Source organism: Gopherus flavomarginatus, chromosome 5 (assembly GCF_025201925.1).
Source record: "Gopherus flavomarginatus isolate rGopFla2 chromosome 5, rGopFla2.mat.asm, whole genome shotgun sequence".
Taxonomy (NCBI): domain Eukaryota; kingdom Metazoa; phylum Chordata; order Testudines; family Testudinidae; genus Gopherus; species Gopherus flavomarginatus.
In genome coordinates, this window is record NC_066621.1 from 112,344,659 (window position 1) to 112,488,837 (window position 144,179).

Here is a 144,179-nt window from a genome sequence, read left to right on the forward strand (position 1 = left end):
TGAGTTAATCCCCCGCAAAATCATTAGATTTTAAATATATACATATTAATAAAACATGTTGCTTTTCACCAGTCTTCTGACTCTTTAGAACAAAGCCACCTATTGCCAACAAATCTGTGATCATCTCAGGCTCAAAATTCAACCTTCAACACATACACGAAAAGATAGACCTCCTTGTTCACTCCTCAGAAGGAACTCTGCTTCCCTCATCCTATCCCCTGGGGTGTGGGCAGCTGCCATTCTCACTGTTGCCAGCTCTCACGATTTTGTTACCTGGTTTGCGATAATTGTTATTTTCAATAAAGCTCAAATGTAGGAATCTTATTCTCAACAGCAAATCAATTCTTTTGTTTTTTAAAAAGTAAGTTTCTAGCCCTCAGGGTTGCAGAAGAAAGCTTGAAAATGTGCCCTGTAAATGTGCCAACAAAGGAAAAGAGCCCCAAATGTATTTTTAAAATCCCATTCTTTTTAAGCCAATCTCATTGTTTTGGAGGTCTGACTCATGATTTCTGAATGCTTGGGGTTGGCAATACTGCATTCTATCCCTCTCTATCCTTCCCCTGTGCCCCGCCCCCCAGCTAGACAGGATAGGCAGCTGCCCCACTCACAATCTCCCACAGTGCCTCTGGTCCTCCATCTGCCCCCTACATTAATTCGCTCCTCATATTTCTCCTTCACCTCACAGTCTCCCCCGAATCATATTTTCCTTCGCTTTCACACCACATACCCCTGTCCCCCTCAGTCTGCCTTATGCCTCCCACATTCTTCTGCATCCTTTCAGTTTCCTCTGAGCCCACCCCTTAAGCTCTGCCTGCTCGCCAGGTTACTCTGACTCCACATCTATTTCCCTCTGTCTCCTCCCTCCTCAGGCACTTACACATGAATAGGGTGGACTGGTGGTGGGTGGAACAGCTGCTGCTCTCTGCTCTAATGACAGAACCTCTATGTGGTCCCTTTTCACTGATGTTCATGCTCTGTAGTTCTAATATGATGCTTATTTTATAATCCATTAATATATTTTAACTAAAGTTCCAGATTGACAATAGAGTAATTGTTTTGCTCGATTATTTAAATGCTTAAGACTTTGCTAGCATGGCAGGGTTTCTTAGATAGGTCAGCTTTGATTACCTGAACTGCATCCTCTCTCCCCACCCCACCCCAAAAACCATGGCTTTTTTTTAAATATGAAATGTTTGAGATCAGTGATCCTTTCTCTGTTCTGTTTTTCATAATTAACTACTAATCAGTCTTGAAGAAAATCAAAGAGGAATTTAAAAAAAAAATCCCCAAATCTTAGATTACTGTAATAAGCTCTGCATAAGTGGATCCATGAGACCAACTTCAGGCAATGGGGCTCCATGTGGCTACTGGAGTTTAGCCACATAGAGCTCGTTGTAGGACTGTGGCCTTGAGCAGGAGTAGCCTGTCGTGTAGAAAACAAGCAGCCACATTTTCCACTCCTGTGCTACACAACAGTCATTGGAATTTAAAGGTTCTGGGCCAGAATATGCTCTGTTACACTAGTGCAACCCCTGAAATTAGCCCAGTATTTTGGCCACCAGAGGGCACATTCCACATTTGGGGCAAGGACTGTAGTTTTGTTCTGTGTTTGTACCAGCGCCTAGCACAATGGAGTCCTGGTCATAGGTGCGCTTTCCGTCTTTCCTGTAGGTGCTCGGATGCAGCGCGCTCAGGGGAGGAGGAGGTGAGGTGGGGTGGGGGGGGTGAGACGAGCTTGACTGTCGGTGGGTTCAGAGCATCCACTAACTTTTCCCCATGTGTGCTCCAGCCCCGGAGCACCCACGGAGTCAGCGCCTATGGTCCTGGTCCATGACTGAGGCTCCCAGGCACTAGGCTAATACAACTAATCATTTTACAAAACTATTTAAAGAATGCTTTTTGTCAAAGAAACAAAGTGTAAGATATACTGCAGCAGTAACTCTTTGAAGCCTGGCATATTTATCATGGCAACCAAATGGTATAGTTACAAAAATATGCACCAGCCAGAAAATTGTCTGACTTTCATGAAGATGACCTGCACTGTATTAATGATTTTATTCCTGGGGGAATTCTGTACCAAAAAATTTAAAAGTTCTGTGATGAAAATTAAAAATTCTGCACACAATATTGCAAAATTCTGCATATTTTATTTGTCAAAATAACACAAAGTAATCATGCCTGTTTGTTTCAATTATTTTGGTAATTTATTTAAAATACCTGTAAGCAAGTATGTCTGTAACAATACAGACAACAAAAAAGATTCAGGAAATGTTTTTTTGACAAATGGATTCCTTATTAGGCATATTAATACAGAACTTTGAGTGATAATTAATTGAAACTATGGTAGAGAACTGTATTTTCCCCACCCCCTCAGAAGCAGTGCAAAGGCTTGGGGGAGTCAGATGTAATGAAGGACCTGAGGGAGACAAAGTAATTATTGGGAGTGAACCATGGAGGGTTGCTGGTCATGGGTGGGTGACATATGGAACAGATTTTTTCCATCTGTTACATATGTCCATCTGTTCCATATGTCATGGGGAGAGGAGAGGGATTATTAGGGAGTTGGGGATCCTCCCCCATGCAGACCTGGCTGACTGCTAGCCTCTCTCATTTAGTCAGGCATATCTGCCCCTGTCTCCATGTGTTCCTGCAACCCCCAACCCTCTATCACTATGTGACCCTGCACCCTCACTCAGCCGCCCTCCCCCCAAGTGGCCCTGCAGCCCACTCCCAGTCAGCTCCTGCCCCAATCTGTCCCCCAGTAGCCCTTCTGAACCCCAGTGACCCCCAGCAGCCCCATGTGCCTTGTGCTGTCCATTCCCCCTCCTCCACCATTTCCCATGCTTCCTCACCTGGCCCCATGGGCAGGATGCTGTGAGGAAGGCAGCCTCTTCTCCATCCCCCCTCTATATGGCTGGCTGCTCCTGACTGGCAACATCTGCCCTCTGAATATACCACAGCAGCCACTGGTGGGCAAAAGGCATAACTGCAGTGCCTCTCCGGCAGAATGTATTTTCTGCAGAGAAAAAAAATTCTGCAGGGGACATGAATTCTGCACATGTGCAGTGGAACAGAATTCCCTTGGGAGTAATCTGATTTGCTTGAACTCTGTAGCAAATTGTGGAGGGTTTTGTTAATAAAAAATTTTCAGCAGCATTCATAGAGTACTAACTGGCGTCCAGTTTTTAGCCCTACAAATTCCCATCACTTTTTTGTGTGTTTTTATTACATTTTTAAACTTCATTACTATTCCTTCATTTATTCAGTCATTATTTTTCCCGCTTTTTAAAAGAAATATAACTGACAAGAAAGAAAAATATTTAATCTGAAACATTCAAGGGTCATGTATGTTGTTGTAAAATGGAGTCAAAGGTCCAGATGTATATGTTCCTGCAGACGCACGTACAAATACCAGAATTGTATACATAAATGAGGTCTTTGCACATGGAACTGCATAGACACACAATTTCAATAATTGTGAGTGCACTTGCAGTAGATGTGTATAGAAATGCAAGTAAATGTGCACTCACACTTCTTTTTATGTGAAATTAGTCCTCTTTCTTATACAAATTTGGCCTTTTGCATGTACAAAACCCCATTAAAATGAATAAAACCTCACCTGTTTGCAAAATTAATTCCCTAATTGCTTCATCTGGTCCTGAATTTGTTGTTAGAATATCTGCTAGATTTAATTTTGTTTAGTTGTTTTTAAAGTAGTAGTCATAATCACCTTCATCAATCGGGCTGCTCACAGAGAGAGCACTGATCACAACACATCATTTGTGTTGTTCTAGCACGTCCTTCTGCCACCACTGGCCTGGCTGTCAGTGGCACTGGACACCCAATCAGCGTAGCGCACTGTAGCCCAGAACCCCTGAGCAATCTGCTAGCCTCAGCCTCCCAAGTAGCTGGGATTACAGGCACGTGCAACCATGTCCAACATAGTAGTCATAATAATTAATAAAAAATTGTCATCCATATACATGTGATAGTTAAAAAATATCCACCACATTAGAAAATAATTTGCTTTGCCTAAATGGTTACGTTAAACATACAGTTTTGAATAAAGTGGAATATAAAGCATTTCAAGCAAGGTCCCTTTTATCCGCTAAGTCATACTAAATCGATCTGATATACCTAATTATAATAATCACACTCCACCCCACCCACGTAACACTGCTGAGTGTTACTCAGGTTAACACTCTCTTTCATTTTCCTTCTCATAATATGGAGAAATAAAATTGAATTTATTCACAGACGCACTTGTAAGAGCCTAAGAAGTTATGCAGTGTGTTTTTTGGAGAACTCTTCTCCTGTCGGCTTTCACTAGCACATACACTTTCCAGTTTCTTCCTAGTTTGTACCTTTCATAATGTCAGATGCATTAATTTAACTCCTCAGCTGTGAGTTGCAGTTTACAGAGACTAAACCTGGGCTAAAAGGAACTTGGCGAATGCTTCTGCCTTTTGCCATCATTTTCTTGGTCTGAAGATAACGGTGGCAACACTGACAATGCTAGAAAAATAAACAAATGAATAAGATAGGGAGAGCACGTCAGACTTTTACGCTAAGAAATAAAAGGCAATTATACAGAGATATGGAGAGAGGTTGCTGAAAGAAACCTAAGACGTGATGTACTGCTGAGAAAAGATGTCAGTTTTGTAAAAGCATCATTTTGACCTAATTCTTTACTGTTTGGCTTTTATTCTCATTGTTCTACTTCTTATTTATGCAGAGGATCGAGTGCTGGACTTATACTTACAAGATGAGTAAGAATCACTTTTAGGTGTAAGAAGATCCCAGTTTCTTCAATTCCATTCCCTCGGAACACAAGGTTCCTGGTGTTCCCCTACCTTCTTTCTAGCTAACAAAGGAAAATGTTTGTTATTGCCATTGTTCCTAATCCCACTGCTTTAGCCACTGAATGGTGCCACATGCAACTGCACTGTTTCCACATTTCTAAAATTGGTTGAAGCAGAGCCAACTATTTCAGGAGGCTTAGAGCTTGTCTACACTTGAAAGTTAATTCAGATTAAGCTAGGGTATGAATTTGAAGTCCAATAGCTATTCCAGAATAACTTTCTGTGTAGACAAGGCCTTAGAAAGATAACGAGGGAAAGTTATAGGGCTGGTGAGAGGGAAAGGACTTGTTCAAACTGGATGGGTAGACGCCATCTACAACATCCAAAAGCTGAAAGCTATTCAAGCCCCCTTAAAGTTTATGGACTTAGATTCTCTTTCTCTGGGATGGAATTTGAGAGCTTTTGGAGCATTTTTTTTTCTCTGAACAGTATGAGAATTATTAAATGGGCTATACAGCATCTAGGCTGCTTGACACAGGCTAAAGTAAAGGTAAGCATGGGGAGTAAAGCTTCCCCGTCCTCTGCTAAAAGCAGAGGGAGACCTCGTCCCTATTCTCCCAGGCATGGATAAGCAATGTTCCTTCACAGCTTTCCCATCTTTCCTTGGCATGGACAAGCAGTGCCCTTGCTCCTCCTCCTTCCTTACTGATGTGGTGCGAGCTCTCACTCCTGCTTCAGTCTACTTTGCTCACTGCTCCTTGGTGTCATCTATGAAATGCGTTTGCTGACTCAGAAGCTGGTTCCAAATGGACAGGTGTCCACTGCACATAAATCAGTGTGGCTGATACCTTTGTTGGCAGTCTCAAAAGAGAGACTTGATTACTTACATATGTATTCTTAGAGGGGTCCTTTCCAGATCAGGAGTGAAGCACATTGATAAGGGAGTGTGGGGAAGCTTGCACTGCTGAACCAGTGCTGTAGAAAAACGAGAAATGTGAATGAAAGACTTTATTCCTGATCTCAATGACTTACCTTATATTACTGAGATCAGTACTTTATTACTTTAGGCAAATGATATTAATCATATTTTCCATGGTGAACAAAAGCCTGTGGCTGATGCATAACTTATGCTGCTGGGAGCACAGAGCTTAAAGCCCAGATTCAGCAAAATGCTTAAGCATGTGCTTAAGCCCTATTGAAAATGAGACTTAGGCAGGATTGGATTCATGCTTATTGACAGTAGGCAGGTGCCTGAGGCCCAAATTCATGGGAGAGGGGAAGGCAAAATGTTTTTTTTAACTGATGCAAGAAAGAATTTCACTCACTTGAGTGAGTGGCTTTGTGACCTGCTGCACTGGGTCGCATTGTGACACCACTTAAATTTGCCCTGGCTGCTCCTTTGTTATGACAGAGGGGTGATTGGATTGAATTGGAGTGATATTGTGACCCCAGCCACGAGGTTGCAACACCACTCACTCAGCTGAGTGAAGTTCTTTCAGTTCATGTGCAAATCCACACCAGTGCATGAGAGGGCAAAGCTAAGCCTCTCATGCAACTGAAACTCACTTTGCCTCTGCCAGGAGCGAGCGAAGCACTAGGTAAAGAAACTGCTTTCTTCTCCAACAGCAGTAAGTGAATGGGCTAGGATGGGGTTTAATGCAGTGGCATGTATGGGAGGAAACATCACTGAAGTGTGTGTGGCTTTTTTTCCCTCCTTCTTTCCATTTCTTTCCTTCCATCTATCCTCCTTCAAATTAGAAAGTGGGGGCTCCAGAAGTGTATATTTGCCTCTGGCCCTGGACTTAGGGTAAAGAGCCGAAGGCCCAGATCCTCAAAGCTATTTAGGGTCCTAATTTCAGTGGCAGTTAGGAGCCTTAAAACCTTTGAGGATCTGGGCCTAAGTGACTTGGAAACCTAAGTTCTACTTTCAAAAGTTATTTAAGAACTTAGGATCCTAAATGTCATGTAGGATATGTCTACACTGCGATTTAAAAAAACCCACCACAGCACCAAGTCGCAGAGACTGGGTCCGTTGACTTGGGCTCACCTGCAGAGCTTGGGCTTGCAGAGCTAAAAATAGCAAGGTAGATGTTTGGGCTCTGGCTGAAACCTGGGTTCTGAGATACCATGAGGGGGCAGAGTCTTAGACCTCAGTCTCAGCCCGATCATCTCCTCTGCAATTTTACAGCCCTGCAGCATGAGCCCCGTGGGCCCAAGTCAGCTGACCCAGGCCAGCCACAGCAGTGTCGCAGGTCTTTTATTGCAGTACCCATCAATGCTTTTGAAAATTTCACCCTTAAGCACATGCTTAACGTTAAGGAGATGCTTAAGTGCTTTGCTGAATCAGGGCTTCTGAAATGGTCAAACGTACTCAGGGCTTGTTTACATCACAAAATTGCAGCGCTGGTGAGGGGGTTACAGCGCTGCAACTTAGGAGGTGTACACATCTGCAGGGCATCACCAGCGCTGCAACTCCCTGTTTGCAGAGCTGGCCGTACTCCCGTTTTGTCTCGGGTGTAGAGGATCCAGCGCTGGTGATCCAGCGCTGGTAATCAAGTGTAGACACTTACCAGCGCTTTTCTTGACCTCCGTGGAATAAGCAGGTATCCCAGCATACCTGAGGAAGCCTCTCTGGTAATCAAGCAAGTCTCCTTCCCCGGTTTGCTCTTGCGTTCCCCGAACCCCCGAGCAAGCAGGTCTCCTTCCCTGCGGTTTGCAGGGGGGTTCGGGGAACGGGAGAGCAAACCGCGGGGAAGCTGGTCTCCTTCCCCGGTTTGCTCTCGCGTTCCCCGAACCCCTGTGCAAGCAGGTCTCCTTCCCTGCGGTTTGCAGGGGGGTTCGGGGAACGCGAGAGCAAACCGTGGGGAAGCTGGTCTCCTTCCCCGGTTTGCTCTCGCGTTCCCCGAACCCCCGTGCAAGCAGGTCTCCTTCCCTGCGGTTTGCAGGGGGGTTCGGGGAACGCGAGAGCAAACCGCGGGGAAGCTGGTCTCCTTCCCCGGTTTGCTCTCGCGTTCCCCGAACCCCCCTTGAAGCCGCTCAACAGCGCTGCAGTGTGGCCACATCTAACACCACTTGCAGCGCTGGTTGCTGTAAGTGTGGCCACTCTGCAGCGCTGGCCCTATACAGCTGTACTAATACAGCTGTAACAACCAGCGCTGCAAAATTGTAGATGTAGACATACCCTCAGACTGTTTGTCTAGATCCCTGCAAAGCCATCCTTCCAGGAGCCTCTGAGCCAGTCCCTACTTCAGAATCTCATCTTTCCTCATATGTGGAAGCCAGGGGCTCTGTGCAAAAAGTCATACAGCGGTATGACTTTTGCTTAGACACGCCCTCCATGTTGGGGAGGAAATGGTGCCCATCCTCTCCCCATCCAAACACCATGCATGGAGCTGTTACATTGTGGAGGACATGCTGCAATGGCCCTGGCAGAGAGAGGGACAATGCCCCAACCCCTTTCTGTACACACCCAGATGCAGACGGTCCACTTCACACATGGCTCACAGGCTCTCTGCTTGAAGCCTAAAGAGCAGTTTAAAGTGGCCATCATAGAATTGATGCTGGTACAGTCACTTCCACCACGTTAAAAAAGAAAAATATAAGGTGAAAACATCTAACTATAAAAAAAGGAATCCAAATATCCTGGCATGTTTTAGAGACTTAATTTTTTTTTTAAATCCATAAATTAAGAGCTAGTGCCTAACCTATCTTTTACCACTTGGTGGCAACACTTCCATGCTTGATTTATAGATTCTACTCTTAATTGTTTTTCTTATGATAATTGATAAAACTAGTATGGATCCTAGACCAAACTTTTGTACAACTAATTACTGCAGAGAGAAAAAATAAAGCTTTCAAATGCCTTTTGCTAACCATTAGGACTTGTCAATTCACCATTCAGACTAAACTGCAACCACATGCTGCCTGGAGTCCAGAATATTTTTAATCAGAATTTTCTTAGATGCCATAGAGGCATTATTAAAAGTCTTGTTATGCTTCAATCTCATCATGAATATTGATACCAAATAATTTCCTCCTTATCATATATGTGACTGGAGCCTAAAAAATGACTGTATACACAGAACACATTGCATGCAACAAATTTGCTGCTTTGGAAACTTTAGAGGATAGAGTGATAATTGAGCAGGACTTTCATTTGTATTTTTCAGCTTAGTTTTAAGATTTGGGGTGAATTTTAATGGTCCAAAATGGCCAAATTGTCAGCCCTGAAGATTGAAGTCTTTTATGTAGCTACAGAACAGCTGTACAAACTTCCTCACATTGCCCTCCCCATATAGCTTAATCCTGCTCTGCAGGGACTGTTTCTAGGGTTAAGAAGGATCATTCAGTCTCCCAGCCCCTTCATCTCTTGGGCTCTCTGTCAAAACTGTCAAGTAATGCAAGCTGTGGTATGGAGATGGTCATTATTTCAGGTTGAACCCTTCTTTACTAGGAATTGACTGAGACCACCAAGCTTATTTTGCTTGCGCTAGGCATACACGATGACATATAACTTTATGGGTTGATTCTGGCTCCTGCCACAACTCCTGTATGCCAAACCTAGGCCAAACCAGACTGAGACTGCTTCAGCCCAGCGGTCCCTTTATAGGGCCAGCTGAGTCTGTTTGGGGCATGGCCCCAGCTGTAGCCACTTCCCCCAATCAGCCCAGCCTAAAAGCTGCTTTTTCCAGCCACAGCCTCCTCCCTGGGCTGTTTTTAACCCTTCAGGGCAGGAGCAGGGATCCACTCTGCTACACTTGCTTACCGCATTCACTTGGAACAGAATATCATGCCAAACCACAACTGAGACCAGAAATTTTAAGTCAGTGATCTGGTTTGCCAGGATTTGCACCTCATGTTGGATTCTGGCTTCTGCTTTATTCGACTGCACCAGTTCCATCAGGGCATCATAAACCTCAGTCACTTGTCCTACACTGTCAATGCAGCTCTCCCATTCAGTGTCACTTAATGGCTTCATGGTCAGTTTTGTAACATTGTCCATGAGGATCTTCCACCTGATAGCTGATGCTGAAAACAGGACATATATCCTTTGCAGTACTCTGAAGAGAGATACTGAATCTAAAGATGATGATGATGCATCTGACACAACCAGGTTGAGGGAATGGCAGCCACGAAGCACAAAGAAAGTGCTTGGATTCAGCACAAAGATCCTTGCCTGGATGCCACTGTTTCTTCCCTTCATATTCACACTGTTGTTGTAGCCTTGGCTGCAGCAGTCCTGAAGCTTTATTTTATTCTCATTCAAAACATTCATAAACAGTTCTGTTAGGAGTTTTCCAGTAAAGTTACCAATAGACCGGAAATAGATAAAGTGTTCCTTTACTTGGATATAGCCACCCTCATTGTCAACAAACCCTACTGTAAATGAAATCTTTTCACTGTGACTCATGTCAGGAGTGGAGTCCATTATGATGACATAATACTTCGCTTTGCTGAGCCGCATTAATAGGTTATCAAGCACCTTCCTTGCCATAAGGTCAATCAATTCGTTTTGAATTATTTTGCTGCCATAATGGTCTATAGCTTCTTTATGAACTACTCAATATAGGTACTCATATATGCCATCATCGTATTTCTCAAGGAACTCCACCAAACCAAGGAAATGTTCAGTGAACAGCTTATCCAACGAGCACCAGAAACCCAAATTATTCTTTGCAAGGAAGAGGGTAATTGAGATCAGATGTTCGAGTATGTTCCTCCAATGCTGGGTTTCTACATTAATAATGTGCTGATTTTCTGCATATATCTATTTATTTAGCTTGAGCATGGATTCAACCGCCATTTATTTGGAATAGGCCGTAAAATGGCCGCGTGACTTTTCATGTTACTTCAGAGAATCAGCTCAGTTATGCCAGTAATTGTACTTGGAAAACACAAGCAATGATTTGGTATTCTTGTCAAATATTTTGCAACAATAACAGAACACTTTGTCAGTTGATTTCAAATAAACTATTCAATGCTGATTCAGTTTCTCACCAGTCTCAAGCACTTTTTCACTGTGTAACTTTGAGATGTGTCGCTACTGGAAACATCATATCCTCGATTTTGCCCAGCCTTTCAAAATTGTATGATCAATCATAGGCGCCAACTTCATCTGTTCCCAGGGGTGCTTGACCTCTGCTACGCCCCAGGTTCTGCCCCACTCCAACCCTTCTTCCAAGCCCTGCTTCTGCCCTGCCTCTTTCTACCCCTTCCCTCGTCTCTTCCTGCCCCCCCCTCCTCCTCACCCAGTGCCTCCTGCATGCTGCAGAATAGCTGATCATGGTGGGTGGGAGGCGCAATGGGGGGAGGCCTTGACCCGTGGGGCTGCCAGTGAGTTGGCACCCTATGTGATCAATATTGGCAGAATTTAGGATTGCCGGCCATAAAGCAGGGTCTGATGTATCGATTTGTGGTGTGCAGTTTTTCTCACTGCTATTTCTGTCCTCATGCAAGCCTGATTTTTCTTTACCGTTTCTCTCCTTTTTATGTAAACCAGATTTTCCTTTGTCATTACTCTCCTTTCCATGTTAGCCACACTCTTCTTTATCATCACTCTCCTTTATGCCACCATGAAAACTGGATGATTCTTCATCACTTTCCTCACATTATCTTCAGGTAAATCTGCTAATTCCTTAGTAATAGGCCATCCATCATTTCCACTTCACTCCTCAAATTCTTCTGTACTGGGACGATCACTATTGCCTAAAGCCCAGGCTATGCTGTTCTGTTTCAGATATTTTCCCATTAGATTTGCCTACTGCTGCAAACTAGATTGTAGCTGAGCTTTTCACTTCCTATACTGAGCATCTAACGGCTTCTTTGGGAGCATCTTTATTTTCTATGGGGGAAAACAGACAGTGAGAACAAAAGCCTATGTTCCACAGTCTTAGAAAGTCACCAAACATTACATGACAAAAAAGTAACAGTATTTCTTTTACATTGTTGCATAGATAGAGGTTTGATAGATATCTCTGGCATCTCATTAAATATGTCCTTTATTAGTTGCTACTTACACGCCTAAGTCTTAAAACACAAATACATTTTCACAGTTACACACGGTTCCCAATATTACAGCTGGGCTCTCACTTCGTTCTTTTAGCTCATTGACTGATTAGTGCCCCTTGCCCCTTATATACCTGGGAGGGCATGGCTGACAACATTCTAGGACAGGGGTTTTCAAACTGGGGGGTCTGGACCCCTCAGGGGGTCTCAAGATTATTACATGGGGGGGTCGTGAGCTGTCAGCCTCCACCCCAAACCCCACTTTGCCTCCAGCATTTTTAATGATGTTAAATATATAAAAAAGTGTTTTTAATGTAGAAGGGGGATCACACTCAGAGACTTGGTCTGTGAAAGGGGTCACCAGTACAAAAGTCTGATAACCCCTGTTCTAGGGGTTCAAGGAAAATGTAGTTCTCAGAAAGTCCAGAAGGTTCCACAAAATTCTACAAACCGGGGAAACTCTAGCTTTTTTTGCTGCCCCAAGCACGGCAGTCAGGCTGCCCTCAGTGGCATGCCTGCGGGCGGTCCCCAGTCCCGCGGATTCGGCGGCATGCCTGCAGGAGGTCTGCCGGTCCTGCACTTTCGGCATACTCACTGCCGAATTGCCACCAAATCCACGGGACTGGCGGACCTTCCGCAGGCAAGCTGCTGAAGGCTGCCTGACTGCCGCCCTCGCAGGGACCGGCAAGGTGCCCCCCACTGCTTGCCACCCCAGGCACACACTTAGAGTGCTGGTGCCTGGAGCCGCCGCTGTCTACAAAGGTCCAGAACATTCTAGGAGGTTAGTGAAAAATAAATCCATGTATGGAATACTTGAAACATTTTACTTTAAACATTCTATTTTCCTTTTTGTCGCTAACCACAAAACAGCACCCCAAGCCTGACGCCCCCCCCCCCAGCTGGTCATCTGGGTCACCTGTCCCTACATCCAGCCCTGGCTCCAGTATTGTAAAGGGCTCCCTATATCTAAGGTGAAAGTATACGGCTGAAATTTGGAATAGGAGCAGTGTAGGGCCAAAGTTAGTTTAACCCTTCTGCCAGCTGGAGGCAGCAGCAGGAAGAGCAGGGTTCAATATGTAGGGGTTCCTTTTCAACTATACAATGCAGAATGAACTCGAGCTCCCACCCAGTAACCTGGGACAATTACACACGAAGCAATACTTACCCTCTCACAAGCACAGAGTCTGAGTGTAGAAAATAAACTTTTATCAAAAAGGGGAGCAGGGTCGGGGCACAGGGGCATCCATTTTTCCAGGGCCTCTCAATTGGCTGGGCCCCTTGGATACAGGCCCCACTGGCCCAGTGGCTAATCTGCCACTGCTGGCACAGGTAGCATGGGCAGTGCAAAAGTAGTATAGGGCCACCTTTACCTTATTTCCATTGTGCTGTGCCTTCGGTGCTGTACTTCACAGGACAGAAACTATCCCAGCAATTTCTTGAGAGCAACAGTTCTCATGATCCATGAAAGGATTGTTTAGTTCTTCTTCAAAGCTTTTAACAAAAGTATCCTAGATTTCTTTATCCAATTATATCCACCGCAGTGAGCAATGGAAGTGAGAGTGGATTGACTAGGGGGCCTACCATAGAGAAGACAACAAATAGATGAGTACATAGCTTTCAAAATGCTAACTCACCTATGAGAGGAAGTGCCATCTGCTAGGGAAATACGGGAAAATGCCTTTCTTGCAAAATAGTCCGAACTGTGGTTAAAAACTTTCTTAAGGGTTTACAAGGCTTCTCCTTAGGAGAGGATATAAGAATGTTGAGATTTCAATAATCCTCTTGTGAGGTCTCTGTGTAAATTCTCAGCCCCTAAGCAAAGGAAATGTTTAACAGTAAAGGGAAACTATTTCGATTTTGATACTAGCATTGTTCTAGCAGAACAAGAAAAGTAAAATATAGGTGCCAGTGTTACGTAAAGGAAGTTTTGATGGGACATAGGCCCATTTGGTTTAAGAGTGGTGAATTGTGCTGGCTATTTCTAAAGGCAGACCTAGTGACCTAGGTAACTTGGGGTATGGTTACACAGCAACTGCAAGGTGTGAGTCCCAGCCTCAGTAAACAGGCTCATTCTAGCTCAACTCAAGCTAGTATGCTAAAAATGGCAGTGTGAGCACTATCCAGCCTTTAGAAATAGCCCCTCCTGGATCCTGCACCCTGCACCCCTTCCTGCACTCCAACCTCTCCCACAGCCTTGAGCCCCTTTCACCACCCCAAATACCTCCCAGATTTCACACCCTGCACCCCCCTCCTGCACCCCAACCCCCTGCCCCAGGCTCAGCCTGGCACTTCCTCCCACACACTCTAAACCCCCTAGGCTCCAGCCCAGAGCCCGCACCCCAATCTGCTGCAGCAGCCGGGTGAAAGTGAGTGAGGGTGGAAGAAGGAGGGGAAATGGAATGAGTGGGGCAAGGCCTTGACAAAGAGGCAGGGACTCAGGGCAGGGTTGTTTTGCTTTGTGTGATTAGACAGTTGGCAACCCTAATTTTGACCCTTGATGCCAATTTCTACTCTGACCCTTGGCTTTGTCTGCTGGCTTCTGGCTCTGAGTTCTTTGGTATGGACTCTGCTCTGATCACTGAGCCTGGCTGCCTATGTCCCAGGCACTGATACCAGGGCCCGGATCCTTAAAGACACCTCACTCCTGCTGAACTGAAGGGGAGTGAGGTGTCTAAATATCTCAGAGGAGCTGGGCCCAGGTGTCTCCTTTCCCTAAAGCTCATTTTCTAAGCCCTAGCTGCTCAGTCCCCTCAATGACGTCCCCTGTGAATTTGATATCTACCATTGTGCCTAAGCAAGGTTGGTAGTTGTTTCTATGCAGTACAGCACTTCCTAAAGATTTAAGTGTTTGGTGGCTTAAACTTCTATTATTTAAAGCGGTAGACATAATAAATGTAATTTTTACATTCCGATTGATAGCAGGGTCTCAGAAGAGTAAAGGCCCACATTTTTAAAGCTATCTAGGCATTGCTACATTCAGCATTGCAAAACCTAAGAAATTTTAAAACTGATGTGTCATTGAAATTAGTGGGAGTTAGATACCCAAATACCTTTGAAGATCTTGGCCTAAATAATTTTGAAAAATGAGATTTAGGCTCTTAGGCCTTGCAACACTGGGGGCAGAGCAATATCATTGAAAAAAACGAGGGCCAAAGGGATTTCTTTGCCAGATCATTTCATTAATGATTAATCCATCATCTATTAGGGTGTTATGCAGCCATCAAGATTCTGTAGCTGATGCTTCAAAAGATGATGAAAGAAAAACTTAAAATCACCTACTCTAGGTCCACAGTTAGGGTTGCCAACTTTCTAATTGTTCAAAACCGAATACCCTTGCCCCGCCCTTTCTCTTACACCCCACTCCCCCTCACTCACTCCTTCCCCTCTCCCACCATCGCTTGCTCTACCCCATTGTCACTCTCTTTCACTGAGCTGTGGCAGGGGGTTGGGGTATAGGAGGTACTGAGGGCTCTAGCTGGGGGTGCAGGATCTTGGGTGGGGCCATAAATGAGGGGGTTCAGGATGTGGGAGGGGGATCCATGCTGGGGTGCAGGAGGGGTGAGGGTTCCATCTGGGCGTGCAGGCTCTGGGGTGGGGCTGGGGATGAGGGGTTAGGTGTGCGGGAAGGGCAGGGCAGAGGGTTCAGTGCAGGGGGGGGGGTGCAGGGTGTGGGCTCCAGGAGGGCGTTTGGGTGCAGGAGGGGCTCAGGGCTGAGGTTGCAGTGTGGGAGAGGGTGCAGGGTTAGGTTACAGGTGGGGGTTCCAAACTGGGGCAGGGGGTCAGTGGCAGCTCCCAGAAGCGAACGGCATTTCTCTCCAGCTCCTAGGCGGAGGGGCCAGAGGGCTCTGCGTGTGACCACATACCCTCAAGGCACCACTCCCACAGCTCCCATTGGCCATGATTCCCAACCAATGGGAGCTGCGGAGCCGACGCTCGGGGTGGGGGCAGCACACAGAACTTCTCTGATCGTCCCTGTGCCTAGGGGCCGGACATGCTGACTGTACTAAGTAAAGGCCCTGATAAAGGCCTGGTATGAGGCCTGAGGCCTGAGCTAAAGTAATGGTCAAGACTTTGCTATCATAAAGCAAAGTTAAGCTGTGAGCTAGAGACAGGCCCTGCTCACAGAAGCTGGCAAGGAAAGGGCTGATGTTGCATAAACATATATCCACCTAGTGTGTTGAAGTATAAACACGGTACCAGAACACCCTATACTGGAACATTCCACAGATAACAAGGAACAGGCTGACCCATCAAGGCCAAAAAGGTAATATGATGGATAGAGTTGTTTTGTTTGAACCAACATGTACAAGGTGAGAGGCGGCACCTGACTACGTAGATGGGTTGTACCTGGCTACGTAGAGGGGTTGCACCTCAATACGTCAGGAGTGATGTGTAACTTGTTTGTACCTGTGTATAAGAATGTATCCCTGGGGTGGTGTCTTTGTCCGGCCGAGGGGTCAGTGGAAAGTCCTGCCACTGACTAAGCCAAGTCCCTTGCCAAGAGGCACTTTCTTGTAGTATGCCCTGTAGAGTAACAATCTAGAGGGAACTACTATTGTGGCCAATACAGCAATAAACCTAGCCAATGTGCCTTCGTACCTTACTAGAGTCTGTGGTCATTGGGGGTTCTCTTTGGGTCTGCTGTGTCAGCTATCTTTGAAGAGCTGGGACAGCACACAGAGGGAACACACGCACGCAGCTGAGTGATATCAACATTGAACAGAGCAGAGCACCACACCGGTAGCATCTGACAACACTGACCATTTCTGGGCAGCTGCACAGAGCCAGGGCTGGCAGGGAGTGTGTCATAACCCTGCTGCGCCATTGACCCGAGTTTGAACAGCTCAGTCAGAAGTGCTGACTGGAGCTGCCAGGGTCCTTTTTCAGTCAGGCATTCCGGTTGAAAACTGGATGCCTGGCAACCCTACCCACAGTGTCGTTACTGAGGGGCAGACAGTGTACATGCTTCCCCAGGGGTGATTGTTTTACTTCCTGTAACATGGATTTTGATTGTTTCTAGGCCTTTTTAGCATAGCTAGAAATAGTGTTAGGCCTATAAATGGATGTAGTTACTTTTTAAAATGCTGCCAAATGTCTTTGTCTCAAGGCCCTCCTGGGACAGATAATTCCAAAGTTGGTTTATAAATTGCATAAAGAAATAATTGCTTTTATTCTAACTGGTAAAGGCCCATAGTTGTGAATGTTCTTATGCAACAGTGTGGAAGAGGAGAATGGATGGATATTATCGATTGAGTCGTTCTACTTTGCACTCATCTGTTAGAAGGTGGCATTGGCAATGACGCCCTCTTTTACTTTGGTTCTGTTTTTAAAAACCTTTGACCACATCTATCACACTAACTAGAAATTACTGCTCCTAGCCACCATACCATTGACATCCTACAGTGTGATGTTATAGAGCAGAAGTTGGGTGTAGTCAGGGGCGGCTCCAGGCACCAGCACAGCAAGCGCGTGCCTGGGGCAGCAAGCTGCAGGGGACAGCCTGCCGGTCCGTGTGAGGGCAGCAGTCAGGCAGCCTTCGGTGGCACACCTGCGGGAGGTCCACCGGTCCTGCAGCTTCGGAGGGCAATTTGGCGTCGAGTAGGCTGAAGGCGCGGGACCGGCAGATCACCCCCAGAAACACCGCCAAATCCGCGTGACCAGAGGACCACTCACAGGCGTGCTGCCGAAGGTCACCTGACTGCCGTGCTTGGGGCGGCAAAAAACATAGAGCTGCCCCTGGGTGTAGTTAACAGGTACTGTAAGCACCCATTCAAGCTGAGGTGACCAGTTAACACCTCAAGTATCAGAAAGGTAGCCGTGTCAGTCTGGATCTGTAAAAAGCAACAGAGTGTCCTGTGGCACCTTATAGGCTAACTAACAGACATTTTTGGAGCATAAGCTTTTGTGGGTAAATACGCACTCTGACGAAGTGAGTATGCACCCACGAAGACAGGACTCTTTGTCGTAGTTAACACCTCTGCAATCATAGGACCAAAAGAAAGAAAGAAAAAAAAAGCTGGTATAAGGGGAGCTGAGGGGTGTTAATGGGTTTCAGAGCGTTGTGATAAGCCCCAGTATCTTTACTGAGTGCATGATTTTTAGTGTCTAGCAAAGTTATTAATTTAATGCTTCCTGGCTTGTCTCTTGTAAGTGTTGTGCAAGATGAGGACTAAGAGGTCAGATATGGTGGGATCACTTTGTGAACAATGCTCATGCATGGATAATGTGGTGTTTTTGTCTTTTAGCATTTTTCTGTGTGAGTTCACTCAAAGCGTAGTGAGTGTCTCATTTCACCCACATAATAGTTATTGGGGCATTTAGTGCATGGGATCATGTGATAGGCATGTATAGGCCCCATGGATCATGAAAGGTGTGTTTGCAGGAGAGGGTATTGATCCTTATCTCAGTGGAGATATGCCTACAGGTTTTGCATTTGTTGTTCTGGCAGGGTTGGGCATGGCTTTGAGTTGGTGTGTTCTGGTCTGTGGGGAGCTTGCTTGTGATGATGAACTTGTTGAGTTGTTTGAAGGCCAGAAGAAGGTGGCTGGGAAGATTTCTATTAGACAATGGTCTCCATTGAGTATGGGTTGTAATTGTTCAATGATCCCCCACTGGGACCTGTGCGGTAGGTGACAACATGGAGCTTTGCAGCCAGAGGGTTTTTGTTGGTTTTTCTTTTTTCTTTTTTTTTGGTTTTGTTTGCCTCTGCTGTGCCCCCGCCCACTTCCAATATTGAAGCAGATTCTCTTGAAGTAGTTGGGTGCCCCATTCCATGTGGAATGTCCTTCCTTGGTGAAGGCAGTTAAGCTGTGTAGCATGGACTTTCTCCTTGGAGTATATTCTGTGGTGTGTGAGTGACTGGCTGCAGCTAGCAACTTTCTTGGTGTGAAGGTAAGTATGGTGAGCTGTGGGTTTTCAATTAACTGATACATTTCAAAGACCTAGTGTAGATAAAGTGAGTTGTATTTTAGCATATTAGCTAGTTGAGGGGAACCCTATGGGACAGCTTATGCCTCAGTGACCTGAGTCAGTTAGCACATGTAACATATAGCTTGCCTTGCATACACTAGCACTTGAAAATGTTAGTTAGAATATGTTAGGTGTTATATTTTCAAATGTTAGCTTTTATTCTAGTGTAGACATACCATAGGTCATGTACATATTCACAATACACACAAGCACTTAGGGCTCCAGTTCTGCTAATGTTTGTGTATGTGAGTAACTTTACTCATGGGAATGCTTTCAGTGATGGCCCTGGGATTAATCACAGTGACTGTGTTTGCAGGACTGGGACCATGGAGTAGTCATCATTAAAAGTCAGCATTTGCCAATAGCTGCTACACAGGATGTATCCACATAAGAATTTTGAATCATGAGATAAGATTTATTAATTAATATGATTGTACATTCTGCTAAAACCCTGTACATTTCTTCCTTGGAATGTTTTTAAAGGGACTAGAGTAATCAGCATTCCTGCTTTTCCCTGATATTATTTCCATTTATAATGAATGCTCAACATCCCTAAAACCCAACATTTCCTAGTAAACTGATTAGCCAGCTGTCCTGCTGGCCTGAGTGGTAGTGAAAGCAGGTTGTACTGTTAGCGCTAAGGATAAGAAACTTTCCCTGCCTGAGGTATGACTTTATCAGAGCCAGCTCTTTCTCCAAGGTGTTCTGCACTAACACTGTTCTGTCTAGCAGAACTAGAATGTGGCCTGAGTTCCTGGCACTAAACAAACTGTTCACTATGGCACATCTACAGCTTGGGCTGGGTGCCTTTTAAATGTAATTCATATGAAACAAGCCATTTCTCACAGAGCTGAGGACAGTTTCTCCCACCTTACTGACCAGCATCTGCAGGTAAATCAAAGGGGAAAAAGAGAAATCAAAATAACCATTTTGTATTGACATTTTCTTTTGAAATGGATGCTAAAATTATGCTGTTGCAAGCCTGGGCTACAGAGATGCCATCTTGGGAGGGAACCAATTAAAGAATTATCTAGTATTTAGTTTCTCATAGATAAAGAAACACATGCTTTGAAACAGAAGCATTTGCAGGGAGCTTTGAAAACTCTCTAAGCACAGATAAACTCAAGTCTGTTAAGCCTTTTTCTTCACCTATTAAATGGTTGGGGTTTTTTTACATATAATAGAAACTACCAGTACCTTTTAAAATGGAACATTTTACTTCTCATGTGGTATAACGTACATGGAGTGACCAGTTATAAAATAGTGTACCTTATAGTTATGGTAACACTTGTCTTTCAATGTTCCACAAACATCTCCATTCTAAAAGGGTCTTTAAGCCGTTCTGTAATTAATTGGCCATAGGGGCCATTGTGTTCTATATCCTGTCACTGATACAAAGGTCAGCTCCATGTGCTTCAGAGCCCAATCCCTTTTTGGAATCTTGCTCAGATTTTTTTGCCTCAGCGATGTCCTGTAGCAGTGAGTTGGGAGCCAGGACAGGACTTGCAATGCTGAGTGTTGTGACACTGAGAAAAAACGACTATGATCCACAAACCCAAGTTAGTGCATCAGGAAACATAGGTGCCTTAGCCTGGGAGCCACAAAGCCAGCACAGTAGATGGCGCCCAGGCTAAGCTAGCCAATGGGAACATTGGCAAGAGGAGTGTTTGCTAAGCCCCACTCCTCTCTTGATGAGTGTCATAAACAGATAGTTAAGGGTTAATGTGTCTTTTACCTGTAAAGGGTTAAGAAGCTCAGTGAACCTGGCTGACACCTGACCAGAGGTCCAATTGGGAGACAAGATACTTTCAAATCTTGGCAGAGGGAAGTCTTTGTTTGTGCTGTTTGTTTTGTTCTTTGTTTGCTCTTGGGGCTAAGAGGGACCAGATGTGCAACCAGATCTTTCTCCAATCTTTCTAAAACAGTCTCTCACATTCAAAATAGTAAGTACTAGCTAGAAAAGGCGGATTAGGCTTACGTTGTTTTCTTAACTTGTGAATGTGTATTTTGCTGGAAGGATATTTTTACCTCTGTTTGCTGTAACTGTATCTTAGGCTAGCGGGGAGGGAGTCCCTCTAATCTATATAAGCTGAAGACCCTGTAAACATTTTCCATCTTGATTTTACAGAGATAATTTTTACTTTTTTTCTTTCTTTAATTAAAAGCTTTCTTTTTTAAGAACCTGATTGATTTTTTTCCTTGTTTAAGACCCAAGGGGATTGGGTCTGAACTCACCAGGGATTGGTGGGGGGAAACGAGGGGAGGGAAAAGGTTAATTCCTCTCTGTTTTAAAATCCAAGGAGTTTGGGTCACAGTAGTGTCTCAGGGTAACCCAGGGTGGGGAAAGTCTGGGAGGAGGAAAGGAGGGGAAATGGTTTATGTCTGGTCCTGGGTCCCCCAGGGAAGGTTTTGGGGGACAGGGAGTGTACCAGACGCTGGAATTTCTGGTTGGTGGCAGCGCTATCAGATCTAAGCTAGGAATTAAGCTTAGAAGGGCACATGCACGTCTCCACTTTCTGGATGCTAAAGTTCAAAGTGGGAATAATACTTTGACAATGAGCTTCTAAGTTCACCTTGCTGGAAGATGCCTGCTCTGCCAGTGAACCAAGATCTAGGCGTTCAGCTGCTTAAATGATGGGCAGGGCGTGAAACAAAACATTTGTGGGAGGGTTCTTCTTTCTGATCATTGGCTTAACTTACTCATGTAGGATATGGGAACCCCCTGTTCAAAGTCCTCTTCCTCCTACAGTGAAGAGATTAGACCAACGCTCTACTAGTTCTCAGATAACTGCTCTAACCGCTGAGCTAGAGCGTCAGTCCAGTGCTGGTTTTAGCCCACTTGATATTGAATTAGTCAATTGTTTAATAAAAGTGGAATTTCAAGAGGAGAGATGGAAGGAAACCTAAATCACACTATTCCACAGTCGATGGGAGTGCGGACACTCACCTGAAAGGTGTCAAATCCCTGTTCAAAGCCCCTCTCCCCCACCTTCTCAGGAAGAGGTGGGAGGGACTTGAATTGGGGAAGGGATGGTCCTCCACATCCTTGGTTTATCAGGGAGGGCCTTCTTCTTCCCCTGGCTCTTTTAGGTGAGCTCACCTGGAGTAGTCTTATCCTATATGTGCTCAGAGGCCACCTACTGGATTGGGCAGTTGCATACCTACCTATCCCGGTCTGTGACTTGCTCAAGGGAGAGTGAGTTAGATGAGTGATAAGTGGCTGGCTACCGAGCCTGGGGCAGCAGTGTTCATGTGCAGGCAGGATACTGGAGCCTATAATGAGGCTATTGGGTGCATGCCCAGAGGACAAACTTAGGTGCTGAGTGAATTTAGGCACCTACAGTGTTAAGCAATAGCCATGAGGGAGTTTTGTGGAGCGCAGTGATGCCTGAAAAATGGGTCCCTAGGTGCCTTTGTGGATACCACCCTGAGAGCTGCAGTTTAATTAGCTACTTCTTAATTTTAGCAAGACTAGAAGTTCCCAGCCCTTCCCTTCTTTTATTGTGCTGTCTCCTCTTCGTTCCAGAATCAAGAGAGCATGGGGGAGGGAGCTATTAGGAAGCTTTGCAACTTTTTAACAGCTTCCGTGGCTGGTGGAATAACTATTAAATATGACAGTGTGGTGATGATTTTATACAAACTACAGCAGCTTCAGTAGGAGATATCGAGCGTGCCATGCACCAGAATACACAGTAGCCTGATGGTTAAATGCTGCTGGGAGGCGAGACCTGGATTCAAGTCCCTGCTCCACCTCATGCAGTGAGGAGAGGTGACCCCTGCTCTTCCACACAGGCTGTGAGTGCTCTAATCATTGGTGTAAAGGGACGGTGTGTGTGGGGCATACCTCTTCCTTGAGCTGTGTGGTGGGAGAGACCCAGTATGACAGCCCTGTTCTTAGCCACCCCCTGATCATGTATACCATCTCAGGCCCCACACGCAGGATAAGGATGGCAATGCTTAGTTGGTCATTGCTTATGGAACACAAGCACAGAGCTGCTCACAGCTGTCAGGACTGAGGTGCGGACTTTACCAGCACAAACTTGGGCATGTCTGGAATGTAGGCACCTATCAGGTTCAGGCAGCAGGGAGTGGAGGTTGTGAGGATCTAAATTTTGAACTTTGCTGCGACGTTAGATGCCTACGAACCCCTTAAGAATTTAGCCCTCTAGGATTTTTGCACTCACTTTAAAAAGGGAGCTCTCTTATATTTTCAGTATTGCTTGCTAGAAACAGAAGATTGCAGCTTCCTAAAATTAATTCCCATTAGAAATCATCCTTTCTCTGGTACACAGGGAAATCCACACACCCCCTATGAGGCTGTCATATCCTTGGACACCTTTAATCGTCTTGGTGCCTGGCAACTGTTCACAAGCTAAAGCAACAGAGACTCTATTACAGCATGGTAGAGATGTAGCAGATTTCTTGTAGAGGTATTGGAGGAAGAGTGAGAGAATGGTAATAGCAATGTCATCTTTCACAAATTTTAATAGCTCAACTTCCTCAGCGTAGGGGGGGGGGCCTCCAGTTCTCCCATTTTAAGAGCCTCTACATTGGCAAAAGTATACACATTTAACAGTATGAACTCTCTTCCTCTTCTTGGAAAGGCAGGCTCAGGGCCAGCATGTATTTGTCTTCACAAGAAGAAGGAAGGCAAAAGATCCCAGCAGGGCACAGGAGGTTTGAGAAAGAGATATTAGGCTTTGCAGTGAAAAACATGCCCTTGAAGTGAAAAGCTAATACCGAGCTCCTGTAGAGCAATTTTCTGTCATAGAGCTCAGGGAGGAGAAATAAAATGCCATTGTCCTTAGTTTACAGCTGGGAAAATTAAGGCACAGAAAGATGATATTTGCTCAGGGTTACATGACAGGTGGAGGCAGAGCTTGGAAACAGAATCCAGGTCTCCAGCCTCTCACGCTGGCCATGATTTAATTACATTTCTATAGGCGCTACATTCAGCTCTAAGCGACCTCCAAGGCTTCTGGGCTCAATTCCCCACCCTGCGTGCTATATGCCACGCTGGTGGTCTACAGGGGATGTTCAAGGACCACAACATGAAAACTTGCCTCATCCAGGGGAAGGGTGACATATGTACCTTTATGCTACACCCCCCATTGCTCCAGTTGTAGAGGACATGTCTGGGACAGAAGGAGTGTCAACAACCCGATGACTGTTATGGGCTGCAGGCTCCTCTAACTTGGACCAGGGCTGCTTCAGCATCAGCACTGGCTGAATCCAGGCAGTGTGCAACAGGTGACACTGCCACAACATAAAAAATGTATATAAAGGCAGGGTGCTGGGAAAATACCTTAACTTCTCTGTTTAGGCAGCTACTACATAGTAAAAATAACTGTACCAGAGTTTTTGCTTATATACATTTTCAGAGCATTGACGCTGTTAGAGTAAGGTTGCCACCTTTCTAAATGCTGGTAACTGGATCTCTGGGGCTCCACCCTCTGCCCCACCTCTTCTCCACAAAGTCCTAATCCCCGTCACTCGCGCCTCTCCTCCCCGGAGCCTTTCAAGAATCCTGCCTGCAGGTATGAGTCAACCCTGGCTGAGCAGGGGCTGGCACAGATTAATGACCCAATGCCCCACCATGCGGTAACTGGACTTTTGGTTCAGGTGCCATTTAGGGTTGTCAGGTCCCAAAAACTGGTTACCTGGCAGCCCTAAATGGCACCTGGACAGAGATGCCAAAAACCCGACAGACGGCACTCCTACCCTATCCCTTTTTCTTCCCTATCCCTCATCCCCCTGGCAACTTCCTTCCTCTTCCCCATTCCCTACTCCTATCCCAAGCCTCTCTCTTCTCCTGCCTTATCCTATCCCCATTTCCATTCCTTCCCCACTGCCTCTTCCCCCACTCCACCTCTCTTGTCCTGCCCCCCATGGACACTCAGCATTGTACAGAAATGGTGACGACAGGCACTAGGACCCAGGAGGTAACATCCCAGAGCTGCTGCCCTCAGCCCCAAAAGACTGAGCAGAGAAAGCCCTGCTTGGCACTCTCAGAAATGCAGGGTGGGGAGGCAATTCTCCCCTAAACTATGCCCATGGCTGGCATGGGTTAATAATTGGGTACCTCCCTCTACGAGTGGTGACCGCACGTTGCTAGGTTCCTTTTTTGACCTGACTGTCTGGTTGAACAACAGACACCTAGCAACCCCGTGTTAGAGGGATTCCAAATTACACTCAAATGTAAAGATTAACTCTGATTCTGCTACTTTCTAGATGTCTTACTATGAGACTCTCAGTAGTTAGGAACTAAAGAAGTTTCAAAGCTAAGGAAACCAAGAATAGCAATATGCAGCCACAGTGATAGTCAACTGCTCCTTGAGCTTGGAGTAATCTACTCCACAGGTTAATTCTCTCCATGCTTAATCATAATCTACACATATTACACTCTCAGATCCATCCAGATGCTACACATTACCAAAGTGGTTCTCTCATCTGCCTCCTCTCTGGAGAGGTCAGACTCCAGTGTGTAAAGATGCCTAGGCTAAGATCAGGGACCAAAATCTATAATCTCTTTCTTGCTCCAGGAAGATTTACCTCTGTGGGTGTCCAGCTAAGGAACAGAATAACTTGTTGGCAGTAACTAGGGTTATCAGCATGTGAGAATTACTAACAAGAGCTTTAGTTCAGCTGCTAGTTTTAGTGTCTAGTGCTGTTTTTTTTAAATCTCATTCCATCTTTCCAGTGGATAGATACGAATGTGTGCTTCTAACCATGATTAGTGAAGGGGGTTATCTAAGCGGGAATGTTCCCATATGAAACTGTGGGAAAAGGGGCTCATTTTTACTAATTCCTCTGCTTTTTAATTTGGACTTCAACCTCTGATATTAGTAACAGTTTTAGTGGTCATGGGAATTCTCAGTGCAATATATTTAGCCCTATTCCTTCGGGGCGGGGGGAAGACACCACTAAATAGCTGCAAGATAAATGTACTATGAATATGTTTCTTTGGGAAATTTTGGCCAAAGAAAAACTGAAGGAGAACTGTGTAAGCTCAAAAGCTTGGCTCTTTCACCAAAAGAAATAGGTCCAATAAAAAGATATTACCTCACCTATCTTGTCTCTCTAACATGGTGGGACCAGCATAACTACAACACAGCAAACAACTAAACTTTAGACATTTAGATGGACAATGGACAATTTCACTTGAGTCCCGATGTGCCTCCCCTTGTTCACACTAAAGAGCATGCATTCACAGGAACAGACCCACTGACTTCAATGGATTCTCTCCCACCTGTACAGTAAGGAATCCTCAATGTCACAGAATCAGACCTTTAACCTGGGCTATACAGAATACTTCAAGTGGGAGGAGGGAATTCTGTAGAGTTCCCCCTTAAAAAAGGACACCAACTCCTCCAGCACAGGCTGGTTTTGCATAGGAAAAAAAATTCCCACAATAAAAATACTACCAAAGGAAAAAGAAAAGTCAAGTGGAGTTCACAGCACTGCACAGTGAACATATCCTGGTTGTTCAATTTACAAAATGTTAGTGCAAGTGTGAAGCAGTCTCCCATAATTGTGGAAGAGAAAACTGCAACTCAGTTGGAAAAAGAAGCAGAGAAAGGATGTGAACTTTGTTAAAAAATAAAACACATCAGCTGACAATGTTATCTGGCCCAACAGGAGTGTGAAAACAAATAGGCACTTCAAGAAGAGCGTGTAGTTAGCTAGGTGACTAACCTCAAAATAACAGGAAGTGACCAAGGAAACAGGCCAAGATGCTGGAAACAAACCTGATTTCTTCACTGACTGCTTTCCAGAAATGTGCAGTGCCCCAAAGGACTACTGCCACCATCTATGAAAAAGTGCTGATTATTGATTATATGGTCACTGCCATCACGTTTCTCAACTCTATAGATTCAGCTATGCAACATCTCATACCTCCTCAATAAGAAACAAGATCCAAGAGACTTGCTCAGCACAGAATTTAACATGACCCAGTGTTTATTGACTCCTGCAACATTTGTTTCATTCCACATTCTTTTTTTAATAAACATGAACACAAAATGTGCTGGATTGTAAAATATCACCACATGAATCAGTATCTATTGACTCCAAAGTGTCAGCATTGTTGACCAGCATACAACCTGACAAGAGAAGGTTTATCCATAACTCACTCTCAAAGAGACCAGCTGGTAGTACATCACAGTTGAAGTAAAAATAATTAATTTGCCTGCAAATAGATACATTTTCCTTTAGATGAGAATGGTGTTTGAGCCAACTATTTGCAAAAAATATTCAAACATTTTAAATTCAACAGAAATGGAATAAAATACTTCAAGGGGTTAAAAAATGAAAAGCTCATGATCTTTTCAAACTCTACTTCTGCAGAAGTCATTTACTCACAGGAGCAAGGGTAACCTAGAAGGGGTAAAAAAAAAAATGAGAGGCCACTTTGCTCAAGAGGCCAGCAAGTTAGGTATAGGCTTAGGAATATAAACAGCCTCTATATTATCAAGGCCTTCTGTTTTTGTTTTGAAATAAATTGTTTGTCCTCTCCCAGCTTTCTTTCACAACCAGCAGGTGCTGTTGGGAGCGATAGCTTAGTGGAGCTTGCATATCTTCCAACACTGCCTAATATGAAATGAAGTCACATTGGGAAAGGCAACTAATTTTATTATTTGTATTTATTTTTTTTAAAGCCATGGATTCTCCATCACTGGCAATTTTAAAATCCAGATTGGATTTTTTTTTTCCTAAAAGCTCTTCTCTAGGAAATATTTTGGGGATGTTCCATGGTGTGTGTTCTACAGGAGGTCAGACTAGGTGATTAAAATGGTGCCTTCTAGCCTCGGAATCTTTGTGAGGGGTGCGGGGGGGAAGAACCTTTCACATTGCTTGCATTTGGTGTACAGAAGTTCTGCAGATGTGAATGATGAAGGCACACATTTACCTATGTGTGTAAACAAGCTGTTGGTGCCTTTGGGAAGACTGAAAATTAAATACACTGGAGAAATAAGTCTGTTTTCACAGCCAGATGGCACACACTGCTTAGCTATCTATGTTTTAAATACTTTGCCATGAAACCCAAAGCTGGAAAGAAACTCCTTTAGTCCGTTATCTAGAGAAGCAATTCATGCATTTTATTATTGGTACAGCTGCTAAAAGAAAACTTTGTTCTTGTGTAGCAGTTTGCAAGCATCCCCCTCAAGAAAATGTGGGAGAGGCTTCAAGAATAAGGCTTCATTAATGACTTGTTAAAATTAGTGTGTGAAACATCCACAGAGATCTTTCCACTGATCTCTGATCTGTGGCGAGGGAAAGGGAGAATATTTTATAATCCTGTATACTCAGTTTCTTGATGTTTAAATTTTACATATTGAGAGATGAAAGGTCTGTCTCTTCCAGGTTAAGAAAAAAAAACATCAATCCATCAACACTCTTACCTAGACCAAGAGACTATAGGATGAAACTGAAAACATTTAGCAAACATTTTCTTTATAATAAATGCATCGATTTCTCCACACACTTCTGGTGCCTTATGCAACAGAGATAACAAAAGTACCTTTAATATCCAGACCCTTTTAAAAAAATTGTACACACTACTTCGTTGTAGGCAACTGATGTGATTTGCACTAACATTACTATCTAATGAGCTACATTGATTAAGTTTAGGGTTTCTGAAATCTATCAGAAGCAATGAGTTTTTAGTATGCTTGGCCCCTCAAATAATTAAAAAACTCCTTTAAAGAAGTTTTTAAAATGTAGAAAATGTCAGATTTACACACAGACACTCAAACTATTAAAGCATATTCCCCTGCAGCCAGTCTTTCAGAGAGTTCAACATTTAACTATTTACATAAATTTGTCTTTCAAGGAGTCACCCATTGCTTTCAGTTAAGACTTTTGACTCTTTTGGAATTAGAATTGCAAGTTGATTAAGTTTCCTTCAAGCCCATTCTGTGCTACTTAGATGCATCAGTAGTGGAAGAATTTTACTTTACAAAAGAAATGTATCAGATTACATGCCTTATTTGAGGGAACCTAGTAGGATTTATAGGGATTGTCTCATCTCCCCTCCTCAAAATGCAGATCTCTCATTCACAGCAGGATATGTGACCTGAAGACACACACAAGTCGAGCCAAGTGTAGTTAAAACCACATGATCCTCTCAGATTTCTACTGGGAATCCAGGAGTGAAGAGGGGTTGGCCAATACTGGTTCACTTAAAGTCAGACTTCAACAAATGGGCATAAGGATGTCCCTCTGTTTTCTTAAAGAACACAATTGGCTCAAAATATTCAATTCTTTTTGCCATTTCTCATCCAGAAAAAGCTGCTGCTTTTACATCTTGTGTTGCTGTTGCACTTTTTTCCCTAGCTAGGAGGCTTGAATAATCTCAAAAGTTCCTAATTTGGCAGTGCCTAGCACTTGCATCATCACTCATTCTCTGCATCAAGTTCTGTGGAAGCCATGTGCTTCCCCATGACGGATGTCCTGCCAATTGCTCCCCTTCTGGCCAGGCATGTGACAAACTGAGTCAAGCATGGGTTGGTTAAAATGGGGAAGAAAAATCATAATTGGCAGGGCCCCCCCAAAACCATTGTGGTCCCCTGACGCATGGGAGTATGGGAAAGAGAGGAAAGCATACACTTGGAAGACGTTAGTAGGTACTGACATACGTTAACAAGCCTGGTATAACTATATTAATGAAGAGGGAAAGTTTATACACTAGGTGTACAATTGTTAAAACAAGAACGATTTATTTCCATGCTCAATGTGACCATGACAATTGTCTCAACATCAGTGAGATCTATACTGAGCTGCTGACTATGTACTGGTTTTGGAAGATTAAGCTGCTTGGGGACACCTTGGAAGTTATTCATCTAGCTTTTAAATTAAAAAAAAAAAGTGAAGAAAATGTGTTCCTGTTCATCTGAGCCTAATCCTTTTTTCTTTTTTTTTTCCAGGTACATCTTGTGGCTCAAATGCAGCAGGGAAAATAATTTGGAACAATTGGGACAGCATCACTTTTTCATTCAAAGTGCACACACATAAAAAATTAACCAATTGTCCGAGCTCAGGATGGGCATGAGAGAGAGAAATCAAAACGCTAAATTAGAGATAGCTTTTCATCATACATTTGTCAGGCTGCCAAACATATCTTTACCTTCCAAATTCACACTTCTACCATACACAAGTTGGTATATAGAGACTGAATTAAAAATTCTTGGCTCTAAGGGCTAAAGCATTTTGCGTGCTATCAACCTTCCCAGCTTACCAATCTTTCAGAGAAACCAGCTGCTTTAAAAAACAAATGGAAAATGGAAGTGAACATTGATCCATCTCAAATCAAAAAGAAAAAAAAAAATCACAAAATTGTGAACAGATGAGCAACTGCCTCCCCACCCTCTATCCGGGGGCTGTAAAAGAGCAAAGCAACTGAATTGCTACCACTTGACCACTGAAATGTGAACAAAATCCAGGCAGTTTGATGGCAACGTGGAAGATTATCCTTTTAGAAAGTAATAATACAGGAGAGTTAAGCCAATGCTCTGTGCAACAAAAGTGATTAGCAGCTCATCAATGGCCCCACGTTAAGCATAACAGAAGATGAACCTCTACAAATACCTAGTTTAATTTCACATTTCCAATATCTTGCATTGCCCATCAGCATCTGCAACAGATTTTAATTTGTAAATCTCCTTCCCATTGAGCTAAGAAATTTACATAAAGTGCAAATAAAACTCAGGTTTTTTCCCCACTGGTTCCAATACTTGTTATCTTTATTACCACCATTACTAAAAGCCAGCTGGCTTAGCCACTTGCATTAGGCTTTGGTGACATTCTTCTTTTACTAAAATCTTGGTTACTTTCTTCAGTTAAAGGCAAATAGAAAACAAGGTTTCCTTCTGCCAGATGCAGACATGATAGGAGGCTACTGAGAGTACCATCAATGTAATATGCAGGTGTTAGACAAATCAGCACATTCCTGTGGGTAAGAAGAACGTCTAATGTTTCACTGGAAATGGACAAGTCATCTTTGGATCTCATCATTTGCAAAGAGTTCAGAAACTGTTGTGATAAAAGCACTATGCCAGCAGATCAATGTTCAGTCTTCATGGAGAACAGCTTCTGTCTTCCCGGCATCTACAATGAACAATTGCAAATGCAGTTAAGTTATAGTAAGTAAGTGTTTTGAACATCTAATGTGATGGCAGTAATCAGAAGACTCAGTTGGGGAAAGTAATATATCTGTATAAGAACTGCCATACTGGGTCAGATCAATGGTCCATCTAGTGTAGTATCCCGTCTCCTACAGTGTCCAGCATCTGAAGTTCAGGGAGAGTATATGGAACAGGACACTTGGAATGATCTATCCTTGACTTCTCATTTTGGCAGTCAGAGATATAGGCCTGTCTACACTACAGAGTTAGGCCAGCTGTGTGGGCCCATGTAGTTCTGTAGTGGCTGTGACATCACAGCATGGTTCATGCTGGATAGCCAATAGTGAAACAGAAATGCCTTGAATTATTTTCAGTAAAGATTTATGAAAAAAATTCATACCAGTTAAATTCCTAAACTTTTTTTTGGCTTCTGCTCTTTCTTCAGCATCAAAATACCACACAGTCATGGCATATCTGTGAACAAAAGGAAATGATTTATTTCTTAGATTCCCAAGAAGACACTGAAACATCTAAGAACACTGGGTTATTCTCATACAGAGAACTCAAAACACTAGTTTGTCTATTGCAAACTGGAAGCAGACGAATAAAGAACTAATTTGATTTTTGGGTGATAAAACAAACCAGGGAATCTCTGTGTGTCTCTGTGTCTGTAAAATCCAGGGGATAATTTGTGCTATACCTTTGGGAAGCTTAGCACAGATCTGGCAGAGGGAGGGCAGAAATCACTTTAAGATCTTCCCATTCTAGGTGCTCCAGGTGCTGAAACAATCCCTGGGGTGACTTAGCCAGCTTGGGGGTTGCTCTAACTTATGATAGCCTGCCCTGGCTTGGCTTGTCTTGCCAATGGTTAGCAGCAGGACCTACAATTCCTGTAATGCTAGATGATATAGGCCTACTCCAAGGATCCCCCCACTCATATTTACTGTGGCTGTTTTATGCAGAGCCTGCCGTTCTCTCCTCACCAGCTGAAGGGCTTACAGTCCCAGTATGCTGTCACAGCAGCATACACAGGCCGCAGCAAATGGGGTAGAGTGAGTGGGGAATTTCACCCTATATGTGATGCACGTATATGGCTTGATCCTGCTGCTCATTTTCGTGAGTAAATTTACATTAACTTCAATAGTCTCTGATAAACTCCATTCACATTAGGTAGTTATACTGTACATATGCATGTGTGCATATATACAGATCCCTCCCCCCCCACATAAAGGTTATATATTTGTATATACTATATATGTTTGGAAAAGAGCAAAGCTCTTTAATCTTTGGCTACATGTCAGTGCTGAACATTTTATTTACCTGGTTGCATAGGAAGGTTGCACTTCATGTGGGTTCCTTCGGTCTGACCAGAAAAAAAGTAACCTGTCAAAAATGGGCTCAACATCTGCTACATAGGACTTTCCTTCTGGGAATATTCGAAGAATTCCGCCATGCAGCTGAAAGTAGAGTGAAGAGTTATTCTTCCTCACATACACCCCCACACATACATTTTAAAATGATAATTTTTTCCTCTAACACACAACAAATGTGAAGTAAAAGTTGAGGGCAATGCAATAGCAGCACATTGCAGTGCTGGAAAGGTGTTGTTGCCTCACGTTACTCACTTTGATTTTAGCAAACAATTCTGATTGATTGAGCACAAACATCTGTTTAAAGAAAGTCAGCCACGATGAAACAGCAGCTGCTTTTTTTGAGACAGGACTTCCCCCTTCACAGAGGCTCTGTCACAATCATATGGAAACCACCTGAGCTCACAGTCTCATTTCTAAAATTAGTTAAGACTCGTGAGAAGATTGTTTGTTCATTCTTACTGGTCTGAGATCAGACTTCATTGCATGACTGTCAAATGGCATTTCAAAACCCTGGTATTGCAGTCACATAGGCATTCTCTTTTGGGTCTGACAATGGAATGCTGCACTGGACATTAATATGCAGGTGTATCCTGCAATCTAAAGTTGCATTTTATATATAAAATTGTATATACATCCTCCACTCTTCTCACTCCTTCTGGTCCTTGTAGTGTGGCTTCTGTCACATCTCACTCTGGTTTCTGATGATCTTATGGGACAAAGTTTGCACTAATTTACCTGCATCAGTGGAAATGCACAGGATACAAGTCTGTGTTACCATCCTCCTAGAGGACTAAGGGAAGTGCAACAGGTCAAGTAGATGGTTATCTTTTTCCCTTTCAATATGTGGGGGTATTATTCAGAACATGCTGTAGGTTCAGGCCTGTGTTCTTCTATAATGCAGGATTTTTCAGTGGCAGCATCTCTCTAATATTAGATCACTTGTTGGGATTTAGTAGAGGAAGCATGTGTTGGCGCTTAAAGGGATAGCTGCTTTACATGACCAATGCATGTTAAGAAGAAGGTGACTGTAGTATTATCTGACTAGGAAATAACCTGGGAACAGGTTTGAAAGCATTCTAACAACAGAAATCTGAAGAAACATTCTTTGATTTTACAAGCCCTTATCTTGTTTATTATTTAAGGTCTGATAAATCCCTTGCTCAGGGCTGAATTAATTGCCTTGTAATGATACAATGCGCACGGAAACAGAAATGAGAGACAGCTCACCCCATTTAGCAAAGAAACTCATGGGATGTAGCCAGAGAGGCAGGAAAACTCTCTCCGACTCCCCTTATGAAGTGTGCTGTGACCCCTTGAATGGAAAGGATTTAAAGACCTGGGGATTATACAGGGGGCAAGACCTCCCAATCAGAACAGGAGTACAGAGAGGGTGAGACAGTGCTGCAGAAGAGCTTCAATTTTGGCTCTGATACTGGAGGTACAGTCATAAAGAAACAAAGCTACTTCTCACACTCAGGAAGTGCTTCCTTTGCTGGGTCTGATCTTGCTTTCAGCTGAAGTCAATGAAAGTTTTTCCATAGGATTCAATGGGAGCATGGTCAGACCAGTTGAGCAAAAACTTGCAACTTTCATGTATTAAACGGTCAGGCTTCTAATGAGACAGTTGGAGCCAGAAAACATGACTAATGGCCTCAGTCCACTGGGGTAACTCCTAGAGGCCACACAAAACGGAGTCTGAAGCTGCAGGCCCATAAGCCTGAACAGATCACCCCTAAAATACTAAACCATCATGGAAAGTTCACCTTTGACAGATTCTACTAGTGCCAAAGGCAGTCAGGAAAATAAAACAGAGATCAGGAATCTAAAGTAAAAGGAAGATGGGCTACCATGAGACTTCTAGTCTCCAAACGTTCTGCATGCCTGACTGACAGGAAGGCAAGCAGGCAGTCTTTCTGGACTCAAGGGACCCAATCTTCAGTTAATCCGTTCCTGTGCTTGGGGCTGGGGACAAAAGATAGCTTTAAACCACCTTTGTGTTCTCCGTATTCTAGGACCATGCAAGGCCCTGACTGACTCCCAACATAAGGCAGAGCAGCACTGGGGCTTGGTCCTCAACACGCATTCAGTGTGCCCCCTATGTTGAGAAGGGCTCATGTAGAGCATTTACATCAGTTCTACTTTAGCCAGGGGCATGCGGAGGAGGGAAAATCCCTGAACAAGGATATTCCCATGGGGCTTTTACATCCACTTTATAGCACTTTTATGTTTCCAGAGAGGCATAAAGCAGCCTTTGTCTAACCAGGAAGCAGTCACAATACTCAGGTCTTTAAATTAAGGTGAGAGAGCGCATGAACATTTCTGGCAAGAAATTTTCTAGCAAAGCCAGGAAAGATCAGACTTCACATTCCTAATATCCCTAAGATGAAAAACAAGCATAAATTAATAAATGTCTTTCACGCCCTCTTCATGAATCATAAGCAGCAAAAAAGGACACAAACCCAATTTTTATAGATCCTTTGCAGGTCAACTTAAAGGGACAGACCCCAAAACTGACCTGCCATTTTTTTGGTTAGACTGCTCCCAGATTCCACTTAATCCTGAGTGGATGTGGTTTCTTTCTAAATGCTTCATTACCCTTTTCTCTAAAAGAAACTAAAATGCCAGCAGCCCAGCACATGAGCTGTTCTATAACAACAAACTGGAAGGGAAAATGGAAGAAAAAAAACTAATAAGGAAACGATTTCAGTTTCAAGCTTCCAAAGGGGTTACTAAAAACAGCAAGAAAACCCAAAATGTAACTGAAAAGTGCAGTTTTTAAATCAGCTGGTCAAGAGTTCATGAAAATATGAAATGCAAATCAACAACTGATAGCAACAAACTGTTTCTGGGCCAGCCTTCCCTTGCCTAGAAATATGGGGTTGCTTTTGGAACCCTTGGCGCACATACCTTTGAGTCCCAGTCCTTATTCAGGTAATAAATACAGGTGATACAGCGCCCATCGCCATTTGGATTGTCTACGTGACGAACATACCCAGTTCCGTTCCCAGGGTAGCAAGCTACCATTGCCTAAATGAAAGAAAAATATCCATCAACTAAATTCCCCCTCGCTTTGTTTTTTAAAACCTTCCTGAATAGTTGATTTGACTCTAAATACTAAATTATTCAGAGCATCAATCCAAAGATTCCAGTGGATACTAACAATAGGACCGGTCACATAAATTTCTTTCCCCATATTATCCTGCCTATGGGCAATTCCATACATGTAATGCCTTTGGTGTATAAGAGCAAGTACACTGGAGAGGGAAATTGTTTTAGCATATTACTCAAAATAAACTAAGGAACCAAGTTACTATTATTTAAAAGCTACATAACTTTCAACAGCAGCTTGTTGTTCAAGGGAGAGTATCTCAATAAAGGTTTGCTAGGGTTTCTAAGGCTGCATCATCACTGTTAATCAGAAGTTCTTGGTCATAGTGAAAGCAGACATCAATCCTACTATGCTGAAGTTCTGCTGTGTCCCCATCCTCCAATCCAAGTTTCCTGCACACATATCTCATGTCCAAAACCACCACATGCAATTGAAAATTCGGGTTCTCCAGGAGTGAAGTGTGCAGAGATATGCAAATCTTTAGGTTGTGCTTTGAACATGTTTGCTGTCACGGGCTGAGCCACAGAAGTAACCAAAATTTTTCAGAATCACAATTCTTCCTTGGATCATCCTCAAACTTGCTGATGTGGCCACTTAAGTCATGGTTTGGTTAATTTCACATTTAATGGTGAGAAGAATCAACACAAACATGAATCATTTTGAACCAAAAGACAGAACTAAAGATGACTAGGGGGAGTATATATTTAGCACTTTAAAAAAAGATTGGTCTTTGCAGCATGTACACATTGAACATGAATTCATCCCAGCAGAATGATATTAGCAGACAGGGGACTGGATGCTCAAGGGATTATCAATAGGTTACCACGCCTCACTTGTCTAAGTTATTGGTCTGAATTGGTAGTGACAACCTAAGTGCACTAAACTCTAGTAAGATATGGCCATACTAGCCTTTCCCCCCTACAACTTTTCCTCTGTTGTTAACACTGGAGGCATGGAATAGGTAATAGCAATGGTGGCAATCAGCCAGCCAGCACAATGGATCCCTCTGAACCTCTGTTCATTAAGCTTAGACTCTGTTCCCTCAAGGGTGTGCCAATTGCAGAAATGACTGTACACACAGTTGCACACATACCGTTCTCTATTTTTAATGCTACTATAATTTACTTTCCTTCACATGCCTATCCTTTCCCGTAAAGGTTGCCAGAATGGCAATATCAAGTCATTATGGTATGCAATTTATAATCTGCTCTGCTGTTCAAGCCCCTATGGACATAACAATTTTAAGGCCCAATCCTACAAGGTAAGGTAAGAATCTCAAGGAGGTGATGCATGCTTTCAATTCCCATGAATATCAATGGGCACTCTTAGGATGTGCTAGCACCTTGCAGGATAGGTCTCTAAGGCCCTATTCACACGATAGTCATTTCAGGGAACCTGGCTACAAATTGGCACCCAACTTGCAATGTAGGCTGAACCTCAATGATATTTCATTACCAGTCTGAGGAACACCACTGAGGTCCATTCTGCACTGCAGTACTGGAAATAGGCTAAGGGACAAACCTGGCTGGAACCAGCTTCCTTGACAGTTATATTTGCAATGTAGAGGGAACCCATGACTGTGAGCTCTGGCAGTAGAGGAAGGACAATACTAACCCTTTGTACCATAGGAACAATACTCTTTGGCTGATTGAGATGCCTGGCTTGAAAACAAGGTGTTTACACAACATTATCGTGGTGCTGGATGGCCAAGGAAGGCTTTCTTCAATAGGCAGACATTTGAATAGCAGTGAATTGTTCAAATAAAAATTCAGAGTGATTGAGGTTTGATAAAAGTGAGCTCTTGTGGTGTAATAAGTCAAAGGTTGTCACTAAAGGTACATCTACACAGCAGCTGAGAGGTGTATCCCCAGCACTGGTAGACATATATGCACTAGCTCTGCTCAACCTAGTGCCCCAAAAGAGCATGTCCCCATCATGGCATGAACATACCAGGATCTCAGACAGAGTTGTACTTGGGTGGATAACCAGAGTTGCTGCCCAGGCCGCCGCAACCACCCTGCTACGTTTAGTGTGCTAACTCAATCAGAGCTAGCATGTGTACACATCTTCCTGAGTTGTGAACTACACCTCCCAGCTGCTGTGTGTAGACAGCCTAAAGCCCAGAGTCTACTTAGGGGCTGATCGGCTCAGTGTTTCAATGCAAAATCCCTAGGTGCCCTGCTACCTAGTGGAATCCTCAGCCCACAGCTAGGTACTTCCTATACCAGGAGTCTGAAACTCAATTTACCTTAGTGCCAGTGCCAGTCCTCAAATCCTCCCACCAAATAAAGAAACAGATCTTAAGATGGTTAAAGAAAACTTAATTTGACAGCATCCTGTCTAGCAAGAAGGGCTTTGGAATATGCTTGCTTGGAAACTAACCCCAATAAACATTGCATTGTCTGTGCTTCAGACTTCTGGTCTTTGCGGCCTGCGTGACAAGAACTAGGGAAGTGGGAGGGTTGAGGGAAAGCCCTCTAACATAGGTCAATGTGCATGAGGGAACTTTTAGTACACGGCAGGAGGGTCCACATGGACAGTTAGTGCATGGCCCACACACTGTAGATTTACACTCCAGCATGCTGAATACTAACTTGCCATCTCAGCAAGCCCTCTGTCTCTCACATGCTCACACTCAAGACTTCTCTCATGCTCATCTAGGATGACCAGATATCCCGATTTTATAGGGACAGTCCTGATTTTTGGGTCTTTTTCTTATATAGGCTCCTATTACCCCTCACCCCCCATCTCGATTTTTCACATTTGCTGTCTGGTCACCCTATGCTTGTCCTACAGTTACCTGTGCGGCTGGCAGTCTTGTGTGGGAGCTATGCTGCCCCCACCTCTTAGTGGTCTGCAGTCAGCCCTCTTGCTGCAGGGGCTGATGGGTATCAGGTCTTAGTTAGTCTTTGAGCAGGCCAATAGGATCAAGCCCCACTGGTGAGATTAAACAAAGGAATGTCTGTCTGAGAATCCCACTTCAAGGCCTCTGCTTCAGCTAGTGCTCAAAGAAGCTCATTAGCTGTGGGGCAATGTTAGAACATAGGTGGTTTTGCAAGTGCCATCTGGTGGCAAGTTAGACAGTGGGAGAAGGAGGGGGTAGGCAGCAGTTGAGTGTTGGTTTTGAAAGTATCAGTGGTGCCTAAATATCTTTGAGGATATGGATCTAATCGTAACACTGAGGCCAGAATCTCCCCAGGCCTCCTCATGTACTACATTCTAATAAGAAACATGTGCTTTTACTCGGCAGAAGCCTCGAGGTATTAATTATTATTATTTTGTATTGTCTGCAGCTGCAACTTATAGAGTCCCTGGGGATGAATGAGTAGAACAATTACCATAGCATCCAAAAGCACTGAACGTGTTTATATAAAAGGTTAAATAGGAGCTTTCCAGCAGCAGCAGACTCAGGGGCAGAGGAGCAGAAGTGAAATATCCTTTTTCCTGGCACTAGTAATATTTGAATGAAGCCTTAAACAATGAAGGGAAATCATTGCGGCCCTCCTAAAGCCTGTTGAAATGATATCAAGTTTTATCAGAGCACTGGCTGGAGCAGCTCCAGTATAGATCAAGCTGGCCTCAGCAGGGCTTCCAGCTGTTAGTACTGCTTTTGGATTCATTGGAAAGCAAACAAGAAACAGGAGATGAGCGGAGTGACCTAGCCCTAATTTAGGTAATTGGTGAACATTGGATTTGCCAGTTTAGCACTTGGGCTTGCTGCAAAAAATGGAGACTGGATCTGATCAACGAAATCACTATCCCGTATTTAGGGGAGCAGCTAGTGCAACAACAATTATTCCCCATGGATTTGTGTTGGTGTGTTAAGAATACTTTCCTCTGGGGGAAAGTCTATCCCCAAAAGCCAATTCTGATTTAATATAAATCAATCAGGCAGTAGGAAGTATGAATGTGCCCTGTTCTGTTATTTTAGGGCAGTGAAATCAGCTGCAACGACTGTGAATAGGCTTAACTTCCCACTGCAAATAGTCAACAGTAAATCTCAGCCGATACCCTCCTCTTAATAAAAGTGAATCAGCAGGTGAATTTGCTTTCATTAGTCTGCAATTTGTTGATGCCAAAAAATACACTATGGTCTAATACTCCAGATTAAAAACCTCACATCAGTGTACATACAAACTACTTAGCTGGTTAAAGGCTGACTAGCTGACAATCACAAATTAAAGCCCTAAAATCCTGGAGTGTTATTTACTACCTGTTTGTAATTAGATCATAGAGGGGGGCTTGTGATTGGTTGTCTGTCTGTCTCAAGTCTTCTAAGTAGGGAACTTGGAAACCATGAAGGAATCAAGAATCCTACTGTTTCTGCACTGTCATTATCTGAGATGTTTGTTTACACCCACTTGGGAAACCTAACCACCAGTTAAATGAGAAGTAATATTATCCGTAGCAATTATATGTTGCACAAAAATATTTACAAAAGGAAATAATGATAAATCAATTTGTAATATATGATTTGACTTTACCAGGGAAAGAACTCTGCAAGTCATAGAAGACTGCAAGGAAATATAAATGAAGACTGGAAGTATACAAAAAGCTAGAGATGTATAAAGAGTCCCCATTCCCCCTCACCTCATTCTCTCTCTCCTCAGTGCTTCCACTAGGGAAAAGTCCGGGTTAATTTTTCTTACTACTGGCCTGCAGCCACCTCACAATACACTGTGGAATTGTCAGATTTCACAAGCTAAGTAGAGCTGGGTTAGTCACTACTTGCAGAGGAGTTCTTCAAGGAATTCCTGGGTGGTGATGGTGGGTTAGAAGGTGGCATTTTTTCCTCTATGTTAGCATTGAGCCAGTGCCTCAGTGTCATGCTGGTAGGGACTATAAAATGTGACATTTTAGGATAAGATGTAAATGCAAGGTACTGACATTTGGGACCACTATAGGTCCCAAACCTTACACCAACCTCGGGGCTGTTATTTCCAGTGACCCAATAAAATTCTGCCTTGGATAATTACCATCTGCCTGCATAAATTACCTCTATAGGTATCTGCTGGTTCCAGTATTTTTTCCATTTCCTGTACCAGACTATTGTACAGTGTTGCTGTTTGTCATTAAACAGATATTATACTTGATCCCAGGAGAGGGCATGGTGATCCCTCTCAGCGGTTCTCAAACTGCGGGTTGGGACCCCAAAATGGGGTCACCAGGTTTGGTGTTAGACTTGCTGGGGCCTGGGGCTGAAGCCACAACCCAAGCCCCATCACCAGGGGCCGAAGCCACAGCCTGAGGGCTTCAGCCCTGGGTGGTGGGGCTCAGGTTACAGGCTCCCTGCCCAGGTTACAGACTCCCTGCCTTTGGGCTCTGGCCCCCTTGCCTGGGGTGGTGGGGCTCAGGGGAGCTTACAGTTCAGTATCCTCTCTTGGCATTGTGTAGTAATCTTTGTTGTCAGAAGGAGGTCAGTCTCAACCTTGAGACAGTTGAGCTAGTTAAGTTTAGAAAGAACACTAAGGAAATGAAAGGTGCTACATAAACACAAAGCAATAAAACCTTATGATAATTGCATCCTCATTTATAAGTCATGAGATGGAAAGCCAAAATACTAATAATTAATTGCATTACTTCTACTGACACACAAGCTTTAGGATATATTTTTAAATGACTTCCAAGTTGCCTAAAAGTGGAGTCTAATATGTGGTTTGCAATCCTTAGCTAAAAAGGATTGGACAACATACATTTGGAGAATAAGGACCACCAGGATTCACATCAGAGGCCCAGGTCTGTGTGCACATTGAAAAAATAGGTTAAGTACAGTTTGTAGACTGCAAATACTCTGTGCATCAAGGAGAAAAAAAAAGATGATACACAGCATGCACTACATTAAAAGAGCATTAACGGTCTGATATCTCATGCTCAAAGCAAACTGATTCTCAGTCAAGTCTTGTATGATACACAGGCACAAGAGGACATTTCTTAAGTACTTTCTTTTTGTACCCAATTGTGCTGAAATGTTTTCCATTGTGTAATTTATAATGGTCCAGTATGAGGTTTACATGGCTATTAAATATTAGTTTGTTTGAATTTATGAAAGTCTAAACACCCAACCACCACACCAAGGAATAGACTAGCCATATTGGCCTAACATAATGGTATCTACAGAAGAATAAATGGGAGGGAACAGAAGGGAGAGAAGAATGATGTTAAAAACCTAAACAAATTGTCTCATGTCCATTCGAAAGGTAATCGCCAGTTCCAATAGGTTACATTCTGCTTACTTTTCTCTCCCAAAAATCTCCATTCTTTTCAATGGCAGTGCTGAATGAGAAAGCAAGTTCTCTCACCAACAGGGGGAAGACAAAACTACGAGGGTACCTACTGGCTCAAAGGGAAACTTATGACTATTTGCAAAATTAAGCATAGGCTTGAGGAACAAGGGAAGGCATATTCTAGACCAGGGGTTCTCAAACTGGGGATCGGAGCCCCTCAGGAGGTCACAAGGCTATTACATGGGGAGTCATAAGCTGTCAGCCTCCACCCTAAACCCTGTTTTGCCTCTAGCATTTATAATGGTGTTAAATATATAAAAATGTGTTTTTAATTTATTGGGGAGGGGTCGCATTCAGAGGCTTGCTAGGTGACAGGAGTCACCAGTACAAAAGTTCGAGAACCAATGTGCTAGACCATCCAGAGGAATGGCCATGAATCTATTCTCCAAGCTTAGGATTGCTAGTGTCAGTAGCAATATTTTACTACTTTCCTGTTAGGCAGGAACTATCTCTCAATTAAGTGTGCAAAAATCCATTGATTAGCTCTCTTTCCTCTGTTCCCAGGACACATCAGCTTAGCCAGTTGGCCTGGTAGTTGCTTTTCCCTTGGATACCTATGGGACAGATCTGGATGTTCCAGGAACAAAAAAAAAAAAAAATTCTTGCTTTGCTTGCCTCTGCTTTGTGTTCTGTCTTGATGGTTCAGCTGTACCATTGTAGCTTTGTTACACAGAGATGCATTTATGAGAAAATGTTCAGGAGCAGGCAGCGTGTTGGGTTCTTTAGTGTGCACAGTTCCAGGAAACTGATACCATGTTGGGATTCTTAGAGAATCCCATTTCCCTGAACTATATGGTATCCCATCTGTGCTCCCCAACCCAATATACTACTATCTGTCATTATTCTGATGGCCACAGGGTTAGTTAAGGGTCTGAACAGAAGAAGAGAAGGTCTCCAAAGAAGGATCAGCTGACGATCCAAAACTATTCCTGGTAGTTCTGGTGGTTGATGAAGAAAATTTGACAAAGGGCAGAGATGAAGAAGTGTTGCCCAAGGCGCCATCTACTTGTAGGCTACCATCATGCTGAATAATTGTAATGACTGGTGTGCTGATGGTTTCTCAAGAAGTCCTTGGTGAACTTTCAAGACACGTGGAATCCTTTTTTAGGTAGCTGCATCATAGATTGATATTGCCTTATACAGAAAGAGCTCCTTGGTGGATGAGCTTATGTTGGGGCTTAGGGAGCTCTTAATACCTCATAACAAAATCATGGTTCCCCAGGATCTACATAGTGCGAACAATCTTGATGCCTTTCAGGCTCTGGCTGGTTATCAGGATGAGGTGTGAAATAGACGCCAAGAGGCATCTCTTAATATTGGTGGTCCTCTCCAACTGCAAAGGATAGGCACCATTTGTCAACTCTGCATTTTCAGGAGAAAGCAAAATGCTGAAAGTTAAAAAAATAAAACCAAAGTTGTATGGATTATTATGACAATAGGATCATAATTCTGCTTACAGTCACACCCTTGTCTCTTCTAATTATCAAAAGAATTAATCTTCACTTATGTAAGAAGGGCGTTGTCATGCTCCTTAACCCACATATGTTTGTATTTGCTATGATTAACATTTCTCTGATTTCCCACTGCTCATGGACTCCCCTGCTCATTGTGTTCTACAACACTGAAAAGTAGCTTTTTTTAAAATTATGTTCCAATTTAAACTTCTCTTTATGCTGAAATTTTATTCAGTTGGTGTTCTTTTTATGTGCCCACAGGCAGTACAGTTTGAGAATGGATTAACTTACTGCATGTTGAGAGCAACCATGCTATCACCATAAAGCCTGAAATTTATGAGGCTATAGCCAATTAATTACTTTCAGTCAGGATATTCAGATTTAGTCTTCAATTAGCAGATGTAAACAGGCTTGGTGCATCATTGTATCAATAAAAGCTGTTTCGGTTTAGGAAGTCGGCCCCTTAACTACTGAGTTCTGGCTCCTGGCCAGCTAGATGATGGCTTAATGGCAGTGCTACGTGCAGAGCGTGAGGGTATCGGCAATCAGACACAAACTTTACTCCCGAGTACACTTCACAGAGAGACTGCTGAGGAAAGGAAACACACACTTACAGTACATACATACAGTCAATGCACTTCTCATTTCTGATTCTTATTGAAAGCCCTCCTTCCTTCCCGCACTTTCATTTCCTATATATTCTTTTAATGCTAGATACCAAAAGAGACACTATGGTCTAAATAGATTTTCAGAACATTTCTACTTGTACTTTAAACCTCTATCTCCTCCCCCACCCCATCATCCAACCTCCCCATACTATTACATTTTTTTATTGTCCAGAAACAAACCTGGGATGAACTATTCTAACTAGAAAGCATCAAACATTCAATACAGACTACTTTGTAATGAGCCACAAGAGAGACCGTGACCAAGAGCTCAACTTTGTAGAAAAACAAGTTCATAAATGCAAGCTCATTAAGGAAAATTGTAAAGAGTCTCCCCTTAAGTTCAGTTGTCAATGGGGAATAAAGGCATGGAAAGCAGAAAATAAATCTCCTTAAAGTTTTTAATCAAGTGGTTTTATATATCATGGGGGATAATGTCATGGATCCTTAAATTCCCTGTCACCACTTGGATCTTTATCATTTTGTTTTTAATCACCCAGAGAAATATTGACAGAGACATTGATATACCAAGAAATGCCTTCCCCAGAAACAATTAAAGTAATTGCATATATTTTAGTCTCTGTTCGAGAACATCAATATAGAGCTTCATCATAGATTTAATGGAAGCAAAACCTAAATGGGAATTTTGCCTGTGTTAGGACTGCAAGATCAAGCCTGTATCCCTTTTTGACTTATGGACGCTGTGGGAAATGGTAATACTGCCTGGAGGACTTTCAATGTGGTGTACTGTATGCATAAATAAGCCATCTTTGCATTACCCCAATTCAGTGCTGCTGAGTGGACCTTGGGCTCAGGCTACTCCAACTTACAACAGCTGCCCCAGCGTCATATTGCAGACCAGACCCTCTCACAATACTGAGTCTATGGCTACTGACCTTTCTGCCCAGGCACCTCTCTTTCTTGCCCCCACCTTGCCTCCTATGACAGGGCTTCTGAGTGAAGGCAATGTAGGGCTACTTGCACTGATCCTATGCTGCTTCTGCACCTGAGGAATTTTTCCTGTCGCTGGCAGCACAGTTACAATCCCTGTATATGGGGCCAGAGCAGTTAGTGGAATTTAAAAATCATACAATTAAATGTGGAGGGAACCTCAAAACTCATCTGTGTTTCATCCCAGAATTCTCAGGGCCATCTTGGCTTCTGAAGCTATGCAAACACTACTGAGCAGCATGAACACAGCTGAATGGCACACAAATGTTTATCACAGCAGTACCACTAAATTAAAGCTAATTGATGAGACCAGTTATCCCTGCTGTAAATTTGGAATAAAGCTAATTCTACATTTTCGAAAGTCAACTAGCTAAGAGTACATTCATGCCTGCACTGATTTGTGCATAAACAGACATTTATGGGTAAAACCTATTAAAGTTACCAGTGATAAATTACCCTCAGAAATAATTTATGTTGTGCTCTCAATAATGGACGAATTTTAGTCTTTCAGCTCTAAGACCTTTTCTGTAGATACTATTAGAGTTAAAGCAGTACAATCCCTCCTAGTGTAAACACAGTTATACCAGTATAAATGCACTTGTAGCAGTACAGCTTATCCCCATATGGTACAGGGAATAAGCTATTTCAGTATAAGGCACTGTTATGCAGCAGAATTCTGAATTAAACACCTCAGGAATGGAGGTTTTTTGTAATTCTGAAATGTTCATAACTCTGAACAAAACATTATGGTTGTTCTTACAATTGAACATTGACTTAATATAGCTTTGAAACTTCACTGTGCAGAAGAAAAATGATGATGTTTTCCCTTTCTTTTTTCAGTAGTTTCTATTTAATTACGTTAAGTACTATACCGTATTTGTTTCTTTTTTTGGTCTCTGCTGCTGCCTGATTGTATACTTCCGGTTCCAAATAAGGTGTGTGGTTGACTGGTCAGTTCGTAACTCTGAGGTTCTACTGTACTGGCATAACTGCATCCACACTAGGGTTAGACTAGACAAAAAAAACCCACTGAACAAACCACCACCTCCCTGCAATGAACACTTGTCTACACATTTTTATACTAGTACCAGGACTTAAAAAAAATCCAGTGCAAAACAAACAAACCCTCAGCATGCAGCACTACATTAACTATACTTTGTACTTTTGCATTTTGTATCTGGAGATCAACATGATTCAGAAAGGCTGTTAACCCATTATCATTTTCATTTTACAGGTGGGGAAACCAGGTCCCAGAGAAGTTAAGCAGCTGCCCAAATTCACGCTGCAAGCCAGCTTCAGAGTCCAGAATTGAACATAGGTTGCCGATTCCCACATGACAGCAAGAACTGATACTCCATGAATTCTGGCTGCATACCTACACTAGAAAATAAAAGCCTTGGTAATTTACTAGGTGGGACAGCAGCAGGGTAAGTACCAATGTGGCATGACACCCATGCTAGCCAAACTGTTTCTGCTCCATTTCACTGTCTTCTGGATTCTTACACAATGGTTCCAAATACTCCTTTCTGTAATTATGGCTGTGGGAGGTTTTCAGAGAGCAAATTTCTCTGTACGGGTTCAGGAATCTACCAGGCAGAGTAACCTGCAGGATCAGGGCTTCAATGGGACTGCCCATGTGCTTAAAATTAAGTACACAAGCATGTCTGAAGGTTCGATGCCTATGGGTATGTCTCGCATTTTGGAGGCTGCAAGAGCAAGCCTCCCAGTCCAGGCCAGAGACTCAAGCTAGTGGGGCCCATGCTAGCATTCTAGAAATAGCCGTAGACAGCACCTCCCTCCCTGGGGCTTCAGAGCCCAAGCTCTATCTCAAGATACAACTTCAAAGCACAATCTACACGACTATTTTTAGAGGACTAGCATGAGCCCCGCTAGCCCAAGTGGTGTAAGATAAATAATAATCAATCACTTTTATCCAGGAAAAGCAATGAAACAGACAAAGAACTACGGGTCAGCAAATACACAAAAACTGAGAAAAAGAGCAGAACAAACGTTTCTCTAATCCAGGAGTTCTCAAATTAGGGGTCGTGACCCCTCAGGGGATCACAAGGTGGTTACATGGGGGTCACGAGCTCATGGCCCCATGAGGCTGACAGCCCTGAGCCCCTATTAAATTAAATCCCTCCCGTTCTTAATTTAAAAGGGAGGAGGTCACTGTGTGAAAGTGGTCACTAATACAAAAAGTTTGTAAACCACTGCTTTAATCATTTACAGTCTTTCTAGTTATTGTGTTAAATTAGTATATTTTTAAAAATCAGAAGTGTGCTTAAGTTGACACTGTCTGTTTAACTTAGGAGCCTAAATTTGAATTTAGATGTTTAATGTTAAATGTGCAACCTTGACATTCATTCATATTCATATACCTGGCCAGCAGGACTGGCATTGCTAATTCTCTTCTTCCTCCTCCTGTGAAAACACAGTCTGTAAAATATTTAACCACTCAGTGACCTTTCCTGTTGGCCTGGTTCAGCAGCCATGTACATGCTTCACAGGCATGGCGCAGACAGAGGAAGACAGATGAAAAGCTAATCCATTAAGGAAAGGGAAGTAATGGTGAATTCTGGAAAGAACAAAGTTCAATATAGCCTAGGGGAGCCTGTTCTATTTATATCCACCAGCTGGCAGAAAGTGATTTACATGCCTTAGGGTGAGGACACATTATAGCACTTCAACTGCAGCCACTGCCGCCTCCTCCTCCTCCTCCTCCAAATCCCTTCTCAAAACTCACTTCTACCAGGATGCCTACAACAAATTAGACACCACCAGCCAGGTTGAGCAGCCATTGATATTTGTTTCATTAATATAAATCAAAGTGTGCATGTGTGTATATATATATTTTTTCTGATTGTTCCCTCCCATGCGTGCCAGCCCCTCACCTCTATGAGCTGCTTGTTTTCTTGGCTCCAGTCCTGCAATGTGCTCTGCTCGGGCAGACCCCTGCTCCCACATGAAGTCAATGAGGCTGTATGTGGGTGCAAGGGTCCACCCACATGGAGCTCATTGGATGATCAGAGCCTTAGATTGTAAACTAATTAGATGAGGGACTATCTTCCGCTGTGTTTGGACAGCACCTAGCATACTGTGGGCACTACTGGAATAAATGCTATTACTAATTTTAATGTGAGATGTGCTTGCTACAAGGCACTGTCAAGTACACATCCTGATGCAAAGACAGTGAGAAATTATTTGGATTGCAGTGGCACCCAGAAGAAATTAGGGCTCACTGTACATACGTACAAAACAAAAATCCACCCACCCATCCTCTCAGATGGTCCCCGCTTAAAACCTAAGCAGGACAAGTGGTGGATACAAACACATTGGGGAGAGCGCTGGGGAAACAGTGCAAGATTTTGCTCATAACTTATTTAAGGCCCCCAATCCAGAAAACCATCCTTATTCAGCAAGATACTTAAGAACATGCTTCAGTCCCATTGATTTTAAAAAGAGAGAGAGTCTTTGAGCATATGCTTAAGTGCTTTGCTGAATTAGGCTGAACCTTTTAAAAATATTTCTTTATTGATTTTTTTTCAGAAACATTCAAATCCAAACAAAACCAATCCACTACAATAAGCAAGATTTTTAAATTGATACAACAATCATTACTGACTCCAGGACAGAGGAATGAAAACACACTGTTTTTAAAACAAAACCCAGAAAAGGGCTAGTACATGACCTTAAAATCAGTATATACTATATAAGTTACAAATGTAATTTAATCCTTTTGCTACTAAGAAGCATGCAAAACTATTTCTGTGTGTTCACTGTAAGATTTAATTAAACTCCTAATTCAAGCATGCAGAGTTTTGTATCAGAGCAGATTTTTATTTTCAGAACTGTGGCAAGGTCTTTGCACATATTAGGCCAATATTTCTGTAATTTGTGCCAAGTAAAAGTTAAGGAGGACAGCGTAGTTAGATGCTGATTTGGTGGCATCTCTAGCATTCACAATGCTTAACATTTACTTGCTTTACGGGGCTTGAGGTCTTCAAACCACAATTTGAAGACTTCAATAACTCGGACATAGGTTAGGGGTTTGTTATAGAAGTGGATGGGTAGGGTTCTGTGGCCTGCTTTGTGCAGGAGGTCAGACTAGATGATCACATTGGTCCCTTCTGACCCTAAAGTCTATGAGTCTATGACATTTTGGTGCCCAGTATAATCTGTTTCAGATTTTGGTTTTGAATCATCATAGTGACAGAATTGCTTGCATTAATTACCTTCTAATAATTGTTTTGCCTGGCATCATTTCTTTGTTTAATAATCTTATCAGAATACAGTGAGATAGAAAACTATTACAAAGAAAAGCTCCAACCCCCTTCTCCCTCACCCCCCCCCACCCCCCACAGTGCGGGAATGGAGGTAGGAGAAATGGGGCTTAAGGCTCTGCCAAATTGCTTGAGGGAACACAGTCAGAGATGGTTTGGTGACAAAATGCCATGGCTGTGATCCATTTAGACAGAAGGATGTAGTCTGTTTTGCATGAGCTGCCTTCGTCTTTTCCCTTCCTTCATTGTTTTTCTGTCTAATAGAAAAGATGAGCTACTTCTGGCCTACTCCCTTCCACATTTATTTAAAAGTCACATAGCAATGTTATGTGTAAACCAAAACCATTTCCAAGGTATCATACAACAACATATCCTGTAGCGACAGAGCAATTATTCACCCTGAAACCTGTTAAGGCATGTGCTTGCGATGAGCCATCCACCACCTAGAGCACACAGGGACTGAAAGCAGTTTCAATACTTTTCTAAAGACAAGACTCCTCTTTTGATCCATTAAAACTTTTTCACTGAAGCTTAGAGAGAGTCTTGTCCTGCTAATGACTTGCTAACATTGCTGTTTTAGTCTTACACTTGATCACAGAAGGATTATGGTCATGCTAAATACAAGCCAGGTCTGTGACACTCACTCTTGTTGGTATACACACCTCTCTCCAGGAATATAAAGCTGGTAACTGTTACTTGCAGAGATCCCTTACTGAGTTGCTTATTCTCACAGGCTGCCTATTGTAATGTGAGTGTCACAGCAGACCAGGCAGCATTTAACTGGCAACTTGCCACTGCCTATTATGGTGTGGGGAAGGGAAACCTCAATCAAGTAAAAAGCATGGACACATACTTTAAAAAAAAGCCTCTAGTGTCTGTTGTTCAAAAGACCTCTATGAAAGTGTGTAACAAATCAGTGCCTACCAATTATGTCCTTATCTGCTTAAGAAAGACTGACTTAATATAATCACCACTGTATCCATGTTTGGACTGTGTGGTGTTCTCCTTTCTCCCTCCTACTCCCCACCCCCATTTTGAAGGGGAATTTATTTCATAGCAAAGTGAGGAATGACTATGGCTAGAATTTGTCTCTGTGCTCAGGCATTATGAAGAGTCCCCACAAAGGCCCTGTCTTGATGGGTAAAAAGTGTTTTCTTCAATTGTGTGAACTCAATCAAGTTAACTTAACATGGTTGAGAAGGGAGGTTGCAGGCTAGCATGTTTGAAGCCATGTTCAGCTGGCCATCTTGTGTTCTAAGGGGGAATGTAGACTACAGCAGCACCAGTTAACACAGCCTCAAGTGTTATAACTGGCATCCTAACAAAGCTTTTCAGGCATGTTAGCTAGCTCAGTTAACGTAACTGAAAAAAAAGTTACCATTTTTGCCCATCAGAACTTCTCCATTGCTCTGCCAGAGCCTTGACCTGCAACACCCCTGCTCTGGCTGCTCAGCAGAGGGTAGGTCTACATTACAGAACCTATACTGGCATAGTCATGTTTGCACAGCTATGCCAGCATATCGCCCCCCCCCCCCCCCCCCGAGTGTAGATGCAGCCTACATTGACAGGAGCTTTTCCTGTTGGTGTAGGAAAACCAGCTTCCTAAATGACATTAGCTAAGTTGACAGAAGCACTCTTTCATCAGCATAGATGTGCCTACTCTGGGGGTTTTGTCAGAATAGCTATGTTGGTCAGGGGGATGGTTTTTTCATATCCCTGACTGACACAGCTATACCAACATAATTTTTAAGTATAGACCAAACCAGAGCCTGGTAATCATGTCTGACTATACCAGGATAAGAGCTCAATCCTGCAACTGGATTCATGAGAGCAACCTTTAGCATCAATGGGGCTCTGAACAAGCACATGGGTCCATCCAGGAGGGACGGATTGCAGGATCAGGGCCTCAACCTCTGCCAGACTTTAGGATGAAATCCCCATCATTATTTTCACTTGTGCATTATGTAAAATGTGAACCCTTATGATGAGTTGATGTGATAATGTCATGCATAAAATCTCTGCACCAGCAAACCACCATTCATGTGAATTTTGATGGGGGTGGGGAAGGGAAATGTCTTTATTACCTTGTGGAATCAACTCCTTTAGTAAATGTCACCAGAGTAAATTGTTAACTTAATTAGGCATAAGGAATTCCTTATGCCAGCAAACAGCTTTACTTTGCAGTATATGTGCTCTCCTACCTCAGTGTAATGAACATCCATGCATTTTCAGTTCATTGCAGCTGAATGCTAAGGAGATTCATATATGAGAGTTATTAAACGTACTGCATAGAAATATTAACAGCTAAGGGAAAATTATCTCATTGCATGGAGAAATGCACAGTTGTGGAATGGTGTGGGGTCAGGAAAGTCTACAAGGCGAATCTTGCAGAGTTTCCAGAAAATTATGGATGCATCTGAGGATGCAGAAGGGGTGAGACATGCTGCCATGCAATCCCACAGACTCTGTAAATCCACAGGAAAGATTCCTCTCACTTCTGTAGCTGTTCAGGCCGACAGCTCTACTGCTCTTGTTCCACAGGAGCGATGCTGCCAACTAGCAGGCTAAATGCACCTTCACAAAAAAGCAAGTCTTCGATGGAGTTTCAGGCATGGATACTTCAGGCTTGTTTATGGTGTAGCTGCTATGCTGGGATGTAACATCAGTGCACCACTATATAGGGCAGCTTGTACTGATGCGACTAATCCTAGCTTGAAACATGGCAGATGGTGAGACATCTGAAATCCAGTCATGGGCCACTTTCTGATTTTTCCATTGCCATCAATGAAAAGTGAGTAATAATATGGCTTTGCAAAAATTGTTGAGTTCCAGGCTACAATGGGATAAAATAAACTAATCCTTATATTGTATTTCCTCTGGCCCCAATTCTGCAAACTCTAATGTATGTGCACTGAGTTCCCCATAGGATATATTGACAACTCTGTTGTTTACACTTCAAGTGTTCACCAGTATTTCCCATTCCTGAATGGATTAGCTTGTTATTTATCTTCCTGTCTGTACTAGGATAGTAACGCATACGGATGGTATCTGACAAAGGCCACAGGAAAGGTCACGGAGTGGTGAAGTATTTTACAAACTTCCTTTTCACAGGAAAAGATGAATTAGTCTGCAGGATTGCTATTGCCAAGAGTCTGACCCAAAGCCACCTGAACACAACAGTGGAAAGATTCCTGACTTGAGTGGACTTTGGATCAGGCTGCAGGTACATTACATTTAGAATCTGATAGTGGTGATGCGCATGCCAAATTTTCAGTCTTGGGCTTGTAGACACTGAGGGTATGGTCTATATAGCAGATGTTAACGTCAGCTGTATAGTCGTGGCTCTAGCGCTGGGTGAGAGCTCTCCCAGTACTATAAAAACCACCTCTGTCAGGGGAATAGCTACCAGCGTTGAGAGCACGGCAGCACTGTCTACACTGCCACTTTACAGAGCTGAAACTTGCATTGTTCAGGGAAGTGTTTTTTCACACCCGAGTGAGGAAAGTTTCAGCACTGTAAGTGGCAGTGTAGACAAGCCCAAAGATCCACTGTTTATGCTTAAATGCAGATTTATAGGGCATTCAAAGGAACTATAGGTTGTAAAGTTACTCAAATGCATAATTATTTGTAGGATCAGGCCCTCTCTCGGTAACATCAAAGTCCTGCTAGGTGGAGCAGGAATCTGAGATACTGTTTGCATACTCATTTCAATGAAGAAGTGTTTTTAAAAAGTCACTGACCAGAATGAGTCAGAACAAAAATAAGAGTAAATATACCGAAGTTTATATTGTTTTAATGCTTGATTGTCAAGAAAAATATCCCCATTCCTGTGTATAATTAACCTGGCTAACTAATCTTGCTTGACAAACACAGATATAAAGAGCACTTCTGACAGTGATCCAAGGCAACTGCTCTAGGATCTCTGCCAAAGCTGAATTCCTCAGTCTGATATCATAAAATGACTTGTCTGTTGTATTTACAGTTCCAATGGCTCTGGACTCTGTTGAACACTGGGCATTCTGGCACTCATCCAGAAGAGCAGATTTGAACCTGACCATTATGCTAGAACATGTGCATTTGATTAGGAAAAAAAAGAAAAATTATGCACAGTTCTTCTGGATGGCAGTATTCATCAGACTTTCCATTGTAAGCTACTTGCAAGGCAAGCTCCTGTGCAAGTATCATAAAAATCCTTTGTAACATACAGGGCTGGCTCTAGCCATTTCGCCAGCCCAAGCATGGCGGCACGCTGCGGGGGGCGCTCTGCCACTTGCCAGTCCCGCGGCTCCGGTGGAACTCCCGCAGGCGTGCCTGCGGATGCTCCACCGGTGCCGCGGGACCAGCGGATCCTCCGCAGGGATGCCTGCGGGAGGTCCACCGGAGCCACCTGCCGCCCTCCTGGCAACCAGCAGAGCGCCCCCTGCAGCATGCCGCCCCAAGCATGCCCTTGGCGTGCTGGGGCCTGGAGCCGGCCCTGGTAACATATAAACAACTATTGTATTTCTACATCCTGTGTTCCTCTGCAATTTGATCATCAACCTACTGTTACACCGCTCCTTAGGTTTGTACCCAGAACCAGAATCTGAGGGGTTTCACTTAGCATTTTAATGTTAAACAAGGAAATTGCTGGGGGGGTTGTTTTTTTTAATAAAAGACACACACAACAATTATATTTCCTCCCCCAGAATTACAAGACTATTGATGAAAATCCTCAACCTGGGCTTCTGAAGATTCATGCATTCCTTAAATCCCTGTGATGGGCAGGAAGCGGGACAGGGGAGTTCAGCAGGCATCTCAGCAAGAAATCATTACACTGGAGGCCATGTTTCAGAAGCCACCTTAGGACTCTCAGGCCTCTGCCAGGCAGGGAGCTCTGGAAGCGATCCTCCCAGATTTGCAGCCAACACCTGCTAGCTGTGGCCATACCACCCAATCTTGGAGATTAAATAAATAAATACTTTCCCATCTGTAGGGCAAAGGTAGCATGGGCTCACAGAGGTTGGTGCTGGAGAGGATGAAGGTGCCTACTTGGACTGACTGAAGTTCTTTTAGTCATTACCTTGAATTCCCCCTTGGATGATGACATGAATGGAGAGGTTTGGAAGGGGTGGGAAGAGAGTCTACTCAGACACACAGACAAAATTGCTAGTCGTTCTCTCCTCTCTGCTATACGCTTCCCAGTGACTGCCACCCTTTATAAAGAATATGACCTGATTCTTAGAAGAGCTCAGCCCTCATTAAGACACCTAAATGAACTGCCTTGATTTTCGAAAGATGTTTCTGTGCACTTTCATTTATCCAGGGGCCTGTCTGGAAGCAGTTGGGTTCTGAGCTCTGTGTATAAAACAACGTCATTGGGTTTCTTAAATACGATTGAGTCCTTGTGATTACTTCTGGTTGCAAAATTTCCTATAGTTAGTGGAACTCACTTGCCTCTGCGAGTTCAGGCCTCCAGAGACAGTCACAGCCTCCAACACTCACACTAAGTAATGGTGGTTTCTCTGATGAAGTGCTTTCTGGTGGGATATGAAAACTTCCACCATAATTGCCTGAGTGCAAGGTGCCCAGCGCCCCACTCTGTTGAGGTGTATGCAATCTTCTGGCAGAGTGCCAGAAACTGACTAAGGAGGGGTCATGGCCAGATCAGCCAGGTGATGGTCTGATTCAGTGCCTTCCTTGGAGAGCCATTGTTGGTGGGACTCTTATGGAGCCACAGCTGTACTTTAAAGCTGCCATTCCCTGGCAAAACCAGAAGGTAAGATGGAATCACCACATGCTCTTCACCAACAGATGAACCAAAGAGCATAGCTGCCCTTGCAGCACAGAGAATGCAGGCTGTGTCTCTCTACACTAGCACTGGTTGGTGAATGAAGCTTGGGAGCACACAAAGGAATGTTCAAACAGCACACCTGCTCATTGTGAAAGGATATGCCGAACAGATCTATTGCTTTACAGTTTTAAAATGCTCCCTGTATAAAACCGAAACCAAAAAAGTAATGGCAGTAATACATCTTTCATCCATAGATCTCAACCTAAGTTTAAGTGTAGACCAAGCCCTACAAGTACGTCTACACTATGCAGATTACACCAGAATAGCTGCGGCAGCACTTTAACATGGCTTGTGTAGTCGCAGCACAGCGCTGGGACTAAAAAAAAAAAAAAAAAGCCACCTCCATGAGGGGTGTAGCTCCCAGTGCTGATGCACTGTCTATACTGGCACTTTACAGCGCTAAAACTTGCTGTGCTCAGAGGTGTGTTTTTTCACACCCCGAGCAAGAAAGCTGGAGTGCTGTAAAGTGCCAGAATAGACAAGCCCTAAAAGAACAGGTTGTTCCAAGTGTAAACTAAGAGGGCTTCTATTGGCATAACTAACTTCATTCAAAGAGGTGGTGTTCCTGCACTGATGGAAGTTATATCAGCATAGCTGGTGTGAAAAATCTGCACTCTGAGAGGCATAGCTATGCCAACCTAATCCCCTGATGTAGACAATGCTAGGTCACCCACCTCTTGGGGAAATGGCCTACCTATGCTGATGGAAGGACTTACACTCGATCTACACTGAAGTGCTACAGGGTCTGTGCTGTTGAAACAGTTTAAGCATACACAAACTCATAGTCTAAAGCAATTCCTTTCCATCAATACTCAAGGCTCATGTTTAATTGAATATGCTATAACTTTACCAATGTAAAGTTTAAGGAGTAGATTTCTAAATAATTATCAGTCCTGAGATACTTGTATTCATTTCCACAATCAGAATACTTATCCCATAGCTAAAGGTTTACATGAGGGGAAACAAAACAAAAAAACACAAATTGTTCTGGATTGTTAAACACCTTCTGTGACCCTCCCTTTCTCCCCTCCCCTCTTCACCCCCATGACTTACCCCACTCCCACAAAATGCCAGTCTTCCTAAAAAAAGAGTAATTATAACAAGTCAAACTGAAAAATGCCGAGACTGTTCATAAAAAAAAACAAAAAAAAACACCTCATGCCTAGGTTACTAAAGGTTTTTGAGCATCCAAAAACCTCAAAGCATCTCCTAATAAGGATACAATATAGTACATAGTCAAAATATATCTAGATTTAAAATAATAATAATTGTTGTCACCAAATTGTTGGTGAGTTCACCAAATCTCACAAGACAAAGCCAGATGGGCCTGATTTTGGATGGGAGACTTCCAAGACACAGCTATGTAGTGTAGGAAGCTGTGATAGTTATTATGGTGATTCAAAAGGGGGAAATCTTTCCCTCTGAGTCAACAACCCTGGATAGTGCAAGCGGGCACTGTCTTACTGAAGCTGCCATATTTCAGTGGAGATGTAGAACAATGGCTACCTGTGAGCCTCAAAAATTCCACAGCACCTTTTTTTGAGACTAGGGATGTTAGCCTATGTGTTCTTGTTAATTTCCTATTGAAATTCTCCCTGCATTTTAAATCGGATACAACATTCCTCCCTTTCAGTCCTGAACTCTTATGTAGTTTTTCTATTCACTGTTTAAAGTCTGCCACCTTCCACCCAAAAATGTTCATGGCTGAAGAGATCTATATATATAGATAGATAAGTATTTTGGCATCAAAGTGGGTTGAGTTCTCTGGAGGATACAATATGAAAGTCAGTTATTACATAAGAGTAATTACCATGATTCACAAACATTGAGGGCTGTGGGAACACCACAGATTGGTTATAAAAAATTTCCACTACTGAAGGTGAGTCCAGGAAGAACTTGCCCCGACCCTACAAGTTACATCCAGTGTGGGTCTCTTTGTGTGCAATAGGGTAAAAATTATGGTGATCCTCCTTCGTGTTTGGCTCTAGCTTTAGCACAAAAATCCCCTTTCTTCCCCCTAGTGGCCAAAAACCGCAGTACCTCACTTTCAGCATTAGTAACCGACACTAAGATCGATCACTCATCCCCTCTCTCCCAGCAAGCATTCGCGCCCCCTCCCAACACTTTCAGTTAACTTGGGTCTACTCTTGTTTAGAGCCCCAAGTCTCCTCTAAATCCAACTCTTCAACTTGATGGGACAATTTAATAAAACTACGCAAAAAAGATGCGTGTTTCAACTATTTTTGCAGATTTCAAGGTTTTCAAAAAACAACCCCCTAAAGGGGGGCAGCCTTCATGAATTATTCGCACTAAACATCCCCTGCCGAGAAACCGTAGCACTCCTATCCACATACATCCCCTTTCATTTAGTTTAAGATAATGCCGAGAGAAATTACTGCGAATTTTTGAAAAATTTTTCACAGCATACCCACACATTTGTTAGGTATCAGTTGCTTACGATCCTCCGATATCCTTCCTTCCCCACTCCACGTCCTTTACCCAATACCTTGGGGAAAACCCTGAGATAACTTTGAATATCTACCTGTCCTTAACTTTGAGCTCTTCCTTGATGTTTTAAGAATCTTACAACTTCATGTCATCAATCCTCCAACATACCTACCACAGAGATGCTGAAAGGAATATGTTTTTTAAAAAGTCGAGCAGAAGTTGTAGAGCTTAGATAATTTGCAGGCAATAGGCAAGGAAGTTTTCAACAAATAACTTCGTGCATTGTAATTCCATACAGGATCATTGGCATAGTGAAACCGACTCAAGAGAAACCAAGTTAGCGCGCTCTGACTGAACTAAATTGCATATATGCTGTTCAAACTCTACTGGGAATTGGGACTTGAAATGGCAGTTTATGCCTTCCTTTTCACGGAGCTATACCTCCTTGCTCTTAACACTAAAGCACTGGATCTTTCTTTTCATGCTTCATACCTATAATGGCGATACTAATGGTTCAATCAATCATAATATCCCCTCTTTAGTTATGAAACAGCGGATACGTGACCACTGAATTGAAACTAGTTGAAGTGAAACACTTCATCCGATAGTATTAAACAGCCAAATAAATCAAACATAGCGCAAAGTAAATGTAGATCACCCCCTCCGCGCCTTCATGTAGCTTTCCCTATCTACCTCAAAACGCCTCTGAAAGTTAGAGACAAACACAGATGGGTTAAAAAGTGCCCATATTCGAGTACTCTAGTCTGTTGTGATCTTAGTCAGCGTTCAGGGGCACTTTACCATCCCTTCCAGTTGTGTTTATAAGACAGGCACTGGTGGACAGAGTTGTAAGCAAATAAGGCTTCTCCTTTGGGTCAAATAGCAGAAAACATTCATGCTGGGACCCAGGCTTTGGTCTCCTCTCACTAGACTCTTAAGATTAAATGACTGCTTTGTAAATTTGTTTGTTTACTCAGTGTGGCCTCTACGGGTACACACGTGCATAAATTAGGGATTAAGTTTATTACATTTTATACATAACGAGCCGCCAGGCGCCTGCCTAGCAATCAACATTAATACTACAGTGACCAAGCAGACGCTCTTAGGAAAAGTAAGACGAGAGAAATCTGACAAGATAAGTCAATGTATGTCGTGTACTTACAAACTTTCTTGTTTAACACATATATTCACCCCCCCCCCCTTTACAACTAAACTTGAAGATGCTTCTATAGCTTGGCCAGTTCTGTATTACGTCTCTGGTGTACAGGATGGATCCTTATCAAGCATGACAGGAACTGTTTATAAACAACTTACTGTACTTTCAGATCTGGCAGCTAATGCACACATTGTGCTCCAAAGGGCAAATCTACAGTGTTAACTACTTGTTGCTTCAATTGGTGGGTAGGAAGAAAAATCTGGGAGCAGTCAGAGCTACAGTTCGGGAGTTTAGAAGGCTAAGGTGCTATTGCTGGGAGTTTATAGCTCAGTGGTAAAACTAGAACACGCAAATACTGAACATTTAGGAGCAACCACAAAGCCAGTGTCATTTACAAATCCAAGAAGCGATTTAACCACTCTCTTACCTTGGACCTTTCCTTGACATAGTACTTGCCCAGTCTACTTCCACAATACATCACCAGCCTGTCTATCAATGACAAGAGAAAGTTGATGGCCTCACATCCTTCCTCGGTGCCTCCGATCCACTTTATCTGGTCTCCTCTCAAATGTCTTTTGGAGATGCCATTGCTGCGGCCGGCTAGTTGACCATCCTGCAGCTCCCCGTTATAGTGCATCTGTTTCACTCGCTCCAACACACAGTCCCCTACCACCTCGCCCAGGAAATTGTCCAAGTAGCAGAAGCCGATGTCATGCAAACAGGGCACAATATAGTCGAGAGCTATCTTCTCTAGATCTAACCTCATTATAGGTCCCAGAGGCATCTTGATAAGGTCTTTTTCCCCCCAGAGTTAAGTCAAATATGCACCAAACCGGTGCTCAGTAGAGCTGGAGATGAACAATCGCGCTAGTAACTTGAGTCAACCAGCAGGTACAACTTTTTAATTTACGAAGCAAACGAGTGCAAGGTTAGTAACGAGGACAGCGTGGGAAAGTTTAGCTGCAGCAACGTCTCTCCTCGGTGGAAATTTCCAGTTCCACCCAGCCTTTGGGATACTAGATTAGACAATTAAATGCATAGCGAGTGCACTTACTACCCCGAACTGACTCCCCCTCCTACCAGCCGCACCTTTGCCGACACAGAAGTGTTTAACCAGAAGGCTGCTGATTCTGGAGCTCTTTTTTATCTGGTTGTATGTGATCCACGTGTGTGAACTCCCCCTTAGCGGCCGTAATCACTCCACCTTTTCTGGAGCTGATGAGTCCTGCAAAGTGCAAACCCCTTTCGATTTATTTACCAAAGCAGCGGATGCCCCCTTTCTGATAATACGTCTGCTACGTGCAGAATGTGTTCTTACTCAGCAGCGATCAGCACGTGGGTGGAGCCCTGTCCCAGGGACATGCTCTCCCCTTCCCCACTCTCATTCGAGTCAGGACTTACCTAGCCAATCAGTTGGCCGAGTGGGCGTGGCCTCCTCCAGAACGACCAACCCCCAACGAGTTACACGAGTTCAGCCCTTCAAAGGCTACACAGCGGGGATCGAATGACGAGGGCGGGGGGATTTCCACGAGTGTAAAGGAGGTGTGTTTTGTGGTTTAGCAGGCCCCACCCCAAACCCCGGGGGGGGCGTGGTCTCCGCCATTGAGGAATTCTCCCTCAGCATGTACGCAGCTACTACAGTCACATACTACAAGGCAATGTAAACAAATGGTGCTGAAAGATTAAGTGCTAATCGACCTGCTCGTGGCAATTATCTTAACTTAATAATACAGGCTGGCAGAAGAGTTTGCAAGGGTTTATAGTATTTTTCCGGGAGGGAGGAGACACCCCTCAACCCACACACCTTTACATACACACTACCACTAGATGATTTAAAGTTACTTTAAAAAACAAACGTGCTCCAAGTCTTATTTATCTGGAGACAGACTCCCTCATTCCCGAATCAGTTTGTAAAAGTAGCTCCTTGTGATAAACGCTCTTATGTGGTTTAATGAGATGTTTAAAACTAAAGATCTCATTCTTTTCTTGTTTTAAACTGTCCGTCATTTAAATTGTCCCCCGAAATAATAGAAATGCCAGTTTCACCATCGGAACAACCTAGTACAGTTTTTTGGGGTAGGAAAATTTAATGGAAGTTAAAAGTTTGTTTAAGAACCTCGTCTATACTTTCCCCAATTTACTGAAAAGGCTTCCTTGGTTTACTCTGTGTTGTGGCATGAAGTGCATGGGATTTTGACAGTTTCTGGAAGTAACAGCATGTGATAAATTCAGTCTGATACGTAGAGCTTTAATTTTCACTTTTAAGAAACAACCCAGCAATGTTGTAGCTACGGTAACCACTTCATTGTAAGATTTTCACATCCCCCTCCAGTTATCAACTATACCACCATATGCGTTACCTGACAAGTATTTAATCCCTACTCGTTTATAAATTGTATTCTAATGAAAACTAGTTTATGAGGCGGGACAAATAAAGACTCGCTTAACAAAGTCCATTACCACTCAGCGTGCCTAGGCTTTGCTAAAAATCTTAATGTAAGATGTTGTGTGCATTTAACGCAGACTAGAAACTGAGGGGCGAAGCGGGGTACCTTAAAACAAGTCATCATCACTGCAGTTACTAACCTTATGTCTTCCTCTAATTTTGTAATTCCCAAGTTTCCCATCTGCGTACATGATGAGTTTATCCATTCTGGACAGAAGATAGCCTATATTTTCACATCCTTCTTCATTGCCCTCCACCCACAATATCTTGTCCCCGCGAATAGCCTTAGTGCTGCCTGATTTCTGACTTGCCACCTCTCCATCCTGGAATTTGTCACTCAGGTGCAGAGCTTTGACTTCTTGCAAGACTTTGTCTCCAATTTTGTGTCCCAGGAAATTGTCTACTATGCACAAGCCGTAGGAGTTCATGCAGGGCACTATATACTGTACCACTAGTTTCTGGCCACTTCTGTGTTCTTTAGGAGGAGCTCTCTTATGGGAGGTGAGATTCAGCGCGCGCGCTCTGGCACTGGGCTCTCCTGCTTTCACTGGGCAAGTGCCTCCTCCTGTGCATCTCGACGGATCAACTTGCTGCGCCTCACTCCTGCCCTGGGCATTTTCGCTGCTCTCGGGGTTATCTGCATTGATCAGAATCGTTTTCATGCTGGCTACCGATTCGCAACTGCTATTGCCTACTGGCGGCTCGGCTCCCCAGCTCGTTGCCATTTGCAGTGCGGTCCTCCCCGTCCCCATGCATTGCTCACATGCTGCTGCTAGCCCTTGAGCCGTGCGAAGGAATGGGAAATGCCATGTTCCACCAACAGGATGCTACAGAGGACAAGCCGCCGGGCGGGAGCGTGCACACGTACCGGCGGGAGCGCGCAGGTTCATCCGCCTCCTCCTCCCTGCCGTGCCACCGCCTCCATCCCTGGGGGACAGGGGCTGGGAACATGCCAGTTCCTGCGAAGCGCACGAAGGCTGAACGTGCAGAACGCAGCAGGAGCCCCCGCCTGCAAGGTGCGTGTCCTCCCAGCTGAAGGACACCAGTGATTGCCCAGGGGACAAGCTGAGTGTGGTTCATTTTTGACCTAACCTCCCAAATTAGACCATTAAAAGCAGACAGGGGAAACAATCCAGAGACCTCAATGCAGCTTTAAGTAGGAGGGCTGAACAAACCTGGATCTAGTTACTGGAGCTTGCTGGGTCCCAGCAAAATGTTGGCCATAAAGACCCTGATTTTAGGGCCTTAGAAAAGTCTAGCCTCTCCTGCACCAAAAAATTCTAGACTCATAGACTTTAAGGTCAGAAGGGACCGTTATGATCACCTAGTCTGACCTCCTGCACAATGCAGGCCACAGAATCGCACCCACCCACTCTTGTAACAAGCCCCTAACCTATGTCCGAGTTATTGAAGTCCTCAAATCCTGGTTTAAAGACCTCAAGGTGCAGAGAACCTTCCAGTAAGTGACCCGTGCCCCATGCTGCAGAGGAAGGTGAAAGACCTCCAGGGCCTCCGCCATTCTGCCCTGGAGGAAAATTCCTTTCTGAGTTTGGCACAGGACTGCCGCAACCCCCTCCCCCAATCCACACCTGGCTCCACAGGGATCTTGCCAATTTTTGGCATCAACTGCCCAAATAGATAACTGTAGCTGCCTCAGGCACCACCAAGAATATCCTGCTCCCATGCATGCTGGAACATGACAGGTGAAAAACCCCAGATTCAACACCTAGATCCAGTCAGATCCAGGTAATTTTTGCCTCTGAATCCCTAAATTCCCTTCTCACTGAAAAAAAAATCTGATGCAATCTGGTCCAACAGGAGTGGAAGAACCTGGCTTATGCCAGTTTATAATCTACATAGAGAAAAAATGCAGCAGCTCTTATACATCAAAAATTCTAGACCTTGTTGCAAAATGGTGCAGCAGGACAATAAAAATATGTATCCAACATCTGGATTCTGCTTGGTCCAATTAGTTTTTATCTGAAACCCAAGAATTCTATCAGCTACACCAAAAAGTGCACCTGCTAAAATTCCACGACAACAATCCAGACCCCAAAGCATGCTGCATTCTATCTTATTTATTTTACAGGTAGCATTTGCAACAACAAATGCCATAGTTTAAGGGTATGTCTACATCTACAATTTTGCAGCGCTGGTTGTTACAGCTGTATTAGTACAGCTGTATAGGGCCAGCGCTGCAGAGTGGCCACACTTACAGCAACCAGCACTGCAAGTGGTGTCAGATGTGGCCATGCTGCAGCGCTGTTGCACACCGCGGGGAAGGAGACCTGCTTGGAGGGGGGGTCGGGGAACGCCAGAGCACACCGCGGGGCTGGATACCTGCTTGGAGGGGGGGTCGGGGAACGCCAGAGCACACCACGGGGAAGGATACCTGCTTGGAGGGGGAGTCAGGGAACGCCAGAGCACACCGCGGGGAAGGGACCTGTTTGGAGGGGGGGTCGGGGAACGCCAGAGCACACCGCGGGGAAGGAGACCTGCTTGGAGGGGGGGTCGGGGAACGCCAGAGCACACCGCGGGGCTGGATACCTGCTTGGAGGGGGGGTCGGGGAACGCCAGAGCACACCGCGGGGAAGGAGACCTGCTTGGAGGGGGAGTCGGGGAACGCCAGAGCAAACCGCGGGGAAGGAGACCTGCTTGGAGGGGGGTTCGGGGAACGCCAGAGCAAACTGCGGGGAAGGAGACCTGCTTGGATGGGGGGTCGGGGAACGCCAGAGCACACCACGGGGCTGGATACCTGCTTGGAGGGGGGGTCGGGGAACGCCAGAGCACACCGCGGGGAAGGAGACCTGCTTGGAGGGCAGTGGAGTTTGCTTGATTACCAGAGAGGCTTCCTCAGGTATGCTGGGATACCTGCTTATTCCACGGAGGTCAACAAAAACACTGGTGAGTGTCTACACCTGATGACCAGCGCTGGATCACCAGCGCTGGATGCTCTACACCCGAGGCACGACCGGGTGTACGGCCAGCACTGCAAACAGGGAGTTGCAGCGCTGGTAATGCCCTGCAGGTGTGTACACATCCTAAGTTGCAGCGCTGTAACCCCCTCACCAGCGCTGCAACTTTGTAGTGTAGACAAGGCCTAAGTTGCAAACACATTTCCATTACAGCTAAGCTATAGGACCAAATACTAGCACATGTGTGCAGGAAGGATGTACATTTTCACCTGCTGTTCAAGCCCTGTGCAAGGAATAATCTTAGCACCCCAAGGGATGTAAATTGCCCTAAAGTGGAGAGAAACTGGGACCATGACCCTATAACCCACCTGCACAAGTCCACACAACAAGCCCAGCCCATTGAGGAGCAAGTTGTACCAACCCAAGGAACAATGTAGCACATGTTTATCCCCTGCAGAATGGGGAGCACCCAACGAGATTTTGCTTCCTGAAGCACCTTGCCTCACCTGCTGGAGCTGCTTCACACAACCCCCTAGTCCATGGCAAAATACCACAGTATAGCCAATAATGATGTTACAAATGTAGCAAAGTAAAGATATGCGAAGCTAGGCTTATTAATAAATGGCATCTCAACATCTGGATGTACAAAAAGCCTTATTCATAATTGTTGTGTTTCATAGGCTTGACAGATGCCACATTTTAAAAAGAAAACTTGTCTTTCAATGATATATGAACTGCCCCTCTGCCATCATACATCTTCATTTTTGAAAGATTCTGTTTAATTCTCAATTAGAAGCCCTGGGGGTATAAGCTTATTGCTTACATTTACCTTTGCAGTAGTTTCTCTGTAATACAGATAGTAAAATGTGAGTTGATAGGATGCTATTAATGGCTCTTGTTTGGGATGACTTGCATAACTCATTAGTACCAGTAAGAGCCTGTATACTACATTATACATATCATTGTGTAGTTTAATGCCACATGTTTTACGGATTCACTATCTTAAAATAGAGAGTTTTAAAGATTTTGCTAGCTTATTTTTCATCTCCTCCTTTAAAGCCTAGCTATTTTAATTCCATGGGTCCAATTGCCTTAGAAAGCATGCAATTTTTAATACATCATAATCTGATTTTAAAGTGTGCTACCTCTTGATCCAATTGGACTAAAAAGAAGGACCCTAAAAATCTTAAGCACCGACTGCACTAGGAAAAGTTTCTAAACATCTCCCACTATTGTTAATACCACTTCATCAAGTACTAGGAACAGTAGGAGGCCTAGTATAGACAGTTTCTTGACTTCCACCACTGTTTTTAACATGTCCTAACACTGCTAAACCCAGATCTAATTGACACACAGTGGCTTTGTTCAGACTAGGTTTTGGAAGGTGTTTGTCAGCCAATATGTTAACAGCCTAGTATAGGCTGTAACTCCCCCAGTTTAACAGTGTTAAAGGCACACTGCCCTGTGAAGATGGGTTAGTGAACTGCCTCCTGTAAACACCTTTCAAATCCTATTCTAGACAAAGCCAATGTTAAAGGCTTTGTCAGCTCATCTGCTCTAGGGCTCCTGATATTGCTAGTGGCAATGGAGCTGAACCAGTGTCAGCAACAGTGGGAAAATTTCTAAGAATTGACACTGGTTCTGGTGAAAACATGGCCGTAGACATGTGAGATTCCTAGTTGTCTAATGGGATTAAGCAACCATATCTTGTTTCAATAGCCCATAAACTATTGAACCTTAAACTTGCTGCATGTTCAGGACCAAATGTTACCTGTTATGCACCTCATGAGAGGACTGGACTTTTGTGGCATGTTGTTGGCTGTTCAAAGCATCTCAGAGATTTGGACTGTTAGAAGTAGTCTTGCTGAAATAAATGCATGAGCAGAATGCAAGGGTTGCAAAGGCACTTGATAAATGCCAGTATTATATGGCTTGACAATGTATCACAGAGTTTATCACATGGATATCACCTGTCAAATATATTAGTAACCAGAAAGTGAAAATGACTATAAGGAAAAAGGGGCAGACAATTGATTTTCATTGTCTAAGATGAGAGAAGTGTATAGCATAAATAGTGAAAAACAAATTGCATTACAAAATTCTTACATTTTAATACACAGTGTTATTAGTAAAATAGGTAGAGAAATCTAGTTGTTCGCAATGTACCAGTAATTTTTAAATCAGTAATGTCCTTTTAGGAATCTGGATGAACAGACATTCAATATATGTATTTCCTTGTTTTTAAACTCATCTTTCTTGACTTGTAGTGCCAACTTAAAGAACAGCTTCCCTGTGCAAGTACTTAAATTTGAAAGGCAATAAATATAAATTTACAATAAGTCATTTTTTAATTAAGAAATGGGATTATTTTTAAACAGACCTCATCCCCACCCAAAATTATGTTCTAGTGTTTCTAAAATTAAACACTAAATCCCAGTGATACAAGTACAGATCTGCACAGAACACTGCTCTGTACTACAGATTCAGCCTGTTGTGATACATATGTCACCAATGAAGAGTCAGAAACTGTAGCTAGTTTATATGCAGCTGTCAGGGATAGGTGAGGGACGCTATTGATGTATGAACAGAGTTTAGTGGAAGTAGTATTCTATTGTTTCTTGTTTACACTTCAACATAGTCTGCAGAGGATTTTTTTTAAAATCAGATATGTCCTTTTTTGCCTTTTTAGAAGTTATAAAGAAATTCTGAAAGCTTCAGAGCCTATTTGCCTGCTTCTTAGCTTAGAAATAATAGTAGTGTCAGATCTCTTCTTCCTTTTCTATTCTGGAGGGATCTCATGGGGCCCTCAGAGTCATATATCAGCAAACTTTGAAAAGCTTACAGCGTCAAATAGCAGACCCACATGTTATCTAAAAGGTGACCTTTACTGATGGGGTGTGGGCATGGAATCTCTACCGAAGGCTTCTGTCAGGGTGTGCTCTACTCACCACTGGGTGGAGTCTCCTTTTGGCAATTAGCTTCACCCAGTTCAGCATCCCCTTTCTGGTCTTTCAACACACAGCTCTCCTCCCACTCACAAAGTCACAGTACAGCTGCTTCATGACTCATAGCCCTCCAGCCAGATCACAGTCATTTCCCAAACCAGGGGAGTCTTTTCAGGTCTTTCTGCACCAGCAGCATGTCCTCATGCCTGATGCCTTATGTTTCTCCCTCAGGGCTTGTCTACACTACTGCGCGGGATCAATCTAAGATACACAACTTCAGCTATGTGAATAGCATAGCTGAAGTCGACATACTTAGATCTATTTACTGTGGTGTCTTCACTGCGGTAAGTCGACAGCTGATGCTCTCCATTGACTCCACTTGCACCTCTCGTTCTGGTGGAGTACCGGAGTCAACAGGAGAGCACTCAGCAGTCCAGTTGGTCACATCTATACTAGACACGATAAACGGACCTGTGGTGGATCGATCGCTGCCCGCCAATCCAGCAAGTAGTATAGACAAGCCCTCAGTCTTCCTATTCACTCCCCTAGCAATACCACTCTACAGTGGATGGTATGGGAATCCAGGCTGGCCCTCTACTCTGGATTCCAGTCCAGGGCCCTATAGCAAGCAGGTAAAGTATATGGCTACACCTACATTACCACTCTGTCTCTTCCCTGGAATACTTCCTCCCATGCTTCCCAAAGCTTTTCATTTTCTAGCCTTCCTACTCAGATCCTTCTCTCTCAGGCCTGATAGTTAAATGCTTTCTCAGAGGTTCCTCAGAGAGAGAGGCTACACTGCACGCTTCCTCCATGTAGACTTTCACTGTGGCTAGCCTCCTAGTTTTATGGAATCACTGCTTGTTCCCTCTCAGGTGAGCTGCCTTCTAGTTAGTGCCCTTCACACAGCCTAAATCTCCCCTATTTGCAGCTTAATTGGCTGATTGGGCCTTCCTGGCCTAATTCTGCTCTCTCAGGGTGTTTGGAGAGCACACCCCTGTCATAAACAGATAGTTAAGGGTTAATGTCTCTTTTACCTGTAAAGGGTTAACAAACAGTGAACTGGACACCTGACCAGAGGACCAATCAGGAAACAAGATACTTTCAAATCTCGGTGGAGGAAAGCCTTTGTTTGTTTTTTTGGGTTTTGCTTTGTTCTCTCTGAAAGGGACTGGACGTGCAATCAGGTTACTTGCCAATCTCCCTGCTACAGTCTCTTATATATTCAGAATAGTGAGTATTTTAGTAAAAAAGGCGGGTATAGTCTTTTGATTGTTTCTGTATTTGCAAATGTGTATTTGGCTGGAAGTATTTTAAATTGTATCTCTGCTGGAGGAGGCTTTTTCTCCAGTTTCTATAAGCTGAAAGATCCTGTAATATTCCATCTTGAATTTACAGTGATTTTCTTTATTCTTTTTTCTTTTATTAAAAGTTTTGCTTTTAAGACCTGTCTGATTTTTCCCCTTGTTGAGGCTCAAGGGAATTGAGTCTGTACTTAACAGGGAAGGAGAAGGGAGGGGGAGAGAAAGGGGGGGAACCCACCTGATTTCTCTGTGTTGTGATTCAAGGAGTTTGAATCACAGTGATCTTCTAGTATACCCAGGGCGGGAAAGATCTGGGAGGAAGACAGGAGACGGTGGAATCCTTTTGTTTTAGGTTCACGGATCTTGAATCTGTATTGCCTCTGGGTGAGGGAGAAGGGGAAGGGGGAAAGAACATTCCTCCCTGTTTTAAGATTCAAGGGGTTTGAATCACAGTAATCTTCCAGGGTAACCCAGGGAGGGAAGCCTAGGAAAGGCACTGGTGAGGGAAAGGGTTTACTTTCCTTGTGTTAAGATCCAGGGGGTCTGGGTCTTGGAGGTCCCCAGGGAAGGTTTTGGGGGGACCAGAGTGTATCAGGCACTGAAATTCCTGATTGGTGGCAACGCTACAGGTTCTAAGCTGGTAATTGAGCTTAGAGGAATTCATGCTGGTACCCCAACTTTTGGACTCTAAGGTTCAGATTGGGGAAAGATACTATGACAACCCCATTACAGCTTTCTTTCTCCAAAACTCTAGTTAGACACTGAAGTTATATAAGTGTTCTCTCTCTCTCTCTCTCTCTCTCTCACACACACACACACACACACACACACACACACACACACACACACACACCAAAAACAACAACAACAACAACAACAACTTGACTATTCTTCTATTATCAATTGGCTCATCTTTCACTCTTTTGGTTCTTATGATGTCATCATTTCACTAGTTCTCCAGTCATCACTGATGTTCCAAGACAGATTAGACCTGAATTTCTAATGTTAAAACACAAACAAAAACAACAACCAGGAAAAGATTTTTTTTTCTTTAAAGAGACTCTTTCAGGCCTTCTTTATAAATCATAAAGAAGCAAAAGAAAAGTAAAGAGCGTAAATCCAATAATTCCCCACTCCACGCTGCCCCTGCCCTTTGCAGATCACGTTTACACGTTTCCAGTTCTATTAGCTGGTCAAAGGAAGCAGCTTATTAGCTGCATTTTTATCATTCAAGGCGCCAGTGTGAGATTCTGAATACATACTATTTTAGTACGCTTTTAACTTGACTCTGGGAGCTTTCCTACCATGCACTAAAATTGAAATTCCATTTGACTCCTAACTATGATTGTCCAGCTGAAACTCCAATAACAGTACAATTTTTAAAAAGCTGTTCTATAGGTGATCTGCAAAGGATTTTATAAAAACCTGCACATTGCCCTTTTTTTTGCTCATTTATGATGTACATAAAGGCCTGAAAAGTTTTTATCAAATGAGAGAAAACTTTGTGTGTGCATCTATTTGTCTTTTAATCTTAGAAATGTCAGAAATATTAACTCTGTCCTTACCTAGTTTTGCTGGAGAATTGCTTGTCAGACTCCAAGTATGTGAATTTAGCTCTTAGGGTATGTCTACACATAATGCTACAGTGGCACAGCTGTACTGCTGCAGCTACATCACTGTAGCATGTCAGTGTAGACAATACCTATGCCGATGGGAGGACTTCTCCCATCTGTGTAGGTAATCCATCTCCCCAAGAGGCATTAGCCAGATCAGTGTTTTTCAGACTGTGTTGTGACCCACTACTGGGTCGTGGCATGTAAGGCGCTGGGTCGCCTTGCTCTGGTCAGCGCCACTGACTGAGACGTTAAAAGTCACGCCGGCTGTGCTGCCCAGCTAAGGCAGACTACTGCCTACCTTTTCCAACATGGCGCTCTGCCCCGGAAGCTGCCAAAAGTGGGCCTGGCTTCTAAGCGAGGGGGCCATAGAACTCCGCACATTTTCGCCACGCCGAGCACTGGCTGCGCACTCCCATTGGCCGGGAACTTGGGGTGGTGGTGTTTGCACGCCGTCGCCTAGAAGCCGGACCTGCTTCTGGCCACTTCTGGGCACAGTGCGTTCCATGGTGCCAGGACAGGCAGGAAGCCTGCCTTAGCACCCCACTGCACCGCCGACTGGGAGCCGCCAGAGCTATGTTCGAGCCTCAACCCCACACCCCAATCCCCTGCCCCCATCTGAGCCTCCCTCCAAACCTGGAATGCCTTCCTGCACTCCAAGCCCCTCATCTCCAGCCCCACCCCAGAGCCTTCACCCCCAGCCCAGAGCCCTGACCCTCCTCCCGCACTCCAACTTCCTGCCCCAGCCTGAGCCCCACCCTGGAGCCACTCCTGCACCCCTAACCCATCATTCCTGGTCCCACTCCAGAGCCTGCACCCCCAGCCCAGAGCCCTGACCCCCTCCTGCACTCCAACCCACTGTCCCAGCTCAGAGCCCCCTCCCACACCCTGAACCCCTCATCCCCGGCTCCACCCCACAGCCCTCACCCCTGCACCTCAACCCTCTGCCCCAGTCCTGACCTCTTCCACACCCCGAACTCCTCATCCCCAGCTCCATTGGGTTGCGGGTATCAACAATTTTCTTCAACTGGGTCCCTGGAAAAGAGCTTTGAAAATCACTGAGCTAGCTCAATGGAAGAGCTAGCTGCACACCCCAGTTCAGGGGCAATGCGTACAGGGGCATGCAGGGTCACACCCCTGACCGACAAAAGTTTTGCTGACGAAGTGCTAGTGTACACATACTTGAGTTTTCAGTCTCTTCATTCTTGTCATATAATTTTATAAGTTCTCCAGTCACCATGGTCCTTCCTGCAATAGTTTTTTTTGCCTAGAATTAATTGATTGCTGATTAATTCAAGATAGCTGATGCCTTTGTAAAGGCTAGTGTGGACATGCCCAGGTTGCAAACCTTTCTTCTTTACTTTGGCTGAGCCCTTTGGCTGTGTCTTCACAAGGAAGAAGGGTATATTTTAACCAGTGTTAAACAAACCCATGTTAACTAACCTGTGTTAAAATCGTAGTGAAGGCAGTCACTTGTTGTTTTAACTTCCATTAGCGTGTTGAGCTTAGCAACCACAAGTATAGCAGAAAATAGGTTTGTAAGGTGGAACAAACAATTGGTGAGTGTACTGGTTAGCATTTACAAATGTGTTATCTACAATGTAAAAAGGGAAAGAGGACAACTTTTTTTTTTTTTTAAATTTTAGGTCGTACAATATTGAGGGCTTACTTTTTATCCATTATAAAAATTATACAAGTGTAATTTTTTTTTAAATTTACTGTTTAGAGTTATTTGTTTATAACTGAGGATGCCTTAGTTGTATGCAGGGTGGCCAGATGTCCTGGTTTTATAGGCACAGTCTCAATTTTGGAGTCTTTTTCTTATATATTACCCCCCCCTTTCTCCCACCCCGTCCCGATGTTTCACACTTGCTGTCTGGTGGTCACCCTAGTTGTATATGCAATTACAGTACTGCAATTGCTTTCCTATATCATAGCAAGCACAATTAATCAGTTACCATATCTAAGCACAGCAACTGCATTGGCAGTTCAGGCTCACAGAGTTATGAAAAAGCCTGCTCCCTAACATTCTCTTTTGCAATGTAAAGTTTAGCTCAAGTACAAACCATAAAAGTTGATATGATAAATCAAAGAACAAATTTTGCTCTTAGTTATACTGGTACATCTTAACTGGAGTTCTCTGAGCACAAATGGAACCAAAATATGACTGCTAGTTCTTAAAATGGTTGGAGTATATTGAGCACCTATTGTGCATGTACTGAGATTATAAGTAGCAAAAAATAACAGACAATTTAAAAGCATTAATTGTTCAATTTATATTGTCTGAAATGTAGATGTGTCTGAACAACCACAATGTCAGCCTTAACATTAAGCTGCAGCTATTTTGTTCAGTGCGGAATTCTGAATCCTATATGGTGGAGAACACTCTTTGCTAGGTCTAAAATCTTAATTCCATTTTTGAAAATAAAGCTTAATTAAGAAATGGCACTTATGAGAATCCTGCTGGTGGCAACCCCGTTGGTCATAAATTTGAACTTCTGATAGGCAATTTTTTCTTCTTTTAATCTTTTCCTGTCTCCAGAGCTGTTCACAGGCCACCCAGCAATTTATTAGCAACAAAAATCAATACTTTATTAGGTGATTATCGTAAGTTAAAAGTTAACAGTATGAATTCAGTAGCTATCACACTTACACAGCTTTCAACTCATGCTAGGCAAACATTACCCTATTTCTTAAGTGTTCTTATCGTAATGTTTAAACAGGATGGAAACAGCTTTACAATCTGTGACATTGGACTCCCACACTGTTGTCTTCCCAAATGATATCCCCTTTCACCAGCATGCAGGCCATGCTAGGCTCAGCAAAAACACCAATTGTAATTAAAAATTGTCTTTTCAAACACATTGCCCAGTGTATAGCCAGTATCTCCTCAGAGAATCTTCCAAAAGAAAATCCAATTCCTACAATGTACAATAAAATGAAGGTTATTAGAATTATTTTAATTAAAAAAAATCTTATTTAAAAGACCCTGTCAAGTTCTTTTTTCATGTATTGAAATTATTTATTTATTTTGGCTTATCTAACCCATGGGAAGTCTGAAGCAGAATCTGCATGTTGTGAGCGCAGGATTATTACTTAAGTGCAGGATAAAGGGGAAAGGGAAAAGTGGGCTTTGAGGGAGAAAGACTTTTTAGAACCACTGTCTTACATAATTAGCAATAATAGCAAAGGAAATGCAAAATGAAAGGAAATAGCTGTTTACACAGAGGCTGTCTTTATTCAACTTTGCTCTAATATAAAAATCCCTTTTAAAAAGAGAACCTTGTTGTCATGTCACTATTCCTTCAGCCCACTTAATACCCACTATAACACAACAAGATGCTGAGATGGTGGGGAACTAATATCCCTACCCACTATTACAATAACCTGCTTTTGAAGAAACGTGTTTTTAGAGCCACAAAGTAGACTATTTTTCACAAGTGGTATTTTTGTACTGGCCTTCCTGTTGAGGTCTTGCACATCTATATTTGGTTCACACTGTTATGCTAGGATACATAATCACAGAATCATAGAATATCAGGGTTAGAAGGGACCTCAGGAGGTCATCTAGTCCAACCCCCTGCTCAAAGCAGGACCAAGTACATCATTTTCACTTTCTAATTGCTCCACAGGCATACTGATAAGCCACATAATGACTGTACAACAACTGTCTAGACTTATACAATATGTTTCCAATTTACAGTGTGAGTTGATATTTACTGACAAAAGCCCAAATGGTAATTCTTCAACAGCTTCAAGCACATTCAAAAACACAACACATAACTACGCCACAGAAATTGCCATGGAATGAAGGTTGTGAAAGCTGGGTAAGGACAGTTAGAGCTTTTAACACTATAAAGGTGTGGGAAATGGTTTGGAATTATGCAATGAACACATTACCTGGATGTTTCTGCAAAAGTATTCAGCAGCAAAATAGTTAACTGTCTGACCATATAACATCTTTGGGTTAACATCCTCCTAAGATGAATGGAAGCGGCTCACATTTCCCTAAGAACTATTGTATCAGGCTGTCTACAGATTCAGAGAGTATATCTACACAAGGAAACCAGCCTTTTTTTTTTTTTCCCCAGTGCTGCTACAGCTGCATGGGTCTTAATGATGGTGTTAACTCAATCATTGAATTCGCACAGGTATTTTTACTACTGGGTCACTGTATAAGCTGTAGTGGAGACCGGGTGCAGATGTTTTACTATCTTGTCAAGAGGAAAGCTGTAGAATAGATTGGTATAGGCATTTTACTTCCAAATCACCTAATCCTGCCTATGTAAATCATTTTTGTCCAGTCAGTATTAGAGCTTACACAGTGAGTAGCACCGTGCAGACACACTCATGCCGTAATATGGCTACAGAACTTCCCAGTGTAGATAAGGTCAGGGAAGTGGGAAATGTGGTCTAGATGAAATTACTGTAAGGTAGGTACATAACTAGTTGAAAAAACAGTTCTCAAAGATCAATTATCAATGGTTTGCCATCAGACTGGGAGGCTATATCTAGTGTGGTCCCATAGAGGTCTGTCTTGGGTCTGGTACTATTCAATATTTTAATTAATAAGTTGGATAATGAAATGGAGAATGTGCTTGTAAAATTTGCAGATACCAAGCTGGGAGTGGCTGCAAGCACTTTGGAGGACAGGATTAGAATTCAAAATATTCGTGACACCTTGGAGAATTGCTCTGAAATCAACAAGATGAAATTCAGTAAAGAAAAGTGACAAGTACTACACTTAAGAAGGAAAAATCAAATTCACAAATAGAAAGTGGGGAATAGGCAGGAGTACTGCAAAAAAGGATCTGTGGGTTATAGTGAATCACAAATTGAATGACAGCCAACAATGTGATGCAGTTGCAAAATCATTCTAGAGTATATTAACACAAGTGTTGTATGAAGTGTCCACTTCTGGGTGACACACATAAAGAAAGATGTGGACAAATTGGAAGGAGTCCAGAGGAACTCAGCAAAAGTGATAAAAGGTATTGAAAACCTATGAGGAAAGATAAGAAAAACTAGTCATGTTTAGTCTTGCGAAAAGAAGATATTGGCCTTGGCTGCACTGGCGCTTTACAGCACTGCAACTTTCTTGCTTAGGGGTTGTTTTTCACACCCCCTGGGCGCAGCAAGTTACAGCGCTGTAAAGCGCCAGTGTAAACAGCGCTGCAAGCTAATCCCCACCGGGAGGTGGAGTACCTGCAGCGCTGGGAGAGCTCTCTCCCAGCGCTGGCGCTGCGACCACACTCACACTTCAAAGCACTCCCGCGGGAGCACTCCCATGGCAGCGCTGTACACTTGCAAGTGTAGCCATGCCCTAAGTGAGGACCTGATAACAGTCTGTAGGTATTTTAAGGGCAGTTATAAAAGGAATGGTGATTGTTTTCCATGTCCACTAAAGGTCTGACAAGAAGTAATGGTCTTAATCTGTAGCAAGAGAGGTTTAGGTGAGATATTAGGAAAAACTTTCTAATTATAAGGATCGTTAAGTACTGGAATAGGCTTCCAAGGGAGTTTGTGGAATTCCTGATATTGGAAGTTTTTAAGAACAGATTACACACTCATCTGTCTGGATTATCTAGGTCTACTAGGTCCTGCCTCAATGTGGGGGACTGAACTAGATGACGTCTTGAGGTCTTTTACAGCCCTACATTTCGTTGAACCTGTTAAATCAATGTAGCCTTCATTTGCATAGGGTAACATTTGAAAGGTTTCAGAGGGGTAGCCCTGTTAGTCTGGATCTGTAAAAAGTGACAAGGAGTCCTATGGCACCTTAAAGACTAACAGAAGTATTGGAGCATAAGCTTTCGTGGGTGAATACCCACTTCATCAGACGCATGTGGGTATTTGAAAGGTTAACTTTGCAACCATTAGGGCAAGAAACATTTTTATGAAAGCTAAAGCCTCGTTTACAGTGGGACTAGCCCACTAAAACAGACGATTCACGCTACTTGAAGTATCCAGTTGTCAGGCAGATAGGTTCTGATACTATTCTGCAGCATGGGATAGACTCCATGGCAAATTCCGTGACTCCACACATAAGGGCCATCAGCACCCTCAACTCTCATAGATTTTAATTGAATCATTAAATAACCACATCTTTAATTATCAGGGATTCTCTAATCACACTTTCTGGCTTGGAAGTGAGATATCACAGAGACTTCTGCCATATTAGGACATGATCTAAGAAATAGATTACATCAATTCTATGGGCTAGTTCTATATGGGTATCTACCCAGGAGGCCAAGATGTAATCAAGATATGATTTGAAGGGGGAAGGGACAGATTGATCCTTTAATCAGAAAGTTTCAGACTAAATCCACCCCTCCCAAAAAAGGGTATTGGAAATTAGTTATGGTAAAGAAGTTAGTTTAAAAATTAAATTGTGATTATTGGAGCATAAATATTTGTTATGGTGCAATACATTAGTGTCAATCTGGTTAATGGCTGAAACTTTGGCTTCAAGATGTCCCATTTCTCTCTCCCAAAAGGAAGAAAAACTCATGTATTGTTTTGAAAACAAATAATTAAACAAGAGATCTCTGCCACACTATGGTGAGATCTGGGAGATCAATTACCTCAATACAGCAAGTGTGTGCTGTGTTGGATTCTATTCTTGAGGCTATGGCATTGTCCTGCTAAACCTACGGTTGTGAGTTCAATCCTTGAGGGGGCCATTTAGGGATCTGGGACAAAAAAATAGCTAGGGATTGGTCCTGCTTTAAGCAGGGGGTTAGATGATCTCCTGAAGTCCTTTCTGACACTGATATTCTATGATATTTACTCGTTGATTGTATGTTCTTCCTATATGTAGGACCAAAGGGCCTGATTCAAAGCCCATTGATGTCAAAGTGTTTTGGATCAGGCCCAATATATATATTCTTTTTATATGAGTTTTTGAGCCCTCCAGGTGTCAAGGACATCAATGGCTCATATATTGATAATGGAATGGATCACGTTTTGTTCACTTTTTTCAATTGCTAATCAATTTGTGTACCTATTGAAACTCCCATACCCGTTCCAAAGAAAGCCCCACAAACTAAATCAATCTATATTATCATCTCAAAAAGTAAGATATTATTTCAACAATAAATCATTTTAATGTAGTATTAATAATAATTTTATAATTAATAGTAAGGACAGGTAAGTTATACAGAGCAATGTGGATCAGTTAATAAACTGCGCTTCTTTGAACTCCACACCTTTTAATACAGCCAAAAGCAAGGTCAGACATCTAGGGACAAAGAATGTAGCTCATAATGATGGACTGTCCATATTATGCTTTAGGGGACAGCATCCTGGAGAGCAGGAACTTCAAAATAGACTTAAGGGTCATGGTGGATAAGCAGCTGAACATGAGCTCCTAGTGCAGTGCGATGGCTAAGGAAGTTAACGTGAGCCTTATGACTGGTTGGTGCACAAGAGTTTGCACTGGTAGAATTCACCTTGTTTTGGTGGAGGCATGTTTGTGGCTACATTTACCTCTGTCTCACACTGAAATCACCCTCAATTTATCTGGTATAATTATTCCTCATTTGGGAATAAAACAAGTCCCTCTCGGTAAAGTTATATTGATGCTGGGGTTAACAGTACAAGAAGGCCTCTGACTGCATTCCCATACTGCATCATTCCCTTCAGTAGAGATTTGTCTGGTAATCTGTTTGACCTCTATTGTTCAGGGGTCAGAGTGACCAGAAGTCCCCTTGGTTTTTAAAGGCTTACAAAGCATTAAAACTACTCAGCCCTCAAGAGAATATTGCTTTGTGCAAACAGGTTTCAGGATGGTGTCGAAAGGAAGTCATTGATTTTCTTGGCCCACAAGGTGAGAAGTAGGTAAACAAAACTGATATTTTTAATATGGGGGCTGCAACAACAAAAAATATAAAAATAAAAGATGCATTTCAGGTCAAACAAAACATTTTCTTCCACTCAAAACAATTTCTCCTCTGTTTTTTGTTTGATTTCATGCTTAGGGTTTTTTTAAAAACCCTTTGTGGGGTTTTTTAAAAGAACAAAACAAATCTAGCTACATTTTAGAACAAAACATTTCCCCAAGATGAAAAGTCTCAAAATATTTTGTTTCAAAATCTCAAAACAAACTGCTTTGACTTTTTTGAAAAAAGTTGTTGGGTTTATTTGGGTTTTTTTTTTTTTTGGTTGAAACTATTCACTGAATTTGAGTTGAATTCACAAATCATTTCAGTCAACCCAAAACCACATTTTTGAGTGAATAAACTATTCATCTGAAAAATTTGTGCTCAATGTTAATGAAGAGTGAGTACAGCCAGGCACTGGAAAGCCCAGGCGTGATCCAGATCCAACTTAACACAGACCCAACCTGAAACCCTGGCACAGATACCATAACCTGCATATCCCACACAGTGGGAAACTCAAGTAAGTATATGAATAATCATGATAATTACTGGCCAGTTCCTACACAGACTTTGAGGTCAAATTACTATCTTCTAGCTTTTAACTATCAGCAAAGCCTCTCTAGCCATCACCATGCATGTTGGAGCTGTGGATGTTCTCTTCATCCTACCCACTGGCACTGGTACAAGCTCCATCTGCCATTTCACCTTCCCACTCTGGTAAGAATGTTCCAGTTCTCCACCATCTCTAAAAACACCATTCCCCTGATTTGGGTTGGGATCTGCCCCAAATCCCGTTTTTCAAACTTTGCAGTTGGCTTTCCAAACTGCACCTCCTCCCCAATATTTTGCCCAAAATAGTGGACAAGTGGAGTGGCAAAAATAAGCAGTTTCCAAACAAAGGCATTTTCTTCTATTGAAGAAAGCATATTTTTAATGTATTTATTGCTAGAGCAAAAGACAGAGATAGGGGATGGCAGTACTTTCATCTCAACAGTACACACGCTGTTATTTTTTTAAAGCATGCAACTAAATCTATTAATGACACACTGCAAACACAGAATGAGGTGCATCAGGGTATGTCTACACTACTCGCCAAATCGGCAGGCAGCGATCAATCCAGAGGGGATCGATTTATCGCGTCTAGTCTAGACACAATAAATTGACCCCCGAGCCCTCTGCTGTCAACTCCTGTACTCCAGCGCTGTGAGAGGTGCAAGCAGAGTTGACGGGGGAGCAGCAGCAGGTGACTCACCACAGTGAAGACACACACAGATGAAGTTGCATAACTTAGATCAATTCCCCCGCCCCCCCAGTGTAGATCAGGGCTCAGTAGCAGCATTATGCAATATTTGTAGTACAGTGGATACAGCAAAATTGATTCACAGTGAATATCATGTACACTGTATGATGATACATGTAAAGCATGTTCATCGACCCAGTTCCTGAATTAATGTGGTGGCATGCACTTCGATAAACGCATTTAGCAGCCAAGGTAGAATACACCTGAGGTGACGTAAAAAATGGATAGCACTTTCCAGCCAATATATGCTACTTGGTTAAAGAGCATGATTTTCTGTGGTGCAACAACCTCATGCACAAATACATGCACATACATTACTCAGACCCACTGTCTCTCATTCAGAAATCAGTGGGAAGATAAAATACACAGCAGGCACTAGGCAGGACCACATGAACCTCAAAATACTGAATTGTTCATCATACTATGTGACAGAGCAAGACAAATATAATAAAAGCATCTTGCTTAGAGATGGGACTCAAGGAGACTAGATGTACTCAGTGCCATGGTTTACAGCTTGAGAAGCTTGTTAATTTTCGCATGAACTGTTCTTGAATCTAAAGGCTCTATTTCAGAGAACATTTTGAACAAGTAATACCTTATTTTCGCCCATCCATTATGGGGGAGAGGTGATTTCTCTGGGTGAACCACAGTAGACCACATTCCCATGAAGTGCTGGTGGGGGTGGGGTCATCATGGAAAAGAGGTTGGCTGCATATTTCCCCAGATGGCCACTAAACCTGTTAAACAGCTCCCTCCTCAGCAACTTCGGGATCCTTCTCAGGGATATATCCTCCAGGATCCCAACGTCTACAGGAAGTTAAATTTATTTACTAAATATTCCCTTTACTTGCAATACAACACCCTATTCACCCCTCCAGTATTTCCAGGAGAAGTTCTGCAATATGCTGAACTTGCAAAGCAAGGAGAATAATATTTACCCTCCTGAGGGTTTGAATTCAGTATTTGCTTAAGAGACCTTTGTTGAAGTATATATATGCTTTTCTAAGTGGAAAAATACCCTACCAGTATAGTCAGCCAGGAAAACAAAGGGTGAGGCAGGATGACCCAGAATCACTATTAACAGCATTAAAATCAACTGGAACAGCAGGGGGGTGGGAAGAGAGGCAGAATTGCTGCTTTCAGTTTGTCAAATACTCCCTGAACATTCTGGCATCATGCACTTTTCTGGACCAGCCAATGTTAATATCAGTGAGGCATCCCCAGTGATCCACCACAGCCTGCAGAAGCATTAAGTGCCCCTCCCAATTTATATATTTAGAAGCTAGGTGAGGGGGATACAACATGGGCATATGAATCCTGTCTAAAGCTCTGCTCCACTACAATTAGAGAAGCCCAGATGCTCTACTCCATCGGTTATTTCCAACACACTGACCATGCTGAACAGCTGCATTGCTGTGCAGACCTCAGTGATGACTGCCCACCTGTAGTTTTCCATATCAAATTGGGTCCCTACTGATCAGTAGCAATATGAGGTTACAAGCTTTCACACTGTGATTGCCTCTTGCTTCTCCATGCTAAGAGCAGCTCTTATCCTGATGTTCTGACACTGCAGGGCATGAGTTCATCACACAACTCCAGGAATGTGTCCTGCCGCATGAAGTTCTGGAGCCACTGCTGGCCATCCCAGATCTACAAAATGATCAAGTCCCATCAAATAATGCTCATTGGACTAGCTCAAAAAGTCACTGCACCAAGTATAGCTGGTGAACAGAACAAAGAGCAGTTGCATCCACTTCCTTTATGTGCAACTTCTTCTCTGTTGAGTCAGTCTACCTCCAGTGACCATCCCTGTGCAACAGGATCATATTTTCTGACTTAACAAAGGACAAACACACTACATTACTCCATCCTCAGCCATGTAAGTGGTGAGCAGTTCAGAACTGGCACAGGTGAGTGGCAAATTATGGAATATATCAGAAAGAAAGCTGGGTGCTTGAGTTCAGCTCCCACAATTCTCTGCGACCCCAGTGGTATCCCATAGTACACAGCAGAAAATGCCCACTCAGGTGGCAGGCAGTGTGAAGGACATTAGGTATCTACTCAAAGTGTACCATACTTTTAGTGACCCAGCATCTTGCTGCATGGACACAAATGTTGTGACAGGCACCATTGCAAGGGCACAATGTAGTTTTTTCAATTGTCATCATCATCATGTTCTCATTACGCCCCTGGTATTTAGTGCAGCAATGAAGCTCCTCCACTTCTGTCTGTTTCTTTTCAATTGTACTACACCAATAATTCTATACCGGTACAGGTTCTGTGTTTAAACAAGCCCTTAGAAGTATAAGAAGGAGAGTATCAAGTAGGATTAGGGAGGTGGTATTACTACTGTATACAGCATTAAAAAACTGGAATGGGTTCAAAAAAAAGTTACAAGAATGATTTGAGGTCTGGAAAACCTGCCTTTCAGCAAGAGACTTCAAAAGCTTAAGTATCTAGAAAGAAGATTTGTGATAGTAGAGGGCTCTTTTATCTAGCAGACAAAGGCATAAGGAGATCCAATGACTGGAAGATCAAGATAGACAAGTGCAGACTAGAAATCAAGGATAAAGCTTTAACAGTGAGGGTAATTAAGTTAGAACAATTTACCAAAGTCTGTAGCAAATTTTCCATCATTTGAAGTCTTTTAATCAAGACTAGAGACTTTTCTACAAGTTATGCCCTAGATCAACCAGAAATTAGTGACCTGATGGGGAAGTAACAGGGTGAAATTCTATCACCTGGGTTATGCATGAAGGCAGACTAGAAGTTCATAATGGTTCCTCCTGGCCTGAAAATCTATTAATTTAAAGACAAGAAATAACTTTATAGGAATCTGACTCTACCAGCATTTGCTCTCGCTTTCCTGTTCTAAGCATTAATATATTAAGCTGAATTTAAGGAAAAGATCTTGAAAAGATTGATTTCCCCCCCTCCAACATGGACTGCTTTCAGTTTGGCTGGGAAATTGGAGAAAGGACAAGGCCCACTGAATCTTGAAGTGGAATGAAATCACAGTGATCGTAGATAGTAGCTGCACTCATGTTTGGGAAGATTATTATATTATTGTTTATTTGTATTACAGTAACAGCTAGATTATTTTTCCTTAGGCTTATGTTGCTAAAGATGCTTTGCTGTATAGCCTGGCCTTTTAAAATTTCTTCATAGAAAACTGCAATTTGGAACTTGTTCTCTTTTATTTCATCAAAGATTCAGTGTGGTATGCTAAACCTCACATACATTTATTTATGGGTACCAGAAGAGCTGGTTAAAGTTAGCAATTGGAAGTTGGGGGGAATGGGACAAAGCCTATCTAGAATGTGTCCATCTGCTGTGTCTAGTGCCTTTTTTAGAAGATTCTCCCAGAAAAAAAAATCCATCTCATGTGATACATCAATTTAGTGCTTACATTAAAAGGGTTAAGTGCCCTCATCTGTTAACAGAAGTGCTGTCGCTATTTCCTCATCCTCAGGATGCTTGACAATGTGGTTTCCTTCACGGTAATGTCTGTGATACCACAGCATTTTCAGTGACCTAGTTAGTGACTTTAGAAGTGAATGCTAGCTCATAAATTCCAATGTGTGTATTTGTGAAGCAGCTTGATCCACCTCATGTCCCCTGAAGTCCTGTGTGGCAGTTGCCCTGAAATGCAGATATCATATAAGAAATTCTTCCTAGTTAAATTTAGTGACTAAATAGTTAATGACATTAGTATGATGGTGCCATCCCATTGGGGGCCCTAAGCAGGAATATTTGAGGAGGGGGCACACCCACATACTTAAAAAGCAAATAGGGGGGCTTCCTTGAGCTACTTGGGGCCCTAAGCAATTGCTTAGTCTGCTTATGCCTAGTGCCAGCTCTGGAATATTGTTTAAACAAATGGTAACTTTTTAGATCAGGCCCACTCTCCATCCCAGAAACACAGACTTAGCACAGTTAACACCTGACACTTCCATTTCAGACCAATTGCACAAAGGTGTAAGTAGAATCTGAAAATTACAGCACAACTTGTTTAACAGAGCTTGTTCTCAGTCGGAAAGAAAAAGGTCGGGGGTGATATTAACTCATCCTTCCCTTTCTAATTATCCAATGGCTACAATGTTAGCTATTGGTTAAAGAAAGTGCAGGGTAAAAAGTGAGCATTGCTTCATGAATGCACATTCATTGAATTCATCACAAAGGGCTTGTCTGCATAGGGTGGTAAAGAGGAGGGGGCTTAGTCCATAATAACTCAAGTTAGTGCAGATTGGATATGCCTGGCTCCAGCCAAGTCACCACCATTCTCCACTTCCAGGATATTATCAGAGCCTCCTTCCTCAAAGTCTCAGGCAGTCTCCATCTTCACTGGGCTGACTGCCCCACTCCCACAGTGGCTGGTAGGGGAACTGGGTGCATCCTCTATGTGTGTTCCAATCCAGGAACCCCCAAACCAGCAGTTCATCAGGTCTATCCCTCTCAGATCTTACTGCTCCTTCCCTGGACTGCTTCTTACTCTGCCCTTTCTCATGGTCCTATTCTTCCCCTTGAATCAGGAAGTTTGGCTGCAAGCTCAGCTCACCTCACTGCAGTCCCAATTTCATCCTCAACTCCTAGGCTGTATAGAATCCCCACACTAATCCTACAGTCCTGACCACCTGAGCTTCATTCTCATTTAGTCTCATTGCCCCTTATCTCCCTAGCAGGTCCTAAGGCTAATTGGTGTCTCTTGCCACCTTAACTCCATCCATGCTGCCGAGGGGTGAACACCCACTTCTCCACACGTATCAGATTCAAATAATGATACTATTTAGTGGTGTGAAATTCAAAAGTGCATTGAGACAGTTGCAGGGAGCTGGTGGGGGGAGTGTGGTTACTATTCATAGTTTACATGTGGTATACGTAGGGATGGGCAGTACATGCCTGAAAGGATAGTAAGGCTACTGCTTCCTACTGAGGTATATATGCCCTCAAACAGGGATTCATGCAGGAAAAGATGTTTAGGTTAGGGACAGCAAAACTATACAGCTCTTAATGGCTTTTTACAGGCTCATATATTTCATAGAAAAAGACTGGAAGCAGGGAAGGTTTCAAAACAGTCAGTGCAGACCCCGATCTGTTTTTCTCTGCACTTTCAGCATATCTGCAGGGGAGATAAAGCAGCAGGTAAGACTGAGTATTTGAGCATTCTGCGGGACAACTGCACAGCTCCAGCATAACTCATAACTCCCTTCCACTCCAGCAGCACTTGAGAGGGTGAAGAGTAGGACCATCTTGGTGAATAACTTCACAGCAGGTCTCGCTGGTCTGCCCTTTGCCTTTTGGAACAAGGCCATTCTCTGCCTCCTAGTCAAACCAGGAGCACAAATCTAACCCTCACCCACGACCCCACCCCCCAAGGCACAACATAAAGTGCAGACTCAAAGCAGGACTATAAATCACAACTTCTCAATCTAGTTGCCAGGCACACACACCGCTTATGATCTCTGAAGTCTCCCCAAAACTGGGATGAACGTCAGGGGACTGAATTCAGAAACACAGAATATAAAATTGCTACAATTGCTTCTGTGGAAATAGTGTAATATGAACAATAACTGCTTGTTTTTTCTCTTCTCCCCCAGCCATGGCACCTGCAGCAGGGAGCCCCTCAAGGACAGGATCTTTTATCAGTAGCTGAGTGGCTAGTCAAGCTGAGGGGGAAGAAACGGAGGGCTAATGATGAAATGTTTGGAGCTCTCCTTACAGATTACAACCCCCTCCCCCAAAAAAAAAACAAAAAACAAACACCTCAGAAAACAAAACAACAACAAAAAAGAACTCATGGGCAGCTGGAGGCTGTTTTAGATGTCAGAGGGAAAAAGAGAGGCAGCTATCCAGACACAGCATTGAAGTGGTCCAGGACAGCATTGCATAACATGGAGGGGAAAGACAGGGACATGCAAAAGCAATTCCTGGAGGCAATGCATGGGCAGAACGCTCTGCTGGAGTACATGCTGCTATTAGGCCCTCCGACAATGAAGTGCTCTTAACCAGGACCCAAGCATGTTCTGTAGCTCCTGGATAATACAGGGTACTGGGAACACCAGCAGATGTTCCCCACTGTAGCCCTACAGCCACGCTCCCAAAGGCCATTCCCCTCCCCAGCATGGATAGATCATTGTCTTGTGGCCATATTCACATAATTCATTGAAGAAACTGATCAGTCTGGCCTGGATTCTGTGACTGTAGAGTAAAGCAAATGTACACTTGGAGTAAATGGCTAGAGTTACACTTAGAAATGGAGTGATTCAAAACTAGTATTCTGCAATCCATTCGATGAAAAAGTAGCTTCTCTGATTATGTTTGTCCATAACCTGGAATGAGAATGTAAATGCAGGTATTTTTGCACAGTTATGAAAAGATAGACTATCGGTCAAGTAACAGGGGGAGGAGATAGACAGATCAACAAAGCAAAATGAAGATGAATTCAAATTCTGTCATTTGCTAGTAATGCTGAAGGCTAACGCTAGACATTTACTGGAAGAGTCTGAAATGATAATCCTGACTATCAACAAATGCAATATTTGTGTTCAGCTAAAGGAATAAACCTTTATCTGTGTCTGCTTTCTCTGGCTGTGCCAGCTATGATACTGCAGCCGTGCTGCTGTAGCACTGTAGTGTAGACACTTCCTACATTGACAGAAGAAGTTTTTCCATTGATGTAGTTAATCCATCTCTCTGAGAAGAATTCTTCCATCAGCCTACTTGCATGTACAGTGGGGGTTAGGTTGATCTAACTGTGTCACACTCAGTGTGAACTGTTTCACAGCCTTGAATGATGTGGCTAAGTCAATCTAATTTTTAGGTGTACACCAGGCCTTTTGACTCCACCACGGCATACTCAGCAGAAGCATCAATGTTAGTGAAACTTAAATCTGGTGATTTAAACCAAAGCTTGAATTTGTCTGAAACTAAAAAAATTGGTTCTCATTAAACAGCAGTAGCCCAGCTTCCAATCCAGACAGAGCCTTGGTCTACACTATGAGTTTAGGCTGAATTTAGCAGTGTTAGATCAATTTTACACTGCACCCATCCACACGATGAAGCCATTTCTGTCGACTTAAAGGGCTCTTAAAATCGATTTTGGTACTCCTACCTGATGAGGGAATTAGTGCTGAAATCGACCTTGCTGGGTCAAATTTGGGGCAGTGTGGACGTAATTCGACGGTATTGGCCTCTGGGAGCTATCCCAGAGTGCTCCATTGTGACCGCTCTGGACAGCACTCTCAATTCCAATGCACTGGCCAGGTAGACAGTGTGGAACTGTAAGTGGTTTCTACAATTGGTATGTGTAATCTGAGAAGAGTTGGCTTGCTCTAAGGGGTAGACTAACTTTTCCTGATCTCTCTTGCAAGGTCTAAATTATTACAGCAAATTGATATATCCCTTGCACAAACTCACCAATGCTTAACCTCATGAGCTCTTCCTCTCTTTTCCTCTCTCATTTTGGAACATGATTATTTTCTTGCCTTTCCGTCTTAGGGTGGACTTTTCAAAAGCACTCAACAGTGGCTTTGACTCTGCTTCCTCAGATTTCAATGGGAGCAGAGCCAGGCCAATGCTGAGCACTTTTAACTATCACACCCTTATTATCCTTCCCCTCTCTCTCCTATTGGATATTACCTTGTAATAAGTCTTTTTCCTATGAAAACACCATGATAAAGGCTTTCATTAATATACTGCATGCAACATCAAGCTCTCTTTTTACAGCTTTAGTCAAACCACAGAATTTTTAAGCAGAACTCCCCATGAACTACAATGATATAATGGTTTTATGCTAGCTTTCCTCACACTATGCGAGCATGTTGTGGGTGTGTCCAGAACGCTGCTGCACTTGCTGTTTAGAGCTGGTCAGAAAATGGAAACTAATTTTTGTAAATATCTTTACAAAACTTGAACTTTTTTGGTCAAAAATATTGGAATTTGAATTTTTTTGACCGGCTCTGTTGCTATTCTCAATTGCTGCAATTGCTCCTTGGCGCCATGAGCAGCCAAATACTGTTTAGAGCAGCACTGAGGATGGCCCCTGGCCTAGGATAGAACAAAGTGGTTCCAAGTGGTGCTAGACTAGGAGGAGAATGAATAGGAGACTTTGGCCAAAACCTTGAGCAAAGTGCATCCAGACTCAAGAATCAGGGCAGGAAAGATAATTAAGACCTCAATTCCAGCTTTCTAAACAACTGAGTCATCATCCAATTTTAAAAAGTTCTTAAATCACAATTAGTGTGTTATGTAAGACAATTTTGTTGATGCTAAGACTGTGGAAAGATTTTGCATAATTGTTTTGATGGTGTGCTTGTGCAGAACGGTGTGTTGATAAGTGTTTGTTAGAGCTGATGATGTGTTCACAAGAGTTGCACGTCCTGGAGAGGGATGCAAGTGTTAGTATTGAACATGAAGTTAAAAATACAACAAAAGCATAATATCCCCCAGCTGTGCTCCTTCATTTATGCTATAAACGATTGCAAACAGTATAAGTAAGAAAAAAAATATTTTGAAGCCTCAGTGTAAAAATACAATAATTCCTTCAAGAATTCCTGCCTCACAAAGTTCCACTCACTAAGCAGATTAAATATCCTAGATAGACATTCTACAGTATGTGGATTCCAATTGACAGCTAAGCAGAAGTATCCTATGACATCAAAATGGGGTAACCTAAATATTTCTAAAGAGATTAATGGCTATTTAATCTGGGATACCTTTAATGATCAAAGTAAAATCCATGCAAGTTTATTTTGCTAAAGATACTATCTTTTTCATTGGAACGATAGTCTACTTTTTACACTTTTCCCTTTTAGAAATGCTAGTGTTACTTTGAAAGCTATATCTCTAGCTATCATTTGCTGAAAAAAAATAATATTTTTGAAGATATTTTAAATTGATCATTTTGTCATTATGGTAAGCTGGGTTCGGATGTACGTATAAAAAATCCTTTGATGCCAGTTGAAAAATAGCACCATGTTTTTATTTTGCAATAGTCACTACCAATTTTTAAATTCAAAATATCACATAAAACATAGAGGTAGCTTGCTATACTGATTTAAATCAGTTGTAATATATTAAAACGGAAGCTCTTTCAGATGTACACAGGGGAATACAAAATGAAATAAACAAATACATACAGCTGTACTTTAATGCGACAAACAAAAAGTATGTGCTTTGAGATGACAATGACCTAGAGCAATCTTGATCCTAGAATTTTTTTTTAATAATTCTTCAGTATGAACGCACAGATATGGCCAGGACACAGAACAGCTATTTTGTTTTGACTAAAATTCTTTTCACCCTTGAAAGGAATTTGATGCTGAAATAAGTTTCTATGAAGAATATGGTTGTTCTTGTAAAAGCTGAAATAACTGTAATGACTTTAATTATTAGCTGAGATTTATGACAAAATATGTCTGCACCTCATGTTGCTAATGGCACAGGGTTTATGTAGGTCTTTGTTCCTTGCACACAGCTCAAGTCATATGAGGATAACATTGACCTTAGTTCAAGGTGGAATTATTCATGTCACTTCTTCTTTTACTTACAGAGGCTGTTCACCCAGTCATGCCTGACTGAAATAGAAAGGATGGATTTACAAATTCAGTACCAGATACACTGAGTCGACAAAGTACAGTATTAATCTGTAATATTAGTTCCAGAGCTACAAAAGAAAGGCAGAGAAAGATACTTGCAAATGGGCTGTAGAAACTCTTATATCATTTAGGTCCTCAGACAGCTGCCTGTTAAGCTCCATAATCTCATTTGTCAATATCTCATCAGTCACTTCCTCCTACTCCCCCATGCATGTCCTATACTTCTTCCAGTCCTCTTACTTTACTGCACCCCTAGGCCAGGTGTACATTACAGACCTATATCAGTATCATTATGTCACTCAAAAATCCACCCCCCTGAGCAACATAGTTATATTGCCCTGACCCCCCATGTAGACAGTGCTATGTTGACGGGAGAGCTTCTGCCATCGACATAGCTGCTGCCTCTCGGTGGATTAACTACACCAATGGGAGAAGCTCTCCTGATGGCATAGGAGAATCTTCACTAAAGCACTACAGCGTACAGTACAGCTGTGTTGCTGTACATGAAAACAAACACTTAGTCTTTTCCCCCACTTTCATGCTTGCTTCTTCTGTCATACTATCCAGTCACTCATTTCCTGCCCACCAAGCCCCATTTCACCATTCCCCAACTTCCTTGCTATCCTTCCTTATAATTTGGCCAGGACAACAAATAACAGTTTTTTCAAACAAATTTGCCAGGCAATCTTTAAGGATTCTAAATGGCCAGGACCTCAGTTTTAAGCCTCATGTGAAAATATGTTTTTAGGAGCTGGGTGAAACCTTGTTATGGGATTGAGGTTAATGGATGTGAACTCACACATCAATTAACATAACTGTAACCATAAGCCCCACCAAAGACAAAAGAAGTGCATGAACCCAGTCCACCCAACAACTTTTTGTGGACACAGTGGCAAAATGAGGACAGACACATGCATGTAATTAAGCAGCAGGCCGCAACTTTTATTACATTTTAACACAGGGGAGGGAGAGCTACCTGCCCATCACCCATTCACTGCTATACCAGGCATGTAATTGTTTGCAGTGCTCCTCACCAGGGTTCCAGGCCTCCTTCCATCTAACCTGTAACTAGAGCAATGGTTAGAGGGCACCTTATTAGACAACCTATAATGCAGGGTAGGCTGTCCTCAGATCTCTTTGAGTCCTCCACCCTAAGGAGAAGAGGATGCAGCAGAGCGGGGACCTCAGCCCACAAGGCTTTTGTGAAAGCCACAAAATCTCAGCTTATTACCTGAGCCCAAGGCACATCACCAAAATCCCAGATCTTTTATCTCTGGGAATGGTTCATTTTATTCTCTTAATCACACTGGAAACTGGTGACAAGTTGTGACGAATAAACAGTTCAACCCAAGTACTTCAGTTAGGTACTAAGCATGTTCCTACTTAACCCACTGTGGCTTGAAGGTGCTGCAAAGAAGGCAAAATACTCCCTAGTCCTCTGCCAGTCGGCCCATGGAAGAAAAATAGGCGATCAGCTATATCTGCAGCATCTGTCAGACTGTTCCCATTCCTAGTCTAGGTACTGGAATGGAGCTGCAAGGGGCTCCACATGGCCCCAGACTGGGGTAAATTATGGGAGCTGGGGAATACTGGCCAATCAGAACCCATCTTCCCCACCTTGCTGATGGGGGCATGCCAGAAACTCCCAGGGGGAGAAGCTACCTATTGTCCTTTGGCAAGTGTCTCCCATCCCTTGCTCCTGGGACTGTCCACCTTTCTGGCAACATCAATTTCCCCCACTTGCTGATGTGGGTGGATGGTGGTTTTGTTTTGATTTGATTTGATTTGGATAGGTGTGTGTAGTGCAGGGGAAAGACAGAACACAAAGAAACTGAGAAGGGAATCAGGACAAGAAAGACTGAAGGAGAGAGAGGCAGCAGAAAGGCGCAGTTCAAAGACAGTGGCTGACCTCAGAAGAAACCTGTGGAAAAGGTTTTGGGTTGTGGGTACAGGCTGAAAGGAGTGCTCATGGTTCTGTGAGCAAAAGCAGCTGTTTCTTGCTAACTGATTCTTTCTGTGTTCAGGGACACAGAACTTTGTATATTCTTTGTAAATAAATAAAACTGCATCAAAGAAATATCTAACTACCACCAATTTCTACTCCCAACTGGAACACCAGTAGGGACCCAAACTCTGACTAGCCACTCAGGTCAAAGGGGCAACATTGCTGTCAGGAGCGGGATCCAGTTTTCAAGGAGAGAGTATGCGCACCGGTGTTCCTGTTGAATCAAAAAGGAAAAAATAATGGAGGTGCTTACAGAATGGCCTGCAGGATTTAAAACAACACTTGAAGCAGGAGCTGGAGGTTTCACAAAAGAAACTAAAGCAGCATCTGGAGAATTCCCAGAAAAGAATGAGGGTTTCCCTGCAGGCAGAGGTCAAATCTGTGTTGGAGCAACAACTAGATTAATAGATTCTAAGGCCAGAATGGACTACTGTGATCATCTAGACTGACCTCTTGTACAACACAGGTCATAGAACTTCCCAAAATAATTCCTGGAGCATATTTTTTAGAAAAACACCCATCTTGATTCAAAAATTGTCAGTGATGGAGAATCCATAATGACCTTTGGCAAATTGTTCCAGTGGTCAGTTGTTTTCACCTTTAAAAATTTACACTTTATTTCCAGTCTGATTTAGTCTAGATTCATCTTCCAGCCACTGGTTCATGTTATAATTTTCTCTGGTAAACTGAAGAGTCCATTATTAAATATTTGCTCATCATTTAGATACTACAAAGAGTCCAGACAGGCTGGGAAGCCCAGCTACAAAGCTTCCAGGCTGGAATTGCAAGACAGGTCAAAGACATGACCAGCTACCTGACTTCCATAGAGCAGAAGCTTTTCCATAGTGGAGACCAGGCAAACTTTAGGCAGCTTGCAACTTGCTAACAGAGATGGGTTGCAGTAAGGACTCAAGGAACTGAAAATTCAGATACAGAAGGAAATCAAAGGGTGACTCAGAGAAGAAGGTAGTTACCGGGATAAGGAATTGAGCCAGCCAGAGTACTTGGGCAAGATCAGAGACACAAGGCGGGTGAGGTAATATCTTTTATTAGAGCAACTTCTGTTGGTGGGAGAGAGAAATTTTGAGCTCACACAGAATTCTTCCTCAGGTCTGGAAAAGGTACTCTGAGCATCATAGCAAATGCAAGGTGGAACAGATTGTTTAGCATAGATAGTTAAAACATATTTCAAAGGACCATTCAAAGTGAAGTAGCCCATTAACACGTCTCCAGGCATGGGAAGGGTGAAGGCTGGGGGAAGGGGTTAGTGGGTTACAGACTGTTGTAATAAGCTATAAATCCAGTCTCTCTATTCAGCCTATGATTTTTATGATCTAGAAAAGTTATGAATTAAGCTCCCACATTCATCTTTTGAAGGTGTGTATAGGTTTCCTTTGAGGATGAGGATTGAGAGGTCACCTATAGAGCGATCACTTTATGAAAAGTGTTCACCCACAGGTGATAGGGTGTTTTTGTCTTTTATCATTCTTCTGTGCGAGTTCGTTCAAGAGTGTAGCGATGTATATTTTAGCTGCATCCACACCAGGGGGGGTTGTACAACTTTAACTATACTGCTGTAGTTAAAGTGACACCCCTTTTGTATTTAGACAATGCCTTAGGGCATGTCGACACTTGTCATTTAAAGCAGAAAATGTCCCATTTTTGCGCAAAAATCATGGGAGCTTCTACACTTGCCAATGACTTTTTGCGGTGAAACTCAGAAGTTTCATCACAAAAAGAAAAGCAACTCCATGAGAGGCGTACAGCTCTTACCGGTGATAATTTTGCTGTGATATGCAAGTAAAGACACATTCTTCCTGTTTACAGAGCTTTCAGCATCCACAGGATATCCCACAGTGCCTAGGTGACCACTCTGGCCAGCAGCTCTGCTGCTCTGATGCCAGGTAAACAGACATCCACCTCTGTAAAGCCCCGAGAACTTTGAAACTCCCCTTCCCGTTTTCTTGGCAAGTGCTCACTTATCTGGCCAGGTGACAATGCCTGCTCCACGGAGCAAATGATCCCCTGCATGGAGCAATGCTGAGCTACTGGAGCTGATCAGTATTTGGGCAGAGAAGGCTGTGCAGGGACCCAGGATGCCCTGCGATCACATACCCCCCTCTTCCCACCAGACCTATCATCAAAATGAAGAGAGCTGCACTGTGGGAGAGCTGCCCTCAGTGCTCTGCTCTCATTGGTGATGAAAGTGCTGCAAATGTACACACTCTGACGCCTGTGAAAGTGAGTGAGTACACAAACCAGCACTTTTCTCTCACCGGTTCACTATCACCATTGAAACTGACAGTGCAAAAACTCTGCAAGTGTAGACATAGCCTCAGTCTCCCAACCAAATATTAAATGAGTCAATCCTTGCATAGCTTTTGTCAGCTAAATGGTTTCTAGCTTACGATGATACAGAAGCACTCAATTTGTAAAAGCACTGTGAATGCTTTGTGTAAGGTATGTTATCACTTACTCACAAGGGATATGGAACATCATGCAGAGAGAGAGCTGTCGATAAGAACTAGTCACCTATTGGGAAATACATATTAGGTGACAGAAAAGCTGGCTATGAGTAGGACTGCTGAGTGTGTCATACATCATTACTTTTTTTGTGGCCATTACGATAGCCAGTGCTTACACTTACATCCTCTTTCTCTGTGACTGCTATTTTCCTTCACCATGACTGTAGTATCAATAGTAATAGGTAATAACTAACTAGTGATATAGCTTATTTTGTGGAGATTGAATACCAGACCATTGAAGAAATTAGCACTGCTGTTTTTATAGTCCAGGTTTGTGTTGATACTGTCAATAGCTAGAGTGAATTACATTATTTCATTTAAACGGTCTTTTATTTTTTCTTATTTATGCCAATGCATTAATTTCAATATTTATTTCCATTATCACTCACTCTTTCAGGAGATAATTATGAGACCAAGATTTCCCTCTGAATATAGCTCTACATCATTGACTTTAGTTTAGTTTAGTTGTAGTTATGTCAACAAAACATAGTATTCAAACTCCAGACACATAAAAGTGACTGTCACAGATATTATCTTTCACATGATAGTTTGTGCACCTTTGAATTCAACATGGATTACTTACACGTGAATTCTACAAGCTTTGCCTTTTCAAATTGCTCAGGTCTGGCATATGTCCACATGATTCAATTCTAGACTTATCATCACTGGGTCACAGTGTTAACATGAGCAAAATTCTAGAATGGTTTTGCTTATAGGTTCCTTGACCCTTGTACAACTAATCTGTTGTATATATTGAGAAGTGCAAGTGTTATGTACTATGCACCAGATCAACTCCTTTCATTCTTTGTATGTGGATACGACACTTTCCATTCAGAAGAAAGGCCAGCAGCCTGCATGCCACTGGCCACCCCCCTCTCAATATACAGATCACCTTGAGGTCTTGAGATCTGCATATGGGATGGGATGGGATGGGGATGGGGGGGAATATGTATCATCCCTCCACCAAAACCAGGGAGCACCTCAAGAAAAGTTAAAGGGACGCAGTTAATCTAGCTAATTTAAAAAAAGTTAAAAGTACCTTTAGGTTCTCTGACCTGTTGTGATACTGGGCCCACAAATTTACCCTAATTGTATGCTCCCATCATAAGAAGTATATGAAAGTTCATGAGATGTTACAATTGCCTGTAATAACAAAAGCTGATGGAATGTAGGTCAAGCTGCTTTTAATAATGAACGTTATAAACAGGTGCAAAAAGAACCATAGAAAGACTAAATTAATCCAGACCAAAAAAAAAAGTCACACTGATAGGATTCAAGAACTATGTTGGAATCATGCCTGGTTTTAAAAACCAAAACCAAAACCAAACCAAAACAAAAACCCCAGAAGATGCAGAACCAGAAATTAATGAAGAAAAATTGGTGATTTGGATATTAGACCTATTGGATGGACAAAATAATGAGGGAATGGGCTATTCCACCCTTAATTCCCTTTTGGGTCCATAAGGAGACAGACTTTGAGGGGGCGGAAATGGGAAGAACAGATGGAGACTACTGGAGCAAGCATCATCATCATGACTGCCACCCCCACCATCTCCTGGGACCCCAGGCTTTCTTTGTCCTAATCCTGAGGGTTGTCCTGATGAGACCAGGCCATACAGAGAGAGTTTCAGATAACGTCACCACCACTACCAGCTCCAGGTGAATCCCAAACCACCACCTGAGATTAAACAGGATTGGACTTTATCAGCTGCAATAACGACAGCTCCAGCCCTTCTCAACTAACTTCTTCTCTTTTCCCCACAAGAGCAGTTTTTGGAAGACTGTCAAACAAGGGTTTTTTTCCTTCTAAAACTCTCTCCAGCTAGACAGAAAGGGAAATTATTAACATGAAAGTCTTTCTGCATTAGATTTCAAATGCTGTAACTGGTTTTAGCCTTTTAATAAAGATGAAGAAAAGAAGCCAAATGATTTTTAATGGTATGCTTGCCATGGTACTAAGCAGGCTGAGGGCTCTGTACACCAAATCCCAAACTTTGTTTTAACACTGTTTAATATTGGACAGTGACTAGGTTTTGTCAGCATTTTAATAGAGCATATAAATACAACAGTCCTCTGCAAATTCTTGTGGTTTTACAATAACACCCGCCACTGGTTACAAATGTGTTCTCACCTAGTGCTTTGTGAAACAAACAGGAAACTGACTATCCAGCTGAATATACAGGGAAACCGACTATACAAAACAGGTTGCCAAAATATACCACGTAAAAAAGTGACAAAAAATGTGTCCTTCCTCTCTCCCCTTCTTCAGTTGTATAGTAATTTAGGTGTTACCTCTAACAATAAAATAGATACAAAGTGTTCAGACAGAAGCAAATTTCTAAGTTGATAATGTCCATGGAATTCCTCTTTAGCACCAGGTGAGGGAAACAATGCCATTGGGGCCATGCCACCAGGAAAATGGAGGAACTCTAAAGCTTAGGTTGACCAGACAGCAAATGTGAAAAATCGGCACTGGGGTGGGGGTGGGGGTAATAGGAGCCTATATAAGAAAAAGTCTCAAAAATCGGGACTGTCCCTATAAAATTGGGACATCTGGTCACCCTACTAAAGCTGGTAGCCTATGTACAGATCACTTTGCTGTATTAAGAGTACCATAGCAAAACTAATATGGATCTTTAAAATCCCACCTTGCCTGCAGGATGGGTCTTCTCATTTTTGCAGAAACGCAGATGTTATTAAATGGAATTCATCCTGCAGGACAGACGGAACTTTAGGGAGTCATGAGTGAAGTCAATGGAATTTTTTTTGCCATTGACTTCTCTTGGGACTAAGATTTTACCTCAGGACAGTATCTCATTTTAGAATCGTTACTGATTTAGGAAAATGTTAGCCCACTTTTAGATGGGGATATTTGTCAAGGAAAGGGCAGCTCATCCTATCCCTGTAGACTGGTGCAAAGAGGCTGTAGGGCAAGAGGAATAGCCCTAGTGCAAGAGACTTTCTATAGGACAGCCAGGTCTGCATTCCCCTACTGCAGGAAGAGCCAGCACAAAGGGGTTCTGGGATAGCTGAAGCACCCTTACACCTCAGCACTTTCACCTTCCTACAATAGCGCCACTACAGAAGAATGCAAATTAGGACAGCTCTAATGAGCCTCCGTGCCTGGCCTCCTAGCCTTTCAGTACCAGGACAGAGGAAACATAAGCCACCTCCCCTTTGTCCCGAGATTACAAGGGTTGCCTAAAGTCAGGCAGGAAGTCTACAACGGAGCTGGGAATAGAATCCAGATCTTCCAAATTGCAGACCAATGTCTAAACATAAGGCCAACCTCGTTTGTGGATTTCCCAGGGATTGTGGGAAGGAAAGCCATTCTCAGACAGAATCATCTTGGTGTATCTCTACAAGGATGAATTAGCATGATCAAGATAGAATTTAATTACATGTTACAAATGCTACCAGTGCCCAATACAGCACCATTTTTAAATCCATTAGAAAAGAACATCATTTTAATAGCAATAGTAAAAAAACAAAACAAGATACATATTACAAACCCTAATTCCAGTTTATAGCTACCTGTTTTAAAATTTTACCCAAAGGCCTTTAATCTGGGACAAGCCTTCTGATTATGTGATTGTAACAGGGTTCCCACTCACCGATAGTGCACCTCTTCAAATCTACATCTGGGAAAGTAGCTCATATGGCAACAGGTGCCCCCTTCTGCTCTCTTATAGTCTCTCTTCTGGTCGGCGCTCCTATAACGTCCTTGTTCAGTCCATCCCTTCTGGGGTTACAAAGTCCAACAGGATCACTGTCCAAATGCCTCCTCTGGACCATGTTCACCTTGGGACTCTGTGCTACTACACTGGGTTTTGGCCCAGGGATCCTGTAACCAGCAATCTAGGTCTGCTCAGTCCCCCTCCATGTTGCTGTTTTCCTGGGCTCCTTTCATCCAGCCACTCTTTTCCCTTGCCTGTTTCCAGGTTTACCACAGTAGCCTACTCTACTCCCCATGGCTGCTTCTCCCTCTCCTAGCCTCTTTAGTCTAGGGCTTAATCTCCCCCTAGACTTCCTTCTTGTCCCTGACAACCTCCCTCATCCCAGGGAGTGACAGCAACCTGCAGCCACCTTTAGCACACAGCCTTCTAGCTTTAGTGCTATCCCAGCCCTACCCCAACTGCACTTCACTCTTAATTCACCTGGCCCTCCCTCCCACAGCTGATGCCAGGTAGCCTAATTGGCCTCTCAGGCCCTCATTAACCCTATCAGGCCTGGTGTTGGTAAAAATCTAGCAATCCAGATATATGCCACACTAAAAAGTCCTGGGAAAGTTAAAATAATACCTGGAACTAGATTACATCCTACATACAGACTGATTCTTGTATAAGAGTTTGTATTAAAAACATGCAGCCAAGGTGTGTTACCAATTTCTGATTTATAAAAAAACAACTTCATGCCCATTGGGGATTTGAAAACAAAGGATCTGATCCTGCAAACACTGAAACAGGAAAGTAATTGTACTCACATGAGCTAAGTTACTCCAATACGTGGTTGCAGCATCAAGCCCAAAATTTGATTTGGGCAATGGTGAAAAGTTGCTGGCTGATAACATTTGGAAATGCTTCCCAGGACCTCTTGACTCTCAGCACCTCAATTCTTAGGCCTCCAGTTTGGATACTACTACAAAATATTACAAGGACAGTCACACAAGGCAGGGATTTATCTAATTGGCTGTAAGAACAAAGACAAGTGTGGGAGCATGGTCTGAATCCTTCATACGCAGAAGGTGATTGGGGCATTATTCTAAATTCAATGATAAAATTAGAATGGATGCAAACTTAGGCCCTGATCCTACAAATAATTACTCCTATGAATAGTCCCATTGGGGCCAATCCTGAAATCCATACTCTGTTTTTATTCAGTCCTTCTTCTGACAAATTCCTGTTTAAACCAGTTGGACCACCTGAACAAATAAGGACTACATGTACAAGTAAGAGTTGGAGCCCTAGGTCCTAAGAATAGATTATTACACCCAAACCCACACACACATCAGAGCCCTTTATGTAGTGGGTGATATTACATAGTTGAATGAACACATTTTTGGAAGAAGAAACTAACCAGATTGAATTAAATTTATGGATGGCAACAGAACACTCTTCACGCACCAGGGCCCCATTCAAAAACTGGATGCTACCATTGTTGAATGCTTCCGCTAACAAAACTTAACATTCAGATTGAAATATTACAGGCTTACTCCTACTTGCTTTAAGTAGTCACTGAAGTAGATTCACTTCAGTAGGACCACTTTTGTGAATATAAGGAGGATTTGGCCAATGCAGAAAAAATAAGCAAAATCTGGGCCCCCCTTCTTAGGGAGCCAGCAAATACTGTTACTATACAACAATAATATTTGGAAAGGTTACATAGATGGGAGTCCATGAAGTTACAGTGGTGTAAAACTAGTGTACACACACACACACATACACACTTACACACTTTGGTGTTAATGGCAACATTCACATTTTAGCATGTGGGCCTTAACTGCAGTTTATTAAAAGCGCTGTCATGGTACATGGATGGAACCTGTTATCCTAATCCAAATATTGGAAAGAAAAACAAACAAACACAAACCTCACCCAGGGTTCTCAAATAGCTCTTCAGGCTTTTTCAATCCACTAAGAAAGAAGCTAAAGAACCTAGGGGTCTAAAATCACACTCATTCAGGAAAGTGTTATATAGTCTGGTAAAAGGTGAGATCTGTGTAGAGAGGAATTAATACTATTCTGCAAGAAAACTGAATCAATGTACAATACATTTTTCTTACAGAGACTGACAGCATAAAAATCCTTACAAAGCATGCCCCACGCTGAAATGACAGCTAGTGTTCGTGAAAGTGAGGGAGCAGTAGGGTGACCAGACTGCAAGTGTGAAAAATCGGGACTGGGTTGGGGGGGAACAGACGCTTATATAAGACAAAGCCCCAAATATCGGGACTATAAAATCAGGACATCTGGTCACCCTAGGGAGTAGAAACATTCATTTGAGATCATGCAATCTAACCTATCGACCTACCTATCCAAATACTTATATGACCCACATTTCTTTAGTATCTGAGTGCTTCACAACCTTGAATGTTTCTCATGCAGTCTGCAATGGGCCTCACATTTGGTTTGCAGAGACAAAGATTCTAGCTCGCTCCTTCTCTGGAGCTGTCTCCGCTGTTGCAAGCATTTTTCTTACATCGAAGGGCATGTCTACACTTGCCATTTAAAGCAGAAAAAGTCCCTTTTTTGCACAAAAACCATGAGAGCATCTACACTTGCTAATGACTTTTTGCAGTGAAACTTAGCAGTTTAATCACAAAAAGAAATCCACCTCCACAAGAGGCATACAGCTCTTACCAGTGATACTTTTGCATGATGTACAAGTGAAGATACGTTCTTCCTGTTTACAGAGCTTTTAGCATCTGCAGTGCCTAGGTGGTATCCTGCAGTGCCTAGGTGACCACTCTGGCAAGCAGCTGTGCTGCTCTCATGCCAGGTAAACAGACATCCACCCCTTCCCCTGTAAAACCCCAGGAACTTTGAAACTCCCCTTCCTGTTTTCTGGGCAAGTGCTCACTTATCTGGCCAGGTGACAATGCCTGTTCCACAGAGCAAAGGATCCCCTGTTTGGAGCAATGCTGAGCTACTGGAGCTGATCAGTATTTGGGGAGAGGAGGCTGTCCAGCGACCCACGATGCCCCGCGATTACCCCCCCACTTCCCAGAAGTGTTTTGTCAAAATGGAGGGAGCTGCAGTGCACTGTGGGATAGCTGCCCTCAGTGCTCTGCTCTCATCCAGAATAGAAGTGCTGCAAATGTAAACACTTTCTGATGCCTGTGGAAGTGAGTGAGTACACAAACCAGCACTTTTCTTTCATCGGTTCACTATCACCATTGAAACTGACAGTGCAAAAACTCTGCAAGTGTAGACATAGTCTTAATTTTTACAAATAATCTTGCCCAGAATAGATCTAATCGACACAGCAATGAAAATGCCTACAGCATCCGGGGACTCATCTTACATGATAGATTTCAGAGAACCAGCCGTGTTACTCTGTATCCGCAAAAAGAACAGGAGTGCTTGTGAGACCTTAGAGACTAACAAATTTATTTCTGCATAAGCATATGCATATGCATCCGAAGAAGTGAGCTGTAGCTCACGAAAGCTTATGCAGAAATAAATTTGTTAGTCTCGAAGGTGCCACAAGTACTCCTGTTCATCTTACGTGATGGCTCCCAAATCAGTGTCACTGACACTACTGGTGCTGAAGCAGTGTTGGCAACTGTCAAAAATTTTCAGAAACTTTGTTGTGTTTTATTGAAGCTCCCAGTTCATCCCTCCAATCTACTGATTAGGGCTGGATGAAATTTTGCAGACTAATAGTTTATTTGCCAAAAAATGTAGTTTCAGGTTGACCAAAACTATTCACAAATTCAGGTCAAATTTGGTGAATAGTTTCAGCTAAAGAAACAAATTAAGACATTTTTTTGAAAAAGTCAAAATGTTGCATTTCAACATTTTCAAAATGAAACGTTGCAACTTTTCATTTCAAAACAACATTTCCTTTTGAAATTTAGCTAGATTTATATAACAAACAAAAAGATAAACAACACATAAAAATGAAGAAAAAAAATAATACTGTAGTTTCTTGTTGAATGAAACATTTAGTTCAACCCAAAACCAAAGTTTTTCACTTTGCCATGTCAGTAAGAAAAACCAGAAAATACATGTTTCGGGTTGACCTGAAACAATTTTTTTTGGAGTAGGCATTGTCACCTGGCCAGATGATAAGTGAGCACTTGCCAAGAAAACAGGAAGGGGAGTTTCAAAGTTCCTGGGGCTCTACGGGGGGAGGAGGAGATGTCTGTTTACCTGGCTTGAGCGGAGCAGCAGAACTGCTGGCCAGAGTGGTCACCTAGGCACTGTGGGATATCCTGTGGATGCTAAAGGCTCTGTAAACAGGAAGAACGTGTCTTTACTTCTACATCATCGCAAAAGCATCACCGGTAAGAGCTGTACAGTGTACGCCTCTTATGGAAGTGCTTTTCTTTCTGCGATGAAACTTCTGAGTTTCACCGCAAAAAGTCATTGGCAAGGGTAGACGCTCCCATGGTTTTTGTGCAAAAAAGGAATTTTTTCCACTTTAATGGCAAGTGTAGACAAGCCCCTAGTCACATCATGTGAACACCACATTCAGGGAACTTTTCACAGGGGAAGCCTCATAGAGTGTAAGATGTGAATGTAGCAAGGAAGCTGGGAATCAGCACAGAAAAATGATCAGAGGCAGGCCCATGGGATCATGAGCAGAAGGATATCTTGAGGACTGTGGGGTGGAAGGGAGTGAGTTGGTTGTTGATAAAGGTTTCCTGGGAGAGAAAGAAGGATTCAAAATCTAAGCCACAGGTAGGAGAAAAGGGAGTGGAAACCTCAGAGGTATGGAGAAAGGACGGTGTGGGGTAAGAATTGTTAGGGTAAAGAAAGATACCAGAATCATTTAGAACCACAAAGGTCTTTATATTCATGTTCCAGAACAAAGCTCTAGATAATAGGACATTCTTATTCATGCACATCCTTAGCAGGGCTGGCTCCAGGAACCAGCCAAGGAAGCAGGTGTCTGGTGCGGCCAATAGAAAGGTCCATTGTTGGGGTGGCATGTCCTGGTCTGCGGTGGTGGCAATTTGGTGGCGGGTCCTTCAGTCCTCGCTTCCTCTTTGGTGGTGATTCGGAAGCAGCTCAATTGGGTTTGGTTTTTTTTTCCTTCGCCGCTGCTTGGGGCAGCAAAAAAGCTGGAACCGGCCCTGTCCCTAGTTTGGACAGGTCCTAGCCATCTCACATAGCTCTGCCCATGCACCTCTGTCCTAAACTAAAGCAAACCTGCTTCTCTGGGCTGTGTCTGTCTGAGGCAGAGACTCTTATTTTGTGAAATATTTCTGACATTCACACAGGAGGACTAATGTGAGACACACATCCCAAGGAAAAAAACCCCATTACTTCACATGTCAATATTTGAACTCCAGCCACTGATGATTAATGGGTTAGTACATTGTCCCCTGCTACCACCCACTCCCTTTCTCACAGGGAAAGTCTATTTCAGTTTCAGTGTTCAGGCGGTTAGAGGAAGTCAAAAGTCCATCACAAACGCAGCATTGGAAAACTCACATTAAAAAAAACAACCTTAGTTCTACATTGTGCTTTACATCTGCAGCTAACAAAGCACTATACAAAGGATGGTAAATGCCACTATCTCCATTTTACAGATGGGAAAAACAAGGCACAGAGAGTTGAAGTGACTTGTCCAAGGTCACACAGCAGGTCTGTAGCAGAGCTGGGACTAGAACCAGACTGACTCCCATATCTGTTCCCTAGCTACTAGATTATGCCATACCCACCCAATGTGATTAGCACATATGGTAATTAAATTACTTCCCTCTTCTTAGGTTAAAGTGATGCATTAAAGTGAAGCTGAGTATTACCGTACCTCTTAGGTAAGAGTTCATTTTCTGAAAGAGCAAAACAGATCTAGCCCTTTAACAAGCTGAGGAAACAAAGCTATGCCTCATACGATGCGGACGTGTGAAATTATCAGTAGTTACTTTTTGAGTTTCCTAATAGCAACTAACCCTAGAATTTCGATTTCATACGTCACAGCTATCTGCTTAAAAAAAATAGAGGTGGGGGAGGGAAACCTACTGCAATGCAAGGATATTTGCTTCATGAGTGCTGAATGCTACATTCTATTCAGGTGTGTATTTTCTCCTGAAGGGATTTAAACGATAGGACATTGTGAAATCATAGAACTGACGGAGGAAGATCCCTGGTAAATAGCTCTCTGCAGACTCTTTTAAAAAATTGGGTCCATTCTGTAAATAGGTGATGCCTCCCTATCATGTGCTGCAGGTGAGGTCACTGACATACTGCAAATCACCTTACAAGCATGGCTGGTGCAGATTGGCACCATCTGGAGGGGACTTCCTGCGGCATCACTTCTACTTTTTGCCAGAAAGTGGGACTAAGGTGGTCCTATGCAGCATCACCAAAGAAGGCAATTGCCAGATGCTGCCAGAGAAAGGAGCTATGGAGAGCATGTGCAGGCTACCATCAGAGACAGACCAGTGATTGGTCTGTATGGCAGCATCATAGTGTAGCAGAAGGGATTGTATGGGAAGGTGAGGGTTACTGAGGTACAAAAAGGGGGATTGTTTCATCTTTACTTTTACAGATAATTATGTGGATGAAAGGATTTGCTTTGCAATGCACTAGATTGCACCAAATGATAAGTCTGTTAGAATGCATAGATTCTAAGGCCAGAAGAGACCATTGTGATCATCTACCCTGACCTCCTGTATAACAGACTACAGAACTTTCCTGAAATAATTCCTAGAGCAGACATTTTAGAAAACCACCCAGTCTTGATTTAATTGTCAGTGATGGAGAATCCACCACAGTCCTTCCAATGGTTAATTACTCTCACTATTAAAAATGTACTCCTTATTTCCAGTTTCCATTTATCTAGCTTCATCTTTCAGCAACTGGATCGTGTTATCCCTTATTCTGCTAGACTGAAGAGCCCATTATTAAATATTTGTTCCCCATGTAGGTACTTCTAGATTGCAGTCAAGTCACCCCTTAACCTTCTCTTTGTTTAGCCAAATAGATTGAGCTCCTTGAGTCTATCACTATCTATCACTATAAGGCATGTTATCTAATCATTCTCTGAACCCTTTCTAATGTATCAACATCCTTCTTGAATTGTGGGCATCAGAACTGGACACAGTATTCCAGCAGTGATCGCAACAGTGACAAACACTGTGGTAAAATAACCTCTCTACTCCTACTTAAGAGTCCCTTGTTTATGCATCCCAGGAATGCATTGGCTTTTGTGGCCATGGTGTCACACTGGGAGCTCATGTTCAGCTGATTATCCACCACGACACCCAAATCTTTTTCAGAGTCACTGCTTCCTTGAATAGAATCCTCCATCATGTAAGTAGCATACATTCTTTGTCCCCAGGTGTATACGTTTACATTTAGATGTATTAAAAAAATATTGCTTGTTCGCTTCCTGTTTACCAAGTGATCCACATTGCTCTGAATCAGTGACCTATCCTCTTCATTAATTACTATTCCCCCAGTTTTTGGGTCATCTGCAGACTTTATCAGTGATGATTTTATGTTTTCTCCCAGGTCATTAAAAATGTAAAATAGCAGAGGGCCAAGAACCAATCCCTGTGGGACCGCACTGGAAACAGACCTGCTTGATGATGATTTCCCATTCATTCCTGCATTTTGAGACCTATCATTTAGCCACTTTTTAATCCATTTAAGGTATGCCATGTTAATTTTATGTTGTTCTAGTTTTTTAATCAAAATGTCATGCAGCACCAAGTCAAATACTTTACAGAAATCTAAGTATATTACATCAACACTATTATCTTTATCAACCAGACTTGTCATCTTATCAAAAAAAGACTTAGTTAGTTTGACAGGATTTATTTTCCCATGAACTCATATTTATTTGCATTAATGTTACATCATTATTAATCAAGTCCTCTTATCAACCACAGCAATATCTTGTCTGGGCTCAATGTCAGGCTGAAAGGCCTATAATTATTTGCCTATTTGATTTAAAAATATCTAACTTTAGTAGCTGCTGTTTAACATCCTCCTGTGGAATAAAAAGAGTATTAGCATTGCCATATGATGAGACTATGTAATCTGTTTTTCCCCAAATGCAGAACAAAAATATTTATTGAACACCTCTGCCTTATTATTGACAATTCTACCACTTCCACCTAATAATGGACCATTACCATTGTCAGGATTCTTTTTGTTCCAAAAACACTTTTAAAAAACCTCCTTCTTATTGTCCTCAACTCTGCTGGCCATAGATTTGTCATGTCCCTTGGCTTCCCTTGTCAATTTTCTACAATTCCTAATTTCTGATTTATAGTCATTACACTCAACTTCCCCTTTCTTCCATTTGTGTTTTATATATATAGGTTGGGTTTTTTAACCAACACAGCTGTCTTCCTCAATTATGGGATTCTGGGTTTTTTAGGCTTCTAGCAAGGTATTCCTAAATGATTCCCAATTGTCATTCACATTTTTTCTGATTAATTTCTTCCTCCCAGTTGATTTGGCCCTATTAAAGCGCTATATATTATTAGTCTGGACTTTATTCCGCTTGCACATTATAAATGTGATCAAGTCATGATCACTTGAACCTATGCTCCCATTAACTTTTTAGTTCTGTGACTAGATCCTCTTTATATGTTAGGATAAGGTCTAATATAGAATTTCCCATGTTGGCTGCAACACTTTTTGAGTTAGGAAATTATCATCTATAACATTTAGAAATTCCAAGGATGTTTTAGTACTGTCAGCATGAGACCACCAATGTATGTCACATTAACTGAAGTCCCCAGTGATCACATAGTTTTTTCCCCTACATATTGTAGTTAGGTGCACAAAGAAGTGGTCATCGTCTTCCGTAGTGTGATTGGCTGATCTATAGAAGACACTAACTAGTACCCCATCTTGTGCTTTATCTGCTAGGACACTGATCCGTAAGCATTCCAGATAATTTTCTTCCAAGTTATCAGTGAGTCAGAAACACATAATGCCATTTTTGACATAGTGCCACCCTCTCTCCCCTTTTGCTCATTCAGTCCTTCCTAAATAGGTTATAACCATTGATTTCATTGTGCAAATATCCCATCAGGTTTCAGTAATACCAACCTGATCAAATTCATGCTCATAAATCAGCAATTCCAATTCCTCTCATTTGTTAACCAGGCTCCTAGCCTGAGAAATTCAAGAATTTTTGTCTTCATGTCCTGTGGTTCCTTGATTAATTTTGTTTTCAACATCTCCATTTTATGATAGCTGAGTGTTCATATCTTCCCTCTTTTTACCTTCCCATTTTTGCTACTAGGTTAACCCCTGTTAGAATATCTCTTTAAGAGAGCCATGCTTGGAAGTGGGCTCTGCCTAGTCTGACTGAGCACGTGGAGGAGGAATGCCACAGAGACTCTCCAGGAGAGTGGCAGATTTTGCATATGGTCTAAGTCTTACTTATAATAGAAAATCATCTTCCTCAGCTTTCCTGAAGTCTCCTTCATAAGAACCCATGAATATTACAAGCTTCTGATCACTGCACTAGCCAGCCTCTTTCCAAGGAGGTTGATTTCCCTTCCATTGAGGTGGAGGCCATCCAAACAATACAGCCCCCTCGCCCCATAGAAGGTGGACCGATGTTCCATAAAACCACAGCCCTCCAGTCTACACCATTTACCTACCCAGAGATTCACTTCCAGAATATTTTGACTTCTTTCTTTGGAGAGGGAGGATCTCAGAAGATTGCTTGGATATTCTCCTTCAGCACACTTCCTAGTTCTCTGAAGTAATTTATCTGTGAGATATCCTGCAATGCAGCCTCATTAGTGCTGATATGAACCGTCACCAGTGGATTTGTGCTCATAGACTTCAGAAGCCTAGCCAATCTCAGAGTAACATCTCATGTCTTGGCTCTGGGAAGCCAGCACATTATCCTTTGTTTGCTTGTTTCTTGCAGAATATTCTTTCAATTCTTCTGAGCACTGAATCTCCAGCAAGGATAGTCTGCATTCCTTGGATATTATCCAGGGAGCGCTCCCTTCCTACTCTGAAAATTACCTAGTTCCAATCCTAGAGTATATGGCGGTGTGGGGAGAGGGGAGGAATGAAAGGAGAGGCAGGGAGGAAATGAAGGATAGAGTACGGAGGAGATGATGAACAGGAAGGAATAATGTAGAGAGGACAGAATATCAGATACTGACAGGGATGAATGTAGGATTCAGAGAGTCATGCCCAGACTTGAGTTTGCCCCATGGACCAAGGATCCAGTGGACAGACTGTTACTGGAAAGCACTTGTGTCTGCCATTGGGACTAAGTTGCTGGAGGCAGCACTTGCAGGGCAGGGAGCCAGAAGTGATGCTAATTCACAACTTCTTTGTCTGGCTGACTCTGGCCCTGTCTGCTCTCAGCCAGTAGCAGAATCTGGGCCTTAGAAAAGAAATGTCAAGAACCTTCTCCTATCTCTGCTCTAGCGCTTTAAAATACCACCTATTTTGAAGGAAGAACTTTTTTTTTTTAAACTGGCATTCAATAATATTCAATGGAATTCACCCTATAGGGCAAAATATTTTCTGGAGAGCTGGTAGAATTTTAAGGCTCCAAGACTATAACTGCAAATGAATATGGACTGTTCCTCTGATGTGTGCTGAAGCACACCCAATTTGGACCTTCACAACACAACACAAAGAAGTTGCAAGGAGTTTACAGATCAAAAGCAGCAATCTAACCATCTTCCGAAAAGGTTTCTCAAGCTTCCAGCACAGCATTTCCTAGAACAGTGTTTCTCAAACTGGGGTCCGTGAGGGTACTCCAGGGGGGTCTGTGGGCCCCACTGATCTACTCCTCCTCCTCCCTCCCAGTGCCTTCTGCACACCAGGGAACAGCTGTTTGGCAGCATGCAGGAGGCGCTGGGAAGGAGGGCGAGGAGCGGGGATGGGGCACACGCAGGGGAGGGGCAAAATCATGTCTGGAGCCGCCAGCCCCACTGATCAACTCCTTTCTGTCCCTCCCAGTGCCTCCTGCATGCTGGAGAACAGCAGTTCGGAGGCATGTAGGAAGTGCTGGGAGGGAGGGCGAGGAGCGGGGACGAGGCACACTCAGGGGAGGGGGTGGAAATAGGCGGGCAAGAGGAGGGGCAGGGGTGGAGAAGGGGGCAGGAAGAGGTGAAATGGGGTGGGATCTGAGGGGAAAGGGTGGAGTGGGGGCAGGGCCTAGGGCTGAGCAGTGGAGTTGGGGGGTCTAGAAAAATTTTTAAATCAAAATGATGGTCCTCGGGTTGTTAAAGTTTGAGAACTGCTGTCCTAGAAAATTGTCACTTTAATTTTGGTACCTCTAGCCAATAGGCATACACTAAACACTTTAGGCCAAATTCTCAAGTGGTCATCAGCCTGGCATCTCTTGGTTCATGCACAATCACTTGTTTACATACTTCTCTACCATAACTACCCACCCACAGGAATAAACCTGCACGAGCACAATACCCCATCTGTTCCAATAGGAACTAATCAGGCTGGTTGCTTTTTTCCAAATTGAGACTGTGACTAATGGGGGTGGGGGAATGTATGCTTTTCTCAACATTTTTTTCCCCAGAAAACTGAACGCCTGAAAATTTTCAGAAGTTTTTGATCATTTTTTAAAAGCAATTTGAAGCATTTTTGGCCATATGGTTTGGTTCTGAAATGAAAAAGTTTTCTGTGGAAAACTTCCTTCCCCCCTCAATTTTCTGACTAGCTCCAGGGTCTAGGAATGTTGCTGAACATGTTAGCTAGATCCCTAAATGGAATAAAAGGTAACCATTTTTCCTGGGTCTAGCTTGTATCTCTTGAGTCAAAATGTGTCTTGGGGATTTTAAAACTGGATACTAAGGTCTGAGTCTTCTGACTGTACTGGGATATTTTGGTCAGGAGGCGAAGCTCAAACTAAGTTGTCTGAAGTGGCAGAAAGTGGTTGGTAGTGATCTATAATGACACAGTATTTCAGCTAAAGAGCAAAATACCTGGTCTCTTGAGCTGTTACAAGATACTGCCAAAATAAACCACAGTTATTTATTCAGGTTATGTTCCTTGGCCTTCCTTTCAGGGATAATTGCCAGAAAATAAATGAAGTAGTCACTGAATCAAGAATGCTGAAAAGACTCTAAAAAAAATAAGTCTGAAGGGGGAATTTTCAAGCAATATAAGTTTCCCAAACGTGAAGAAGAGCTCTGTGTAAGCTCAAAAGCTTGTCTCTCTCGCCAACAGAAGTTGGGTCCTATAAAAGATAATACCTCACCCACCTTGTCTCTGTACATTTAACTAAGTGAGGTAGTTAGAGAAAGACTCATTTTTCGATAGCTTTTTTAAATTTTGGATTTTAAAGGGTACATTTTAAATGAAAATAATAACTTCTGGGTTGTGACATGCCACTAATGGACAGAGCCAAATGAAATAATATTTTAATAATTTTACTTTCTGGAAAAAAACCCACCTATCTCTCCAAATGCCACTTGTCCAAGTAAGCCTTACATTATTTAGCCAAGTGATTTATTCTGCATAACTGATAATTCTGTGGGTTCATTCAATTTTAATTCTTTTTTCCTGAAATACATATGTATAAGGTTGGGTTGCATTCTTTATAGGAGGTTTTGTACTGTATGTCATTGGGGTTTGGGGTTCTGGGTGCAATTCATATGAAGGTATAGTAAGTAAGTGGGATGCTGGGCTGGCTTTTGGTGTTTGTGATCAACATTCAGCTGGAACTGCATAATGTCAACTACTGCTTTGTTTGGGTTACTAAATCTTAATTCTAACAACCACTGTCTTGCATGGGGAATGCAAGATACTCTCAGGCAGGTCTGCCCAGTTCCTCTTTCTGTGAAATGGGCACTGGTTGAAACAGCATATCACTGACATAAAAGGGCTGCCTCTGTAAGAGTTCAGATGAGCACTAGAATTGTGGGTGATGGAAGTGTGGAAAACGGTGATGGCACAGCAATCTGGAGCAGAGTGGTAGCGATTGGGAAAAAGCTTAAATGAAATGCATCTAATCCACAACAAAAGATGGAGGTGAGGGAGGCCCTGATCTGTTGCAGAGTGGTATAGTCCCCGGGTTTGCAGCAACATTAGAAAATTGGAAGGGGGGTAAGAAGGCACAGATTGAGAGAGAAAGAGAGAACAAGTGAACAAAAAAGAGCATTAGAGCTTTATTAATCTGCTTCAGGTAGAGATACATGGTTCCTTGCAATTTAAGAAATTTCCCTGGAAAGATATTGTTTTCTAAAAGTAGTATCAGCACCACCAAAATTTGTTTATATCTCAGGTAAACGTTCATGAGAACTCATGATTGATCATGTTCGGTTGTGGTCATGTATTATCTTTGTGACAGTGGCACACCAGGTACCAGCTCATGCCAAGGCCCCTAGCTTCACTGACCATTCACAAATGCATAGCTGGAAACCATTCTCGCTCACCTGTGTGTTAGCATTGTTAAAATAGATGTTACAGTTATAAGAATGTGTTTAGTGTTTAGACTTTATGAAATACTTGTAGGATGCTATCTGTATTCATCTTACTTATAGCATCTGTACCCCATGTAATAAGGTAAATATTTAAGTGCTTGCTTTAAAACTGTAAACCCCCTACTGTCAGGAAAGAAGCATTACCAAGTGTGAAGTGGTAGTTTACAACAAGAGGTGTCATCTCCTCTCCAGTAAAATACAGCCCATAGACACCAGACAAGCCATTGTGGAACATCAGGGGACAAAAGACTTTGTTGATTGCTCCCCTCCACACACACACACCCATGAAGAAGAGACATCACAAACACCGGTCCCATTGGCTTGAGCTCTGGGGAAAGGGAATAAAAAATCCCTCTCAAGGATAAATGTTATGCGGCTTGGACATCAGGAAGAAGGCAAGACTTCTAAGTATAAGCAAGGGCTCCCCAGCTTTTTAGCTTGGGTTAGCCCTACAGGACATATAGAGTTAGCACATTACAGCAGCTTCTATTACTTTTTGGAACCTAAAACTATAACTCATTTGTGTGTGTATGTTCACCTGCTTTAATCTTGTAAATAGCTCACTTACTTCTTCTTAGTTAATACTTTTTTAATTAATTATAAAATTGGCTAGAAGTGTTGTCTTTGGTGTGAGACCTGAGGTATAATTGCCCTGGGGTAAATGACTGGTCCTTTGGGACTGGGAATTTTGGTGTAAGGGACCATCAATCACAAAGGCAAGCTTGCCTGGGTGACAAGATAGATCGGAGTATTCAAGGGCACTGTCTGTGATTCCATGTTAAGGCTGTTATAGTACCTGAGAAGTTAACACTTGATGGTTGGTTGGTGAAATCTAATTGTAGAACATACAAATGGAGAGGAGTAACTAGTGGTGTTCCCCAAGGGTCAGTCCTAGGACCAATTCTATTCAATTTATTCATAAATGATCTGGAGAAAGGGGTAAACAGTGAGGTGGCAAAGTTTGCAGATGATACTAAACTACTCAAGATAGTTAAGACAAAGCAGATTGTGAAGAACTTCAAAAAAATCTCACAAAACTAAGTGATTGGGCAACAAAATGGCAAATGAAATTTAATGTGGATAAATGTAAAGTAAAAGCAGCAAAGAATCCTGTGGCACCTTATAGACTAACAGACGTTTTGGAGCATGAGCTTTCGTGGGTGAATACCCACTTCCTCAGATGCATGAAATACTTGTAGGATGCTATCTGTATTCATCTTACTTATAGCATCTGTACCCCATGTAATAAGGTAAATATTTAAGTGCTTCTGCATCTGAGGAAGTGGGTATTCACCCACGAAAGCTCATGCTCCAAAACGTCTGTTAGTCTATAAGGTGCCACAGGATTCTTTGCTGCTTTTACAGATCCAGACTAACACGGCTACCCTCTGATAAATGTAAAGTAATGCACATTGGAAAAAATGACCCCAACTATACATACAATATGATGGGGGCTAATTTAGCTGCAACGAGTCAGGAAAAAGATCTTGGCGTCATCGTGGATAGTTCTCTGAAGATGTCCATGCAGTGCGCAGAGGCGGTCAAAAAAGCAAACAGGATGTTAGGAATCATTAAAAAGGGGATAGAGAATAAGACTGAGAATATATTATTGCCCTAATATAAATCCATGGTACGCCCACATCTCAAATACAGTGTACAGATGTGGTCTCCTCACCTCAAAAAAGATATTCTAGCACTAGAAAAGGTTCAGAAAAGGGCGACTAAAATGATTAGGGGTTTGGAGAGGGTCCCATATGAGGAAAGGTTAAAGATGCTAGGCCTCTTCAGCTTGGAAAAGAGGAGACCAAGGGGGGATATGATAGAGGTATATAAAATCATGAGTGATGTGGAGAAAGTGGATAAAGAAAATTTATTTACTTATTCCCATAATACAAGAACTAGGGGTCACCAAATGAAATTAATAGGTAGCAGGTTTTAAACAAATAAAAGGAAGTTCTTCACACAGCGCACAGTCAACTTGTGGAACTCCTTACCTGAGGAGGTTGTGAAGGCCGGGACTATAACAATGTTTAAAAGGGGACTGGATAAATTCATGGTGGCTAAGTCCATAAATGGCTATTAGCCAGGAAGGGTAAAGAATGGTGTCCCTAGCCTCTGTTCATCAGAGGATGGAGATGGATGGCAGGAGAGAGATCACTTGATCATTGCCTGTTAGCTTCACTCCCTCTGGGGCACCTGGCTTTGGCCACTGTTGGTAGACAGATACTGGGCTAGATGGACCTTTGGTCTGACCTGGTACGGCCGTTCTTATGTTCTTATGTTAACCAATTTGGGGGTTTTACCTTGTTTCTTAACAGTCTGCACTGAGGTTGACACTCATAGTTGCGAGCCACTCCAGACAACCTGACAACCTACTATCCTGATACACCGCTTTCATTGGGTTCATCTACACTGCACACAGAAACCTGCAGTGGAAAGTCTCAGAGCCCAGGTCAACTGACTTGGGCTTACAGTACAGGGCTAAAAATAGCAGGGTAGATGTTTCCACTCAGGCTGGAGCCAGGGCTCTGAAACCCAGAGAAGAGGGTGGGTCTTGGATCCTAGGCTACAGCCTGAGTGGGAATGTCTACATGGCTATGTTTAGTCCCATAGTGCAAGCCCGAGTCAGTTGACCCAAGCTCTGAGACTCACTGCTGTGGGAGAAATATTTGCAATATAGACATACCCTGAAGCCCAGGGGAATTGTACATGCAGACTCAGGGAAGCACAAGATGCTATAGTACAAATTATCTCTTCTACAATTGTTTTTTATATGTTTCTTGTTGCTAGAAGGAATTTATTCACTCAGGCAGGAAAGCAATATGACCAGTTACTGTTTATTACACGTGCTTTCAGGAGACACAGGAGATCAAGTTCTATTCTCACTTACACCTATACAAACCCAGTGGAGTGTAAATCAGAGAAGAATTTAGCCCAGCTCTATCTTAACTTGGTAGGATTTCAAAAATCCTAGGGAAAAACAGAATTACATCAGAGTTTTGCACTCTACTGAAGATTCACCACAGGGGGGAGATGGAGGGGAGGGGCTTGACTAGAGGGTAAATGGTGTATTTTTGAAACATGTTACCTAAAATAGTTTAATTAAAACATTTAAAAGCCCACAGTAGACAGGGCATATTTTAAGATATGAAACTTGGTTGAGGCATAGGGGAGAAGTCTAAGGTTCACCTTGAACACGTTAAAATACAACTTGCCTGTCTATAGTAGGGTTTTAAAATTTGTTAGTTAATACTTTTTAAAAAAAACCATGATGTTCCTAGTCGAGGCAGCCCCTAAGTGGTGCATATCTCTGGCATAATGGCTACAAGTACACAATTTTCTGTAATCATTTGGTGTTTAACTTACACACAAAACTGTCTTACTAAACCTGATAAAATCTGGATTAAGACACTCTAAATTAAGTGTGAGCCAATTCCTTTGTAAAAGAGCTGTTAACAATGAAAGAAAACATGAATAGAGAAGTTCTGAAGGACACTAACATGCTTTCAGTTGCTAAGGGAAACTCTTCCTTGGCCTACCCCATGTACTAAGTAGGTCTGACTCACAAGCATTCTGGCTTTCAATAAATAATGAAAGCCCTATAGTGTTTAAGAACAAAGAGCCAGTAAAAAGGGTTAAAAATAAAACAAAATCACATTGAACAACATGCTAATGAAATATTTCTCTATAAAGGTTCCGGGAACTATGTACAGTGAGTGGTTCCTTAACACTGAACTTGTCTCTGTAGGCTACATAGTGTGCCTGAGACAGCTCTCATATATAGTGGGAAAAGTGCTGAAATAGACTTGTTGTTGTTGCTGTATTACAAAGCTGATGTTTAGACCACTGAACTAACCCTTTCCAATTGAGCCCCATTGGAACTCTGTGTACCTTCTCTCTCATTTTCTTTTTTAAATCTCTTTCTCTCTGTCAGAAATGCCCGTGCCAAGTATCTTTCTCCCGCAACTTCTCCTGTTCCTTCTGATCTCCTTTCTTACAGGTGAGGCAGTTACAGTGACACACAGAGAGGTTAAGGCCAAAACTTGCCAAAGTGACTCCTGATTTTGAATGCCTCCATTTTGGTGCCCAAATTGTGACTCCTTAGGAGAGCGGTAGAAGTACTGGGCACTGCGAGCTCCCAAAGGTTTCAATTAGAGTTATGGGTGCTCAGCACTTCTGAAGTTCAGGCTCCAAATCATAGGCCACTTTTGAAAACCTTGGCTCCAAGTGATTGCCCTAAGGGTGACCATAACTAGTGCTTTATCCATGGGATGGGGAGTCATGAGACATGGGTTCTAATGCTGAATCAGACACTGACTAGCTACTTTACTTTAGGAAGTCATAATCTCTTTGTGCCTCACTTTCTCACTCTGTAAAATGGGATAATGAATAATTGCCTTTTTCATGCACAGCTGTGAGGTATAATTGTCAGACCCTCCCTCTCTCACTGTGATACCTTGCCACAATTGTGATCAGTGGAGTGACTGATGCTAGATCCACCTAGAAATAATAGAGGAAGCTGCTAACAGCATGGTCTCTGTAAGGAGAAGACCTAGTGCTTAAGGGTACAATCCCACAAATATTTTAAGAATGTGCATAACTGTGCTAACATGACTGGCCCAATATACTTCAAAAGGGACTACTCACATGAGTTGAGTTATGCATGTATTTAAGTACTTGCAGGATCAGAACCGTAGTTAATAATAATTAAAGATAACATTATGGAGATGCTACTACCTTCATAATAATAATACTGCACCAAGTGTCTGTTTTTTAACATCTGTATATAGCAATACAACATATAATATTTGTGTTCTTACTTATATACTAGAGATGTATATGCAGCTAGATAGCTGTAAATGTCCCCATAAAGTACAAATACAACATTTAAACACTGAGACAGGTAGACAAGAAAAGAAAGTGATTTGTCATTTTAAAAGATGAAAATCCATGAGTAAATTTTTCCACCTTTGTCCTTCTGAAAGGCAAGATTGGGTAAAACTTTCCACTATTTTCAAATGGTCCTACTGATAGCTATTAACCCTCTGACTCGGATGTCAAGGAGAGGTCAATGGTGTCTGTCTCTCTCACATACACAATAGCAATTATAGTACAACAAAGATTTTAAAAAATCCACATGCAGGCAGGATAATAAAAACTGGAAAAGAAATGTAAGCAGTGTAAGGGGAAAAAAATGAGCTAACTTTAAAATTTGGCCTCATTTTCTGATTATTATGGTCCAGGTGTTAGAGGAGGGAAGAATGAAGTTAAAAAATGATGAGAAATTTTTAAGTAAACACAGGAAATCCTGTCCATCTCCTTTTCCAGTATATTTTCCCTTCCTTTGTCATTGTATTTACCATTATACATGCTGCTAAAATAAATAGTTACCACAAATTCTTATGCACCAAATCCTGCATTCCTTATCCAGGCAAAACACCCATTGACTAGAATGGAAATTCTGCCTGAGTATGGACTATAGCTGACTTAATATACTTTATGTTCCAGCATGATATAGATGGACCAGCATGAAACAGTATCAATCAGATGGAAGACTGAGTTTAAAAGAGACCCTTGTATAATCTATTTTTAACGTGCTGTCTATCTGGAGAAATAGCCATGCTAAATAACATTCTGCTGATCCAAGTTAAAAACATGTGAATTCATAGCCTGTATACATTTTTGTTTCTTCTTCTCACAAGTGTTCCAATAGATGCATATTGGTCTATATTACTGAGTGGGTAGGGACAGTTTAAAGAACTTTTTTACATTATAAAAAAACCAACTCCATGACATCCATGGAAGCTTTGCCATTGATTTCAATAGGGCCAGGATTTCACCCCAGGGCTCTTGTTCCAGTTTCAAGCAGGGGCAAGCTCCACTGGTGCTTTCCTTGTCTATATAGTGTTTATATAGTTTAGCTGTAGTGGGGGCTGGCCATCAATTACTGGAATTGGGTAATTCCCAGACAAGGACTGACTCACAGGCTAATTTCCGGGTCACTTCAATGTGTGTAGCTAACTCACAGCTATAAAGGCCATGGGAATTTCCTTAAATAAAGTCAAATGAAATTTAGGCTGGAGAACAAGACTAGTTCACATTTTCTTGACTGATGCATATGTAAACTATGCAACACTTTGCTCTTCCTAATTAGCATTCGTGTTCGTATTTATTGCCAAAACCCTTAAAGATATGAAAAAATTAATCCGCTTGTGAAGTTCTGTTTTTCAATCTCAGACGTTTTGTAAATCAGAGGGAAAATAATAATAGCTCCAGGGCCATGGACAGCTTGCTTTGTCTCTTACAAGAGGAACTGTGGGCAGCTCCTTTTCCTTCCACTCCCAATCAGTGAAAATCTACCTAGCTTTTGTGGGACACTGCGCTGCTGGATATGTCACAGTTCAAGGCCACTTGTGGGCATTAAAAATCTTTAGCACCTTTCTCCAGTGCAGTATATTCAGTTAGCTCTGATATTCCAAATAATTACTTCAGTTTGGCTAATTACATTCTGCATGTCAGCACTCCAAGAGAGAGTCCTGTTCCACTTGATGCTATTCACTACCTGTCTAAACTCTTGTTTGAATTAAAGGGCTACTGTCCACTACACCCACTTCAGAGATGACTGAACTTCAGTAGTTGGTGTAGTGTCATCTGTATCTATAGTTTTCAAACTTCTTTGGGATGAAAGGCATTGGATAAAATATCAGATATAATCCTTGTTACTGTGGACTTTCAAATGGAAGAAAAATAGTTTCAGAAATGCTAAATATCAGCTCCACTGGGCCAGTTATTAAAAGTAGGAAAACACACAATGGATATACCTAATATTTAAATAATTTAGATCTGGATATTTACCATTATTCAAAGAGTGCTGAAGATATGTTGCCACTTTAACACTGTTTCACAATGCCATGACTGAATCAAATTCCATTTATAATCTTTTAAAAATGCATTCAGCAGACAGATCTGATATAATGCTGCCTTTCTTCCATTTGCTAGAAAATGAGAGAAGGAAGTTAACCTAGATATGAAATAGTTACACAAAATCACATTCCTACCTCACACTCAATAGCAGAGGCTGGGTATACCAAGGATATGGTTTTTGAACTATAATGCTTAGCATATGCCCTAAATACCATACTGTCAATTCAATCCAATTCACTCATAAATCTAACTTCAGGACTGTAGCTATTCACTTGCTGATTTAAAGTTTTAAAAACAAATCTGCGACTGCTGATGTGATTAAGAATTATTCAATACGTTGCTATGGGAAATAGAATTTTTCAACCAAGCCTCATTAATAATTTTTTGACTCCACCTGTTTTAATGATCCAGTGGGATTAGAACACAAAGCTAATGTTTAAGGGTTTGCACAGATGAGATATTTTAAAATAACTTATATTGAGAGACTATATTGATACTCAGATACCAAAAGTTCTGTATACTGTCCTCCAACCAGTGAAGCGGCTCTCTCTGGCTCCATGTGAATAAAGGATCAACTCCCCCTCATGTTGTACAGAAGCTTAGGAGGTGGGGGGTGGGAAGGGCAATAAGACTGTTTGCTTGGGGGCAAAGGAAAGAGCAGGGCCAGCTCTAGCCATTTCACTGCCCCAAGCATGGCGGCACGCCGTGGAGGGCGCTCTGCCACTCGCCGGTCCCACGGCTCCGGTGGATCTCCCACAGACATGGCTGCGGAGAGTCCGCTGGTCCCGTGGCTCCAGTGGACCTCCCACAGGCATGCCTGTGGATGCTCCACCGGAGCCTCGGGACCAGCAGACCCTCCGCAGGGATGCCTGCGGGAGGTCCACCGGAGCCGCCTGCCGCCCTCCTGGCAAGTGGCAGAGCGCCCCCCGTGGCATGCTGCCCCAAGCACACGCTTGGTGCGCTGGGGCCTGGAGCCAGCCCTGGGAAAGAGAAACCCAAGATGGGGAGTCTTCTCTTTATTTTTTTTCCTCCTTCAGTTGCCTTACTTTGATTTCTTGTTCACTATGCTTTAAAGAAAAAACATTTGTGGACTGTGACTGTGCTTTTTATGCACAGTCATTCCACCATCTGACATGGAGAGCTAAATACATACATTCTCTTAATAGCCTGGTCTATAATAGGAAATCGATCTGTTGTCAAAAATGGATTTCAACAGCAGCTGCCCCAAATGGGTACTGAAAATAGTTTAAGTGCATATATAGGCCAGACAAAACTGTTGTCAATTTTGTGGTGGTGAAACTTGCACCTGGTTTAACGCTAGAGGAGTTTACTATTTTAACAATCATTCTTCCTTGCATGCTCATAAAAACACCTCATACCAACACACAAAAGTTCTCCAAACCATCTACATGCTTCCCCAAAATTGCTTGGCTAATACTTGCTTTCCACAGTCTGCATTGTTGTAGTGTCATTGTAGGCAGAAGTCACTGGCATAAAAATACAATTGTTTCAAATAGTCCTCTCACCACTGTCCCACAGTGCACTGGAGCTCATTCAAGGTCTCCCAGAATCCACTGCTTCTAGGAACTATGTTGTGAACTATGATATAGGTGCCAAGAAGGGCAACTGAAATGGTTTATAACAGTGCTATGAGGACACAGATCAGACCTGCAATGGTTTGGAACATACATTGCAGAGATAGTGTGTGTAGTAAGAGAAGGCCCTAAAACATAAACCTTGGTATCAGAGGCCTGGTATGAGGCCTAAGACCTGAACTAAAGTAATGGTCAAAACTTTGCTAACATAACATAAAGCAAAGTTAAGCTGTAAGCCAGAGACAGGCCCTGCTCACAGAAGCTGGCAAGGAAAGGGCTGATGCTGCAAAAAAAGACATACGTAAAAGGTACTGGACACCAGATATCAGAATATTCGCAAACTTGGCACCCCACACAGATAACAAGGAACAAGCTGACCCATCCCAATGACAAGGGCAGAAGGGTAATATAATGGATAGAGTTGTTTTGTTTGAACCAACATGTACAAGGTGAGAGGCGGCACCTTACTACGTAGAGGGGTTGACCTTGCTATGTAGAAGGGTTGCACCTCAATACGTCAGGAGTGATGTGTAACTTGTTTGTACTTGTGTATAAGAATGCATTCCTGGGGCAGTGTCTTTGTCCAGCCTAGGGGGCAGTGGAAAGTCCCACCACTGACTGAGCTAAGTCCATTGCCAGGGAGCACATATGTACTGGCTAGTTGTACCTTAGCAGCACCTTGGACTTCGTTTGCCAGGGAGCTGGAGACTGTGTTTCTCTTTGACAAAAAACCTGGCCGACATGCCTTCGTACCTTACTAGAGTCTGTGGTCATTGGGTTTTTTTTCGGGTCTGCTGTGTTAGCTATCTGCGCAGAGGTGGGACAGCACACAGAGGGAACACATGCACGCAGCCAATCGATACCAACATTAAACAAAGCAGAGCACCACACCGGTAGCATCTAACAACAGTGTGGACATACCAAACAGTTTATGCTCAGATCAATTCTATCCAGTCTGCCAGTTATGAATTGAGCAGATGTTGTCCTTATTAATTCCTTAGTGAATTGCATCTATTAAATGAGAAATAATATTAGAAAATACTAACAAGAGGACTGACAATCAACACTCTGCCAAAACTGAACAGCTCTCAGAAATACATCACCTATATTTTTTATTCAAATTTTAAAAAATAGTTGCCATAAAGTAAAACATATTACAGATGAGGTTTAAGGACATTGGTTTGTATTTGAATGATTTTTTTGTGCATTTGTGCCACCATCCAGGCCAAATATTAATGTTCTTGCCATATTTCTGTCTTATAATTTTTTTGTATTGATTTTGAGTTTACAACTCAAAATAAATTGGACTTGATTTTGTACTTGGTCATACTGGTGTAAATCAGGAGTAATCAATGGAGTTTCTCTTGATGAAGACAGGTGCCAGTGAGAATAGAATTTGGCACAATGGAGTTACACCCTGGTGTGAAACTAGCAGGAGATGCAACTCAAGCCTGTAATCTCAAGGTCAACCTTGGCTAATGCATTCAAGAAAGATTCTCACAGAGGTGACTTCTAACGAACAATGGCAAATACCAAATTAAAAGCTTTTTGATGCAACAACCCTCAACTGTGTAAAAGTTAAAAACAGAGTCCTACTTCTACAAAAAACAGGGATCAAAATCTATTGTTAGCAGGAAGAGGCAAGCACAAATAGCAGTTAGCAAATACAAAAATACTTTCATCATGAAACCAGGTTAATTATATTATCAAAATTATTTACCCAGTATTATGTATTTGTAAAATAATCCATACTCATAATGTAGTCTTTCCTCTCCCCATCTGCTCCCTCCACTCCCTACCACTGCTTTTCTTTTTTGAAAACACTTGGTAACTCTCCAATATCAATCTTCAAAAGAGCAAAAAGACTTCAGGGCCAAGTGACAGAAAGAAGACAGGGAGAGGAACTGTACAAATGCAAAGAAAGAGAGAGCAGGAAGATGAAGTGGAAAGTGATTAAAACAGTAAGGAAGAAAAGGATAGATGGAAAGGCAGGGAAGTCTATTAGCAACTACCACAGACATCTGAAATTGAAATAACAAGAGAGGAGATACAATTCATTGCTGTCTACTTTTAATTAGATAGACTTATTCTAAGTACTGCTATGCAATGTCATTACAGCTAACACAGCAGGGAAGTTTGGCCTGTAATTGCCGGGGCAGAGATATGTGGTATGCAGGCATACGTGAGCTCTTGCACACAGACTAAAACAAACAAGAATATTTTATTGTCAATTTGATAAAGAAATACTGCACGTTTCGTGCAGTGTATTAGCCAGCTGCCAGTTTATTGCTAAACCGGGAGTGCCTACAGTTTCCAGTGAGTGGTCTTGCTGCCCAGCACAGCGCATGAGCTGCACGTAACTGACTGTTTCCAGGGAACAAAGGGGATCACAGAAACTAATGAACAGTAAATGATATCTCCAGTGTAAACTCTTCTAGTGGATCTATCAGAAGACTATCTAGATGCCAGATCCATAATTAAAACTGAATAATAATAATTAAGGACTCTACTATCTCCTCCTCCTTGATTCTAGAAAGCATATCTTGGTTATGATTATTAATTTTATTATTATTATTATTATTATTATTATAGAAACTTCCAGCTTTTAAAGATGGCAAGCTATTCAGATCATTGTACTTTGATCTGTAATTTCGTAGAACTGTCATTTCAATGTCCCATTTCACAAAGGTACAAGTTCAGTTTCTTTCTTTGGCAGAAGACATTAGGAACAGCAGTTCAGAACCATAGCTAGTGTAAATTGGCCTTGCTTGATTACAGTAGAGTGACACCGATTTATACCAGCTCACATCACAGACACAGTGTATTATTAGCTGATTTTTGCTATTTTTACAAGGGCTGCTTGGGGGGCAGGGTAACTGGGGCAATTTGCCCCAGGCCCTGGGCCCCGCAGGGGCCCCCATGAGAATATAGTATTCTATAGTTTTGCAACTTTTTTTTATGGAGGGGGCCCCTGAAATTGCTTTTCCCCAGGCCCTCTGAATCCCCTGGGTGGCCCTGATTTTTACATCCTTGAAAACTGGAAGGCAAATCCACATGCATCCCAGCTATGACTGGCACAAACAGGAGCAAAACATTGTGTGTGTGTTGGGGGGAGAGGTGTCCCCAAATAGCTCCAATCCAAAGGAAATGGTTGCAAAACCCAGAGAGATTGTTTGTAAGCTAAATTCCCACTGCTCTACTGCTGTATGACCATGTGCCTTCTGCATCATCTGACATTGTGGCTTTTCGATTTCCTGCTACATCATGGTAAGTTTATTTCTGTGGAACTGTGAGGAGGAGGAGGCACATGGAACAATTTAGGACACATCATGGGGTGATGCTCTGAGGACATGTCTACACGTACAGCGCTGCAGCGGAGCAGCTATACCAATGCAGCTATATCGCTGCAGTGTGTCTGGCGAAGACACTCTGTGCAGATGAGAGACAGCTCTCCCGTTGGTATAATAAAACCACCTTCTCGAGCAGCAGAAGCTCAGCTGTAGAAGCTGTCCCACTGACGTAGCGCTGTCCACACCAGTGCTTATGTCAATGTAACTTATGTTGCTCAGGAAGGTGATTTAGCCTGACATAGCCTGAGAAACCATCATGATATCGGTTAGTGTAACATCCCTAAAATCCTCACTAGAAACAGCCCTAAGGCCCTGACCTTTTCAATACTCACTTGCTTAAATGGCACATTCTGTCTTCTTAAATGTTGTGGCACAACAATTAATTTTGTATGTGAGAGAGAGAGAATCTTTTTAGATGGCAAATCTGAAAAGTGATTTTGATTTCTGAATGTTTCTAGTTTGTAGTTTAGTTTGTAGTGCTTATTTCAAGTTCACTCCAGCAGTCTTTAACGCTTGGCAGAGTAAGAGGGAGAGAAGCACCGTGTGTGGGAGAGATCCCATAAATGACTTGTTTCTCTTAGTACTCTAATTAAAACAACTTCTAATTATTTCAGCTGCTTCCCATTCCCCTCCCCCTAACAGAAGATTAAGAGTGTGACAGAGAAATTGAAAACAATTCCCCACAGGCCAGAATATAGTTGGTACCACAAGTTCAATAAGTAAAGCAAAAAAGTGTCCTCTAATTAATTGATGCTATCTCTGTTAGGTTACCCCAGCCCTTTTCATTCCCAGAATACAAGCGTTTGCAAGATCTCTGATAACTCCAGTTTAATTAAAAGAAAAGATGTACTTTTCAAGTGTTTTATCTGCAGATGAAAGTACAAGGGAGAAATGAGAAATCTCATACAGGACAAAAATCAATTCCTTTTTTTAAAGTTTATAATTTATTTTGGATGCTGCACCAAATCCTCTACTTCTGGGGTAAAATCCTGCCTCCACTGAAATCAATGGCGAAACTTTTCTTCACTGGGCATCAAAACTTTATCCCTATATCCAATACTTCCACAGAAGCAACCAGGAGTTTGTCCTTGGAGATTATCTTTAATGTTTTTCAAGTATTTATTTCCATTTTACATACACTGCACCTTTTGTTGTTGTTGACAGATTACAGACTGAGGGCAAAAACATGTCTCTGTGCCTATAACTTTTGTGCCTGAACATAAAGCATGATAATAATTACTAATTTGCATTTTTGAATAGCCTTCAAATCACCCTATGGCACAAAGCCAAAGCAAGCTTCTTCATGGAAACAAACAGCTTGAATTGTCGTTTGTTAGAACTGTTGTCAGATCTTGTAAAAAATATTTTCTGCACCCCGATTGCCATAAGAACATTGTGGGAGTACCAGACACGTCTTGTTTTCTTCCTAATAGGTCATGTAGTAACTGCTCTGAGTCAAATTCAACCACAATTGTAAACTTTGATAGGATTTCCTTCAGCTATTGATATGTTCATGCACGTATGCAGCTCATGACTCAGGGTGCTTATCGGTCAACTGACACTCCCTCTGGTATGTGAAGCATCATCGCTAAGACCACTTCTCCTTTCACCCTGAATAAAACATTCAACATGTTTATGATCTTTTCTAGGTTTTTTCCCCATACCCGCCCAAGGCAGAGTCTGAAGGACATACAGGACATAGCTACAATTGTTCTCAGCTTCCTCACTGTGATCATTGTATTGGTGAAGTTTGAAATCATCAACCTCTGCCACTGTATCTTTAATACAACATTTTCAAAACAGTAGATAAACCATAATACCAGGTATCTGCCTCCCATTCTGGTAGCTGAGTTCTCATTCAGAGAACTTATTAATTATTATTATTATTATTTATTTGTATTGCCATAGCGCCTAGGAGCCTCAGTCATGACCTAGGACCCCATTGTGCTAGACGCTGTCAAACACAATTGTATTCTCATGTTTGTCAGCTAGAGCACTAGCAACTCAGTCTTTTGTAGTAGAATATGCCTTCAAAATGGAAGCTCAGTTTTTCCAGCCAGTTGCTTTCCCTTTATGATCTCTGTATTCATTTTTAGCACTACAGTAGTGTCCCTCAAAATACTATGAAGTAGACAGAAAGGAGAGCAGTTACCAGTGCATTTGCAGAGAACAGTTGCATTTGCATTTGTTGTGAACGGTGATATACATAAAAACAACGAGGAGTACTTGTGGCACCTTAGAGACTAACAAATTTATTTTGGCATAAGCTTTTGTGGGCTACAGTCCACCTCATCAGATGCATGGAGCGGATAATACAGTAGGAAGGTTTATATATACAGAGTACCTGAAAAGATGGGGGTTGCCTTACCAATTCTAATGAGACAATTTATAGTGGTAATCAGGGTGGCCCATTTCAAACAGTTGGCAAGAAGGTGCACTGGCCAAACCGAACAGTTTCTACGCAAAAGAATAAAGTCAAGAATTATAAGATTCAAAAACCAGTGGGAGAACACTTCAACGTCCCAGGACACTCAGTTACAGATTTAAAACTGGCAATTCTACTCCAAAAAACCTTCAAAACCAGACTTCAATGAGAAACTGAGGAACTGGAATTAATTTGCACATTGGACACCATCAAATTAGGCCTGAATAAAGACTGAGAGTGAATGGGTCATTACACAAACTAAAAACTATTTCCCCTTGCTAATTTTCTCGCTACTGTTACTCACACCTTCTTGCCAGCTGTTTGAAATGGGCCACCCTGATTACCACTATAAAAGTGATTTTTCCTCCTGCTGCTAATAGCCCACTTTAATTGAATTATCTGGTTAGAATTGGTAAGGCAAGCCCCATATTTTCATGTACTCTGTATATATATATCTTCCTACTGTATTTTCCACTCCATGCATCTGATGAAGTGGGTTTTAGCCCTCAAAAGCTTATGCCCAAATATATTTGTTAGTCTCTAAGGTGCCACAAGTACTTCTCGTTGTTTTTGCTGATATAGACTAACACAGCTACCATTCTGAAACCAGTGATATACGTTAAGCTTCACAGGATTAAAAGTGAACAAATCTTTCACCAAAATATCACATCCAAATAATTCTTTAGCACAATATTAAGCTACCGGTATATTATGATTTAAGTAGTGATGAAAGCATATGCGGTGCTTTAAAATATCTTGATTTCAGCTGTCCCCTCCAGGGCTTCTGAGTGGTTGCGTCAATCACTTGATTGAGGGAACTGCAAACTGTGGGGAGGTGATCTAGGCTGTATCTCTGTGGTTAGACTCCTCAACTACAGTCCTTAAATACAAGGGAGAAAGTGAGGATGGGTGAGGGGGGAAATGAAGTGAAACTTGAAAGGGGATTGAGAGAGAGGTGATAGACAAGAGGAAACTCAAGGGAGGAAGAAGGAAATCATGAATTTGATAGGGAAGCAGAATGAGGAATGGATGGAGCAAGAGCAGGGAATTGATGGGTTTGACTATGAGGGCATTTATGCATATGATGCAATAATATGTTAGTCAAATATTTAGATTAGGGCATTATATTAGGTGGATAAGGCATCCAGATTTCCAAATCTAAGTCAAAACAGGTCTGAATTACCCTCCCTTTACACCTTCAGAAAGGAGTCTGAAAATAACCCTTGGTCCATGATTCTGCATTTCTGACCTGAACAGTTTCAACAACAAAAGCAAGGAGGCACCATATGGATTTTTTTTTTTTTTGGACTGTTGGTAACTTTGGAACTAAGGAACTGTGTAAACAGAAACATATTGCTTTGGCCATGCCACAATATGTTAAGCAGTACAATCCCCCCAGTTTGGACCTAATTATATTGGTATAAAGGTGCTTTATCCCAGTTGAGCTATTATCATTCAGAAAAGGGAATAAGATATTCCACTAGAAGGCACATTTATATCAGTTTGACAGTGTCCACACAAGAGATGGCCATGATCTAACTGATCAAGTTGTATTAGTACAAAAACCTGTGTGTGGACCAAGCCTAAAATAAGAGACATTGGATAGTTTTGGATTCAGGTCCCATGCATCTTTAGGAGAGTTTTTATCCTTTGATAGCCCTTCCCTCCTGCTCGTCTTTAAAAAATAAATAAATAAATAAATATCCTTCAAATGTAATCCCAGATTGACACAAGATTTTGGAGCAAGGGGTGTAGTTGTTAATGTATCAGATAAAGCCTTATTAGTAGGCAGCAGCAGCATGCAATCCCTGCTGTATGTTTTCCAAGAATATGGGCAAAACAGAAGAAGGAGATGAAAGGCATTCTTGGGGAAAAAAGCATGGGCAGAAGCAGGGAGTGGGAGAGGTGTAAGAGTAGATCAGAATAATAGACATGTTTGGAGCGGTCTGAAAGTGAGAAGTTTGAACTTCAAGGGAAGATGAGAGGAAACCAGGGCTGAGATCCAAGGAGGGAAAGGCATGGTCAGAGCAACGAGAAAGGAAGTTTCTGTACTTCCCAAGATCTGCACCTGTATGCACACAATACAATTTCTATAGGAAGTGACTCACTGGTCAGAGACTTGAACACAAAAGCATCCTTCATTACTGGAAAAGGGATTTGGCTTCTTATATGTGGATGTGGTAATCTTAAATTCTGGAACTACAGTAGCTCCTGGTTTTGCTTCCAGTGTTCAGAGGTTGCAGAAACGTAGTTTTGTTCGTGTTTCTTACTTCGGACCCATCCCAGTAGGAAGGGCTATGACTCCACGAGGAAGAGCTGATTTTGTGCAGGGTCTGAAATATCCTTTTTCCACCCGTGTGAAGGAGGCACTTGGCCAGAAAGGCTAGATCAGCATCTGCTCCATCCACACCCCACTCAATATCACCACTACTCCCCTTTATACAAGAGTGTGGCACTGGGTGCACTTGGACTTCCCATAGAAAGGAAGGTGCTCAGATACTACGGTAATGGGGCACACAAGTGTCTCACACAGAAAACCAATGGGATTTGGGTGCTTAACTCCCTTAGAGTCTTTTGAGAATCCCTGCTCACAATGTCTGTATCAGAGGAATACTGGTGGGCCTTAACTGTACTAGCTCCTCATTAGCAGATGCTAATCCTCAAGTGGCACAGACCTATCATAGCGGCTCCCTGGCTATCGTCCTCAGGGCATGTTTGTGATGCTGTATGGATATGTTAGACATTTTATAATATTGTTATTACCAATATTATAAAATTGCAAGGAATCTGACTAGATATGCCGTGTGAGGCATCTGCAAAAATATTACAATTTGCCAAGTGTGATAATCTTGTTTATGTTTGTATCATCTTTGTGTTCTGAGTTATAGACATGTAGGGTATATATGTATTTTCAAACATGTGCTGTGTTTCTGGGTGACAACACCCAGATAGATTGGCATCAGCACTCCCTAGCCTGCTTGATGGCCCATCAAGGGACATCAACTGTACAATGAACCCATTGAAAGGAACCAGGAAAGATACCTTATGAGTCAGCAGCAAAGCATGTGGTATGTCTGTGCACAGCGAACTCTAAGGCTTCTATGCCATGTGCTGGGCAGCTTGTGTTTGGAAGAAAGGAAATACAAGCTGCAGGGCAAAAGACTATAAAAGGCAGCTGCATCTTCTCCATTTTGTCTTCAGTCCCCCTTCTTGTCTTCAGTAATCAGTCCTGCTTCTGGTCTTCCGGCTTCTTACCTCTGAAGTAACTTTCCTACAAACTGCTCTGAACAAAGGACTGAATGACCCATCCACGCTGTGGGTGTGTTCCAGAGGGACTTTCAAGCCAGAAAACTCACCAACACTGCTAAGATATATGTATTTTGAAGTCTTTGCATTGCATCAACCTAACTACATAAACATTGACTCTACACCTCTTGTGGATGTGGAGTTATTAAGTCTGTGTAGTGGGTGAGTTACATAAGTCGGGGCAAAATTTTAGCATAGATGCTTCCATAATTAGGTTGACATAAGCTGCATTTCATCAGCCTAACTCTAGTGTAGACCAGGCCTCAGTTGCTGACATAAGGGGCTTGGCTGGGACACTCCTTTATCAAGCTGCTGGCAGCTGGTACAAGATAGAGCAACCTGAAAGTTACTCTAATTGGACTAGATACTGGGCCAGTGCCCAGAGCCCCAAAGATAAGGGGAAAGAAAAGCTGGCTTAAAGCTACATTTGCTCCACCTTCTGGATTTGCACCAAATGTAACATGGCAGGTCCTGAGAATCAGTCCCTCTAAGTTCTCCAGTTAGAGAGGCAGAAAGTGTTCTGTTCCCTTTGATTGATACAGAAAAAGCTTAAGGTCAAACATACCAGTCATGTCTTATTCAACTGCATTTCTCCCTGGAACTAGTAAATAAAGCATCTAAGAGACTTTGCACATTATACATAGATAATTCTAGGTTTAAAATGGATTCTGGACTGGTCCCATAAAAACTCATTGATCTGTATTTTGATTCAGTCTTTGCCTTGAGGGTGATAGTCAGTCACTATTTAGGAGACGTGCAAAATGTCAGGGGAATATAAAGAAGTATTGTGTTCAGCAAGCATATGATGTGACTAATAAAGGATGACAAGAGGTGTGGTCATCATAAGATAATCACCTCCCCTCAGTGCTTTCATGAGACGTGAGAGAGTAAATATCTCCTTTCTGTCACTCAAGGCATGTTTATCCATTTACAACTAAACCTCCTAGAGTTATTGTACTGTTGTTATTAAATGCCTTTCTTTTGTGTTTGTTCAGGAAGGAGGTTTATCACTCGGATGCGAAACAAAAAAGTTTCAGGTCACAAAGTTCAATTGATTTTTAGAGGGAAAACTTTACAGTCAGGCAGATGAGCCTATTGGCTAGAGGTGAGGCCAAGATCCCCTTCAGCGCTAGGATATGATGTCTGTTAAAAATAGAGGGAAGACGCAAGTGCCTGCTTCTGGAGACCACCCCAATGCCTAAATTCTCACATTGTGTGGGCCAGGTTTGATATGCCCCGAAGTCCTTGGGCATGAAATCACACAGAAATTAAAACACAAATGAGGAGGCCTGTCTGGCCAGAAGCACTTTGCTGGAAGCAAGGGGAAGAAAAAGGACATAGTTTTGTCTTGATGGAGAGAAAGAGAGAGATGGAGAGAAAGAGAGAGACTGAGAGAATCAAGGAGGGAGGGAAAGAGTAGGGTGGGGTAAGGAGTTGAGGGTTGGGAGAACCAGGGAGATGATGGAAGGAAAAAGAAACAGAGAGGAAAAAGTTGGGAGGGGCAGGGAGACCCATTGAATGGTGGAAGGAGATGAAAGAAGAGAGTTTGACTGAGGAAGAAAAGGGAGAATAGAAAGAGATGGAAGATTTGCAAAAAGAGAGAGAGAGACGCTGGGGAAGGGAAGGGAAGAGGAAGTCCCAGGATAAGAGCATGGTGAAGAGAAACATAAGCAGAGAACAGGAACCAAACAATGAAGGGGAATGAAGAAACAGCATTTTGACGGAAGAGGAAAGAAACTAAGTAGAGATGCAGGAAGAAAAAAGAATTAAACTGGAAAAAATAAAGAGAAAGAGAATAGGAAATTATAAAAAGGAAAAGCAGAAAAGGCATAGCTTTTAGGTAAGTTGTATCTTAATTTTGTTCACACTCCTATTTTTACACGTGCAGTTCCAGAGCATCTCCTCTCCAGAATGGGATTTATAGATGTGTGTGTGTGTAGGGAGCAGGTGGAAATTGGCAACTTTTTTTTTTTTAATTTTGACTGGTGAGGGGGAATGTCAAAACATTGTTTCCCTAGAGCTCCAGCATTACACCGACGGGTGTCCCTGAGCTGCCACACAATGTTTGCTAGGCAGTCTGAACACTCCCTAGTCCAAACAGATCTACGTCTCCAGACTCTATTAGTGAAAACTACAGCTCAGAACTTTCAAAATAATAAAGCGAAGGAGCTCTTTCATTCGCAGCACAGCTCATGGATTTTCCAGACTGTTTTTGCAGTACTAAAGGTTAGGTTGCCTTTTTTTTAATTTAAAAATGTATATCCTATTTATCATTGAAATGGTCAAAGCAATACAACTTGTATGTGTATACAATTCCTTAGTCCCAAAGTTACCAACTTTCTAAAAAAAATTTTTAAAAAGCGGTGCCCCCTTGCTATTGTTGTTGAAAAATGTTCAGGTCAGAAATGCAGAATCATGGACCACTGGCTATTTTCAGAATCCTTTCTGAAGGAGTAAAGGGAGGGGGATTGACATACATCTGGCTCCCAGCTTAAAACAACATGAACAGTATTCTCAAAAGGCCAAATCCTAAAGGTCTTTATGCAGGTTTTTTTTGTTTTGTTCTGTTTTTTCCAATGGGACTTTTGAGTAAGAACTGAATAAAGACTTCAGGATTTGGCCCCAAGATAGTCAACTACAGCAATCACTTTTAATAATTCCACAGAACTCGAGTTTTATCCAATGAAACTTTCTAACAGAGAGCCATGAATAGAAGTAAGTTAAACATTTAAAAGACATGCACATAAGTACAAAAAGTACAAGATAGCTAGGTTTCAGTTACAAAATAGGAAAGAAATATTAATTAAAAATCATAAGTAAGAATTTACCCTGTTTGTCTAGGTAGGGTAGCACATACCATAACTTCCTTCTCTCAGAATGGGTACTCACTTTTGGGGTATGTGTTTAGAGTAAAGCTATCTAAAAGTGTAGCAACAAATAGTGTTTTTAGAAAGGGAGATTAAATTCACCTACAAGGGTAGGCTGAATTCTAATCACACAACTATCCTGAAGGAGACTGATTGATAACATACGGCTTGGCTACACTGGAGAGTTGCAGTGCTGGTGATGGGGTTACAGCGCTGCAACTCACTCTGTGTCCACACTTGCAAAGCACAGCCAGAGCTGCAACTCCCTGGCTGCAGTGCTGGCTGTACATCTGGTCTGCTTGGGGTGTAGCGATTCCAGCGCTGGTGATGCAGCGCTGCTCATCAAGTGTAGCCACCAAAAGCGCTTTTATTGGCCTCCAGGGTATTAGGAGGTATCCCAGCATACCTTTTCAGCCACTCTGCTCATCGTTTCGCACTCCACTGCCCTGGGCTCAGGTGACCCGTCCTTTAAATGCCCCGGGAATTTTAAAAATCCCCTTCCTGTTTGCTCAGCCAGGTGTGGAGTGCAATCAGTGAATCAATCAATCACTGACCATGCCTCCACGCCCCAAACAAGCCCCAGCATGGAGCACTTGCGAGCTGCAGGACCTCATCAGCTCCCTGGCTGCGCTCCAGTTGTAGAAATTATGATACCTATGGGCAGATATCAAAGTCCATGCTGCAAAGGGGCCATGAATGGGACGCGTTACAGTGCAGGGTTAAAGTAAAGGAGCTGCGGAGTGCCTATTGCAAAGCCCGTGAGGGAAACCGCCGCTCAGGAGCTGCCCCCACAACCTGCGGTTTTTACAAGGAGCTGGATGCCATACTTGGGTGTGACCCCACTGCCAATCCGAGGACCACAATGGAGAGTTCAGAGCAGGGAGAAGTGGGGGAGGGTGTAGAGGAAACCGAGAGTGAGGCTACTGGGGTGGAGGGAGACAGCCCGGAGTCCCAGGAGGCATGCAGCCAGGAGCTCTTCTCAAGCCAGGAGGAAGCTAGCCAGTCGCAGCAGCTGGAACTTGTTGGTGAAGAAGAAGCAGAGGAGCGGGTTCACGGTAAGCAGCTTTTATTTTAACGATGGAAATGTTTTGGGAGAGGAGGGGGGGGTTATGGCTGCATGCATGCATGCCTAGATGCGGAATAGCCCATTGATGTGGTCTATCATGTGGTCTATCATGATACAGAGGTAATCGGCCTCTGTAATCTCTTCAAAAGTTTCAGCCAGAGTGTGGGCAATGCGCTTGCGCAAGTTTATAGGGAGAGCCACCGTGGTCCTTGTCCCAGTCAGGCTAACACGTCCGCGCCACTGTGCCGTGAGGGGTGGGGGGACCATTGCTGCACACAGGCAAGCTGCATAGGGACCAGGGCTGAATCCACATTGCTGTAGAAGACCCTCCCGCTCTTCTCAGGTAACTCGCAGCAGCGATATATCTGGGAGTAGAAAATCCTGTGGAAAATGTAGGGATAGTGTTCAGTGCAGGTCCCCCCAGCTGCTTTCTGCTTTCCCCAATGCACAGAAACCCCAGTGAGCCCTGACTCAAGAAGCTTCCCTTCCCAAGTGAGCCGCGGCAGCAACATGGCTTCCAGGAGTAACTGCCGTGGCAAATGTGAGGGTGGTGTTCAGTGCACTTTCTCCCCAGCTGCTCTCTGCTTTCCCCAATGCACAGAAACCCCAGTGAGCCCTGACTCAAGCAGCTCCCCTTCCCAGGTGAGCCACGGCAGAAACACTCACCCCATTACTCACCATGTCTTCGCTGCTGTGGCCTTGTTTGCTGTGTGTAAATGATGCTACAAATAGTCTAAAAACTCCTTCACTGTGATTATAAACAATGCAGCCTCTGTATTAAATGTTTCTATTTCTGTTTTTTTTAAGTGTCCTTGAATCCTCCGGCCCTATCACAGCCTGCTGTGAGACTACAGAACTTGAGGCGGAAACCAAGGAAAAGCAAAGAAGATTTGGTGAAAGCAGTTATGAATCAGTACGCCAGAGAGAATAAGAGGCTGCAAGACTGGAGAGAGAAAATGCATCAGTGGAGGGAAACACAAAGCAGGAGAAAGGAATTGGCTACCAAGAAAAGCACAAAGCAGCTGATAAGCCTCCTGGAGCGCCAAACGGACTGTATGCAGTCACTCGTAGCCATGCAGGCAGATCAGTACTGTGCTAACCCCCCCCAAAAGCTCTCTCCCTTGTGCCCCAGTGTTTGCTCAAAACCCACTTCTCCAGCATCCTGGTTCTTACCACCACCAGCTGCCCCCAACACCTGTACGTTCACCTACCAGCCCTGAGAACTACGACCCTTACCCTATGCACTCAACGCCCATCACCATGCAGCATATTAATCCTGAAGTACAGCAGGCATTGCACAGCAATCCAGGCAGGACATATTCAAACCTCTGAATGTACAGTTCAGCACCCTACCCTGCTGCCCTTTTATGTACTGTATTTTGAATAAATGATTTCTTGGCTTTTAAAACATTCTTTATTATTGCAGAAAGTGAAACATACTGTACCCCAAGGGAAAAACAGGCACTGCAAATCATTGTAACCACTGCACTTCACTCCAGTGCAAGGCACCAAACATTACTGTTGGCTTTCAGCCTCAAATTGGTCCCTTAAGGCATCCCTCCACAGTCATTCTGCACCGGCTCAGCCTGTAGTTGAACCGGTCCTTGCTCCTGTCAAGCTTCCCTGTATACGGTTTCACGAGCCATGGCATTAATGGGTAAGCGGGGTCTCCAAGGATCACAATGGGCATTTCGACGTCCCCTACTATGATCTTGCTGTCTGGGAAAAAAGTCCCGGCCTGCAGCTTCCTGAACAGGGCATTGTTCCAAAAGATGCGTGCATCATGCACCTTTCCAGGCCATCCTGTGTAAATGTCAGTGAAACGCCCACGGTGATCCACAAGCGCTTGGAGAACCACAGAGAAATACCCCTTCTGATTAATGTACTCGGATGCCAGGTGGGGTGGTGCCAGAATAGGAATATGCGTCCCATCTATCTCCCCTCCACAGTTAGGGAAACCTATTTGTGCAAAGCCATCCACAATGTCCTTCACGTTCCCCAGAGTCACAGTTCTTCTTAGCAGGATGCAATTAATGGCCCAGCAAACTTGCATCAACACTATTCCAACAGTCGACTTTCCCACTCCAAACTGGTTCGCGACCGATCGGTAGCTGTCTGGAGTTGCTATCTTTCAGATTGCAATAGCCACCTGCTTCTCCACTGACAGGGCAGCTCTCAATCTCGTGTCCTTGCGCCGCAGGGTGGGAGCGAGCTCAGCACACAGTCCCATGAAAGTGGCTTTTCTCATCTGAAAGTTCTGCAGCCACTGCTCGTCATCCCAGACTTGCAGGACGACGTGATCCCACCACTCAGTGCTTGTTTCCCGAGCCCAAAGGCAGCGTTCCACGGTGCTGAACACGTCCGTTACTGCCACAAGCAATTTAGTGTCACACACGTCAGGTGAATCGATATCATCGTCGGACTCCTCACTGTCACTTTGGAACTGAAGGAATAGCTCAACTGCCAAACGTGATGTGCTGGCAACATTCATCAGCAAAGTCCTCAGCAGCTCGGGCTCCATTTCTAACAGAAATCGCGCTGGAGACTCACAATGGCGCCAAACTGCTGGGATGTGTAGCGATGCACCACGGGGCATTGGGACAGGAAGCAGAATGACCCACACCCTTCCGTCCCCTTCCCACAACCCACAGCGCCAAAATGGGACAAGGTGCTCTGTGGGATAGCTGCCCACAATGCACCACTCCCAACAGCACTGCAAATGCTGCAAATGTGGACACACTGCAGCGCTGGTAGCTGTCAGTGTGGCCACACTGCAGCGCTGTCCCCACACAGCTGTACGAAGACAGCTGTAACTCCCAGCGCTGCACAAATGTAAGTGTAGCCATACCCATTCTCAGCCAATGAAATATAATATAGCATTATTATGTCATCAGGGAACTCTCATTGGCTGACAGGACAGTTACCTAATCAGGCCCTAATCTTACCATGACATGTGCACCTCTGTGCAGAGATTCAAACTTCAGTAGGGTTTTGTGCCAGTGGAGGGTGTGCCTGCATGCATTATATTGTGCGATTAGGCCTAAGAAGTGATTCCATGGGTATGGCATCATATCCTGAAAGATGTCTTTTTAATACTGTTTCGCTCCTAAAGTAGACTCAATGGGGACTGAAGTAACAAACTTATGAAGGTAGTATACAAACTCGCATGCCTAGATAGGGACTTTTATAAAAAGGGTTTCTCACCAGATTTTGGACTTTACACACTTCTGATGATTAAAAATGTAAGAAGGTGGAGAACAATGCCATGAACAGACACCTGCTCTGACAGGATTCCTCCTGGAGAGCAGTTTGAGATGACTGCTTCCCTCTGACCATATAGATCATATGGGTTCAGGCTTGGTAATCCAAAAGGATCAGGGCTCTCTCTCTTCTGAAACGGTTTTTAAAAGTGGATATAAACAACTTCAGATAACACAGCTGTGCTGGCCAACAATATGAAGCGTGCCATGTTTTAAACTGGAATCCTGAAAACTGTTCTCAAAAACTTTTAGACAAGTATTTAAACAAAGCTATGTCCCTCATACTCACATTAGCTGAATGAGGAGTGTTTATTTCAGAACATGAAGAAAAAGACTGCAGTCTCAACTGTTGGCCAGAAACAACAGAGGCGAAAACATGGCCCCATTGAAGTCAATGGGAGTTTTGCCACTGACTTCGGGCAGGGTGGGGTGGGGTGGGGTGGGGGCAAGGAGAGAATTTCACCCCACGCATTTTAAATTGTTGAGAAGGCAGAGAAAAGGCTTACGAAGAACCAGCACAAAGGCATTCCCTCCAATAAGTGTCTGTAACTTGGCAAATATTTATCTTTCTTACTTTCAGACCACCAATTTCTGCTGTTTGTTTTAAGATGTTAGAAAGGTTCCTGGCCTGCATCTGAATTGGTGCAATATAAACTCTTAGAGTTCTCTTGAACTCTAAAACATATTCTTACTGCATCATTGGCCTGCCAATTCCTTCCATTTGTCCATTTGTGTGGACATGCCATCGAAACTGCTGCCAAGATACATGAAAGACTTGGCAACAGTGCAGAAGTTGAAGGTTGATGTTATAGCTCATAACAACATCACTTGTGGTCATAAGTCAGCAGTTAATGAAGAGAACGTTCTGTAAGAGCCTTTTACAATGATGTTTCTTGCTGCTATACTAAGGAACTTTGGTATCTGACACTCTTGTATAGCAGTGCCTTCTCATTACTAGTATGGGAAAACGTGGAGGGAGTTCAGTGTTGCTTACAAGAGGAAATGTAATCAAATACAGCCACACTGAAAAGCTTTTGTTTATTTTCTGCTTCCAGGCTAAAGGTGAACTGGTGCCATGTCATTTGATGTTTATTATTTTCTCCTGATGATAAAATTACCAACTAATCTGAAAATCACTAATTGTCATCAGAATCTGGCCCTTGGTGCTGCTGGTATTTACTGTATTGGAAGGGAAAGTTCTACTGAGCGACATCACTGTTCCCATTAAAGGTGTAGTATAGCAATTCCTGACTGCACACTTACACTTACTGCAGGACACTACAGTTGGCTGTTAACTATATACTGTATATACACAGTAGGGGAACCAAATACATTACCTTCTCCACTGGAAATACAGAGCAATACCAGTTGTGCTAAAGCAGAATCTCCTTCAAGAGTCATCCGTAGCAGGACTACTATCTGCTTTGTAGGCTTAGCCACTAGAGGCTGAGACCTGGACAAACATGCGAATAAGCCAGGCTCCATAAGAATAGCCATTCAGGGCCAGACCAGTAGTCTGTCTAGCCCAGCATCCTGTCTGACAGTGACCAGTGCCAGTTGCTTCAGATGGAATGAACAGAACATGGCAATTTCAAGTGATCTATCATTTGTAATCCAGTGTCAGCTGCTGGCAATTGGAGATGTAGGGACTGCCTGACCATCTTGGCTAATAGTCATTAATGATACTCGGTGACCTTATCAAATCCTTTTTTGAACCCAGTTATACTTCTGGCTTTCACAACATCCCATGGCAACAAGTTCCAAAGGTTGACTGTGCATTGTGTGAAGTTTGTTTTAAAACTGCAGCCAATTAATTTCATTGGGTGACCCCTAGTTCTTGTGTTATATGAAGGAGAATATAACACTTCCCTATTCACTTTCTCCATACCATTTATGATTTTATAGACCTCTATTATATCCCCCCTTAGTTGTCTCTTTTATAAGCTGAACAGTCCCCTTTTTCCTAGTATGGAAGCTGTTTCATAATCCTACTAGTTTTTATTACCCTTCTCTGCACCTTTTCCAATTCAATTATATCTTTTCTTGAACTGGGAGGATCAAAACTGCACACAGAATTCCAGGCGGACATACCATGGATTTATAGAGTGGCATTATGATATTTTCTGTTTTATTATCTATTCCTTTCCTAATACTTCCTAACATTGTCACCTCACTGTTGACCTCTTTTTCCACATCATTTTTGAATATATTGAACAGTACTGGTCCCAGAACAGATCCCTAAGGGACACCACTATTTGTCTCTCTCCATTCTGAAAACTGATCATTTATTCCTACCCTTTATTTCCTGTCTTTTAACCAGTCACTGATCCATGAAAGGACGTTTCCTCTTATCCCATGACTGATTACTTTGCTTAAGAGCCTTTGGTCAGGGACTTTGTCAAAGATTTTTTGAAAGTCCAAGTCACATTTCTTTATATTAATATTGGATACATTTTATAGAGAGCTGATGAAATATTCTTTCCAGAAGTTTTTATATTTGTACCATATTTTAAGCCAATTAAATACTTAGTTCTAACTTTAAGTTTATATTGAAAAAAAATTCTAAAACTCTCATCACATGTATAGAAGACTGTTACGAATATAGTACATTTTGCTATTTTGTGTATATTTCAATAGAACCATGTAGTGTTTTAATAGGAACACTCAAGAAAGAGATCTTGGAGTTATTGTGAAAAGTTCTCTGAAAACATCTGCTCAATGTGCAGTGGCAGTCAAAGAAGCTAAAAGAATATTAGGAAGCAATGTTAGGAATGTTAGGAAGCAATGTTAGGAAAAGGATAGATAATAAGACAGAAAAAAATCATATTGCCACTATATAAATCCATGATACACCCACACCTGTAATACCATCTGCAGATCTGGTTGCCCCATCTCAAAAAAAGATATATTAGAAATGGGAAAGGTACAGAGAAGGGCAATAACAATGACTAGTGATATGGAACAGCTTCCATATGAGGAGGGATTAAAAAGACTGGGACCATTCACCATGGAAAAGAGATGACTAAGGCAGGGATATGATAGAGGTCTACAAAATCATGAATGGTATGGAGAAAATGAATAAGGAAGTGTTATTTACCCCTTCACATAAGATAAGAACCAGGGAACACCCATGAAATTAACAGACATCAGGTTTAAAACAAACAAAAGGAAGTACTACTTCACACAACACACAGTCAATCCGTCAAACTTGTTGCCAGGGCATGTTGTAAAGGCAAAAGTTATAACTGTATTAAAAAAAGAATTAGATAAGTTCATGGAGGATAGATCCATCAATGGGTATTAGCCAAAATGGTTGGGGATGTAACCCCATGATCAGGGTGTCCCTAGGTCTTTGACTGCCAGATGCTGGGATTGGACAACAGGGGATGGATCACTTGATGATTGCCCTGTTCTGTTCATTTCTTTTGAAACATCTGGCACTGGCCACTGTCGGAAAACAGGACACTAGGCTAGATGGACCATTGGTCTGACCCATTATGGCCATTCTTATATTTGGTTGTTGTTATTTATTAATATTAGTGAAAATGTTTCAAGTTTTGATGAAAAATGTCACTATTTTCCAATCAGCTCTAATTAAGAAGAGATGTTTTTCTTCTTTTGAATAGCATTTTTCCTCCCTACATTTCCCTGTTGAGTATAGTGTGGGCCCAAACTTTAATCTCAGTTACATCAATATAACCTTAATGAGTTACTTTATCTTTGTTTATGCTTGGCTCTGGGAGTCCAGCTATCCAACAAGCCTCATCTTAAATTGCCTAGTAGAGTGATTGGCATGACATTTTTGGCAGTACGTATGGATTATAGTCTCTGTTTGTTCAACACCCACAATGATTTCTGTTGGCATACGCTTTGTCAGAGTAGAGACATCTGTGCTTAGTTTTATAATTCAACACACATTCCTTTTGTAAGCAACTAGCAATGAAGTTCAGTGCCCATAATGAGCACAAATAGGTTTCTGCAAACTTGAGCATTCTAGATTAAGACCGCTTATCTGACCATGAGCTAGTAAAATTCATTTTCAGATACCCTATCACATGCATTGTAATCAAGACAATCCACAAATAAAATAATATCAGCCTTTATATCAGCCTATATTGTTTCTGTCCTCACATTACTACAATGGCTCAGCCTCTTCACTGAGACACGATCACAAAACTCTCCTTGGCTTCCATGAAGCCAGGATTTAATCCTTGATTTTCACAAGCCTGAAAAGAAGGAGTCCAGAGTTTGCTCCAGAACCCAGATATGCACAGAGGAATTCAGAAATTTTTTAAAATGTTGTGGGAATGTTAGGCTGTAGGGATGGCAGGTAAATATTCTGTGTTGATTAATTCCATGTTTAATGTATTTGATACTCTTGCATCATTCGCAAATAGCCTTTTTATATGAAACCAGCAATGGCTTATTCAAAACCAGATCAAAGAGGCATGCAAGACTCACATATACTAAATAAACACTGATGCCTGGTGGCAGTAATACAGCTATTTATATTCATTGCTTGATTTAACCGGTGGCATTCCTTTAATATGATAATAAGCACGAGCTGTTTGCTATGAAAAATAGAGACTTGTATGTTAGTGTTCAGTATGCTTCTGAACACCAAATAAGACACTGATATTGGCTAGGGAAGAGCACTCAGCCGTGTTGTGCTAATTAGCTTCAATTACTGAAAAAACAGGGATTTAAATTTTAAATTATGTCTTGGACTTTCATATAAAAAATAACAGGCACATGGATCCCATCAATGACACTTGTACAATTCAGGAACCCCAAATGTGCAAATCCAGCAATAACCTGTGCATTGCCCAGTTTTCTGACCTCGGGCAGCAGCACCCTCTTAAGAGCAGCGTGCACCTCCATGACAACAGCCCTGGCAGTTGATCTACCAATCCCAAACTGGTTATCTACTGACTGGCAGCAACTGGAGATGGTGGGCTTCTAGATGGTGATGGCCATGCACCAGTCCACGCTGAGGGGAACTCTCATGCTAGTGTTCTGCCACTGCTGCCCCAAGGGAGGAGCTTTGCACAGATCTTGAGTAAAGCATCTGTCCTCATCCTGAAGCTCTGCTACAACTGCTGGTTATCCCAGTTGTACATCACTATCCTGTCCCACCAGTTAAGCCCAGGAGCGGCACTCCGCCAAGTGAAGTCTCTTTAGAAAAATATGTTAAATAGAAGTAACTGATCAGTTTCATCATTCTCCACCACTAGCAATATGCACACAGCATCACAGCAGCTATGCTGGTGGCTGTTTCACAATCCATACAAAGCCATCTGGTGACAGAACTGCCAATACATCCCAGGTACCCTGTTCATATTAATGACTGTCAAAATCATGCTGCTCAGCAAGGTTTCCTCCATGCTCCCTGACCGCAGTTTGGAATTTATGCTGGATCACTAAAACCAGATGAATTATGGGATACCATGAAAGGAATCAAATGAGTCTGCTGTTTTGACCCTAAGTCCCAGAATCCCAGTAAGTATCCCACAATGTGCTCCAAGAAAAATCCCAGAATACACAGAGTCCACTGGCAGATCACTGCACCATGGGCTATCTGCCCAGAATTCTATGTGGTCATTTTGAAAAAGTGCAGCTCTGTGTGGAGACAATGATTCATGTAGGAAGAAGTGTAAGCTGGAATGTACAAAGCGCTGTAGGCACACCGTTTCAGTACACTGATATTGGTATACAGATATCGTTGCAGAGGAAAAACATATACCAAAAAAACTTTTCCATGTAGACAAGGCCTAAGAAATGGCCCATCCAATGAACATCAGTTTTCCTTATCTTCCTTCATTATTTTGCTCAAACAACAATCTTTTTCCTTATGTGAATGTCTGAGATTTATAAGCAAACAGTGTTTCCGTTGATTACAGAGGGTGTTTAGGGAGGCTGTAGATTTGTGTTAGTACATTTCATGTGACATGATACTTGTTAGATTGTGTTAATTTCCACCCAGAGAGCAGGAGGCATGATAGATTTGAGATCTGACTACTTCTCCCATCTTTCACCCTCATCTCCTTTTAGCTTTCTCTGTAATTTACTTCCATGTGATTCGCTGATAAAGCTTAATCTGATTTGGATAAAGACTTTGCTTTGATGGCATAGTATGCCATCAAATAGTAGAAGAATTCTATTCCCAAATTGCTGATAAGGCTGATTCAGTTTAGACTTGTGCTTTGACTTATTTGCTGATTTGCTTGATAAACAGCAGAGCTTAAAGCCTAAAAGAAAGATGGATGCATGTTGAGTCAGAATAATATTGAAGAGTATCTGGGCTTTTCATATACAACATTCTTTGCACCTCATCATTAGAAAGTTCTGACAGATGTGGAACTAATTATTTCTCCAGTAATTGTTAAGAAAGAAAGAATGAAGTTTAACCTGTCATTTTGAATGAGATTTTAAATCTTCATGCATATTTCAAAGGTTTTGATAAAGAAATAATATTAAGAGCAATTTATGGGGACATACCAACTGCTTTTTAAAGATTTTATTTGTATAATTGAAAATGTTTGAATTAAAATGCCCCGTGACTCAGATTCTTCTCCAGATCTGCAGCATCCGTTGAGTCTGACCTACTTTCTTTAAGATAGATTTGATGCTGTCCCTCAGTCCTTTATAATAGATAGAGTAGAGCACTTGCAATCCACAAACCACTACCTTGATTCATGGCCACTATATCTCTTGCAATGATGCCTTGGAGTTATAGCTACTTTTATGGCAGCTAACACCAATAGTTGCTTGGCATCAGAGAAAAATCCTCATTGTCAAAGACAGCAGCAGTTGTGCCATTGATTAAGCTGCATTCATTGTCCTTTAGGTAATTGCTTCAGTTCCCCCCCTACCCTTCTTTCAGATCTATTTTTAAGTGAAGAGTCTTGAAAAGGTTATGGTGGTGATGAATACAACCTTATTCTTAGTATACTCCACATTTTGAAAGAAGGTTGACCCAGCCACCTGTTGTCTAACAATCTCCCCTTTCCTCCCTATGACTGGTGAAGTGTTTATGGGCCACTTCACCTTGAATGGTCCCTTGAAATATGTGCTAACTACTTATGCTAAATGATCTGTGTCACCTTGTATGTAGCAGTGACAATCTGCGGGCATGTCTACACTAGCAGACAGATGACGGGCAGCGATAGATCCAGCAGCGGCTGATTTATCATGTCTAGTATAGATGCAATAAATCGACCACTGATCGCTCTAGCTTCGACTCCAGTATTCCACCTCAATGAGAAGTGCAGTGAGAGAGCATCTCCCATCAACACACCGCAATGAAGACACCTCGGCAAGTAGATCTAAGTATGTTGACATCAGCTACATTATTCAAGTGGCTGAAGTTGCGTAACTTAGATCAATCTCCCTCCGTAGAGTAGACCAGCTCTGAGTTAGTTTCCCAGACCTGAAGAAGAGCTCTGGGTAAACTCAAAAGCTTGACTCTCTCACCAAAAGAAGTTGGTCCAATAAAAGATATTACCTCACCCTCACCCTTGTCCATCTAATATCCTGATACCAACACAGCTACAACAACACTGCATAGTTTCATAGTGTTCACACTGAAAGTTTCCTATTATAAATAAATAAACCTCCAATATAGTTTGCAAATTACAGCATTCTTGAGGCTTCTAGATTTTAGTTCTCTGTTTTCCGGTATATACACTATTATCTTTTTGATGTTGTGAATCGAGCTCTGAAGCATAGGTGCTGATTCCATGGGTGCTACAGGGATGGAGCACCCATGGGAATAAAATAGTGGGTGCTCAACACCCACTGGCAGCTCTGAAGGTCAACTCCTCCCTCTCCTCCCCCCCAGCACCTCCCGACCACTGCCGGCCCCACCGATTGGCTCCTCCTCCTTCCTCTCATCTCCAGCATTCATGAGGCTCTGGAGGGGTGGAAGAGGAGCGGGGCAGGAAGAGGTGGAGGGAGGGGTGGAAAGAGATGGGGCAGGGGGGCAGGCTTGGAGGAAGGGGTGGAGTGGAGTGGAGTGGAGGTGGGGCCTGGGGCAGAACAGGGATCAAGCATACCCTGGGATCTGAGTAAGTCAGCACCTATTCTCTAAAGTACACCTCCCTTCCTAGACTGCAGAATCTAAGCTCCAGCCCAAGCTGCAACTTCAAAGTGCTGTCTATACAACTATTTTTAGAGTGCTAGCACAAGCTCCACTAGCTTGAGTATCTCAACCTCCAGCTGAGAGGCTCACCTCCCCTTGCTCCAAACTGCTGTATAGACATACTTTAATAGGCACAGCAGAGGCTCTCACTCAATTTTTTTTCATGGATCTGGCTGTCATTGGAGTTCTTCGCTCTCTTTGTATGATTAGTTGGCATACCATGCAACTGAACATAATGACTCACATGTAACCCCCAAACACACAGGTTTGGTTCTTGAATTTATTACCTGACCTTTGCTACAGCCACAGCTAGTTTTGCATGGAGAATCACTGCCGGAGCATGAGGCATCTCCCATTGACTGTCTTAGGCTGTGCCCCACCTAGCGTGCAGACTTTTGTGGATTGCAGTATAAGGCACCCGGCTCTCCAAATCCACTGTATAAACAGGCCCATTGTTGGTTCACTAGCATATATCAGCAACTCTTGTCAGGCCTGACATATTCACCACACCCAACACATGGTTGCCATTATATATACCCAAAAGGTGGTATGTAATATTTCATTGGAAAACTAATAACTCACTGATCAATATTCTTGCATTATTCATTTACAAGGTGTGTGCAAAGAGTTATAAATATGTCCTAGAATTATGTTTTTTAAATGTATCTGGGAAGCAATTAATAAACACAGTCTGCCTTAGACAAAGGAAGGTGTATTTGCTTGTCTGACCAGCCTGGCCATCAGGCAGAGACAATGAAAGTAAACAAAGCAATCAACCTAGTACGTGCAGGAGATAGCATCTTAACTGTAAAGACAGGGTGTCTGAACCTCACAGGATTAGCAATTAAAGCAACTAATTGTGTACAATATTACTGTATTATAAAAGTGTGTTGAGTAAGGCATCAGTTCTCAAACTGTGGGTCGTGATCTCATTTTAATGGGGTCACCAAGACTGGTGTTAGACTTGCTGGGACCAAGGGCCAAAGCCCAAGACCACATCCTTCATCCAGGAGCAAAGACCAAGTCCCATTGCCTGGGGCCAAAGCCAAAGCCTGAGTCCCACCATCCAGGTCTGAAGCCCAAGGACTTCATCCCTTAGTGGTGGGGCTTAGGTCACAGGCCCCCTGCCAGAGGCTGAAGCCCTTAGGCTTTG

The 144,179-nt window shown here is 42.6% G+C and overlaps 1 protein-coding gene and 1 long non-coding RNA gene across 3 annotated transcripts; both read right to left on the reverse strand.

Annotated features, from left to right (window-relative positions):
- Nucleotides 1–26,714: 26,714 nt before the first annotated feature.
- On the reverse strand, nucleotides 26,715–61,678 carry EGLN3 (egl-9 family hypoxia inducible factor 3). Of its 2 annotated transcripts, none has more exons than XM_050953951.1 (5): nucleotides 61,038–61,678; nucleotides 35,179–35,298; nucleotides 32,219–32,355; nucleotides 31,299–31,372; nucleotides 26,715–30,881 (listed from the first exon to the last, which is right to left on the reverse strand). In XM_050953951.1, the coding sequence occupies exons 1-5, from the start codon at nucleotides 61,647–61,649 to the stop codon at nucleotides 30,844–30,846; spliced, it is 981 nt and encodes a 326-aa protein (XP_050809908.1). In that variant the 5' UTR covers nucleotides 61,650–61,678; the 3' UTR covers nucleotides 26,715–30,843. The 2 variants fall into 2 exon arrangements, with proteins under 2 accessions (XP_050809908.1, XP_050809909.1); XM_050953952.1 differs by lacking the exon at nucleotides 61,038–61,678 and adding an exon at nucleotides 58,879–59,526.
- Nucleotides 61,679–63,032: 1,354 nt separating this feature from the next.
- Nucleotides 63,033–63,998, reverse strand: LOC127051564 (uncharacterized). Its single transcript, XR_007774517.1, has 3 exons — nucleotides 63,653–63,998; nucleotides 63,341–63,496; nucleotides 63,033–63,237 (listed from the first exon to the last, which is right to left on the reverse strand). It is a non-coding gene; the product is annotated as an uncharacterized LOC127051564 (long non-coding RNA).
- Between the last annotated feature and the right edge of the window lie 80,181 nt (nucleotides 63,999–144,179).

Excerpts from the sequence above, each read along its gene's own strand:
- EGLN3 (XM_050953951.1), bottom strand. The coding sequence starts at position 61,649 with ATGGGGACGGGGAGGACCGCACTGCAAATGGCAACGAGCTGGGGAGCC. Across the intron at positions 35,299-61,037 it reads AAATTAGAGGAAGACATAAG|GCAATGGTAGCTTGCTACCC; the intron begins GTTAGTAACTGC and ends TCTTTCATTTAG. Across the intron at positions 32,356-35,178 it reads ATAAGGACTGGGACTCAAAG|CTGCATGGCGGAATTCTTCG; the intron begins GTATGTGCGCCA and ends CTCTACTTTCAG.